At 40.5% G+C, this 144,179-nt stretch overlaps 3 protein-coding genes across 9 annotated transcripts in view; 2 read left to right on the top strand and 1 right to left on the bottom strand.

The window, feature by feature from the left end:
• PDE3B (phosphodiesterase 3B) overlaps positions 1–26,399 on the top strand; it is a 175,093-nt gene extending 148,694 nt beyond the window's left edge. The window contains exons 12-16 of one of the 3 annotated variants that reach the window (XM_043481082.1): positions 985–1,172; positions 9,124–9,327; positions 11,551–11,712; positions 14,991–15,246; positions 26,199–26,398. In XM_043481082.1, the coding sequence (XP_043337017.1) occupies positions 985–1,172; positions 9,124–9,327; positions 11,551–11,712; positions 14,991–15,246; positions 26,199–26,221 (833 nt within the window). In that variant the 3' untranslated portion in view covers positions 26,222–26,398. Of the gene's footprint in view, positions 1–984; positions 1,173–9,123; positions 9,328–11,550; positions 11,713–14,990; positions 15,247–16,448; positions 18,822–26,198 lie in introns of those variants that run through there. The other 2 variants (XM_043481081.1, XM_043481083.1) reach the window with 2 other exon arrangements.
• A 6,403-nt stretch (positions 26,400–32,802) lies between these two features.
• LOC122450097 (vitamin D 25-hydroxylase) lies at positions 32,803–62,375 on the bottom strand. Of its 4 annotated transcripts, XM_043482248.1 has the most exons (6): positions 61,684–61,703; positions 61,031–61,210; positions 53,576–53,717; positions 42,652–43,284; positions 40,738–41,067; positions 32,803–38,438 (listed from the first exon to the last, which is right to left on the bottom strand). In XM_043482248.1, exons 2-6 carry the CDS (start codon positions 61,094–61,096, stop codon positions 38,263–38,265), a joined length of 1,347 nt encoding a protein of 448 aa, XP_043338183.1. In that variant the 5' UTR covers positions 61,097–61,210; positions 61,684–61,703; the 3' UTR covers positions 32,803–38,262. The 4 variants fall into 4 exon arrangements, with proteins under 4 accessions (XP_043338183.1, XP_043338181.1, XP_043338184.1 ...); XM_043482246.1 differs by lacking the exons at positions 61,031–61,210; positions 61,684–61,703 and adding an exon at positions 62,067–62,375; XM_043482249.1 differs by lacking the exon at positions 61,031–61,210 and having other exon boundaries at positions 61,684–61,762.
• Positions 61,857–127,271, top strand: LOC122450098 (calcitonin receptor-stimulating peptide 1). Of its 2 annotated transcripts, XM_043482250.1 has the most exons (6): positions 61,857–62,128; positions 68,838–68,973; positions 125,096–125,190; positions 125,951–126,088; positions 126,380–126,558; positions 127,122–127,176. In XM_043482250.1, the coding sequence occupies exons 1-5, from the start codon at positions 62,103–62,105 to the stop codon at positions 126,531–126,533; spliced, it is 549 nt and encodes a 182-aa protein (XP_043338185.1). In that variant the 5' UTR covers positions 61,857–62,102; the 3' UTR covers positions 126,534–126,558; positions 127,122–127,176. The 2 variants fall into 2 exon arrangements, with proteins under 2 accessions (XP_043338185.1, XP_043338186.1); XM_043482251.1 differs by lacking the exons at positions 61,857–62,128; positions 68,838–68,973 and adding an exon at positions 123,949–124,051 and having other exon boundaries at positions 126,349–126,558; positions 127,122–127,271.
• The last annotated feature ends 16,908 nt before the right edge of the window (positions 127,272–144,179 follow it).

The raw sequence follows: 144,179 nt of genomic DNA, 5'->3' as shown, positions 1-144,179 counted from the left end.
TCAATTTAGGTGCAAAATATAAACAGCATGAAAATAATTAGGTATCTTTATAATTATCAGTATTGTATATTTATATTATTATGTTAAAAAATCCTTGTGATTAAAAATAGTAAGTGAACTAAATCATGATAAAGTCGTTTTGGACTTTGACAAGCCAGGACATTATTCTAAGTTTCCCTTGCTGAACACAACCAATGAAATTTTGTATCTAATATCTTTGTGGTTTTCTTTGCTGTCTACTCACAATATACTTTATTATTTCCTTCTTAATACTTTAAGATACCTTTAGCAAAAACAATTTGAGTGACCATCTAAATAGGTATAGCCACCAAATTACAAAAAAAAGGAGAAACAATGGTAAGGTGTTAAGGACACCAAAAACACATTGCTGATAGTAAAATTATTGTTTCTAACTAGAAGATACAAAGAATTACACTGACTGAATCATTCCTCAGTCTTCCATACCTTTTCAGTTTTCAGAGTTTTTCTTTACAGTATTTTATAAGGGGCTTCATCGAAGGAAAAAGAAGAGGAAGTAGTGTAGTCCAGGTTACAAATGAAAGGAAATCTATTTGGGTAAGATTTGAAAAGCATGCATGTTGAAATGGTTACTTTGTTAATATATTAAATTCCTAAATCTCTATAGTGTTTCATGTAATTTTTTTCTCTAGATTGTTTTCTCCTATTACTCTGGCCATTATGTTTAACCTTTAAATAACAAAAAGTTTAGAAAATCAGAGGTTTTTAAAGATCACCACCAGCTTGAGTTAACAGAGCATCATGAGAATCCTGTCATGTCGTGTTTAATGCTGCTTCTCTCTGTTAGCATGTATGTTGGAAATAGTATACTATTTTATGTCCATGTTTAGAGAGTATTTCTTAGGTAAGTCAACAAATAAGATGATCATATTACCTTTGGGAAGCTCCTTAGCCTGACTGCAACGATTTTATATGTAATGCGCTTTTATTTTGCTTGTTCCTCAGCAATTAACCCTGAGCGAATTGCTTACATTTCTTCGAGGAGCTGCTCGATTCCAGATGAGAGCTATGGCTGCCTTTCTTCAAACATTCCTGCGCTGGAATTGATGGCTCTGTATGTGGCAGCTGCCATGCATGACTATGACCACCCGGGACGGACAAATGCATTCCTAGTGGCTACCAATGCCCCTCAGGTAGGAAATAACTTTTGCAGAAAGTCTAAGGAATGATTCTGAAATTGTACAGCCAGCCTACATTTCCCTTTGCACACCATTCTTCAGTTGAAGCATTTTGCCGTTGGATAAAACACATCAATATGACATGTGCTAAAGAGTTAGGGAAAGATCTTCAACTGGAAGATAAATAAAATATTCCTGAAAGAGTTATCCACTGTTTTTATGAAATTCTGGAGTCCTGTGCTGTCAGTTTCTTTGCCTTTGATCAAATTGGTAAGATTTTGACTAGCTGTTAAGACTGACTCTTCCTTCTAACCAGATCCTTCATATTCCTAAAAACTATAATAACTGAGAATTGTTATTATTTTTGTTGTTGTTCTCTTTTTTTCCCCCTCTAAGACATGCCATAATATTCTGTCTCTTAGCCCAGCATATATTCATATATGTAAAAAATCTTCTAGTACATTGTTTTTGAATTCAGTACAGTTGGTAAGGTGCAAGATTTCTTTAGGGTCACAATTTGCCTAAGAGGTTGGAGTTTCCAACAAATGGATGCTATAATTGTAATAGCTTTAAACATTAGGACTTGGAACTAAATACAGGCAGCCCTCCATATCCAGGGGTTCTGCCTCCCTGGATTCAATCAACTGGAGATAAAAAATATTTGAAAATTAAAAAAATTCCAGAAAGTTCCAAAAAGCAAAACTTAAATTTACTGAATACTAGTAACTATTTACATTGTATTAGGAATTATAAGTAATCTAGAGAAGATGTAAAGTATACAGGGGATGTGTGTAGGTTATATGAAAATACTGTATTACTTTATATATATTTTATATGAGCATCTGCAGGGGTCCTAGAACCAATTCCCTGAAGATACTGAGGGATGGCTGTGCTTGGTTTTAAGCAGAATTTAGTGTGATGACTTAGCGACTAAAAGACAAAAACAAAGTATGGTGGTGAGTTTTTGTTTAGGCAGATGATTCCTGAAATGTCAGCTTTGTATTTCTGCCTGCCTGCCTGGCTTACAAAGAGCAAGTTGTCAATATTGTTTACTGAATTCGTCTTACTTCCTCACTTTGTTGCTCTATGTGCAAACCTCAGTTCTGATTCTTTCATCTTTTATAGCCAATTCTCCCTGTTCCTCTTCTCATTTCTCTTTCTTTCACACACTCCCAGTACTTAAAATATAGGAGATAGTTTCTCTACCCAGAACAATAGGATGCAGAGAGAGAGAAAAAATTAAAAGTGCTAGGTAATTCATTTTCTCTAATTAGACTTTATTCATAGGTCATGATTTCCACAGGTAACTTTTAGATGAATTTCAATCTAGATATTAATGTTTTTCCACTTTCTAAGAATTGCTTTGGGAGATATTACCCACTTATAAGCACATCTCCTCGTTTGCAATCCCACTCTGCAAAAATCAGATGCCCATTTTCTCTAGCACTTCATGATCTTTGAAAATCCTAGTTCTATAGCAAGTCACAGACTGGCACAATAGGAACAGTACTAGTCTTGGGATGGAGAGACCTGAGCTTGATATCTGGTTACCAGCTATTAGCTATGTGACATTAGGCAATTAACCCTTATCTTTCTGAACCTCAAAATATGTACCTGATATGACTATGGGTAAAAAGAGATAACATTTGGGGAGTTTTTTGCTGAATCAGATTATCACGTAGACAGAAATTATTTACTGTTCTATTCCACCCTTTACTTTCATTCTCTCTCTATTAGCATTGAGTATACATGAGTCAGACTTATGTATTACCTCTTTTTCAAGGATATTACAAGTTAGTGAATTCTGGTGTTATTTGTCTTGCATGCAGATAGTTTAAAACAATGACACATGAATGTATTCAATAATTTATATGTTATGTACTCAGAACTGTTGTCCTGAACAAAATACAAACATAAAGTCTGGACACAGTCAATAACTATGAGTTATTTCTAAACTTTCATTGTTAAGGACAGCCAAGAGATGAAGCAGTGAGAAGGGCCGGGATGAAAAGGGAACTGATCAGAGAGTTCAGCTGTGAAAAAGTGTAGCCTTTTACCTGGCCTCCACGCTTACTTCCTGGTGCTCTTCAGTCCGGTTCCAACACACAGCAGCCAGAGGGGCCCTCTTCTGCCCTGAACCCTCACTCCTAGCAAAAGACAATCATTACAGTGGCTCAGAAGGTCCTACCCGATTTAGCCCCCATTAATTCTCCTTTTTAAACTCACTCAGGTCTAGCCTTACTGGGTTCCTTGCTATTTTCTCCTGTATCCCAGGCACACTCCCTTTCTGAGAACCTGGCCTCTTTCTGTTCTCTCGCCCAGACTGCTCTTTCCCTACACATCTATAAAGATCACTTTGTGACTTCCTTCCACCTAAAATTTCAAAAGCTCCTCCATGACACTCATTATGTTCCTCCTCTGATTTGTTTTTTCCACAGCAATGACTATTTAGCATACTGTGTATTTTGTTGTGTATATTTTAGTGGAATATAAGTTTCTATGAGGGCAGACATTTTTCTTTTATTCCCTAATACCTAGAATGATGCCTAGCACACAAAGGCATTCAGGAAACATATGTTGAATGTTGAAGGATGCCTAATTTCTTTGCTCTGCTGGGCTGCTAAGCTTGTCTGAAGTATACTCCATTGTTCCCAAAGTAATGAGGTTCACCAGACATTCTTCACCTAGTGCCTATGAGATAAAGACTTGTAAAAACTTAAGGCTTAACCTGTTTATTAGGTAATAAAGCAGTCTCTCTCATCTTAGGAAGCTCAATGAGTCTAATCAGGCCATAATTAGTGAAAGATATTATTGCTCTGGTGGTATGATAAAAAGGGACAATAGGGCAGAAAACCACCAATAGGATCAGGCATTCTCCTTTCTCATGGTAAGGAGGTGTGTGGGAAGACTTAGGAAGACTGTTCTGAATCCTTGCCATAAAAGAAGGGGAAACATTTAGTCAGGTTTATCCTGGGGGGACATCAGTATTAAAATTCTAAGAGATTTCTGAGCTATTTTCAAATGAATGGTTGGCTGGAAGATGCCAATTGAGATATTACAGTTTGAATTGGGTTGGCCAAAAAGTTTGTTTGGTCAGTGAACCCGTTCAATAAAGTTCTTGGTGAAAATGAAATATGTCTTTTATTTGTACTTAAAACTGAATGAACTTTTTTGCCAGTGCAGTTGGCCAAAACATTTTGATTTGGGGTCAAAGGAAACAAAACTGAGAACTATCGATCTGAGACAGTCATTAACATTTGTCCTCCCAAATATGGATCAAGATGGGAGACTAAACAGGTGTGTTTTCCCCCCTTTCCTCCCATCAAAATAACAATAAAAGATAAAATGCATTACAACAGAGAGCAGTAGGCAGAAGGATATTATCCTAAGTTAAAGAATTTCATACTGTTTTTGGAAAATGAAAATCATGTGGGCAAATATAATGAGATTAAATACACTAAAAAGGAAGCCAAGGCTTGAGTGGAACCCTGGCGACTCCTGGTGCCATTGCCCTTCTCTACACACACACACACACAAACACACACACCCCCTCGTCTGCTGCACACACACCTCTCCCATATAACATACACCTTAAAGCAACACACACACACACACACACACCCTCGTCTGCTGCACACACACACCTCTCCCATATAACATACACCTTAAAGCAAGGCTACCGTGACATCTATTCACTTCTAGGCAGAAAACACATCTCTTAAATACTGAAGGAAATGACCAGAAGAGATTTAGTACTCCAGCGTAAATCCTTCTCATTTTGGAAATCACACTGGTAATTCCAAAGCAAAACCTGCTAGATAAACAAGCCCCACCCACATTAACAGGCCTCCTACTCATCCTTCCCAATTAAAGAGATTCAGCAATAAAACATACACAAGGCTATGAGATGCATACTGAAGAACAGGCACTATTCTAGGCAATACTGTTGAACAAAACAAGCAAAAAATACATTCTGCCCATATGGAACTCACATTCTAGTAAAGTAAGAAAAAACCAAAAAGTGTGTGTGTGTGTAAAAGAGAGATGATTATGACATAAGTGCTAGGAAAAAAGTAAAACAGGGGTGGAGATGGTGCTGGCATAGAAGGATTATTTTCAAGTTAAGAGTTCTGTATCCAGCTAAGCTACAGTTGAGTGTTAAGAGCAAAATAAACAGTCCCGGGTATACAAAGATTTTAAAAAATCATGTTCCATCCATCCTATCTGAGAAAGTTACATAAAAATGTGTTTTAGGCAAAACAAGGGTGATAAACTATGACAAAGGGTCTTAGAAGATAAAGGATTACCAGAAATTTTAGAACCCAGAACTTGAGGGTAAAGGAATCCCTAGATGGAAGCTGTTCATCAAAACTATTTCTTTAAAGAGAAGCACTTATTTAAAAAAAAAAAAAAAAAGGTAGCTGCATTGTTTTCTGCTGCACCTAATTTGTTTACTGCCTCTATTGGGTTTTCTTTTCAGTTAGGAATATTAGTTTTTTAATGAAAACAGTCCTTCTTAATCCAAGATTTTTCATTTCAGAAAAATGTAAATACCTACTTATAATCTTATGACTGTGACTTAGAGATTTACTTTAACGTCTCCTTTTTCTTGTGGTTCAACAGGAGACATTTGTCAGATTTATCATAGTCTGCCTGTTTGATCTAAGTGTTTATGTCTGATGGGTTTTTCTTTTTGCTCATTTATTGAAAGGTGTTTATTATTTGTTAAGATTAATCCCATCTTTTTGACTCTGGGTAAAAGTAAACTTTATGACCAACTAATTTGCTTTACCATGTTAGAGAAGAAATTTGCTTGTGGAGATAAGGAAGATTCACAGTTAGAGAAAGCAGGTAACAAGTTGCTTTAGCAAAAACTCAAAGAATGTTAGTTACTGCAGGTCTGAATTAGGGGGGAAACTGTCTTCATTTTCTAGTTGTCAGGGTGCCTTCAGTAAAAGCCAGCTGAGGCTTCAATATCTGTTTTACCTGGAATGTTTTCCTCCCTGGAGTTAAGCTTGGCTTGTTGATCAGTGTGTGACCATCCAGTGTTCTTACTAAAGTAGAATTTGCCTCTTCCTTCCTGCTCCATGACTCTTGCCTCCACTAAGCCATGAGGTGGTCGGTCAGTTCACTGGGGTCCAGGAGAGGCCCCTTCCCCGTGTTCTCAGGTGGGTTTTTCCTTCTTAGGTGATGACTTAGCTGGCCTTTCCTCAACCCATGCCCCTGTGGGCCATGTCTTTAAAGCTTCCAGTATTGCAACTGTATCTAGATTCTAATATTGATTCAGATTTCTTTTCACCCTCATTTTATATTTCTTTGGTAATGTCAAAGGGCAATTTGGATGCTGCCAGAATTCTGAACTACTGGTTTTTGTTTTTTGTTTTTTTAACTGATCTCATTAACTGAGAGTTTAAGTCCGCTAGCTTTATAGACACTCACTATGCACTGTGGTTTACTGACCTGGGAGTTTGATTACTTCTTCATGAACAAAGCTGTTCTGATCATTTATCAGTCTTTATTGGATTTAAACATGAGTTAACTAAATCACTTTTATATGTAAGTTGACTTCTTAGGAAGTCTCTGACGTTTAACATGTACAGTGTTTTGACACATATATTGTAATATGATTACCACCACAGCAATAGCTAACAAACACCTCCATCACATCACATGACTCTTCGTGTGTGTGGTAAGAATATTTAAAATCTAGTCTTTAGCAACTTTTTAGTATATAATATAGGATTGTATAATCACAATGCTGTACATTAGGTCTCCAGAACTTATTCAGCTTTAAAATATATTTACTTATTTACTTGGCTGTGCTAATTCTTAGTTGCTGCCCACAGGATCTTTTTTTAAAAATTCCATAACATATAAATTTTACCTAAGTCTAGTTGACTTACAGTGTTTCAGATGCACAGCAAGGTGATTCAGTTACACATGAACCACATGTATGATTTTTCAGATTGTTTTCCATTATAGCGTTCTTGCAAGATTTTGACTGTAGTTCCCTGTGCTGTACAGTAAATGCACACAGGATCTTTGATCTTCATTGCAGCATACAGGATCTTTAGTTGTGGCATGGGGATCTCATTGCATGCTCCCTGCACTGGGAACGTGGAGTCTTAGCCACTGGACCGTCAAGGAAGTCCCATTCATCTTCTGAATGCATGTTTGTACCCTTAGACCACTGTCTCCCAATTTCCCCATCTTCTTGTAACCACCTAGTTCTACTGTAAATAGAGTTCAGTTTTAGATTAAACATAAGTGATATCAGCACTTGTCTTTTTCTAGCTTATCTCACTTAGCATGTTGTTTTCAAGGTCCATCCAGGCTGGGATGTCCTTTCTCATGGCTAAAAATTATTCCACTCTGTGTATATGTATTACATCTTCTTTATCTATTCATCCATTGATGGGCACAGATTTTTTTCAACCTTTTTGTGACCCAAAGTTTAAATCATCATTGCTAACATTAAAATCAAATGATGTTTAAAAAAATCAAATGGTAAATATCTATGTTTATATCTAGACTATAATTAATTTTTACAGATCTGTAAAATGACCTAATTAGGCTCAGAATATGCATTGTAGCTGAGATTATGCTGAGAATATTTTTATCTGTTTTTTTCCATTAGACAGAAAGTGCTATGAAAATAGGGATAGTGTTTTTACTTTTTATTCTCAGCCTTTAGCACTAGCTATAAGAGTTCTTTTAATAATTACTATGCTTGGGGGACTTCCCTGGCAGTCCAGGGGTTAAGACTTCCCTTTCCAATGCAGAGGGTGTGGGGGTTCAATCCCAGGTCAGACCTAAGATCCCACATGCCTTGTGGCCAAAAAGGAAAAAGAAAACAGTACATAAAACAGAAGCAAATTGGAACAAATTCAATAAAGACTTTAAAAATGATCCACAAACAAATCTTAATTACTATGCATATTTAATAATTTTAAAAAACTTTCACTTGTTAGAGATGGAAGAAGCTTTAAAAATTCTGTAATCCAGTGATTTTTAGAATCTAGATTACCAGGGTGGGATGTTCAGAGAGAACAGCATTGAAACAAGTATACTATCAAGGGTGAAACAGATCACCAGCCCAGGTTGGATGCATGAGACGGGTGCTCCGGGCTGGTGCACTGGGAAGACCCAGAGGGATGGGATGGAGAGGGAGGTGGGAGGGGGGGATCGGGATGGGGAACACATGTAAATCCATGGCTGATTCATGTCAATGTATGGCAAAAACCACTACAATATTGTAAAGTAATTAGCCTCCAACGAATAAAACTAAATGGAAAAAAAAAATAGAATCTAGATCACCAAATCCTAGACTACTGAGGAGGTACCTCAGGGTCTTCCACTGAAGTGAAATGGGAAAAACAGTGACTAGATCTACCCCACTTGGACAGAGGATTTGTGCTTCTACCTGTTTGAGACTTCTCTGACCCCCAGGTCCTGTGTCAGCTGGGGGCACACGACGTGCCTTTCTCATACTCATGGGTCTCCAGCTCCCCACGCACAGAGTATCCCGGTTCCTCTCCTTCAGTCACCACCACCAGCACTCAGTGCTCACTAAAGAATAGTAATATATCCCTAAGCCTCTTCTCTCTGTCCCTGATAACTTTATTCACAGAAGCTTTATCTGAGACGTTTCACTGCTTTAAGGAAGCAGACCTCAAATTATCAGCTTTATATCTCTTGGTAGGCAGCATGGTGTCTGCAAGGAAGATGAACTTTGGAGACAAATTACCCTTTCACTTACTAGCTATGAATGCTGGAAAAGTGTACCTTATCCTCTTTGCACTTCAGTCTAATCCTTTATCAAATTATCAACCCTTCTACACAAGTATTAAAATGCCTGGCATGTAATAGATACTCACTGTATTCTTTCAACATGATCCTAACTCTGTTTATTGCTAAAGTTCAATATCTTTGAGATGCCTGCCTCATTTTTCTTGTTCCTTTTCAGGCAGTCTTATACAACGACAGATCTGTTTTGGAAAATCATCATGCTGCATCAGCCTGGACTCTATATCTTTCTCGCCCAGAATACAACTTCCTTCTTAATCTTGACAATGTGGAATTCAAGCGCTTTCGTTTTTTAGTCATAGAAGCAATCCTTGCCACAGATCTTAAAAAGCATTTTGATTTCCTTGCTGAATTCAATGCCAAGGTTTGTTATGCAAATTAATTCCTGGTTTCAAAGCAGAAATTATTGTCAGTGCTACTGACAAAAGGTATTTTTTTAACATTAAGTCAGAATATCACTCATGAAGTCATGATAAATCTGGTAAGACAAAATATATGCCAATATTAAAAAAATTATAACATGTCCAAAAATACGATTGCTTGTGACATTTCCAATTATGTCAGTTGAAGCTTTCAGGGACAGATTTGAGAAAGTTATGCACAGTGCCAAGTAAGGCATTTTATGAAATTAAATATGTGTTTCTAAGAAGCCAGTTATGCCTACTTTGCTGCACCTGTTTCCCTTCTCTATGTTGTGAAGTGTTAAACTGGCTGGTGTGGGAATGGAGAAGTACTTGAGAATAAAGCACTCATTCAACTGCTGTTCATTGGGACTGCCCACTGTGTGCAGTCATCCTAGTTAAGAATAAGGCATAAACAGGCTGAAGTCACTGTCGGAGCGCACATTCACCATGGAGTTGAGGATCACTGCCATTGTGTGATGGTGGTACTGATGGGAGCGTGTTGTATCCCTCAGAGGTTGGGGTGAAAAAGTGTTGAGAACCACTGCTTTGGATTCCCGAGGGAAAGATGACCCATATTTTGCAGGCAGGAAACCACTGTTTTCTTGATAACATCTCTGCCCTAAAGGAAGGGGTTACCTTCAGGGTAGAGGGGCTGGGTGTCAAAGGAGTACTCACTTAACCTCCTGGAAGGAGGCCTATATATGTCACTGTTGTGATATTGATAAATGCTTATGAAAAAAATCAGTAAGACATCAGTTTGCCTTTAAACTTACTTCATAGCTGTGTAGCTCTATTAATTTTTATTTTTACTTAATAAAAATTCATTTAAATGCTTAAGTCACAGTAAGTAAACAGAAGTTCTTTTTACAGGTGAAAGATGATCTAGCCCAAAACTTTAGAATCTGTGTTCCTCAGAGATACCTATTCTGTAGTCTCAGGAAAATGTCACATGAGTGACACATGGGGAACAGCTTGCAGATCTTAGTTCCCTGAGCAAGGACTGAACCCAGGCCATGGCAGTGAAAGCTCAGAGTCCTAGCCACTGGACTACCAGGGAGCTCCCTAGACTACATACTTTCAATCTAAAGAGCTCGTCTTTCTTTTAACTGTTTTCTGTAGTGGTGGTCTACATAGGAGTTCCTTTAACAAAAGGGGTGGATGCCAGGGAATTCCCAGGAGGTCCAGGTTCAATCTCTGCTAGGAAACTAAGATCCTCAAGTCATGCAGCACAGCCAGGAAAAAGGGAGGGGGGGATGGTGGATGCCAATAAAAATCTAATACTACAGTACAGTTCCAAAGTCACGAATCTGGCCCTTTCACTTTATTTCTTACAAGAGAAATTTGAATTCTTGAAAGGCATGGTAATTTGCCCAATAACAGCCATTTATTTAAATAACAATGTTAGCGTTTACTATGAACTGTGCATTTTTCATTCGTTAATCCTCAGGCAATACGACTAGATTGATATTATTTTCCCTATCATATAGATGAAGAAAGATAGACTCAAAGAGCTCAAGTAATTTTTCCAGCATTACTCAATGATTGGTTAAATCATACTAAGGCAGGATTTAAAACCATAGACATCAGCTTCTAAGACTTGTATTCTTTCAACTATATCATGTTGCCTTTTACAGTTAGATCCTTAAGCATTCCTTTTTGAGACAAAGTAGTTACAATTCTTATATGATTTGCTTTTGCATGTATATTTGCATAAAATATATATTTTATGTCATATATACTAATATGTACAATATATAATATACACAAATTACAAATTTCTGCAGTAATCACAAATATTGAAACTCATGGTTTGTTCTGCTTGTATAATACAGTGCTCTACTTCCATTGAAACAAAGCTGTAAATGACACTTCAAAGAGAAATTTAACCCATAGAGGTACATGTCATGGCACAAACAAAATTAAAAGAAGCACTTAATGAAATTCCTTCCTGTCCAGAGGACAGGAAACAGTTTTAAGATAATTCAGTAAAAAACAAAAGTTGGGGAATTCCCTGGCAGTCCAGTGGTTAGGACTCCATGCTTTCACTGCCAGGGGCGAGGATTCAAACCCTAATCAGGGAACTAAGATACCACAAGCCAAACAGTGCCGCCAAAAATAAACAAAACAAAAAACAGACTCTTGCGCCCTCAGTACCCACAGTAATTCTGTTTTTCCGATGACAGGCCAATGATGTAAATAGTAATGGTATAGAATGGAGGAATGAAAACGATCGCCTCTTGGTGTGCCAAGTGTGCATCAAACTGGCAGATATTAATGGCCCGACCAAAGTTCGAGACTTGCATTTGAGATGGACAGAAGGCATTGTCAATGAATTTTATGAGCAGGTAAGTTGAAACATGGGATTGGTGGGACTTTTAAGAGCTGCCATCTGAAGACACTGCCTTTTGGATTTGGATAGCTACATTAAATACTTGAAATGATTTGCTTTAACCAAAAATGGTTAGAAATTGTTGCATTTGCTCTGGTTTTAATATTGTCTCAGCTCCTTTGCCTTTGTTGCTAAAATTGAAAGACAAAAATTTAAAAAAAGAAATAGCTTATTGCCAATCTGGAGTAGGTTGAATGTACTCCAGTCTAGAGCTAAGGAAAGACTACATTATGATTCCAAGGTCCCTTTCAACCTTGAAAACCTATATAACCTAAGCATAATTTATTTCCAAAAGAAGTTGTTTAGTTGATTCAGTGTATACTTAGACTGTATTTTTAAAGTATCAACCCATTTTCAACTCTGCCATAGAAAGACTGCCTCAGAAACATCAACTGGGTTGATGGGTTATGTAGGATCAAAGTCCTGGCAGAGGGTAAGAAACCAGAACTAGAAATGGGACAGAGTAGATACTTAGTGGCTTTCAAGGTTCTAAGATATAAACATGATCTTTTCTCATGTGTTTTAAAATGTTGTCTTTAAAATAACCCTACTATTTTGCAGTCTTTACCTATTTTTTGTACAATTTTAAGGCTCCCTACACTGTAGAAAAATACTGATTTCCCCACAAGTCCAATGTTACATTATCTCAAATACAAAATAACAAATACATACTCTTAACTGGAATTGTATTCCTTGGGAATCCTTACTAGACCCACTGATCAAGAAAGATAAAGATGTACCAAGTAAAACTTCTAGGTCAGGGCTTTCTCACCATGAGTTGCTACCCCAGTAGGAGTGATGCACTGCACTTAGCTGTTAGACCTTGTCACACCCAGACTGTCCTGAGTGACCAGCAAATGCACCATGTCTTTCACCTACCTTAGCTAAACATCCCAGTAAAATAGTGTATACTCTGCTGTTTACAAGCTAACAAAATACCATACTGTACAATTATGAAAACAGATTAGTAAAATCTTAGTAATAATCTTAGAATAACTTTCACTGATACATTTGAACTAAATTATGTATAATTTTAAGAAATAAACAGTTATAAATATTTAATTTGTAGACTGCAGTATGTATAGTGGTTTGCATATTCCCATCCTCATTCTCAGAGATAATTGAAGACTGCCTCAGGCTTCAGTTCATGTTCACAAAAGACTTTTATGCTAAGGAAAATTCTGCCTTTATATTATCGGTACAAACAGAAGTAATAAAGTGGTAGAAAATGCCAGTTTTAGAAAATCCACTAATTCAGTGAAAGAAAATGAGATAATTTCATTTAGATGCATTTTATAATATATCTTTAAAGTATAGAGATTAATTCTTACTAAGCAAACTTGGAAGCCATGCCTGAGGTTGAATCCTGGCTCTTCTTTACTAGCATTGTGGCCTTGGGTAAGTTACTTAACCTCTCTGTGCCTCAATTTCCTCATTGAGAAAACAGGAATATTGATGGTACCTACCTCATAAGGTTGCTTTGTGGATTAAGTGAATTAATATATGTCAACAGTTTTCTGACACATAAGTGCTCAATAAACTATTATAATTCCAGGTCACACACACAAAAAAACAATATTTGAGACAGTTTCACTTAATCTTTCTAGGTTTCATTATTGCTGTGTCAAAGGAGAAAAATGATATACTTGATAACCCTAACACACCATGGTCATGAAGGTTAAATGTATATAGGAAGTCAGCCCTCATCAAAACCATCAGATTTCCTTCTCAGTCTTCTTATACTATTCAACTTTTTCAGATATGGATGTAAATTTCTAACTTTGCTCAACTTTTTACTTTTCTATTAACTTTATTATACTGTCTTTATTTATATTCCTATAGCCAATACATCAGGCTTCTCTGATAGCTCAGTTGGTAAAGAATCCACCTGCAATGCAGGAGACCTTGGTTCAATTCCTGGGTCGGGAAGATCTGCTGGAGAAGGGATAGGCTACCCAACTCCAGTATTCTTGGGCTTCCGTGTGGCTCAGCTTGTAAAGAATCCTCCCGCAACGTGGGAGACATTGGTTTGACCCTTGGGTTGGGAAGATCCTCTGGAAAAGGGAAAGGCTACCCACTCCAGTATTCTGGCCTGGAGAATTCCATGGACGGCATAGTCCACAAGGTTGCAAAAAACCATGCATTACATGCCATGGGCTTAGAAAAGCCAAACTCCTATTTAAAAGTCAAATGTATGAAACTGTAGAATCCTATGGATAAACCCACTTAGATACGTTTTTTTTTTTTTTTAAATATTATTAATGTTCATCCTCTCAGGAAACAAAGCCATGTAAGTTTTTAAATCTCGGGACAGTTTCTGGTTGTCTCCTGAGGACTGTGCTGGGTCAGCACAGATACACACTGCTTGCCTGCAGAGCTTGTGCACTGTGGAGAGTGCTCACCCTCCACCAGCGCAGATGCTCGGCACTAAAGTGTTAATGCCGTCACTGCCATTTGAGGACTGCTCAGCGCCGTGCCCAGTGTATCCTGCCTGTCAGCCTACAGCAACCCTGGAGATGATTACTCACGTCTTACACGTGAATCAGGCATAGAGCTTGCCCAGCACCACACAGGTCGTAGGCAGCAAAGGAGGTTCTGAAATCACGTGTGTCTGATCTCCAGCTGTGCTCTCCAGAACCCTGGGGACCATAGATCTCCAGCCAGGCAGTTGGGGCAAATCCTCACCTCAAACACAATTGCTCTACCTCTGTCTGTTTTACATACTGAGTTTTCTGATTTAGATTCATTAAAGGGTTCTGCTGTTACAAAAAAGGGGAGAAGATGTTGAAAAGCATTAGAAAAGTCAACTCTACATTTGAGGTACAACTGCAGCAAAAAAATGTTTCTATTATACCATCTCCCCCAGGGGAAAGAGGATCTGATACTACAGAATTTTGACAATTTATATAGAATTTATATATTCTAGTAATATAATTTTGATTTGTTCTTAACTATTTGCTTAACTTAGTTGAAAAGATGTATATTTTTCTTGCTGCCTGGATATCAACCATACTGGTTGACGGGGAGAGTGAGAATAAAGTCTTGTTTAGGATTTTTCAAATAATAGAAAAAGTTTTATAGTTGGAATGACAGTGATTTTCATTGATACTTCTTTCTAAAAATTATTTTGAGTTAGACTGTTCTTGATTTAAAAAACCTCAAGGTAATTTTAACAACAAAGCTCAGTGGTCCTTTCAACAGTTAAAGATGTACTTTCCTTTTTAATATGATCAGGGAGATGAAGAAGCAAATCTTGGTTTGCCCATCAGTCCCTTCATGGATCGTTCTTCTCCTCAACTAGCAAAACTCCAGGAATCTTTTATCACCCACATAGTGGGTCCCCTGTGTAACTCCTATGACGCTGCTGGTCTGCTACCGGGTCAGTGGATAGAATCAGAAGAGGACGATGATACTGAAAGTTGTTATGAGGAAGAAGATGCTGAAGAATTAGATACAGAGGATGAAGAAATAGAGGACAATCTAAATCCTAGTAAGAATATAGGGATACTGTCATTTCGTTAATGTTATTAATTGCAAATGTCCATTTAATTTGGATTGGGTCTTTCCTTTTAAAGATACAGTAGTGATATCTTAAGTAAGTACTATCTAAGTGTGCAGACTGAATAATCTCATTTTGAGTAGCTACTGCTTGGGTACCATGTGAATGCGATCATACAAGCATTCTGAGTTAAAGCAGCATCTCTGGAGATGTTGTCCTCCAGCCAGTGTTCTTCGGCAGGCTCTGCCTGTGCACGCATGATGGAGCAGTTGCCAAATCTGAACTTCGGTGAGGTGGCTGGTCCCAAGGACTAGTCCTCCTTTGCCTAACCCCTTCTCACACCATGCACCCCTGTCAACATACCCTTCATATAGACTTGGGAATAGTTCACTCAACCCAGTTGGGAGAAGAGGAAAATACATACTCTCTTAACTCTGAGGAAAACCAACTTTATGGCTTTATGGCATTATGGCTTTAAACTACCAAATTGTAATGCATAGTTTTTCTATATAAAGCAATATAAAGCAATGAGTATAAATGGAAAATGAAAAAGACATTGTTACCTTTGCAACTATAAATTAGTTATTTGCTCTTTAAAGTAGGATTTAAATTATATCTAGCTGGTTTTTTTGTTTCCCAAGCATACTATATAAATCAGAACAGATAAGATAGCGTGGAACAAGATAGTAAAAGAACTTTCCCCCACCCTATCTTGTATTCAGGAGTAGCATAGTGAAGAGTGATTGTATGGCATTACCATCTGATGTCATCTTGGGAAATTTGACTTCTAAAAATTATTTATACTCAACCAAAATTTTGACAATTGTGTTTAATTGAACACATTTAAAAAAATCCCTTAGAAGGATGGTTTTTAACCTTGCATTGTTATTTATCATTTGAAATTTCAATACTAGCCTTTCTCCCCACAACTCCCACCCCCCACCATCTTCCCTCATGCCCTATTTTTATCCATAACACTTAACACTATCTAACACACAAGTGTCTTGCTTCTTTGCTTATCTAGGTCTTCCCACTAGAAAGAGAGCCCCATGATGCAGAGATTATTTTAATCTTAATATAACTTTAACCCCAGTGCTTAAATAAATGCCTGGGATGTAACAGGCGCTCGGATATTTATTGAATAATTGAATCATATTGCTATGATTAGAATACACATGTGTTAAATTTCACAGAACCACAAAGACGGAAAGGCAGACGGCAAATATTTTGTCAGCTAATGCACCATCTTACCGAAAACCACAAGATATGGAAGGAAATCATAGAGGAAGAAGAGAAATGTAAAGCTGATGGGAATAAACTGCAGGTGGAGAATTCTTCCTTACCTCAAGGAGATGAGATTCAGGTCATTGAAGAAGCAGATGAAGAGGAAGAGAGACAGTTGGAATAAAAGAAAAGGCATGGTGAAGAAGCGCCTTGGGCCGTGCCTTATGTCGATGTCATTGCCCAGTGCTCACCACACTGACTTGGAACTGACTGCTCCTAGGTGGACAGGCCCTAACACTGTGAAAGGATCCTTGCGTGCCAGCATTTCCCACTCCCATGCACTTTTTCACCACATGGACGAAAAGTATCCTTAAGAGCTTGGTTTCAGTTGACTTGTATTGCCAAGCCCATACTCAAGTGCTTTTATTGGTGTATAAATACTTTGTCCTAATACTGCTTTGCTGAGTAAAGGCTTTTATTGTTCATGAGGCAGGAGCTGTACCTAAAAACTCAACTAATTCACTGTAGTTTCCTAAGTGGCCAACTTTCTGCTTTCTTAAAGACGTGATTTTAAAAAAAGAAAAAAACAACAAGGGAGTTCCCTGGCGGTCCCCCTGGTTAGGACTCGGCGCCTTCACTGCTGTGACCCAGGTTTAATCTCTGGTTGAGCTCAGTCCCTGGTCAGGGAACTAAGATCCTGCAAGCCGCAGAGCACAGCCAGAAACAAACAAACAAAAAACCCCAAAACAAAAAGCCCCACAAAACAGGATTCATATTGTATTTCCAGATGTGTCTTTTATGTCTTTGACTGTTTCGGGGGGTGGGGGGAGGAGCAGTCTCTGTCTATCTAAAAAGAGAAATCCAGTGTTGCCTTTCTGAGGGGTCTGTTTAATGCAGCACACTTCAGTGTTCTCCAGCTAGGTGTATCCATGAAGGACTGAGTAACCTTTGTTACATTTAACAAAACCCAGGTGCATCAATTTTTGATGCTTTTTACTGTTTTGTTTTTTACATCTACTACTAGGTGTATGTTCTTTCTTAGAGTATTCAGGTTTGCCATGGACATCAGAAGTCTGAATTCCAGTCTTATCAACTTTCTATTCCATGGTTGAATTTTAAAGCTGTTTAGGTTTAACAATGAAGGAATTTTATTTAGTCAAAACTGTTCTTATTTTTACTCTTGCTCAGGATTAGTATTTGTAAACATTAAGTTTAATATAAACACAAATTTGTCAGAAGAAAAACAAAAACCTGTCCTAATATTGATGTTAACCTTTTATGAAACGAGCATTATTCTGTCTTCTGGAATTTGAGACTAATTAAAGCCAAGGAAAAGGAGATGTCTGTCTTTTGCCTTACTACAAAAATCAGATGCAGTTAATCATATCAAAGATAAAGAAGAAATGAAATAGTGTGTGCTCTAAAGGTCACATGTTGAATAAGTAATTGAATATGTGCTTAATCTTTAGATCCCTATCTTGGGTGTCATGTGTTTAGTTACTGTAAAACCCATGTTCATCTTTCTGTTAATTTCCTTCTGCCTTGAGACTACATGACAGAAATGACCTGTGACTACTCAGTACATCTGGAGCCCAACTACAAGTCTAGTTTCTGAGATAAAGTAAATGATGGGAGTACTTATTTAATTTTTATATTAAAAGCATTAAATATTTTGGTAATATCATTTACACAAAAGCACATTAAGATAATTAAATGAACCATATTTATGATGTTTATAAACCTGTTAGGGTCCAGATATATACCCTAGTTGTGAAAAATTTTTGAATATATAAAGTGCAGCCAGAAGGATGGCAAGATGGTAGGCCAATATTTTCCATTATTCTTAGAGACCATATTATATTTTGCATCCATGTGGCTTTGGAAAATAAGTTGTGTAGCATTTTTCATTTTCCAAGATAATTCCTTTTTTAAAATTAATTTTTATTAGTGTATGGTTGATTTATAGTGGTGTGTTAGTTTCTGCTGTATGGCAAAGTGAGTCAGTTATACATATACCCACTCTTTTAGATTCTGTTCCCATATAGGTCATTACAGAGTATTGAATAGAATTTCCTGTGCAAGGTAATTCCTTTAAAGTATGATGTCAGCAAGCAATTTCTTAACTATCTAGATTATATAGCTTATCTGAAAGATATCAGTTAAAGACCCATGGAAGTGTTGGAAGTTTTGATCCTGTATAATATCAAAATATTTAATGAATCACTAAGCTTTATTTATTAGATACTTTGAGTGCTGAACTCCTTCCTACTATTTTTGCTACCATTGTCACATCATTGTAAGCTGGTCCCTCATTACTGAGTAATAAAATTTTATCTAATTTATTGAGTTTGCCCTTACAGTGTATATATCCTTTGCTTCTGTTTCTCTAGAGTATATTTTCTATCCTGCAGAAATATATTTCTGCTACTGCAAAGTACATAGATATATATATAAATTCACACACATGCATATGTACATAATGAGACAAATTTCCTTACTATTTTACTAAAACATTGTATTGGGTTTTTTAATGTATATTTTCTCAAAAGCATATTTTTATGCTATTAAACGATATTACTGAAAACTCATTTAAGTTAACAATTATTTAACCTTTACTAAGTAATTGACATTTATTAAAATAACCCAAATACTAAAAAGTATTCTTCCTGAAACTTAAATTCTTAAATTGTAAGAAATGAATGTGAGTGTATGTTAAGTATAAACAGCACTAGTAGATGGAATCTTACTTGAGAAATTACAGCCAGTCATATTGCAGGTCTTATTTTGGTTATTAATGAATGAGACTAATTTTTTTAACTAGAATCATTTTCATCATGAATTTGCTGTTTTAAGTCACTGGTCTTATAAATAATCTTGTAGTGCTATAATATCCCTGTGTTTACTGACATTTTTCTCCATAAAAGGCTACTTTTTAAAGTTACTTCATAATTTGAAGACTGTTCTCCTGCTCTTCTCACTCTGCTGATGCTGTTGGATTTTTCTACTTATTTTTATAAGAATCCTAGGAATTCTGGCACTGCTTCAGTCTCTGTCTATATTGCATCATCTCATAGGAAGAACCTTCACAAAAGAGATGAGTGGAGCCAACCCTTTCTTTACTGGAGCTGCCAGGCCAGTCAGCAGCTCTAGAGGGTGTGTGTTTGCGGGGAAGGGGGCAGTGACTGTTTTGTGGAGCAGGGATGAAAGTGTCCCAGAGATTTTAATGCTGAGAACTGAACACTTCATGAGTTGGCTCGGAGGTGATGCCTTGTGGACAGAGAATAATAGCGTGTGTAGAGGCCAGGAGAAGAGAAAGCATACCCACCTTGGAGGAGCCAAGAGAGTTAGGGTAGCTGGGACTCAAGGGTGCAAGAAGGAATGGTATAGAAAGGTGGTTAATGAAAGGCCTTTTAAAGCACAACAGGACACTTAATTTTCCCCCATTTTCAATTTTTCAACTTTTCCCCTTTTCCCTTTGGGATAAGTTTAATCTGTAAGTGACAATTAGATTCACATTTTGTGAGGATCATTCAACTAACATACCATGTTGAATGGAAGAGTAAGATTAGACATGGGGAGACCTCAGTGATCTAGATAGACTAGGATGGGTTGTAGGACAACAGCAAAGCAAATGGACTTGAGATTTAAAACATAGAATCAATTTGCCCCAATTAATTGGATGTGATGGTAAGAAAGATGATGAGAGTGACTTTCAGGTTTCTGATCTGGACGACTGTCAGTGTCATTCACTGAGGTAGGGTATGCCCGAGAAGGAGATTTTGGATGTGATACGTGTTCTGTGAGGTGTGTATGTGTTCTGTTGGTTCTGTCTCTCTCTCTCTGGGGAACTTTGACAAAATTGCCAAACACAAGGAAACAAATATAAGAAAGAATAGCAGAAATAGCAGATTTAGACTTCCCAGTATCTTCAGATTATACATCACATTATCAAAAACAATACAAAATAATGATGTATGAAATGTTTAAGGAAAAAAAAAATGGATTGACAAAGGTGAACAATCAGTAAGAAATTTTAAAACCATTCAAACTTCTCAGTACCAACAATGGAAACCAGAAAAGACTACATTATCTTCTCATACTCACGATGTGTTAGGTGTTAGTGATAACTTCAATATGTAATTTTAAAAAATATGTAAGATACTTATATCACAATCCTTATAATGTAGGTATATTTTTGTCACAACCCTCATAATGTAGGTATATTTTTGTCACAACCTTTATAGATATTATTATCTGTTTTGTAGGGAGGAAATTCACCAGGTACATAAAACAAATGTACTTATCTGTTAGTCTCAAAGATGCATAAATCAAAAGTTGGTAGAACTAGAGAAAACTGACAAATCTACAACTCAAGCAGGAGACTTAACGGTAAGTTAAATAGACCAGAAGTTAGTAAAAATACAAATAGCACAATGAACAGTCTTGATTTGTTGGACATACCCTGAACCTCAAATCCAACAAAGAATATTTTCTTAAATGTTGAAGGAACATTTATAAAAGTTGACCACAGGAACTGTATTCAAAATACCCTTAATAAACCCTAATGGAAAAGAAAAAGGTTGACTACATGCTTGTCTATAAAACAAGTTTCAATAAATTTCAAATATGTATCAAACAAACCATGTTCCCTGATCACAAAACAATTAGTTATAAATAGCAAAGAACTCTGAAAATTATGAATGCTGGATAGATTTAAGAAATTGCTCCTAAATAACTTCAGAGTCAAAAATGCTAATAGTAGGGCGCTAGTCCTAAACAATCTGCCTGCCAATGCAGGAGACGCAAGAGATGTGGAGTTCGATCCCTGGATCTGGAAGATCCCCTGGAGAAGGAAATAGCAACCCACTCCAGTATTCTTGCCTGGAAAATTCCATGGGCAGAGGAGCCTGGCGGGCTACAGTGCTTGGGGTCATGAAGAGTCAGACACGGCTGGGCACACACATGCACCCATTTCACAGGTGAGGAAAATAAGACTTGCCAGAGGCCACATGACTTGAAAGTGAAAGAAGAGGACAAATGGGAAAATTGGCAAGGAACTCGAGAGAGAAAAGTTATGGCCCTTTCTCACTAATGTAGGTAGATGACCTTTCCCTCTTGGCCTGTTGCTACAACTGAGAACCTGGCTCTGGAGAGGTCCTTCGCGTTCTCTACTATGAAATGTTCTCATTTCCGTTCATAGCCTTTCACAGCCTCTTCACCTGGGAAGCTTTCTAAACCCGATGCCCAGGCCCAAACCAGACTAGTTCAATCAGAATGTGGAGGAAAGGGTGGAACTTGGGTGTCGGCATTTTGCAAAAGTCCCATGAGATTCCAGTGAGCATCCAAGGTTGAGAACCAATAGACTAGAAGTGCTGGAGGGGCAGGCATGAAGGAGGAACACCCAGATCTGCCTTACTCTGCCTGTCATCCCCACCATCATACTCTATCAGCTGCCCCTCAGGTGCCTCCTCCCTGTCCTACGGCCGGCCGCTGCTGAAGCTCCTGTCCGGACACACCCCTTAACTGCTTCCCTGACATTTGCTGTCCCCTTCTGTTGACAGCCCAAATGGATTCTGCAGGTTGAATATTCACAGCCAGGAATTCCTAAGCGTTCCTGTGGTTAGGACTCTGTGCTTCCACGCTGGCGGTATGGGCTGGATTCTTGGTCGGGAATCCTGTAAGCTTGGAGGTGTGTGTTGGGGGGAGAAAAACAGGGAAAAAAAAATTCACGGTCATCTCTAGCTGCCCTGGGATTAGTCTGTCAGACGATGGCAGAAACTGCTCTTTCTCCTGATTCTAATGGAATAATTTATAGTAAATGGTCTCCTAAGAAGCCCAGTCTCCTTAGACAAATGGAGGTGAGCAAGGGCTGCCTCTAATGGGATGGAGGACCAGAAACAAGCTGTCCAAATGCAATGGGTGTTGAAGCAGCTGCTGTATTAAGTGAAAGACACTGAAGACTTCAAATCCTTCTTGTTAACTAGACACTCCGGGTGAGGAGGTGCAGCAAAGAGCCCCACAGAACCCAGGCTTCAGGCTCCAGGGTGGGATTTCTAATTAGAAAAGGCCCCAGGGGAGGTGATGTTGGGAGCAGAGGTCCCAGTTCCATTTACTTCCTACATCCTTCCTTTGCCCCTTCTTCCCACCCTCACCCCTGCTCTGCCCTAGTGTCTGAAAAGATTTCTTGGAGTCTTATTCTTACTCAGTTTAAGGGGGAATTTGTTCCAAACCCCTCCTCTGGGCTCCAGTGTCCTCCACTCGAGTGTAAGAGCAGCCGAGATTACGATGCCTGATACCTGCTGGCACTGTTCCATTCTGGGAACCAGGACTCTCAGGAGTCACTTATCAGGAAATATTTGTCATGCCCATAACCTTTCCCATCAAGAGGGATGCTGCTCAGCATTGTTTATCCATTATTAATTCACTCAACAAATATTTATTTTCAACACCAACAAGGTGAATCTCATGTTTCTTCTACAAGTAGTGTACAGCCCAAGGGCAGAAAGAAGTATGTGCACTCACTGGAGCTGTAGCTCAAATGCTACACAGAGATGTCACTAACAAAAATCCCTCGTCAATATGCTCAAGTTCATGTTCATTTGATCAGGGCAACCACATGGATTTAGAAAAGGCAGAGGAACCAGAGATCAAATTGCCAACATCCATTGGATCATCGAAAAAGCAAGAGAGTTCCAGAAAAACATCTACTTCTGCTTTATTGACTATACCAAAGCCTTTGACTTTGTAGACCACAACAAACTGGAAAATTCTTAAAGAGATGGAAATAGCAGATCACCTGACCTGCCTCTTGAGAAATCTGCATGCAGGTCAGGAAGCAACAGTTAGAACTGGACATGAAACAGCAGACTGGTTCCAAATAGGAAAAGGAGTACGTCAAAGCTGTATATTGTCACCCTGCTTATTTAACTTATATGCAGAGTACATCATGAGAAACGCTGTGCTGGAAGAAGCACAAGCTGGAATCAAGATTGCTGGGAGAAATATCAGTAATCTCAGATATGCAGATGACACCACCCTTATGACAGAGAGTGAAGAAGAACTAAAGAGCCTCTTGATGAAAGTGCAAGAGGAGAGTGAAAAAGTTGACTTAAAGCTCAACATTCAGAAAACTAAGATCATGGCATCTGGTCCCATCACTTCATGGCAAATAGATGGGGAAACAATGGAAACAGTGGCAGACTTTATTTTTTTGGGCTCCAAAATCACTGCAGATGGTGACTGCAGCCATGAAATCAAAAGACGATTGCTGCTTGGAAAAAAAGCTATGACCAACTTAAACAGCATATTAAAAAACAGAGACATTACTTTGCTTACAAAGGTCTGTCTAGTCAAAGCTATGGTTTTTCCAGTAGTCATGCATAGATGTGACAGTTGGACTATAAAGAAAGCTGAGGGCCGAAGAATTGATGGTTTTGAACTGTGGTGTTGGAGAAGACTCTTGAGAGTCCCTTGGACTGCAAGGAGATCCAACCAGTTAATCCTAAAGGAAATCAGTCCTGAATATTGATGAGAAGGACTGATGCTGAAGCTGAAACTCCAATACTTTGGCCACCTGATGGGAAGAACTGACTCATTTGAAAAGACCCTGATGCTGGGAAAGATTGAAGGTGGGAGGGGAAGGGGATGACAGGATGAGATGCTTGGATGGCACCACCGACTCAATGGACATGGGTTTGAGTAAACTCTGGGAGTTGGTGATAGACAGGGAGGCCTGGTGTGCTGCAGTCCATGGGGTTGCAAAAAAAAAAAAAGTCAGACATGACTGAGCGACTGAACTGAACTGACTGACTGAATCATTATTTGCAGTATGTAAGGAGACTTCTGGAAGGAAAAAGTTAGACTGTGGTCATTCCCCTGGTTGATGTGATGATTATTTTGCACTTATACAAATATCTAATTGTTATGTTGCACTCATGAACCAAATATGCCAACTATGGCTAAAAAAAAAAAAAACCTAGTAAGTGGTGAGGGGAACCTAGTATTATAGACACAGACACTTTCTGCTTATGTGTGCCAGACTAATTTCTAGACCCCCATCTGCTGGCAGACATTGGACACTTACACTGTATACATAGATTACACTGAATACCACTTACACTGAATACATCGATTTCAGAAATGGACAGGACTGAGTTTGCCTGTGAAGGTCCACCTGTTATAGCTGAACTTGGCAGGAAAAGGTAGACAGTAATACCTGCAACGCCTTAACGTTCTGAAGACAACACTGAGACAATTTAGGGATTGAATGAGAGATAGAAAACAGAAAAGTCTGACTGCCTACCTTTCCTTTCTGGAAAACATTCTGTCTCCAGTGGTTTAGACCACCTTTTTGGAACCATATGACCTCTGGCCACAGTTGACTGATGCACCAAATCCAAATTCTAACCCACAGATTAAGCTTAGTCCCTCACATTCCTCCTCAAGAATTTGGACTAGTAAGGAACTATCAGATAAGCGATGCTGGACTAAAAGGTCATTGCAATGGGTCTAATGGGTCTAATTCATATGTTGAAACCTAATCCTTAGTGTGAAGGTGTTTGGAAGTGGGCCTTTGGGAGGCAGTTAGGCCAAGAGGGCTATTATGCACACAGAAGGATTAACATCAGAAGTTGAATAATGGGAAATTCCCTGGCAGTCCAGTGGTTATGACTGCCATGGGCCCAGGGTTCAATCTCTACTCAGGGAACTAAGATCCCACAAGCTGCTTGGTGCACCCCCTCAAAAAAATTTTTTTATTAATGTAATTAAGCACATTAACCAATTAAAGGAGAAGAAAGAATTACTACCTTGATAAATGCAAAAAATAATAAAAGTCAATCATTTAAGAAAAAGAAAAAGAATGAAAAAAGAATGTATGAATGGAAGAGAGGGAAAAAATATAAACCTAAAATGTAAGTTTGGGGGGTATGCACAAAAGAAATGATAGTGTCCCATATTTAACAATGAAATGTTAGTCATTCCCTTTAAACAGACAAGAATGCTCACCATCACTGTTCATCAGCACTCTACTGGAGGTTCTAACCAAAAAAAAAATCCATAAAAATTGGAAAGGACAAAACATACTAGTCATTATTTATAGACGATATTACTGTCTAATAGGGAATCCCAAAGAATTGAGAAAAAGAATTAAATTTTTCAAAATAGAAAGTTTAGCACTATTGTCATATACTATCGATATACAAATTTCTACTGCATTTTTCCCCAGCAGCTCAGATGGTACAGAATCTGCCTGCAATGCAGGAGACCAAGGTTCATCTCTGGGCTGGGAAGATTCCCTGGAGAGGGAAATGGCAAGAATACTGGAGTGGGTTGCCTGGAGAATTCCATGGACAGAGGAGCCTGGTGGGCTACAGTCTGTGGGGTTGCAAAGAGTCGGCCACAACTGAGTGACTAACACTTTCATTGCATTTTCAGAGACCAGCATCAAATTCTGCTGTCACCAGTTTCAGCTTGGAAATGATCCCCAAGTTCAGGGTCCCAGACACACTTTAATTCTCTTGAGGCTTCACACATAGTCAAAAGTCCCAGCTGGCAGGGGGGCGGGGGAGGAGGAAGGAGGCGGGGGGGTGGGGGTCCTTGCTTTTTCAAAGGAAAGCTTTTAAAGAGGATATTCACAGTTAAATGTCATCAGGAAGACAGACAGTCTAAGTGGAGATCTAGTTGCTAATGCTTTGTCTCGATCTATTTTCCCTTAATAGGCGTTTCAGTATCATCACCCTGAATGAAGACAAAGAAGATCCAAAAAGATATAAAATATCCACCATTAAGAAGACTTAGTATGATTCATTGCATTTAAGTTCAAATAACTGCTTTCAGAAAAGGATAAATGGAGAAGGGCTGATTTAATAAACCCTCTCATGATAACAGCCCTGGGAGCTGTTGTCAATTACCTATGTTCCTCTGGTTAAGGAAAAAAATAAAAAAGCAAAAAGTGTCTTAACTTGCATTCCTCATATACTGTCTGCATCCACCCCATTCTGAAAGGGCCAGATAAAATAAATGGAACATTGGTAAATTAAAAGTCCAGAGACGAGTGATAAGAGCCAAATCAGATAAAGAACCTATGATATTTTAGCCGGGAGAAGCAAAGATTCACAGGGGAACCAAAGTGGAAGCTTTCTTTCAATGTTTAAAGATGATGGGGATCGGGGGAGACATGTTCAAATACCCATGAGACCAGACAGAACGTCCAAATGATGACATGAACTTCGATAGTGTGGAATTTGTATACATCATGTAAAAAAACACAGTTCAGCTCTAATTGTTTTTTGCTATTCAAAATGCCAGCCCAGCATTGATGGAATGTCACTTCTTTTTTTTTTTTAAAGAAAAGCTGAAAATATGGATATCACAAGAAATCTAGATTTTTTTTTTAAAAAAATGTATTACGAGAAATCTAGATTTTTTTTAAATGTCAAACTTAAGTTTATTTTTTTAATCAAACCTAAAAAAAAACATTCTGGAACAAACTTCTATGTAGGAGTGTGGTTTCCCCCACATCACCAATGAGCAATTCTCCGACAGCACCTCGGTGTCCTACAATTCAACTCTGACACTGTTTACCCAGAGACAGCATCAAATCCCACAAGCTGAGTGCTCAGTCCCACAAAACAGCTCCCCCTCAAATGCCAGTCTCAAGTCCATGTTGTTACCTGTACTTCTGACCAACCAGCTATAATCCAGACTCCCACAACCCTTTCTCTCCTTGGATTCAATTTGCTAGACCAGCTCACAGAACTTAGAAAACCAATTTACTCACCAGACGGAGTGGCTTATTACTGAAGATATTAAAACATAGGAGCCAACAGCCAGATGACGAGATTCGTAGCGCAACAAAGGAAATTCGGTCCTCTTGGAGTTTAGTGCCTGGTACAGTAGCCTGTTAGAGACATTCTGCTTTACTAACCGGGAAGTCTTCGAAACCCTGCCTTCTGGGTTTTTAATGGAGGCTTTACTACACAGGTGTGGTTGATCAAATCTGTAGGCACTGGTGATTAACTAAACCTCCAGAATCTGTCTCCTCCTAAGTAATCAGGGGGTGGGGCTGAAAGTTTCAACCCTCTAATCAACTTGGTTCCCAGATAACCAGCCACAGTCCTTAGGTGCGTTCCAAAATCACCTCATTAACATAAACCCAATTGTTGTGGAAAAACGCTTGTTATGAATAACAAGACACCCATTTTGCCTTTATGCCTCTGAAGAGTTTCTGTAGGAACTGAGGACTACAGACAAAATACTGTAACAAAACTTGCTCCCACTGGTCTTATTGTTTAGGAGACCTCCAAGGTTTTGGGAACTGTGAGCCAGGAACTGTGGATGAAAACCAAATACTATATTTATTGTGAGTTTTTGAATCAGGAATTTAGAAATGGCTCAGGATCTCTCTCATGGGTTTATAATTAGATGATAGCTGGGTCTGCAGGCATCTTAAGGTTTAGGGATTATTTCCAAGTTGGCTCATTTGCATGGTTAGCAGGTTGGCAAGTTGGTCTGGGCAATTGGTCAGTTCAGTTCAGTCACTCAGTTGTGTCCCACTCTTTTCGAACCCATGGACTGCAGCACATCAGGCTTTCCTGTCCATCACCAATTCTTGGAGCTTGCTCAAACTCATGTCCATTGAGTCGATGATGCCATCCAACCATCTCATCCTCTGTCCTCTTCTGCTTTCAATCCCTCCCAGCATCAGGGTCTTTTCCAAGGAGTCAGCTCTTCACATCAGGTGGCCAAAGTACTGGAGTTTCAGCTTCAGCATCAGTCCTTCCAGTGAATATTCAATGACTGATTTCCTTTAGAATTGACTGGTTGGATCTCCTTGCTGTCCAAGGGACTCTCAAGAGTCTTCTCCAACATCACAGTTCAAAAGCATCCATTCTTTGGCAGTTGGTGGGAGGCCTCAGTTTCTCTCCATGTGGGCCTCTCCCCAGGACTGCTTGAGTGTCATCATGGCATGGTGGCTGGCTTCCCCAGTCAGAGAAACCAAGGTGAAAAGTTGCAATGCTTTTAGACAAGCCTTAGAATTTATGCACCACCATTTTCATCACATTCTATCCCTCCCACTGACCAGCTGTGATTAACAAGGTTATTAGACCAGGTGAGGGTCACTGAGGGTATTTTGGAGGTTGGCTACCATGTTCTGTATGTTGGTGTTCCTTGTTTTTTTAATGTGATTTATCCTGGAGCTCTCTCCAGCTCACTACAAAGAAAACTTCCTGACTATAAAGTTATTACTATAATAATAGTATATCCTATGACAGGATATACTATTCCTCTATTAATAGATATGTATTGTTACATTGACCTTTTTTGTTCCCTTTTGCTATTAGAAATAACACATCAGTGAACAACCTGGCACTTATGTCTCTTCTTAAGTGTTCAAGTGTAACTGCAGGAGAGATTCTAAGAATTACAACCATTCTAAAGCAAAATACATCTATTATTTGATAGATAATGCCAAATTCCCTTCCACAGAAAATGTGTCTGAATTTGTAGTTTCATCACCCACGTATGAAAGGGCATGTTTCAGCACTACCTTCTCAATAGTGATTATTGTCTAGTTCTATTGCAGGAAGGGGGACCCCTTCCAGAGCCCGAGAGCGGGCACTCGTAAATGTATTGTCCAAGGAGACACATGCACTGACAAAGCAAGAGATTTTATTGGGAAAGGGTGCCCAGGTGGAGAGCAGATGCATAAGGGAACCCAGAAGAGCTGCTCTGCCACATGGCTCACAGCATCAGGTTTTATGATAATGGGATTAGTTTCCAGATTGTCTTTGGCCAATTATTCTGAGTCAGGGTCCTTCCTGGTGGCACAGGCATTGCTCAGCCAAGATGAATGAGAGTGAGAATTCTGGGAGGTGGTCAGATATGAGATGTCTCCTTTTGACCATTCCCGAGTTCTTCCAGTTTTTGGTGACTTGTTAATTCCATGATCCTTACCAGGACCCCCTGTCATAATAACTCAAGCAAATGGTTACCGTGGTGGCTGGCCAGGAGGGCAGTTTCAGTCAGTGTGTTTCCCCTAACAGTTCTATGATTTTTGCTACATGGTAGAAGAGATATGTTATCTTAGTAAAGTTTACATTTGCATTTCTTTGAGTGAGGTTTAGATATCTTTTTAGATGTTTACAATGTGGTGTATGTTATGTCAACTGTCATAACTGGCCCTTTGACCAATGCTTCCCTGGTGGCTCAGACGGTAAAGTGTCCTCCTATAATGTGGGAGACCTGGGTTCAATCCCTGGGTCGGGAAGATCTCCTGGAGAAGGAAATGGCAACCCACTCCAGTATTCTTGCCTGGAAAATCTCAAGGATGGAGGAACCTGGTAGGGTCCACGGGGTTGCAAAGAGCTGGACACGACTGAGTGACTTCACTTTCTTTTCTTTCTTTCTGACCAATGTTTTCTAATGCATTATTAAAACTTTTCCTTCAGTGTTCTTATATGAGGGAGATTAGCCATTTGCTGGCAATAAGATTTGCCTATTTCTTCCCAGCTTGTTTCCACTTATACTATTGTTTGCCTTGTAGTGGATTTATGTTGTTGTTTTTATGTTGTGTTTTATATTTCTATAGTATATCCTGCAATAGAATATGTAACGCTATATAAAGAAGTTTTAAATGTAGCAATATGGAGAGATCACCAGGATAAATCATATTAAACAAAACAGAGTTTACAGAATGTAAACAAAGGAGGCAACAGCCATTCAGCCTTCAGCCATTGCAGCAGCTACCCCCACCCCACCCCACCCCACCCACCACAACCACTGTGCACATCCTGAATGGAGAAAAAACAGGATACTGGCTATAGACAGTTAAGGTGCATGTCAAAGGGAGAGTTTAAATAAGCCCAGACGTGCATCTATCCATACATAGAAAAGTGCTAAACTCATTAACTTTATTAGTCTGGTTTTTCCTTATTTAGCAGTAATATTTTGATGTTCGACCACTGAGTTTTTGTTTGCTTGCTTTTTGCAAAAACTCCAGTATATCCTGCCTTCTCCCTTATCTCTAAGAGGCTGTATCTAAGGCTTAAATCCTCAGTAATACCCCAAATAAAGCATAATCCTCAACATTTAGACTGTGCATTTTTTTCAGTCTATAGTAGTAATATCAAGGCATATGCCATGGGATATGGGTTCAAATGTTTAACTGGTTACCAATGACTAAAAGTAGTAGTACCATTTACTAAAAAGTCCATCTTTACTCCACTGACTTGATATTCTTCTATGTACTTGAATTTCTTTCTTTCTTTTCAACTCTGTCTATCCATGCCATTACAACTATTTTAATTAGCCAAACTCAAAGTATATTTCAAAACCTGATGAGGTAAAACCCCCACACTGGTATTGTTTGTGGCTATTCTTTTACCTTTCTATGTGAATTTTAGAAACAGCTTGCCTAGTTTTATGGGGAAAAAAAACAAAAGACACTACATGGTTTCATTAAATTCAGACCTTAGCCTAGGGAGAACCAACATCTTTGTGTTGTCTTCTTATCCAAGAACATAGTTATTCATTTGTCAAAGTCTCCTCTTTAGCTCTGTAGGGGAGCAGAATTTGCCACCCTAAAATTCATCTCTATGACATATTGTTTTAAGCTGATTATTTTCAGAGAAACTGCAGACTTGGGAAAATCTCTAAAACCTCAGTGAAGTTTACATTTTTTAGGGAAAACTCCAATTGTAATGGTGTCTCTGTACCAGAAAATGAACAAAACTCCAGAAACTCTTGGGAGAAGTCAACAACTTAAATCTGCATCACACTTGCGTGTTTATTGTGCTCTTCTTGGTAACCTCCCAGAACTGACTTTTCCCCACCTGGATCATCCTCTTTCGTCTTTAGCTGAGAAAGGTATTTAACCTGAGGGCTTCAGCCATTTTGGCAAGTTACTCAGTGTTGTGAGGCCCCTCTCATGTATATATGTTTTTAAATTTTGTCTGAATTTTTGTTAATCTATTTAATTCTTGGATATACAAGAGGAATGCAGAAATTTACAGGAAAATTTCTTTCTCCCTGACAGCTCCTTCACGAAAGTTTTAATGTTTTCCCCACTCATCTTTTGCAAGTTCTTGTTATGTTTAAAAGGGGCTTCCCTGGTGGCTCAGCTGGTAAAGAATCTGCCTGCAATGCGGGTGACCTGGGTTTGATCCCTGGGTTGGGAAGATCCCCTAGAGAAGCGAAAGGTTACACATTCCAGTATTTATTATGTTATGTTTATTCCCAGTATTTTATTTTTTTTGAAATTGAAAAATAGTACTTTTTCTTCCATATATCTACTAATGGTTGCTCTCTATATAACAGCTATTGATTTTTTGTATGTAAATCTTATATCCCGCTAAGTCATGTTAACTCTTTGTGACCCCATGGACTGCAGCACACCAGGCTTCCTGGTCCTTCAGTATCTCCTGGAGTTTGCTCAAACTCATGTCCATTGAGTCAGTGATATCATCCATTTCATCCTCTGTCGCCCCCTTCTCCTTCCCTCAATCTTTCCCAGCATCAGGGTCTTTTCCAATGAATCAGCTCTTTGCATCTGGTGGCCAAAGTACTGGACCTCAGTTTCAGCATCAGTCCTTCCAATGAATATTCAGGGTTGATTCCTTCAGGATTGACTGGTTTGATCTCCTTGCTGTCCAAGGGACTCTTCTCCAGCACCACAATTCAAAAGCATCAATTCTTCAGTGCTTAAGCCTTCCTTCTGGTCCAACTCTCACACCTGTACATGACTACTGGAAAAATCATAGCTTTGATGATAGGAACCTTTGTCAGCAAATAGCGTATTACTTTATTAAATAATCTTACTTTCTATTTCTTTTCATAGATTGTACAGGAATACAGTCATATTATCTGCAAATAAAAAGTTTTACTCTTTCGAAGTCTCTTAATCTAATGTTACTGTGCTAGAGAACACCTTCAATACAATGTGAAAATAGAATGGTGAAAGTGGACTCATTTTCTTGTTTATAACTTTAAGGGAATCCCTCCAATGTTTTCACATCAGTTTTGGAATGTGTATATATAATACATGATAAGGGACAGGGAGGCCTGGAGTGCTGTAGTCCATGGGGTTGCAACTGGGTGACTGAACAACAACATATATAATACACATTATAGTTATACTATTTGCTATATATATATATAGTATATTGTAGAGTATATGTATGCTGTTTGCATGTGTGGGTATATATAAAAAGTGAAGTTGCTCAGTCGTGTCTGACTCTTCGGGACCCCATGGACTGCAGCCCACCAGGCTCCTCTGCCCATGGGATTTTCCAGGCAAGAGTACTGGAGTGGGTTGCCATTGCCTTCTCCAGTGGGGGTGTGTGTGTGTATATATATATATATATATATATATGTATATATTGTTGTTGTTGTCACACCATGCAGCATGTGGAATCTTAGTTCCCTGATTAGATATTGAACCTCCACCACTGCCTTAAGCGTGGAGTCTTAACCACTGTACCACCAGGGAAGTCCCCTAGAGGTGTATATATGTATATATTGATGTATTCATTCTATCAATTTGTATTTCACTCAATGCTAAATTTTGTCAAGTGTCTTTTCAGTATGTATGAGCTTGTCCATATAAGTTTTCTCTGTAAATGATTAATAATAATAACATTTTCTAATATTGAACCATTCATATAGTTTACCTAGAGTAAACTTGACTTGATTGGAATGTATTAATTTTTAAATGTACTACTGGATCCTTTCTTAGTAACTTATTTAGGACATTTAAATTGACATCCAGGGGAGTTCCCTGGTGGGCCAGTGATTGAGAGACTCTGTGCTTCCAATGCAAGGGACACAAGTCGATCCCTGATCTGGAACCTAAGATACCATATGCTGAGTGAAGCAGCCAAAAGAAAAAAATTTCCTTTTCATTTCTATGCTCTCTCTAGCTCTCTCTCTAGTCACTAAGTTGTGTCTGACTTGTGCGACCCATGGACTGTAGCCTGCCAGGCTCCTCTGTCCATGGAATTATCCAGGCAAGAATACTAGAGTGGGTTGCCATTTCCTCCTCCATTCTATGCTCTAGAAGAGCTCAAATAGTTTTCTGAAGGTCATCTTTGGCAACTTTTCTTTTATGAAAACTAGACTCTGGTAAATTATGTTTTCATGGAGATTATCCATTTCATTCAGGTCTTCAAACTTCTTTGCACTGAGTTTTACAAATCAATTTCTTACAATTATTAAAATTCTCTTTCAGGAAAGAGATGTAACTTTATGAACATTAAATTTGAAATGCAGAAAATTTTCATTTATCACAAAATATTTTGTTTGTTTTTAGTGTTCCTCCCAATATTTTATTATCAAAAATTTCAAACAGAAAAGTTGAAAGAATTATAGAAGAAACACCCTTAAACAGTCTAGATGCTAGAATTTACATTTTCCTATATTGCTTTATCACATGTTGACCCATTTACCCTAATTCCCCTCATTCAGCCATTCTTTTTTTTAACCATGCATGTAAAAATGTAAAAACCATTAACTTGGGGTCATACAAAACAGATGGTGGGCCAAATTTCACCTGTGAAGTATAAAATTGTTGACCCTTGATTTAGCATATGGATTTTTAAAAAAAAGGATACAACCTATTGGTCTTATTTTCTATTGTCTAACTCATTAATTCCTGCTTATCCAGAATTTGTAATTTTTCCTTCTACTTTCCTTTGGTTTGCTGTTTTTCTAATTTACAAAAAGCATGCCTAGCTCATCCTCGAGATTTATTTTTTCATCTAAACAAGTACACAGGGCTGTGAATTTTCTTCTGAAGACTACTGCAGCTGTATTCCATAGATTCTGATGTCTTTATCATGTTTTCTAGAAATTCTCCAATTATTGTTTGTTTTCCCCCTGTCCAGTGATTATCTTACAATTTTAATTTCAAGATACGAAGGCAATTTTGGTTTTATTATTCCGTTATTAATACCCATTCTTATTATCTTATGCTCAGATAATGAAATCTGTAATATTTATACTTCTGAAATTTTTCAAAGTTCAACTTTTGATCCATTGCGTGGTCAATTTTCATCAACATGTATAAAAATAGCATACTCTATTATCAGATATAAAATTTGATGTGTATTCCTCAGTTCTACCTTACTGATTATGCAGTACAGACGACTCTTTTTGGCCTCACTCTAGGGCACGCAGGATCTTAGTTCCCCAACCAAGGACTGAGCCTGTGCTCCCTGCAGTGGAAGAGTGGAGTCCTAACCACTGAACAACCAGCGAATTCTTAGTATAGGTCTTCTTTATTTTTTGAGATCCACTTGATTTGTCTTAGGTTGAGAGAAGTGAATTAGTTTTTTAGTATTAATATACATCCATACATTTTTCCTTGTACCTCTTGCCATTTTTGCTTCATGAAAGATACTGCTTTTTGGTGCAACAGTTATTCATAATTATTGTAACTTCTAGAATCAGAGTCTTTAGGAGTGAAGTCTTTAGGAGTCTTTAAAGAGTGAATTTCTTTGTCTTGCTTATGCTTTCTGCCTTGAATTCTACCTTGTTTTATTAAGATCATGAGTCATGCTTTCTATTTGCATTTGCCTGGTATGACCTTACTCATCCTTATATTCTTAACTTTTTTTTTTAAGATGTTTCTCATATACAACATAACTATATCATCAAGTTATCTCTGTGATCCAATTTGAATATAGTTTTAATAGGTAAGATAAGCCTTTTTAGTTCTCTCATATAATCTGTTCTTTATTAATTTTAGTTCTCCTGACATTTAGGAAGGCTTGTATTTTTTTTCTTTTTTGTGGGCTTGTATTTTTGATTTAGTGGTCATCTTTATGCTTATACCTTTATATAATATGTTTGGATAATATCTGCTTCTCTTCTAAGAATAATAAATTAACATGGACGTTTTCTTCTTCCATGTCTTCCAGTACCCAATTTTAAGCAGTATTACTACCATTTACTTTTATACTCTTAAATTTACTCAAACATTTAATACTTGATTTGTCAAATTATATTCTTTGACTTCTAACTATTATACATGAAGCAATGAGATTTATTCTACTTTCCACCTTTTTTTCCTCTCATTTATTTTTGTTAGATACATTATTTCCACACTGTCAGAGTATAAACTTTTACACATTATTTTGTTGCACTTATTCCAACCTTTGTTTTAGTGTTAGTACTATAGTTAAATACATTCAATTCTTAACACTAGCCCTTTTGCTGATGTTTCCCCAGTCATCACTTGGTTGACTGAAATTTGCCCTTCCACCTGGTTAATCATTTTGGTTATGTAGAACTTTAGGTCCAAAATCAGACCAAATTAAGGGGCTGCCAATTGACGGCTCCAATCCCTATGTAGGAGCACCACTACCTCCCAGACATAGTACTCAATTTATTTAAACATTTACTTTAGCACTGGGAGCACATTCTATAGCTGCACAAACAAGAAGAGAAAGCAGTATGGGGACAGGAGCATCAACATGATTTCTTTCCACTCTTGCTGTCCTTGTGTACTACTCTCCTTGGCTACTTGCTTTTTCCATAATCAGCTGTGAAGAATGAGCTCCTATCTCTACCTCAGGCTTTGTCTATGCATGGTCCTATCTGTGGTTCTTTCAATATTATCCCATTTACATTCCATCTTTTAGAACCTGGAAGTAGCTGATTCACTAATATATCCCTCCAACCCCATCATCAATGCCTTTATCCCTTTTTCTATCCTTTTGGTTATTTCAGTGGCATTTGTAGAGAAGAAATAAGTATGCTCAGTTGCCATCTTAAACCATAAGTGAATTCTAACATTTTAAGTTAGTAGCTCACCACTGACTGATCAGAGAGAAGGCATTCTCACTATAGTAGATCGATAGTCTGTTACTATATAGTTCCAAAAAAGAAATATTATCCATTATGGATTACTTATTAAATTCATGTTAATTTATATTTTTCTAAAATTGCAGTACTTTATTTTTACCAGTTAAAATTGGCTGAAAATAGTCAAGAGTTGCCAGTATGAAAACAACTTTATGAACTGTAAGTTCAGTTCAGTTGCTCATATGAACTATAAAGCATAGTATAAATTATTGGGTGTGAGTAAGAAGGATAAGAGATGGTCTGATGACCTCCTGACAAGAATGTGCATCTTACAAAGAAGCTCCTTCATCTCTCTTCAGAAGAGAAGAGAATACACAAAAAGAAGTACCTGGGACAGAGCTGCAGTTCTTACCTCATGAATGTGAAATGCCCAGAATGCTGTAGATCACCACCATTGTTAGCCATGTGCTAACTGGGGCTCTGGCACAGTCAGCAGGACTCCGCCAGCCCACAGCAGGAAAAACAAGGCTTACAAAAGGATGCTCCTTCAGATGGAAGCACTAAAAGCACTCTGAATCAGGATAAGTGAGGAACCATCCCAATAAACAGCTTGGATTAAAAAAATACATGGATGAGGTGAAAGAGGGCCATGCTCTTCATTTCCCTATCTGAACGCCTACTTCCTTGGCCATAAAATGAGCACATCAAGTGAGATTAGACCTCTTCTAACATTAACAACTTGTGAATCTACATATTTAAATGATCTTCATCAGGTTTACATTAACTTGATCAGGGAAAAATACATTTCCTTAGATGCAAGGTAAAGAAAATAAATAGCATCTATCTATCTATCTATCTATATCTATCTATCTATCTATATCTATCTCACATTTTATTAATCCAGTCATCTGTTACTGGGCACTTGGGTTGCCTCCATGTTCACAAGACAGGTTTTTTTGTTTTTGTTTTTTTGGCCATCTATCACGTGGGATCTTGGCTCCCTGACCAGGGATCGAACCTGTGTCCCTTGCATTGGAACCACAGAGTCTTAACCACTGGACCGACAGGGAAGTCTCAAGACATAGTTTTAATGGGTGGACACATAGGTTAGTTAGGACCTATGGGACACAAAGAACAGTTTTAAGGGAACATCTGAAAAGCTCCCTTGCTCTCCCAAAAACAATCCAAGCTCAGTATCTTGAAAGGACATGGGCAAAGAACATGTACTTCCAAAAGCCAGCCTTAAGATAAAGCTAGTATCATCTGGAAAGCAAACTTGAGGGATGTGAAGAAACAGGCTTTTTATTACATCATTAAGCATCTAGGTCATGCTACCCGTCATTTTTAAATACATTATCATATATCATTATCAATATCATATCATTATTATATATCATAGGACCCTCATATGTAGGAAGAATGATACAACTCTTATGAAACTATAGTAGGAAGTAAGACTTGAAAGTATTAGCAGGTTTTATATTAAATATACTATATAAATATATATTCTGTCGTCTACCACTGCATCTAATAAAATACCTCTGTAGTCCAAACTCACTTATTTGCATTCTAATTTCTTTGGTCTACTATGAAACTGGACTGGATTGTGTGGTAACACAGATAATACCTGATTAGAAAGGAGCTGGCACTGGCATTGGAGGCAAATATATCAGAAAGGAGCAAGCTGGAGTCAAGAATGGATGACAGGTACCTGGTGCTCAATAAGAGGTTAAAAAGTCAGGAAACTGATGCAAGAGCTGCCATTTGCACCTCTGTTTTCCTCAGATAATTCCACTTTGTAAGTCATAAGACTTATAAGGAAAAAACAATAGCTAATGCATATTATTATAGTAGTACTGCTTTTAAAGATACATCTCTGTTCATTTGGTTTTATGATGCTGTGATTCCTGTCCAAACACATAATTAAATAAGGTTTGGGGGTGAGGCGAACAGCTTGTTCCACAAAACATCTGTGTACTTTCAGCGTCTTTCTGCACAGATGAGGTAGGGCTGGGGTTGCAATGTCATGCCTAACCTGGGCTTCAGGTTTGGAACCAGTTCATGTGGAAAATGCAAATGAAACCTCTGAAGCAATGTTGTGAAAAACAGGAACATTTCCATCCGAGCCAGCTGTTCTCCAAGACAATGTCTTCTCCCTAAACAGAAAGCAGGCATAATAGTTTTTAAATTATTTACCAAAACTTATGTTTAATACATATCTTTCAGGAACTCTGGTATTTAAAGAATGTTAGAGGAAGTTAAGTGGGCCTTAGGAAGCATCACTACGAACAAAGCTAGTGGAAGTGATGGAATTCCAGTTGAACTATTTCAAATCCTAAAAGATGATGCTTTGAAAGTGCTGCACTCAAAATGCCAGCAAATTTAGAAAACTCAGCAGTGGCCACAGGACTGGAAAAGGCCAGTTTTCATTCCAATCCCAAAGAATGCTCAAACTACCGCACAATTGTACTCATCTCACACACTAGTAAAGTAATGCTCAAAATTCTTCAAGCCAGGCTTCAGCAATACGTGAACTGTGAACTTCCAGATGTTCAAGCTGGTTTTAGAAAAGGCAGAGGAACCAGAGATCAAATTGCCAACATCCGCTGGATCATCCAAAAAGCAAGAGAGTTCAAGAAAAACATCTATTTCTGCTTTATTGACTATGCCAAAGCCTTTTGACTGTGTGGATCACAATAAACTGTGGAAAATTCTGAGAGATGGGAATACCAGACCACCTGACCTGCCTCGTGAGAAACCTGTATGCAGGTCAGGAAGCAACAGAATTGGACATGGAACAACAGATTGGTTCCAAATAGGAAAAGGAGTATGTCAAGGCTGTATACTGTCACACTGCTTATTTAACTTATATGCAGAGTACATCATGAGAAATCCTGGGCTGGATGAAGCACAAGCTGGAATCAAGATTGCCGGGAGAAATATCAATAACCTTAGATATGCAGATGACACCACCCTTATGGCAGAAAGTGAAGAAGAACTAAAGAGCTTTTTGATGAAAGTTAAAGAGGAGAGTGAAAAAGTTGGCTTAAAGCTCAACATTCAGAAAACTAAGATCATGGCATCTGGTCCCATCACTTCATGGCAAATAGATGGGGAAACAATGGAAACAGTGGCTGACTTTATTGTTTTGGGCTCCAAAACCACTGCAGATGGTGATTGCAGCCAAGAAATTAAAAGATGCTTCCTCCTTGGCAAGAAAGTTATGACCAGCCTAGACAGTATATTAAAAAGCAGAGACATCACTTTGCCAACAAACGTCTGTCTAGTCAAAGCTATGGTTTTTCCAGCAGTCATGCATGGATGTAAGAGTTGGACTATAAAGAAAGCTGAGGGCCGAAGAATTGATGCTTTTGAACTGTGGTGTTGGAGAAGACTCTTGAGAGTCCCTTGGACTGCAAGATCCAACCAGTCCATCCTAAAGGAGATCAGTCCTGAGTGTTCATTGGAAGGACTGATGTTGAAGCTGAAACTCCAATACTTTGGCCACCTGATGCGAAGAGCTGACTCATTGAAAAAGACTCTGATGCTGGGAAAGATTGAAGGCAGGAGGAAAAGAGGATGACAGGGGATGAGATGGTTGGATGGCATCACCGACTCAATGGACATGAGTCTGAGTAAACTCCAGGAGTTGGTGATGGACAGAGAGGCCTGGTGTGCCGTGGTCCATGGGGTCGCAAAGAGTCGGACACGACTGAGCGACTGAACTGAACTGAGAGGAAGTTATGTTCATTAAAGGATTTTCTTAAGCCCCAAAGAATATAAATGGGCCCTAGCATTTCAGTTCCCAGGGCCCATTTTTTACCTTCTTTTGTCAGGTCATGTACTTTTGTAAGCTCATTAGTTCCATTCTCTGCTTTCTTTGCAACGGAGCCTGAGATATGCCATGAAAGATCTAAGGTGTGACACTTAGTTCTATTGACCCAGGAAAAGTTCATTTCATTTCAAATGACTGTATGTGTACCCTTCCCCAGTGAAAAGATTTCTCCAAGCCATCTTCCATGGGTCTTGTGATCTGTGTACTTTTTCACAGGAGACGCAATGTTTTTGGAAATGAGGTATAATAATTAAAAGTCACGAGAGCTTGATTCCAGTTTCACTTCAAATTATGATGCCATTCCTGTCCCTGGGTCTCAGTTTCTCAAGGTGCCTGTTACTGACTTCCAGCTCTACAAATTTCATAAGCAAGAGAGTTTCAAAAGAAACCAGAGCTTCTCATCAGTTACTTTCTAGCTGCTAAATTATGCCTTGTTTATTTTGAGTAGAAACAGGTGTTAATGACATCTAATTAAACCGTTCTCTCCTTAAGAGTCAATGCTGTTTTCAAAGTTGGGATATTAATTCTACAACAGAATGCTTCAGATTAAGATGTTATACATAATGAATCATCACTATACTTTGTTCTCAAGTTAAGCCCCTGTGAAAAAGCTCTCTTACCTAGGGAAAAGGGAACCAAAGCTTCCTTCTTGGCAAAATATCCACTGCTGTCCAGAAATCGCTCTGGATAGAATATTTCTGGGTCTCTCCAATACTTTTCGTCAAAGTGTACAGAATAAAGATTTGTGATTACTGTTGTGCCTTTAGGAATGGAATAACCACGTACAACTGCATCCTCAGAGGTTGCATGGAAAATCCCTAACGGCACTATGTTACAGAATCTTAAAACTTCATGCAAAACTGCCTCGGTGTAAGGCATTTTACACTTGTCATCCCAAGAAAGCTTCCCACTGGGTCCTATAATTAAGTCAATCTCTTTCTGAACTTGTCCTGTAAGAGAAAAAGTGTTCCCATTATTATGCAATTCTTAGAATTATATCTAAAGTAACCTCTCTTTAGGATAAAACAAACGATAACCAGCCAACATGGTATGGGTACATTCAGATTCAGATTTTTCATTATCTGGGAGATCTATTTAAACACATGCCACATATCTTACACAACCAGTACCTAATTGTGAAACACACATTATAGGTAATAAAAATAAAAATTAAATCTAGAATTAAAACAACATTACTCTGATCAAGGAAAAGAACAAAGCATTAGAAACTTCAAATAAAAAAGACCAGGGTTGGTAATGTTCATTGCAGCACTATTTACAACAGCAAAGACATGGAAACAACCCAAATATCCATCAACAGATAAATGGATAAAGTTGTGATACACACACACACACACACACACACACACACATATATATACACAATGGAATATTACTCAGTGAATTAAAGGGACATATTTGAGTCTGTTCTAATGAGGTGGATGAACCTAGAAACTATTATACAGAGTGAGGTAAGTCTGAAAGAGAAAAATAAATATTGTATATTAATGCATATATCTGGAATCTAGAAAGATGATACTGATGAACCTATGTGTAGGGCAGCAATGGGGACTCAGGGGCTTCCCTGGGGCTCAGACAGTAAAGAATCTGCCTGCAAGGCAGGAGACCTGGGTTTGATCCCTGGGTTGGGAAAAATCTCCTGGAGAAGGGAATGGCTACCCACTCCAGTATTCTGGCCTGGTCAATTCCATGGACAGAGGAGCCTAATGGGCTACATACAGTCTATGGGGTCACAAAGAGTTGGGCACAACTGAGTGACTTTCACTTTCAATGGAGACACAGACATGGAGAACAGATTTGTGGGTATGGGGTTGGGGGTAAGGAGAGGGTGGGACAAATGGAGAGTAGTATGGAAACATATAGACTACACATGTAAATAGTCAGTGGGAATTCAAATCTGGGCTCTGTAACCTAGAGAGGTGGGTTAGGGTGGGACGTAGGAGGGAGGTTCAAGAGGGAGGGGACATATGTATACCTATGGTTGATTCACGTTGATGTATGGCAGAAACCAACACAATATTGTAAAACAATAATCTTTCAATTAAAAATAAATAATAATTTTTAAAAAGCCAGGGTTGGGACTTTCCTGGCAGTTCAGCTATAAAGACTACATGCTTCCACTGCAGAGGGTATGGGTTCAATCCTTGGTTGGGAAACTAAGATTCTGCATGCTGCGTGGTGTAACCAAAACCAAATCAAAACAAACAAACAAAAAATCCCAAAAAACTAGGGTTCGGGTTCTGGCTTAGAACTAGAAGGAAGTGGGCAAATCAGTCACTTAGCCTTTTCCCTCATTTATAATACAGGTATTGTAAGATTTATATCTGAGATTTTTACATGAATTAATAGTTTTTAAAACCTTATAGTTATTCAGTACTAGCTATTCAGTACTTCTCTTTTTGGACAGCATAGCAGGAGTTCCTAACTAAAATGCTTTGTATACAGCCAAAGACTGTAAAACACGTGTGGGCCCTAAACGTAAGCACAGATCTTAAGATCATGCGAATCCTCACCTTGAATGTTAGGATAAAGGGCCATGAAAAGAACTGCCCACCGTAGCACATTAGTTGTAGTTTCAGTTCCAGCAATGATGAGTTCACCCACAGAAAAAATTAGGTTTTCTTTGGAGAAAGTAGATGATGGGTCATTTTTACTTCTTTCCATCTCATCTAAATAAGCATCAACAAAATGCTGAGGTAACTGCGGTTTTCTGTTGATGGAAGTTTTTTCAATAAGCCTAGAGAGAAAGTCATAGACCACAGCTGCATTTCTAAACAGTTGTTGATGTTTTCCAAAAGGTAAGATGCCAATCCATGGAAAGGCATTATAGAGGAAGACTGAGGCACTGGCAGCTAGTTCCACATTTTCACTAAATAACTCAATCATGTGCTGAAAATCAGTGTCTTCATAAGTGAATCGTTCTCCAAAAATGACTAGATTGGTTATGTTTGAAACAGCATTTGTTACTAATTGTTTTAAGTCAAAAGGGCTACCATTGTATGTTTCAACAGCATCAATGAAAAAATTGGTTTCTTCTAAGATTTTAGATTCAAAAGATTTCTGGCCATATCCAAAACAGCGAAAGCTATTTACAGCTAATTTTCTGTGATCAATCCATCCTCGGCCATATCTGGAATTGAGTAAGCCTAAAAAAAAGAAAAAGAAAAGGGATGGTTAGTAATTTTTCTCCCAATTATCTTTTTACAAAACTATTAAAAATTTTTATTAGTCCTATATCCCTGTATCTAACAGTTAAAAATGCTATGGTGGCAGAGTGGGGTTGGGGAGGAGATGGTTATTCATTCGTCTTCAAATTTTCTATAAAACTAAAACTAGACCCAGCAGTCAAGCCCTATTCTTTACTCCTCAGTAGCCATGGAATACTATAAACAGATAAACTTATCTATACTTCCCTAGGGACAGGCAGAAAAGACCTATAATCTCCATCACCAGAAATTGAACTATGTTGTGTAATTCAACCTGGGTGAAGTAGGCACGGATGACTTTATTATTCAACTTCTACCACAAGCCTATTTTACAACAAATGACTGTGTGCGCTATTGGCAACTTTTTATTCTAGACTAAACACATACTTGAAAAATCATCCTTATAGAATTAGAAATTTTCTGCTTTAAGAGACTAGATTTTAGAATACAAATTACTCTCATTAAAGGCATATGTAACCTGATAATATAACTGGCAGAAGCAAGGATGGCCTGAATGAGGTAGTGGAAAGACTCAACCCAAAAGGAGGTGCTAAAGGACTAAATGTGCTGCCAATTCCCAGTGTGATGGTATCAGGCGGTGGGGCCTTTGGGAAGTAATTAGGTCATGAGCCCTCATGAATGAGTTTGTTGTTGTTTTTTGTTTGCTAAGTCATATCAGACTCTTTTTGACTCCATGGACTGTAGCCTGTCAGGCTTCACTGCCCATGGGATTTTCCCAGCAAGAATACGGGAGTGGGTAATTTCCTTCTCCAGGGGATCTTCCTGACTGAGGGATCGAACTGCTGTCTCCTGTATTGGCAGGTGGATTCTTTACCACTGTGCCACCAGGGAAGCCCAATTAGGTCATGAGCTCTCATGAATGAGCTCAGTGCCCTTATAAGAAGGGATGTGGGTGGAGATGATTGACCTTGGTTTTTTGAGGATACAGGGAGAAGACAGCAGTCTACAGTCTATGGGAAGCAGGCTCTTTGTAGACACTGTTCTGCTAGCACCTTGATCTTGAACTCCATAGCCTCCAGATCTGTGACAATAAATGTTTATTGTTTAAGCCACTCATTCTCTGTATTTTTGTTATAGCAGCCCAAACTAAGAAGACAAACATGAAACTCAAACTTCTAATGTTGATATTACTTGCCTTAAAATTTCAGAGTCTCCACAGAACACTCTGCTGTTCTGATACGTCTACTATGGGATATTTTCTCTTTAAATCAACTATCAAGAAAAAAAATATCTTCAGCACAAATATTTATGTAACATGTAGTTCACTTGGAATTTCATTTATAATTGGTACATAGGTCTACCTATCATGAAAAATGTCATGTTCTCTAGTCTACCTGAGGTGCCTATGTAATTCACATTTCAACAACTTTTGTGCAACAGCTGTTGCACAAAATTTAGAACTTATGATAAAGTTAACCATACATAAGAGGGTCTTTAAGGCCGTGCAACAATCTTATATTCCATACTCTCTTTTCTTCTCCATACTCCCAGATGACTATTCACTCAACATGAATGTATTTCTGGAGCTAAAGTGCCAGGGATATATCAGTAAACAAAAGAGGCAAAGATATCTCTTTCTCATGGACCTTACATACTAGTGAGGAGAGTCAAACAAATTCTTTGGCAAGGTGAGAGACGTAAGAGTGGTCAGGGAAACACTCAGTGAGAAGGTGACATAAGTAAAGGCATAGAGGATGGAAGTGAGTCAAGCAGATATCCAAGGAAAGATCACTGCAGGTAGAGAACTAGTGCACAGGCACTGAGATGACAGCAAGCCCAAGGGAAATGTACGCATATAGGATACGTGTCTGAAACAAATGCATATGGTTACATATAAGATGGTACACAGGAATCTGACTATAAGCCTACACTGACCAATCTGTATGCCTAGGCATGGGCCAAACCCACCAAAAAGGGGCCACTTTTTCCTATTCAAGCAGTGAGTTTATGGTAGCTCTGATTTCCCAGTTCCAAGTATATACAGTTCAGTGTACATGTATCTTAAAATCACACATTTAGGAAATTCCCTGGTGGTTCAGTGGTTAGGACTCCACACTTTCACTGTCATTTGCCTGGGTTCAATCCCTTGTTAGGAACTAAGATCCCATAAGTGGCACATTGTGGCCAAAAACCAAAAAAACCCACATCTAATTTTCTGTTTTTTCTCTTATTATTTCTTTGAAAATCTTAAGCTGAATACTTACTAATTCTTCATGATAAAACTAGTCTAAACTATAAATTTATAGTTTCAAAAAACACTTCAGTACAGTTCAGTCGCTCAGTCGTGGCTGACTCTTTGCGACCCCATGGACTGCCGCACACCAGGCCTCCCTGTCCATCACCAACTCCCAGAGCTTACTCAAACTCATGTCAATCCAACCAGTGATGCCACCCAACTATCTCATCCTCTGTTGTCCCCTTCTCCTCCTGCCTTCAATCTTTCCCAGATTCAGGGTCTTTTCAAATGAGTCAATTCTTCCCATCAGGTGGCCAAAGTATCAAACTTTCTTCAGCTTCAGCATCAGTCCTTCCAACAAAGAATCTGGACTGATTTCCTTTAGGATGGACTGGTTAGACTTCCTTGCAGTCCAAGGGACTCTCAAGGGTCTTCTCTAACATCACAGTTCAAAAGCATCAATTCTTCAGTGCTCAGCTTTGTTTACAGTCCAACTCTCACATCCATACATGACTATCGGAAAAACCATAGCTTTGACAAAACGGACCTTTGTTGGCAAAGTAATGTCTCTGCTTTTTAATATCCTGTCTAGGTTGGTCATAGTTTTTCTTCCAAGGAGCAAGTGTCTTTTAATTTCATGGCTACAGTCACCATCTGCAGTTATTTTGGAGCCCAAAAGTATAAAGTCTCTCAATGTTTCCACTATTTCCCCACCTATTTGCCATGAAGTCATGGAACTGGATGCCATGATCTTAGTTTTCTGAATGTTGAGTTCACTCTCCTCTTTCATTTTCATTAAGAGTCTCTTTAGTTCTTCTTCGCTTTCAGCCATAAGGATGGTGTGTCTTCTGCACATCTGAGGTTACTGATATTTCTCCCGGCAATCTTGATTACAGCCTGTGCTTCATCCAGCTCAGAATTATGCATGATATACTCTGCATATAAGTTAAATAAGCAGGGTGAAAATATACAGTCTGTTGTTCCATGTCCAGTTCTAACTGCTGCTTCTTGATCTGCATATAGATTGCTCAGGAGGCAGGTAAGGCGGTCTGGTATTCCCATCTCTTGAAGAATTTTCCACAGTTTGTTGTGATCTACACAGTCAAAGGCTTTGGTGTAGTCAATAAAGCAGAAATAGATGTTTTCCTGGAACTCTCTTGCTTTTTTGATGATCCAATGGATGTTGGCATTTGATCTTTGGTTCCTCTGCCTTTTCTAAATCCAGCTTGAACATCTGGAAGTTCATGGTTCACATACTGCTAAAGCCTGGCTTGGAGAATTTTGAGCATTACTTTGCCAGTATGTGAGATGACTGTAATTGTGTGGTAGTTTGAACATTCTTTGGCATTTCCTTTCTTTGGGACTGGAAATTCTTTGGGATTGGAAATTCTTTGGGATTACACCCTTTCCAGTGGCGTAAGATAGCAGAGTAGAAGGACATGTGCTCACCGTCTCCTGTGAGAACTCCAAAACTACAACTCACTGCTGAACAACCGACTGGAGAATGTTGGATCCCACCAAAAAAAGATGCCCCACGTCCAAGGGCAAAGGCGAAGCCCCAGCAAGAGGGTAGGAGGGGTGAAATCGTGTTTAGAATCAAACCCCTTACCCACCAGAGACACTCAGAGGGCTCAAACACACCTTGTGCACACCAGGACCCAGAGATCCCACAGAGACTGAGCCAGAGCTGTGTATGAGTGTCTCCTGCGAAGGTATGGGCCAGCAGTGGCCTGCCGCAGGCACAAGAGCTCTGGGTGCAGTAGACATGGGTATGGATGGCATAAGCCCTCTTGGAGGAGGTCGCCATCAACCCCACCATAGAGCCGCCAGAACTTACACAGGACTGGGGAAACAGACTCTTGGAGGGCACGAACAGAACCTTGTGTGCACCAGAACCCAGGAGAAAGGAGCAGTGACCCCACAAGAGACTGACCCAGACTTGCCTGGGAGTGTCCAGGAGTCTGTGGTGGAAGCATGGGTCAACAGTGGCCTGCTTCAGGGTCAGGGGCACTGAATGCAGCAGTGCCTGCATGGGACCTTTTGAAGGAGGTTGCCATTATCTTCATTACCTCCATTATAGTTTGACCTCAGGTCAAACAACAGGGAGGGAACACAGCTCTGCCCATCAATAGAAAATTGGATTAAAAATTTACTGAGCATGGTCCCGCCCATCAAAACAAGACCCAGATTCCACCTCAGTCAGTCTCTCCCATCAGGAAGCTTCCATAACCTCTTATCCTTATCCATCAGAGGATAGATAGAATGAAAACCACAATCACAGAAAACTAACCAAACTGATCACATGGACCCCAGCCTTGTCTAACTTAATGAAACTATGAGCCATGCCATGTAGGGCCACCCAAGATGGGAGGGTCACGGTGGAGAGTTCCAACAAAACGAGGTCCACTGGAAAACAAACGGCAAACCACTTCAGCATTCTTGCCTTGAGAACCCCATGAACAGCATGAAAAGGCAAAAGGATAGGACACTGAAAGAAGAACTCCCCAGGTCGGTAGATGCCCAATATGCTACGGGAGATCAGTTCAGTTCAGTTGCTCAGTCGTGTCCAACTCTTTGTGACCCCATGGACTGCAACATGCCAGGCCTCCTTGTCCATCACCAACTCCCAGAGCTTACTCAAACTCATGTCAATCAAATCAGTGATGCCACCCAACCATCTAATCCTTTGTCGTCCCCTTCTCCTCCTGCCTTCAATCTTTCCCAGCATCAGGGTCTTTTCCAATGAGTCAGCTCTTCCCATCAGGTGGCCAAAGTATTGGAGTTTCAGTTTCAGCATCAGTCCTTCCAACGAACACTCAGGACTGATCTCCTTTAGGAAGGGCTGGTTGGATCTCCTTGCAGTCCAAGGGACTCTCAAGAGTCTTCTCCAACACCACAGTTCAAAAGCATCAATTCTTCGGTGCTCAGCTTTCTTTATAGTCCACCTCTCACATCCATACGTGACTACTGGAAACATCATAGCCTTGACTAGACGGACCTTTGTTGACAAAGTAATATCTCTGCTTTTTAATATGCTGACTAGATTGGTCATAACTTTCCTGCCAAGGAGTAAGCATCTTTTAATTTCATGGCTGCAATCACCATCTGCCGTGATTTTGGAGCCCAAAACAATAAAGTCAGCCACTGTTCCCCATCTATTTGCCTTGAAGTGATGGGACCGGATGTCATGATCTTAGTTTCTGAATGTTGAGCTTTAAGCCAACTTTTTCACTCTCCTCATTCACTTTCATCAAGAGGCTCTTTAGTTCTTCTTCGCTTTCTGCCATAAGGGTGGTGTCATCTGCATATCTGAGGTTATTGATATTTCTCCCGGCAATCTTGATTCCAGCTTGTGCTTCTTCCAGCTCAGCATTTCTCATGATGTACTCTGCATATAAGTTAAATAAGCAGGGTGACAGTATATAGGCTTGACGTACTCATTTTCCTATTTGGAACCAGTCTGTTGTTCCATGTCCTGTTCTGTTGCTTCCTGACCTGCATACAGATTTCTCAAGAGGCTGGTTAGGTGGTCTGGTAATCCCTCTCTCTCAGAATTTTCCATGGTTTATTGTGATCCACACAGTCAAAGGCTTTGGCATAGTCAATAAAGCAGAAATAGACGTTTTTCTGGAACTCTCTTGCTTTTTCAATGATCCAGCGGATATTGGCAATTTCATCTCTGGTTCCTCTGCCTTTTCTAAAACCAGCTTGAACACCTGGAAGTTCACGGTTCACGTATTGTTGAAGTCTGGCTTGCAGAATTTTGAACATTACTTTACTAGTGTGTGAGATGAGTGCCACTATGCAGTAGTTTGAGCATTCTTTGGCTTTGCCTTTCTTTGGGATTGGAAAGAAATCTGACCTTTTCCATTCCTGTGGCCACTGCTGAGTTTTCCAAATTTGCTGGCATATTGAGTGCAGCAATTTCACAGCATCATCTTTTAGGATTTGAAATAGCTCAACTGGAATTCCATCACCTCCACTAGTTCATAGTGATGCTTCCTAAGGCTCACTTGACTTCACATTCCAGGATGTCTGGCTCTAGGTGGGTGATCACACCATCGTGGTTATCTGGGTCATGAATATCTTTTTTGTATAGTTCTTCTGTGTATTCTTGCCACCTCTTCTTTATATCTTCTGCTTCTGTTAGGTCCATACCATTGCTGTCCTTTATTGTGCCCATCTTTGCATGATATGTTCGCTTAGTATCTCTAATTTTCTTGAAGAGATCTCTAGTCTTTCCCATTCTATTGTTTTCCTCTATTTCTTTCCACTGATCACTGAGGAAGGCTTTCTTATCTCTCCTTGCTATTCTTTGAAGCTCTACATTCAAATAGGTGTATCTTTCCTTTTCTCCTTTGCTTTTCACTTCTCTTCTTTTCACAGCTGTTTGTAAGGCCTCCTCAGACAGCCATTTTGCCTTTTTGCATTTCTTTTTCTTAGGGATGGTCTTATCCCTGCCTCCTGTACTATGTCATGAACCTCCATCCATAGTTCATCAGGCACTCTATCAGATCTAATCCCTTGAATCTATTTCTCACTTCCACTGTATAATTGTAAGGGATTTGATTTAGGTCATACTTGAATGCACTAGTGGAGAAATAACTCCAGAAAGAATGAAGAGACAGAGCCAAAGGAAAACAACACCCAGTTGTGGATGTGACTGGTGATGGAAGTAAAGTCCAATGCTGTAAAGAGCAATATTGCATAGGAACCTGGAATGTTAGGTCCATGAATCAAGGCAAACTGGAAGTGGTCAAACAGGAGATGGCAAGAGTGAACACTGACATTTTAGGAATCAGTGAACTAAAATAGACTGGAATGGGTGAATTTAACTCAGATGACCATTATTATATCTACTACTGTGGGCAAGAATCCTTTAGAAGAATGGAGCAGCCACCATAGTCATCAAAAGAGTCTGAAATGCAGTACTTGGATGCAATCTCAAAAATGACAGAATGATTTCTGTTCATTTCCAAGGCAAACCATTCAATATCACAGCAATCCAAGTCTATGCCCCAACCAGTAATGCTGAAGAAGCTTAAGTTGAACGGTTCTATGAAGACCTACAAGACCTTCTCGAACTAACACCCCCAAAAAGATGTCCATTTCATTACAGGGGACTGGAATGCAAAAGCAGGAAGTCAAGAAACACCTGGAGTAACAGGCAAATTTGGCTTTGGAGTACAAAACGAAGCAGGTCAAAGACTAACAGAGCTTTGCCAAGAGAACGCATTGGTCGTAGCAAACACCCTGTTCCAACAACACAGGAGAAGACTCTACACATGGACATCAGCAGATGGTCAATACCGAAATCAGACTGATTATATTCTTTGCAGTCAAAAATGGAGAAGCTCTATATAGTCAGGAAAAACAAGACCAGGAGCTGACTGTGGCTCAGATCATGAACTCCTTATTGCCAAATTCAGACTTAAATTGAAAAAAGTAGGGAAAACCACTAGACCATTTAGGTATGACCTAAATCAAACCCCTTACAATTATACAGTGGAAGTGAGAAATAGATTCAAGGGATTAGATCTGATAGACAGAGTGCCTGAAGAACTGTGGAAGGAGGTTCATGACATTGTACAGGAGGCAGAGATCAAGACCATCCCCAAGAAAAAGAAATGCAAAAAGGCAAAATGGCTGTCTGAGGAGGCCTTACAAATAGCTGTGAAAAGAAGAGAAGCTAAAGACAAAAGTAAAAAGGAAAGATATACCCATCTGAATGCAGAGCTTCAAAGAACAGCAAGGAGAGATAAGAAAGCCTTCCTCAAAAAAAAAAAAAAAAAAGAAAGAAAGAAAGAAAGAAAGAAAGCCTTCCTCACTGATCAGTGGAAAGAAATAGAGGAAAACAACAGAATGGCAAAGACTAGAGATCTCTTCAAGAAAATTAGAGATACCAAGGGAACGTTTCATGCAAAGATGGGCACAATAAAGGACAGCAATGGTATGGACCTAACAGAAGCAGAAGATATAAAGAAGAGGTGGCAAGAATACATAGAAGAACTATACAAAAAAGATATTCATGACCCAGATAACCATGATGGTGTGATCACTCACCGAGAGCCAGACATCCTGGAATGCAAAGTCAAGTGGGTCTTAGGAAGCATCACTATGAACTAGTGGAGGTGATGGAATTCCAGTTGAGCTATTTCAAATCCTAAAAGATGATGCTGTGAAATTGCTGCACTCAATATGCCAGCAAATTTGGAAAACTCAGCAGTGGCCATGGGACTGGAAAAGGTCAGCTTTTATTCCCGTCCAATTCCAACTGAATGCCTTTCACTCCAACAAAAGGTGATGCCAAAACACATATACTTATCCTAAATATTACTCTGATCATATCATTCATTTTCATAATTTCCTAAAAGATCTTCTATTATACTTGTGGTATAATTTCTTCTTTGGTCTAATTATTACTTAGAAGAGTTTTGAAGAAGCTGGAGATTTGCTTTTTAGTTATATTATTGCTTTCAAGGGTCTTCATACTCTGGCCTGATAATTCAGCCTTTTATTTTATTTTTTTTATTTAAAAAATTTTTTTTAATTTATTTTTTTTAATTCAGCCTTTTAAATTGGTGTTTTCTTTGCACAAGTTGATTGGCTTTGCAATTTAATAGTTACTTTTTATCTTTTTCATTTTAAATCTATTTTTTTAGTCTATGTAACCAAGCTATTGTATTTTTCTTGGAAATGAAGTGTGAAGCTCTCATTAAATTGGAAAAATTTGAAGTTCATAAAAACTCATACTATTATGCATGAAAACAGATGTACAGACATCAACATTCTATGTTAGTCTTCTGTTGCTTTCTTCTCATCCATTCTGTTAACTTTCAGCCTTTCTCTCTTGTTGAATAATCATCTGACACTGGTCAAGCCTAAACCATAGAGAATACTAGTCCTTCACACATACCCTACAGTTCTTCATTTACATATCATATTAATTAGTAGTTAAGAAAGGCTGTTTCAGGGTTTATAAACTTATAAGTAAAATGATCATAAAATGTCACCAAGCACTCAAGACTAGCTTAAAACATACTTCTAATTCCAGTATGTGTGCACACATATGTATACTTGTTTCACAAAACCTGCACATATTAATATTTGTGCTAATTCTTTAAAACATCATTTACAGTATTTATTAGAACTAGATTACAACAGAAGAATTAGCGTGTAAAATATGAGTGTAATAGAGCCTGAAAGTCCTCAAATGTTAGGTTCTAAGACTTAAATTAACTAATTAATGCTTTCCTATTAATCAGTATGAACTTCTGTCCACAATCTTCAGGCACTCTGTCTACCAGATTTAATCCCTTTAATCTATTCATCACCTCCACTATATAATCATAAGGAATTTGATTCAGGTCATACCTGAATGTCCTAGTGGTTTTCCCTACTTTCTTCAATTTAAGCCTGACTACAGTTTTTCCAGTAGTCAGGTATAGATGTGAGAGTCGGACCATAAAGAAGGCTGAGCACGGAAGAACTGATGTTTTCAAACTGTGGTGCTGGACAAGACTCTCTGAGAGTCCTTTGGAGAGCAAGGAAATCAAACCAGTCAATTCTAAAGGAAATCAACTCTAAATATTCATTGGAAAGACTGATGCCAGGCTGAAGCTCCAATACTTTCGTCACCTGATGTGAAGAACTAATTCACTGGAAAAGACCCTGATTCTGGGAAAGATTGAAGGCAAAAGGAGAAGGGGCGGCAGAGGATGAGATGGTTATGGTAATAGCATCATTGATTCCACAGACATGAATTTTAACAAACTCCAAGAAATCATGGAGGACAGAGGAGCCTGGCGCGCTGCAGTCCACGGGGTTGCAGAGTCAGACATGACTTTGTAACTGAATAATAAAAATTAATCAGTACAACAGAAACCAATCTCTACTATGTGATTGTTGTTGTTCAGTTGCTAAGTCTGTTGTAATTAAGCTGTTCAGTCACTACTATGTAATAAATTTATATAAAATAAGAAGTGCGATTTATAATAGTTTAGTAAATTACTAGATAGGTGAAAACAAACATACCTCCCATTTTTGTCATCTTCATGAATAAAGGAAGACATGGTCTGTCTGCAAAAATTTCACTTTGATGAACAAGGCATTCCTTTACTACATCATAGCCATTTAGAACCACAGCTGATATACCTCCAAGATCCAAACTGAAGATCTTTGAGAAGAAAAGAAAAACATTTAAATGGCAAAATATATTGAGAAATATAACCAGAGAAATCTACATGTACTAAGTCCAGCTCTCCCAGTATTTGTTATTTCTTGAAAATACTGGCATTTATTACCCAGCTGACTGTTTATAGAGTGCCTTCTCTCTATAAGGCACATAAAGCACAATGATTTTATTATGCATTCAGTGACTCAAGACATAATCTTGTAAATGGTGTAATGAAAACCAGATTCAGGAGGTCTGGGTTATACTTTAAGCTTTGCCATTAAACAGATATAGGACACTGGATAGAACCCTTAATCTTTTTGGGCTTCAGGGCTGCTATAGGAAATCAAGAAATACTTGAGTTATATGCTCTTTTAAAATTCATCCCAACTCAAAACAGTCAACGATATCTCAGAATCTCTGTTTATTTCCAAGAAAAATTGAGGAGGTGACTCCATCTATATATCATTTATTGTTCTAGGTTTAGGTAGAGGAGGGGATTGTCAAAGGCCCAGGAGACTTTTGAAACTGAAGACAACTTTTGTTGGGGCCTGGTATATGTAATCCCAAAATATGCCTCAATGGCGCATTAATTATTTTGAATTAAAAGTTACTGAAGAAATGGCCAACACAAAAAGGGATACTCTAGGGAGTTCCCTGGTGGCCTACTGGTTAGGACTTGGAACTGTCACTGCTGTGGCCTGGGTGTGATCCCTAGTAGGGAACTGAGATCCTGCAAGCCAAAATAGAAATAAATAAAAACGAGGGACACCTCTCTCTTTGTATCTCCCTGAAAGTAGGAAATAAATCTCTCATGTGAAAGGTGCACTCTTTGCATATGGAGGAGGTGTTAGTCGCTTAGTTGTGTCCCAGCTCTTTATGGCTCCACGGACTGGGCCCACCAGGCTCCTTTGTCCATGGAATTCTCAAGGCAAGAATACTGGAGTGGGTTGCCATTTTCTTCTCCAGGGATCTTCCTGACCCAGGGATTGAACGTGGGTCTCCTGCATTGCAGGCAGATTCTTTACCACGTGAGCCACCAGGGAAGCCCTAGGACCCCCTACTGCCAATTACCAAAGATAGGGAATTTGGGGATGAGGAGCCTTTTTTAAACAAATCTTGCTACTTCCTTAATTTACTACCCAATCACAAGACCTGTTTAGATTCTTCACTAATTGGGCACCCAAAGCCAAAGATTTTCTTGCCCTGTCAATTCTTTGCAAATTTATTGGTTCTTTATCTAAAAAATATAAAATCTGCCTGCTTTGGTCATTTCCTGCATCCCATTTCTACGAGACCTCCATGCGCATGAATTCTAATGTGTTTCTTTCTCTCCTGTTACTCTGTCTTGTGTCAATTCTATTATTAGTCCAGCCATAAGAATTTAAGAGGGGCAGAGGGAAAAATTTCCCCTTCCTCAACAAAACATACTGAAACTCACTGGTTTATTTATTTAGGCCCCTGAATGCCATGAAGTTAACAGAGGGCCCTAAGGGTATCTGACCTTGGAGTTACAGGCATTTGCCACTTTGGTACAGGTGCCTCTGAGCTAAAAGATGGAATATCCATCCTATTCCTTGCTGTAGTTTCTCAGGTGCTTCATTACAGTTTCACTTAAAATGTCATACCTCCTGTACTCTATTCTAGTTAGCCCCACATAAGGGCCTAATCCAGTGGAGGAACAGTGCTGCCTTATCAGTGAGATGCAATGATTGCTTATCCTCATCCTCTCAGGCACTGGCTGAGAACTTTAAAAAAAAAAAAAAAAATTTGGCTGTGCAGGGTCTTCATCACTGTGTACAGGGCTCTTTGCTGCAGCATCTAGGCTTTCTCCTGTTGCAGTAGATACCCTGCAGTATCTTAGTTCCCCAACCAGGGAGCAAACCCATGTCCCCTGCATTAGAAGGCAGATTCTCAATCACTGGACCACCATGGAAGTCCCTGGCTGAGGGTTTTCGAGTGCCAAAAATACTGAGTCAAGCCTCATCTCTGTGCAAACAGGCAGAATGGATTTTGGCCATGATTCACACAATTTTAGGGGGGTGGGATGGAGGAAACCAGAAGGCTTAGCAGAGAATTGAAGTTCAACAGAAGTATTTACAGAAGAAAAAGTGATCAAGACCTCCAAGTAGCAATAGAATCAACAAACTGAGCAATAGAGTTTTTGGTACAAGGATGTACCCTGCTAACGGAGCAAAAGGTACACCCAGAACTTTGGGGAAGGGTCGTGGACTGCCTGCCATAAGCAATGGTATGTCAAAAGTGGCAGTGTGGGAGTTTCAGTACAAAGGAAGCGATTACCAGCTGAGCAAAGGAGGGGCTCTTTTCAGTTCCCAGAGCAGTAATGGCATGGTCTTAAAGTTTTTTCCCAGGAGCATAATTTTAAGTAAATACAAAGGAAAAACTCTTCCTCCTGTGTGTCTCCTCAACTCTCAGCACTCAACTACAATACTTATGACACCAGATGTGTGATTTTCCATATATCAAGCAATTCTGGGACACCAGGTAGATGTCCTACAACTATATTCAGGTTCCAAACTGCTCATGGTGTTTTTTGTTTTGGATTTTTTTCTTTCGGCCACACTATACAGCATGTTGGATCATAGTTCCCTGATTACAAACTGAACCTGCACCCCCTGCGGGGGAAGTACAGACTCTTAACCACTGGACAGCCAGGAAGTCCCAAACTGGCCACGTTGACTCCATTTTTCACCCAAGCCCCACATCACTTCTCAGCCGTCATGATGTTTTGACTTAAAAATACAGACAAAATATGACAGTTTCTTACCAGCTTCATCACTAATCTTTCATCTAGAGTAATCTTCATCACTCTAATCTTTCATTTCTCCCCTATATGATTTCAAATGCCTCTTGTGTCTTTACAGGTGACTCTCAACATGGCATATTCCTGCTTCAAGGCCTTAGTACTTGTTCCCTTGGCCTGGAATGTTCTTCCCCTAGATATTCCCATAGCTTGCTACTTCACTTCCTCTAAGTATTTGCTCAAATGCCTTTTTTGCAGTGAGTCCTGCTCTAACCCATTAAAATTTCACCCCCTAACATTCTCCATCTTCCTTACCCTAATTATTTTATACTTTATACTCGAACATGTTATATATTTACCATGTTTACATTGTTCCTATCCTGCTTACTGCCTCCCTTCCACCACTATAACGTAAACCACACAAGAGCAGGGATTTTCATTTGTTTTGTTCATTGCTCAATATCCACAACTAGGATAGTATATAGCATATGCTAACAACTGATAAATATATGTTGAATTAAATAAAAGTGGTGGAGAAACACATTTAAGCATGTTTTACAACACTATAGACTAAGTGCCAATAACAGGAATGTAAAAAGTCCTTTGATAAAAACTGGTAATTGCCATATTTTTCAACATTTGCTTGGGCTGTATTCTCATTTGGAATACCTCCCTTGACTGCCATACTGTCCAAACCACCAAGTCTTTAGGGACCAACCACCATGAAGCCTTTCTTGGTGCACTCTCTTTTTCCCTTGAACCACCACAGCACATGCTTAAAAGCTCCCATGGCACTTCTTTAATACTACCAAAGGTGGTACTAATGGAAAAGAACCTGCCTGCCAATGCAGGAGACACAGGTTCAATCCCTAGGTCAGGAAGATCCCCTGGAGTAGGAAATGGCAACCCACTCCAGTATTTTTCCCTGGTAAATGCCATGGACAGAGGAGTCTGGTGGGTTACAGTGGGTTACAGACAAAGAGTCAGACACGACTCAAGCAATATAGCACTAGAACAAAAAACCAGAAGCGTTATATGAATGCTTATCTTCTGTTGTCAGCTAACTTATAAACTCTTTTGATTCAGTGATTTCATCCCTTTCATCTTTGAACACTCCATAAAATCTCATTCAATGCCTTGCATAAATCTCAATAAATGCTTACTGTATAAATAAATTATAGGTTGTCAACTCCATTTGCCTCAAAGTAATTATTTTATTATCCTTATGTTCATTACCTGAAAATAATCTATTAAAACCCCTCATACTAGCTTTGCTAGCTAGGGAATGCTTCTGAAAATCTGGGTTAAGATTAGTCACTGCAGAAGCTTACACATTCAGGGTGGATCTCTAAGGTAATGTTAAGTCTCAGTGTGGTACACTTCTATATAAGAATGTCTTTAAAATGACTGTATAAGACTTCAGGACTGGTTGTCTTCAAGAATTATGAAGGAGAATTGAATTCACAGACTTCATAAAAGTAGGTGTCACTTGAAGTGATTGTCAGTTCTCATAAGCAGTTTTAAAGTCCATGACTTTCTCTGAGCACACATCTCCAGATCATCATGAAACATAGCAGAAAAATAAGATTCTATTTATAAGTAAGACATATAAACAACTTTCCACAACCTTCTAGAAGTACAGGAGATAATAGTTTCCTTACACTTCCAAAAAAAGTATAGTACTTTAAAAACTCAAAGCAAAAAAAAAAAAACAAACTCAAACCAACTCTGAGACTTTGTGATAATTGGAAAATACCTCTAAGACAATGAGAGACCTGTAGGGGTGTTTCACAACTAAGATAAAGAGCTATCAGATTAAAGGGTTAATACTTTAGGTGGTTTTCAACTTAAGTCTGAAATAGAGTTACTCAAACAATGTCTTCAATGTCTTCAATGCATACATCTTTTCAATTTCTGCATTTTCTTCTCCCTCCACTCTGTTAGTCCTATTTGATTTTACCACCTTCAGTAAAAAGACCACTTTGTAAAGATCCAAAGTGAAAATGAAAGTTCCTCAGTTGTGTCCGACTCTTTGCAACCCCATGGACAATGCTATCCATGGAATCCTTCAGGCCAGAATATTGGAGTGGGTAGCCTTTCCCTTCTCCAGGGGATCTTCACAACCCAGGGATCGAACCCAGGTCTCCCACATTGCAGGCAGATTCTTTACCTGCTGAGCCACAAGGGAAGCCCAAGAACACTAGAGTGGGTAGCCTATCCCTTCTCCAGGGGCTCTTCCCAACCCAGGAATCGAACCGGGGTCTCCTGCAAAGCAGGCGGATTCTTCACCAACTAAGCTATCAGGGAAGCCTGTAAAGATCCATGACTGCCTTAAGTAGTTGCATCAGCAATAAAACTGGTAATTCGTGCCACAAATCCATTAAACTAGAGCTACCTATCCCAAGATGACAATCTTCCAACACATTCATATATTCTATTGTTTATCATCAGATAGGATAGGGGGTCCTCAGAAAGAACGAACCAGGAATGGCTTTCTTAAAAGAAGTCATTTTCTGCCTAAGCTATCTGGGGATCTAAGCCTGGGCATAATACTTGCCCTTGTACAGGTCTCAGTAATTAATCTTAAGGGAATAAAAGAACAAATGATTTATCACGCAAAACAAGTAACAATAGTAAAGATAATACATCAGCTGTAAAGAATCCCAGTTCTCTTTAAATGGTAAACATTAGCCTGAAGCGTTCAACCACCAGATCAACTAGAACCTAAGAAGACCTTTTTTGAACTCTGGGACTTCAATCAACTGTCTTGACCCGTCAACCTCTGTCCCTGTTCTATGCTGAATTTTCTTGCTCAAGCCCCTTCATGAATGTGCACACTCTGCCCAAGCCTTCATGAACATGCATATTCCTTAACCTAAAACATTCCCAATTTTCTTGTCTAGAGAAGCTGCCTTGGGAAAGATCCCTTGTGTTCTTTTTACTTGCAAGTAGTAAATCCTTCCTTCTACTGATCTTTGGGTTGGTTTTATCTTTTGGTTCCACACCCTCAAAAAAGCAAACCCAGTTTTTTGGGTCCTACTACTGGGAGATTTGCAGGTGGCTCTGGTGGTGCTGGAGAAGGTTCTTCAGAGTCCCTCGGAGATCAAGATGATCAAACCAGTCAATCCTAAATGAAATCAACCCTGAATATTCACTGGAAGGACTGATATTGAAGCTGAGGCTCCAATACTTTGGCCACCTGATGCAAAAAGCTGACTTACTGGAAAAGACCATGATGCTGGGAAAGATGGAAGGCAGAAGGAGAAGAGGGTGACAGATGATGAGATGGGTGGATGAGATCACCAGTTCAATGGGAGATGGTAAGGAACAGGGAGGTATGGTGTGCTGCAGTTCATGGAATTGCAGAATCGGACATGATTAGCCACTGAACAACAACCACAGTGGTACAGAATCTGCCTGCCAGTGTAGGAGACACAGAAGACGTGGGTTCAATTCCTGGGTTGGGAAGATCCTCTGGAGTAAGAAATGGCAACCTGTCCCAGTATTCTTGCCTGGAAAATTCCATGGACAAAGGAGTCTGGCAGGCTACATTACTGGGAGATTTAGATTACCTTCTCCCCAAAAAGAATGTTCATAGAAAATTGAGTTCCTTTCACTTCAAATATCTACATACGAAAAACAACTTCCTATTCTGAATGACAGCATTTCACATAGCTGGTCTAAAAACACCTTCTACTTTGTAGGTCTAATAAATTCTTCTGTAATTAATAACCAAGAACATTTGAGTAGCACTTAGCTGTGTTCAGTTACTATTATTGCCATGATGCATATCATGAAAAATTAAGATTTAGACAAGAAAAGGTCAAGTTTTATCGGACGAAAGAGGACTCAACCTCTGGTCTTGTACTTTCACATCTTCTGATTTCTCTGTAATATTGATGATGCTTCATACCAACACACCAGAAACCAAATATATTTGATGAAAACCATGCAAATACACTCACAAACTGGAGGATGGAAAATAAAATCTAAGAATTATACCTATTTGCTTTAAGTCCAGCCTTCCTATAGTGATACAGACCATTAGTGAACTGCAGAAATAGAATAATTCTTGTAAAAACTGGTTTAAATACGAATGTAATCCCAAACCTGAATGCCACAACTGCCAAACAGTCCTGTTTTTTCACAACACAATTTGTGGTTGATCATTAATTTTTCTCTCTCACTGGACTGTAACTACCTAAAATCAGGCTGTGACTGCTGTCCACTACAAATTGGCACTTGCCATCTACCTCTACATCAAGTGCTGTTGTACCTGCTGACCTTCAATATGCCCTGAAGGCAGTCAGGATGGAAACCAGGAATGAGGCACTCCATTCCAGAAAACTGGCAGAACAGGTCTTCAGATAGGCTGCTATTTTCAGAAGCTAATTTTATGAACCCAATTCAAGCATCTCTTCACATCTAGAAAAGCACTCAACTCCTTCATGGTGACATCTGCTCCTCACGACTACTAAAACCTTCTGCAAAAATATGTGCCCAAATTACATGAACAACTCCTTAACCAAAGTCACATAAATACTGGCCTTACCCCGTGGCCTTTGGAACAGCTTCTCAGAGCTATCTGAGGTGCTGTCTCCCAGGCTGCAGTCCTCATTCTGCCCCCAAATAAAACTTAACTCCCAACTCTCACATCAGCGAATTTTTTAAGTTGACACTGCCTTCTTCACCTCTTCATCCCAGAATCTGGCAGAGTCTGGCTAGTAGTTTCCTATAAAGGAAAGGATTTAAAACAAATCAACTGAGCTGGGTCAAGGCGTTTTCTGGAATCTTCTGCCTCCTCCTTGTTAGGACACTCTTCCCAAAGCAAGCTAGGACTCTGGCCTTTCTCTTGCTTTGGGCGGCTGTGTGGCAACCTACAAATCACTCAGCAGGTCTGCACCAAAGTTTCACCCGCCGAAAAAAAGGAGGACTAGAAGACCTGCCCTTGAGAGGTCATAGTGCAAGGGAGGCTCCGTGTTGCTGTGGGGGCGCTCCTATCTCTAGCTAGATAGCACAGCAGTGGGACACCGCACTGATCTTCACTCATTAATTCACTCGCTCTTTCACAGTCCTTCACCTGCGCTCTCTCCTCCTCACAGCAGACGCCTAGACCAGCCATTCTCAAATGCAAATACCCAACGACCTCCTATTAACCACTAACTCAACCCTAGAAAGCCACAGAAGCCGTGAGGGGAGGCTAACCTACGCGCGCGGCGTGAGGTTCCGTGAACCCGAGAAGCCGGGCGCGGGGTAGGAACGTTGAAGGCAGCGCCTGTGACGCCCGACGGGGCGGCCGGCGCGGGTCCAGGGTCCCACTGCACATGCGCGGGAGCTGCACCTCTTCGCCCTCGGGGGCGGGAGAATCCCGCCCAGTTTCCGCGGGCGTCGGGTGGGCGGGGCTCTCCTTTCTCCCGCCCCCGGCAGTGGCGCCGCCCGAGGACCTTGTCCCCTGGCACAGGAAGCGGGCTTGCTTCCACGCTGCGGGCACACGGAGCAGGGTCCCGATAACTGGCACCCACGAGCATCGGACCCCACCCTCATCCCCCACCCCGGGGAGGAAGGCGCGGGCCCTCCGTCGGCTGTACCTCGCCGTACACCTGGCTCTGCTTTTTCATGTAGACATGGGGGAGTTCGGCCGAGGCAGCCAGTGAGTAGATGTTGCCGATAAATGGCAGCCCCGACGGTCCCGGGGGGAAGCCCGACGGCCGTCTCTGCTTCAGCAGCTGGCGGACGCCCAGGGCGAAGAGAAGCAGGAAGAAGACCCCGCCTAGGGCCGCCGCGAACGCCTCGGCGCTGTGAGGCTCCCACATGGCCTGGGGCGGGGGCTGCAAACCCGGGCCGCCCTAGGACCCGGGGAGAGCTCCATCCCCACCACATCCTATTGGTCCATTACCCCCGAAGTCCCGCCCCATTTCTATGGCCATTGGCTGGCTGAGCGTAGGGCCCTCGGGCTGTTTACTGCTGGCTTTGTTCTGGGCTGGGAGGGTGTGCGGCCCTTTTGATTTATGCGCGGCTCTAGGCAAGTCCCAGCTGGTTGGGCACTTGGGCCTGGAAGACGAGACAGCACCGCCTTCCTCACGAGCAGGCGGATCCAACGTCCCTGGCAGCCAGCTCTTTCTGTGGCTCTCCTTTTAGGAATCAGGTCTGCTTGTATCTGACCAGACAACTGGAGATTATCAACACTGTTGTCTTTAGCTGAACCTGATACTCTTCAGAATTTCCATTAAAGAATTGACCTATCAATATAAAAAGAAAGTAATCTCACTCTTTGGCCTTTTTTTATTTATCCTTTTGTCCTTACGTTATAAGGTGTTTTTACATGTGATTCCCTTATGAATTGTAGTTAGAATTTAGGCAACCTGAGTTAATTACATATATTTTCACAGCTTTCTGGTCATCCCCAACTGGTTACTTCTTGGCTGTCACAGAAGGCTGTCTGGTCTACAGTTGTCCAGGGATAGTGCTTACTGTTCAAACTTTTTGCTTCCAGGTACCTAAAATTAAGCAACTGATTAACTACTTGGAAAATTCTGTTTGCTATTTCTGCTTCTATTCCTGTTTTGTGTTGGGAGTTCCTTGCAACACAGGACCTACTGGCCACGGGACACTTGTAACAGCTGCCCTTTGTGACTAAGCAGTAGCAGGAATGTTATGGTCCTTGTTGGCTTAAGGCTTATTCACACTGCAGATATTATTTAAGTGTCTACCATGTAGTAGTATGCAAAGCAATGAAGATAATATGTGAAAAGAAAACCACTACCCTCCTAGAACTTACATTCTTGTGAGAGGGAAAAGTAGTAAACACATTAGTAAAGTAATTGTAGATAATAATAAGCAGACAAAATGAAAATGTGTTACAGAAAGTGCTTGGGCATAGGAAAATCCCTTATCAGATGAGAGATGTCAAGAAGTCTCTTTAAGAAGATGACATTTGAACTTAAATGATAAGATGAGTTAGTTTCCTACTGCTGCTGTAACAAATTACTAGAGTGCCTTAAAACCACATATTTATTATCTTACAGATTTTTGTCCTCAGAAGTCCAAAGTGGGTCTTAGAGGCCAAAAGCTAGGTGTTTGTATGGCTGCATTCCTTCTAGAGGCTCTATGGAAGAATTAGTTTCCTTGCCTTTTTCAAATTTTAGGGGATACACACATTTCTTAAGGCATGTTCCCTCTCCTTCATCTTCAAAGGCAGCACATTGGATCTCAGTGACCTTCTGCCCCCTTCTCTGCCTGCCTCTTCTACTTAGGACAGTTGTGATTACTTTGGCCCACCTGGATAATCCGGGATAATCTCCGCTTCTCAACAGACAGATGTTTATCAACCCAGGGATCCAACCTGGGTCTCCCACACTGCAGGCAGACTCTTTACCTTCTAAGCCACCAAGGAAGCCCTTATCAACCTTAATTCCATTTTATTGCTCCATGACATGAAACCTAACATACTCCGATTCTGGGAATTAGGATGTGGATATATTGGAGGTGAGGGGTGGGGATGGAGGGGCACTCAGGGGAAGAGATATGGGGAAAATATTCCAAAGAAGGAATGCCAAGAGCAAAGGCCCCCATCTGCTAAGCAAGCCTTGTTGTCCAAGAGTGTTTCTAGTCTCTCAATTTCTGTATCTCTGATGCAAGAACACTGAAGGGGAATCTAGGTAGTTAGCCTTAAGTTTTCCTTTTTAACTGTTTTGAGCTCACTATCTGGTAAGTGGACATCTCCAGTGTCCTGTATGTTTCACAGGATCTCCAGCCACGGAATATCTACCTACTGCCTATTACAAATGCCTAATATATTACCTTTAGGGAGTCCTTAAAATTCTTATTAATCAATAACTTTCTAGTAAAATGGAAAAAATAATATGTTAAGTGACCATTCTAAACTTAGTCCTCAGCGTCTAGCCAAAAGTCGGTGGAAATGGCCCAGGGAGGATACTGGCATTGCAGGCGGAGCACAGTGATGCAGAGGCACCAGGAATGGAGTCATATCACCTGCTGGATGTCTGAGGTCAGCCCTGTCTGCTTTCCCCAACATCATCCCGCTTGCGTTGTCTGGCTGGCCACAGCTATTAGGCAGTATGGTGCTTGGTTCAAGAGTGGCCCTGTTCCATCATTTATTTTCAAAAACGTAAAGTAAGGAGCATTTCTCCTTTGGCATTTTCCCCCTGCCTACGTTAGCAGAGGAGAGCTGAAGCCTTGAAGGCAGCCTGACTCACTAACGGCACTGATGAGATGCCTCATCCCCACCCCCACTGCCCCTTGGGGACACTGTGTGGGAGGTCGTCACGACTCACTTAAAGTCTCTCAGAACACAGATCCTTCCTGTCATCATTTACTGTGTTCTCTCAGCACTCAGCGAAACGAAAGCCCTCTCTTTGTCCCCCCTCCCTGCGTTTGCTCCTAGAGTGAGAGAAAACAACCAATATTATGTTTGTCTCTGGACTTTATCAGGACAGGGATGTTTGGTAGAACAGGAAATGAAGTATTTCTGTTTCACGGCAGAGATCCCTTCTTCAGTATGCAGGGCTGAATGGCTGCCTGAAGAAATGTGAAAACCCTGTACATGGCTCTGATATTTCTATGTGCAGACAGGTAATGGTTTTAGAGTGTCTGTGCTCCAGCCGAAGCCTCTTTCTTGAACTTGGAAGCCTCCCCCCAGGACACATTCTGAAGGTTCCCTGTCAGTTCTTGGATGCCTGCTCCCATGGTCTGAGCCAGGTGCCCTCCCAACAGCCCTTCCCCCAGCCTACAGTGATGCAATCAGCACAAGGGGCCTTGTTGTCACATTTCATTATGCACACTCACAGTTGTGTTTCATCAGAATGGAAGGGAGGAAGAGTTCAAATGCCTAGTCTAGCCGTATTGAAGCCTAAGGCAAAAAGAAAAAAAAATCAATACTGATGTTGGCTCATTAAAAACTTGGTATCTTCATCATGAATTTTTTCTGCATTTTTATTTTAAAGTGTTACATTAAAATATCACCTTGATAACTAAGCTTTTTGGTGCCCCCTTAATTTGCTCCCTAGGTGAATACCTCACATACCTCACCAGAGTCTCAGCCCTGAAAGGGTACCTAAGTGATGATTTTGTTGACAAAGTGTTATGTAGAATAGGTTTGTGCACTTGGATTTCGTTGATGCTCCTAGGAGTCAGGCAGTGAGGTAAAGCTGGTAAAATGTAGCACCTCTGCATGGGATTTGAGGAAGCTTATGAAAGCCTCCCTTAAACCACTAAAAAAAGTTCCCACCGTGCCTGAAGTTCAGTCTTTACTATTTAATTTATATGAGTTAAACACCGCCCCCCACCCCCCCAAACAGCTTAAGTTGGAAAATGCAAACCCCAACGGCAGGAGAGCAAAGTGTTAAAAAAAAAAAAAAGTTCCTAAAAGTGCACTTATATGTGAATGTGTTTATTTCAGCATTTTTTTTTTACAGTCAGGACAGAATGGGAGGTGAGAGGACACTGATCTGTTGGAGTTGTCAGCATGATCATGTTGATGGTGGTGGGTGTGAGGATTTAAGAAACTGATAGAGGAAGGAAAAAAGTGGTTTTCAGTGAAGCTTCAGAGAAGCTTCTTTCCCTTCACAATTTTTCCAAAAGCTGTAGAGAGGTCACACTTCATTCGGGAGTCATTCATGCCATTTCGTAGGGATGCTCAGCAAACCACCGTCTGCCACTGCCTCTGCTACAGCACCCTACTGGGCCATTTTCTAATCTGGATGACTTCCTTCCTTTATATTTAAAGAGCTTAGAAGTCTAAAGTGGATGGACAAACACTGAGTGACCATCTTCCTGAAGACCCTCTTCCAAACATGGTATCTGAGACTCAGTGGAAATGTTATTCTCTGTCCAAGGTCATACAGGGCAGCACCAGTGGAACCAGAAATCTGGGCTCTGTATAGACTTGGCAGATGTTTCTTCACTCATTCATCACAGAATTATTGAACACCTCCTAGACTAAATGCTGTAGATGTAATGGTGAGCAAAACTAGCCATGGACCTCACTTTCATGGTATTTACAGTCTATTGGGGAATGTGTACATAAATCAAATAATCACAAATAGATGTATCATTACAAATAGTTAAGTTTTCTGATGTAAAGAAACAGTATTGTTAGCCTGTATAACACAGGAAATGTAATCAGTGGAGGTCAGAATTTGCTGCCTGGGGCACAGGACTAGCTCCTAGTCAGGGACTTGTCTTCCCCACAGTCATGTTGACTGCAAAGTTTACTGAAATTCTTCTTCTTTTTTTTTTTTTTGGAAATTCTTAAGCAACTGGGCTTCTATGGAACTTTGAGCGCCAAGTAGGAAGAGTAAGGAAACAGAACACGACAAGTCTGTTCTTTAAATCTGTGAACCTCGCTCAGAGAGTCACTTCAGTCCTAATTTGAAGCCTTTTTACTCTGGCTTTGCAAAAGATCTTGATAAATATTCTTACACTGTGCTTCTAAAAAGAGTTAACTTTAAAGAAGCAAAATAAACAGTAGGTTAAGCTGAACATGCTTATTAAAGAAGATTGGGCTTCCCAGGTGCCTCAGTGGTGCAGGTTCGATCCCTGGGTTGGGAGGATCCCCTGGGATAGGAAATGGCAACCCACTCCAGTATTCTTGCCTGGAGGATTCCATGGACAGAGGAGCCTGGCAGGCTACAGTCCATGGGATTGCAAGGAGTCAGACATGACTGAGTATACACACACATATTAAAGAATATTAAAGTTATTTTAAGGACATTCTAACTTTAGAGCACAGGGAAAACATGTAGTATATTTTGGCTAAGTTTGTTTTAAACTAAGAGTTTGGTTGCCATTTAATAAACATTGTCAGATAAGTTATCACTAAAAGATCTCACAATCAAAATACTTCTAAGGACAAAATATGTCTGAAGACTAAGTTTGAATTCATAATGGATGTAATACCTCTTGGCAAAGTTGGCTGACAGGGCCCTAATTTTCTGCCAGATAAGCCAATGAAACATGAATCACATTTACTGAACATAGAATCAAATATTAAAAAGATACACACTAGGTAACTGTAGATGATTTTATTTTGCATTTAGCTTCAGTTTACTTCAAGGAAAAGAACATTTTTAACATCAACAAGCATGCATACATGTGTGTCTTCCATGCTATTTTTTCTGCAAGTTTCTTTCACTGCAAATTACAAGAAGTAGAGTTCAGCTGCTAACAGGTAGCTAGTATTGTTGCCTTCAAGTTAAATGGGGAAACTGAGGCTTATAGAGGGTTTTGGCCCATGGTGACATAGTAGAGGACACAGTATTTGAACCCAAGTCTATCTCTGAATCCAGATGACATTGTAGGGAATATTCTCAAAGGGTAGGGTCTTTGCCTTTCAAACTCAAAAACTAGAATAATCACAATTATAACTGCAAGGAGCAGTTTTTGTTTGTATGCTTGCTTTTTCTGCACCATGGTGTGGCATGTTGCAGTGTGGGATCTTAAGCATGTGGGATCTTAGTTCCCCAACCAGGGCCTGAAGCTTTGTCCCCTGTAGTGGAAGTATGCAGTCTTAACTACTGGACTACCAGGGAAGTCTGGAACAGTGTTATAAATGAATAGGATCTATGTTTCCCGGCAGATCTCAGTATCACCGGGAGACACTGGAAAACAAATGAACCCAAGTTAGAGGGATTTCAGATATTGAGACTCTCTGTTCTATATCTAGACACTGGGCTCAGCAACTCTGCTGTGGATTTTTTTATGATACAGGCCAAGAGAGGGTTAGAATGTGGCATGCATGTCTATAATACCCAACCACTAGCTGTGACAGTACTAGGGTGGTGACCTTCTTCCTGGAGTTATTTCACTTCTTGGTTCTGAAGATCCCTCTGGTGCCGGCCAGAGGCTTTGGAGCCACGTTGGTGGACATGATGTTCCTCTTAATCTTGCTCCCAGATCTGCCCAGGAAGCTTGCCATCTTATGGGTCATGCAGGTGGCGGTGTGACTGGCTCTCTTCTGGGCAATGATGCTGATTTGTAGGATGGAGAAAAATGAAAAGATCTGTCAGTGAGAGGTTGAGGACAGGTGCTGTTCCATGGTACCATCAGTGGAAAATTACTACTCTGAGAGGCACCAGTGAACCTTAAATGTTTCTGCTAAATATGATCATCACAGTAGAAAATCATAGAGCATTAGGGAAAATACTACAATCACTCCCTGTAGACATTTCCAGGGGTATTTTAAAACAAAGGGGGCTCGGGTTACTGGTCTTGGAATATAGATCTGTAATAGCCAGTCTTTTCTGTGTAAATTAAAAATCATCCAAGGCTTATGACGTGAGAGAGACACTTATGGCACTATCCCAATCTCAATTTTTTTTTTTTTTTGGCCAACATGTGAGATCAACATGTGACCAACACATGAGTTCCCCAACCAGGGATCAAACTGGCACCCCCTGCATCAGAAGCACAGACCACCAGGGAAGTCCCCCAATCTCATGCTTAAGGACATGTCTTCCTGGTATGCCAATGGAGAAGGTAAGCCATGTTCTGAGAGGGATACACAGATTTACCCGAAGTCCTCAGTCTCATACTCCAGCTCACTGGCCTTCTTCTGCACGTAATATTTCACTATTGTGGCCAGTAGGAAGTACGATTCCTCCTCAGTGAGTGTAGCTGGTACAAAGCCATTTTTCCAGACCGACCTGGGGAGGAGAAACAAGAGCAATGGTGCTCCGAGTCCCTGAAAATCCTCATCTTAGGATAAGCAACAAAGTTTCTTGGATTCTGGGACTTTGTCTGCAAATGTGACTAAACCAGCTCTCAGTGGACAGGGCATTGGCCATTGTTCATCCAAAATTGCTGCTTCACCAGGATTTAGGATCTGGTGTGACCTAGAGAAGTGGCTTGGTTCAAGTGAATCATATACACTTGTGAAAGGTGATGGTTTAGATTTTCAGGAATTTTATGAGCTTAGTATAAAATATAGCCATTATTAATAAAATTATTTAAATCTGAAAATGGTTTCACTCTAATTTGAATGAAGGTGAGAAATTAGATAAAATATATGTCAGATTTTATATATCAGATTTAATAACATTTATTGGCAAAGCAATTAGCAAATTAGGATGCAATTCATTGCTCAAATTGTGGTTAAACTAGTAACTAGGTTTCCTAAAGATAAAAATGTCTGGTAAAAATCAACAAAAGAATGCTGTGAGTTTCACAGTATATGATATTTGCAAGGAATATCATGTTATGTCTATCTGTAAACTGTGTGCTATACATCTCTGTCTCATAAAAAATTTATGATAAACTTATCTACATGTTTACATTCATACATTACCACCCCCTCATAAGAGCCAGAGTCAGCACAGCACAACTGAGAACATAGAACTGTATAATTTCAGGGGCTGTGGGAAGTGACAGGGCTCCAGGAAGGGCTGTCTCACCTGAATGGTGCTGCCTGGAGCATGCCTGCCTGGTGGATGATCAGGATGCTGAGGACCAGGAAGAGGGGGAGCTTCCAGGACCCCATGACACCTCTCTGCAAGGGAAGAATGTCACCACCTGTAGCAGGTCTAAATTCCGCGAGCCCACAGACCTGGGCTCTGCTCCAGCCTATGCGTCTAACTCCCACTTGTCTTGGTTTCAGGCTGGTCATTTCACTCCGTTTCACCATCATATCCTCAATATCTAAATAAACCACTAGATGATCCAGTAAGCCTGTAAAATGCTTGGTTTAGCAAAGAAACCTGGCAGGAAATTGGGTGAAAAGATGTTGGTCTATAGGCCCCTACCAGCACCTTACAGACTCCCAGTCTGTCCTCCAACTCCAGGAGGGCAAACTGGGAGTACCTGTGACCACCAGTTCCCGCTTGTACAACCCGGAGCTGTCCTGCTGGTGTGGGGCTTTTGCTACACACGGTGGGGGAATGAGGTTCCCAAGGACAAATTTCTGCTGTTGCAATCCCCAAGAAACTGAAGGACCAAATTCCAATGCTCAGCTGTTCCACACATTGATAAATATGACCAGTAAGAGTCAATCTGGAAGCCTCAAATTGGGACCCAGGGATTAAACTGGCAAAAAAAAAAAAAATTCCCAGAACCCACAAATGAGGGCTTCTATTTAACAGCTACCTGTCCCTGTTTCCCACCTGCCTACACTGTCCTGGATTCGAAACCCATTTCCCTTGGTCCACTGGATATGAGATGTGACCCGTGACAGCACTGGCTTCATAAAGGTATTCCTGCATCAGGATCAGCCTGCAGTGCCCGGGGGAACTTCAGCCTCCCAGACTGACCTAAGCACATGAGCCGCAAGAAAGAGGCTGGAGCCAGGCTGGGCATGAGGAGAGTGAAGAAGGGAGTTTGCAAACTGAGACCATTCAGGGTTACCTGTGGAAGGAGTCTTGCAGAGTAACTCAGTGTGTGTGAAGAGACCTGGACAGGAGTGGACAGAGCCGTTGAGACAGGAAGAGATCCGCTAAGAAAAAGTACTGGAGAGAGAGAGGGAAGCAAGGGGAGAAAGAAAAACAGAATCCCAGCTAAGCAGTCATCTCCGGGCTTACCTGACAGCCGGCACAAGGTGGCTGGGAGCAGAGGAAGGAGCAGCAGCAGTAGCTTTGGTGGCAGGCGATGGCACTCTGGCAGAAGTGGCGAAGACACTTGAATGCCTCTGAATCCTCCCAGCGCGAGCAGCTGCTTTTATTCCCGCTGCTGTGAGTCTAGGGGGGTTCCAGGAGCTCCGGGCAACCAATGAGGGGAAGGATGTGAGCCCCAGAAGGATTGTGTCACCACTTGCGTCCAGAACATGGAGCATCCAGAAGTATCACCCCACTTGTTTTTGCACTGAGGTCATTGATGGCGGGCGTGGGAGGGGGACACAGAGGGGGGTTGGTGGGGGCGAATGAGAAACAGGAAAAATAAGTCGGAATTTGAGGACAATTTGACGTCACGGTTAATTTTGCCTGTTCCGTTTGAAGGTTTTTGAACAGGCGCGCGTCCCACTCCATTCCTAGTCATGCTATCCTGTAGAGTAGAATCCAGCATTACAGAGAATCCTGACTCCCCTTGATCTGACCATAGACCCCCATCAAAGAGCGCTTCAGGGTTAATGCGCAGCAGAGGTGATGATTCTGTGCCCAAGCGGGGAGTCGGATTCAGGCAGCAGGAAGCGCGCACAGGAGAGCAGGGAGTGTGGAGATAAAGCTATGGAAGTCCAGGAACTTTGACAGATTTCAACTCTGTTCTAAATGTAACTTTGCCAGGAATAAGATCACAGGCTAGAAACTAGTAAAGTCTCAACATACTTATCTCTGAAATGGGAATCATATTCCAGTCTTGAGGGAATGCTATCTTACTAACCATGTACCTGTTCTCCACCCAGTTAGGGATCTGGAAGAGCTTACCAGGAAAGTTCATAGAAGATTCCAGGGAAGTTCATAGAAGATTCCGTGGGATCTCAATACACTTTCCCAATCAACACCCTCCGCAGCTACCTGGAGTCAGGCTGGGTGGTCCTTCATTGGGTAAGGAGGGGCTGGATACCCCGCTGAGCCTGAGCAGGGAAGTGCAAGGCTTAGATGCCTCCCAGCTTCCAAGCCGACTTCTAGCCCCACGCCTCCTCCCCCAACATTCATCACCTAATGCTCACCCTCCTTCCCCAACCATTTGCCCAGCTGCCCCTTGCTTCCGGCTGCTGTTTGCCAAGATGTTCCAGTGACCCTGCACCCTCATCTACTGCAATTCAGTCCTCTGCTAGAAAGCCCGCCAAGCTTGATGGTGCTGAAGAGTCCTGCGGGAGTTTAATCCTATGCTGGCTTCTGTCTACTCTTGCACACCCACAAACTGAGCACTGACTCCAAACATGTGCGCGCTCCCTCACCGCAGGCACTCACAAGATGACCCTGGTGCACCGGGGCATCCAGGTGATGCTCACAGTCCAGCAGGAAGCGCATAGCACACAGCAGCAGGAATACGTCCTGCGTCCATGACTCTCTGGAATAAACGTGCTCTGTAAAACCTGATTACCAAGCACCTCGACCCTCCTACACCCTGCTCAACAGGTTTCTGGATCTCTCTGTTGGAGGGACTGCTCTAAGCCTTCCGGGAAGGTCCGAGGTCCTGACTTGTCCTCAGCAGGTAAAACGCAGAGAAAGAAGCTTCTCCCCGTACACAAGATCGCTGGGTCTGAGCGCACAGCACATGATCCATGCAGCCTGTAGAGACCCTCCAGCGCGGCAAGCACTGCAGCGGCATTGCGGAGCGGGGGAGGGGGGTGGGGTGGTGGGGCACAGATCCCAGGAGAACTGATTCTAGCTGAAACGAGACATGAGTGACGGAGTGACAGGTTCACACCCAGACCTCAGTGTCAAGAAACCTCAGTGTTCCATTCGACACGCCTACCTCGCGGCACATCTGTTCCCTTTGCAGGTTCGTGGTCTCTTGGCTCAGGACATCGAACCTCAAAGCTGCTCTTATCCCCATTTTCTGCTTCTTAAGCCGAGGAGTGGCATTGATTCAAGGGAATAAAGTCTTGGGGAAGGGAAACTGGCTACCTGAAATCGGCTCTCTTCGGACCGGGCGGCAAGGGACGCGGAGATCGGAGTAACTAGTGGGAAGTGCGCAAGTGCAATGGGGTACAGGTCCGGGAAAGGCAAAATGTACAATCGAAGGGTTCAGGATGGCGGGCCGCATCCTGAAGTCTAGAAGCAGAAATCAGGGGATGAGACAATGTTGGGGTTTAGGGGCTCAAGACCAAATTGGAGATCGCGGCAACGCAGATACTGTGTGGCGTGTAACTGGGCTCTGCCAGTTACAGTAAGAGTGGATTCACTGGAAAAGACCCTGATGCTGGGAAAGATTGAAGGCGGGAGGAGAAGAGGGTGTAGAGGATTAGATGGGTGGATGGCATCACGGATTCAATGGACATGAGTTTGAGCAAGCTCTGAGTGATAGTGAAGGATTTGGAGGCCTGGCGTGCTGCATTCCATGGCATCGCAAAGAGTTCGACATGACTGAGGTGAGTGAATAATAGACCAAGGATTAAACTGGGATCTTGGCAGTGAGAGTGTGGAATCCCAACTAGTGGACTGCTAGGGAATTCACTGCTGAAGGGTTTTTGATTACTGATTTAATCCGTGCCAATTATAGGTACATTTGGAATTTTTTCTTGTTTTCTTTTCTTTCTTTCTTTCTTTTTTTGCTTGTTTTTCCATGTGGTGTGGCTTGTGTGTGTGTGTGTGTGTGTGTATAGTTGCCCAGTTGTGTCTGTCTGACTGTAGTCCCATGGACTATATAGCCTGTCAAGCTCCTCTGCCCATGGAAATTTTCAGGCAAGAATACTGGAGTAGGTTGTTATTCCCTGCATATAAGTTAAAAAAACAGGTGACAATATACAGCCTTGATGTACTCTTTTCCCAATTTGGAACCAGTCTGTCGTTCCATGTCCAGTTCTAACTGTTGCTTATTTAACTTATATGCAGAATATATCATGTGAAATGCTGGGCTGAATGAAGCACAAGCTGGAATCAAGATTGTCTGGAGAAATACCAATAACCTCAGATACTCAGATGACACCACCCTTATGGCAGAAAGCGAAGGACTAAAGAACTTCTTGATCAAAGTGAAAGAGGAGAGAGAAAAAGTTGGCTTTAAGCCAACTCAACATTCAGAAAACTAAGATCATGGCATCTGGTCCCATCGCTTCATGGCAAATAGATGGGGAAACAATGGAACCAGTGAAAGACTATATTTTGGGGCTCCAAAATCACTACAGATGGTAATTGCAGCCATGAGGTTAAAAGACACTTGCTCCTTGGAAGAAAAGCTATAACCAGCCTAGACAGCATAGTAAACAGCAGAGACATTACTTGGCCAACAAAGGTCTGTCTAGTCAAAGCTATGGTTTTTCCAGTAGCCACGTATGGATGCAACAGTTGGTCTATAAAGAAAGCTGAGCACCGAAGAACAGATGCTTTTGAACTGTGGTGTTGGAGAAGACTCTTGAGAGTCCCCTGGACTGCAAAGAGATGAAACCAGTTAATCCTAAAGGAAATCAGATCTGAATATTCATTGGAAGGACTGATGCTGAAGCTGAAACTCTAATACTTTGGCCATCTGATATGAAGAACTGACTCCTTTGAAAAGACCCTGATGCTGGCAAAGATTGAAGGTGGGAGGATAAGGGGATAACAGAGGATGAGATGGTTGGGTGGCATCCAGCCAATGGACATGAGTTTGAGTAAGCTCTGGGAGTTGATGATGGACAGGGAAGGCTGGTGTGCTGCAGTCCATGGGGTCACAAAGAGTTGGACATGACTGAGCGACTGAACTGAACTGTTATTTCCTACTCCAGGGGACCTTCCTGACCCAGGGATTGAAGCTGCCTCTCTTGTGTCTCCTGCATTGGCAGGCAGGTTCTTTACCATTAGTGCCACCTGTGGCTCAGACATAAAGAATTGGCTTGCCATGCTGGAGACCCAGGTTCGATCCCTGGGTCATGAAGATCCCCTGGAGAAAGGAATGGCAACTCATTCCAGTATTCTTGCCTGGAAAATTCCATGGACAGAGGAGCCTGGCAGGCTGTGGTCCATGTGGTCTCACAGTCAGACATGACTGAGCGACTAACACTTTTACTTAACTTTTCAGCACCACCTGAGAAGCCTGTGGCATGACTTGCAGGGTCTTGATTCCCCACTCATGCCCTTTGAAGCAAAAGTAGTTTTTGCTTTGTGGAGTCTGAATCACTGGACTGCTAGGGAATTCCCTTGGGTTTTCCATTTCCTCTTGATTTAATTTTGGTAGGTTTTATGTTTCTAGGAATTTGTCCATTTTACCTAGGTTATCCAATTTTTTGGCATGTGGTTATTCACAATACTATTTTATTTTTTTAATTTGTTTCAAATTGGTAGTAATGTCCCCCTACCATTTCTGATTAAGTAATATGAATCTTCTCTTTTTTAATTAGGCTACTAGGTAAAACATTGTCAATTTTGTTAATGTTTTTGAAGAACCAGTTATAGATTCTTTGATTTTCTCTACTGTTTTTTCTCCCTCTATTTCATTTACCCTGCTCTCTGGTGGCTCAGATAAAGAATCTGCCTGCAAAGTGGGAGACCCTGGGTTGGGAAGAGTCCCTGGAGAAGGGAATGGCAACCTACTCTAGTATTCTTTCCTGGAGAATCCCATGGCCAGAGGAGCCTGGTGTTCTACAGTCCATGGAGTCACAGAGTTGGACTCAACTGAGCGAATAACCCTTACCCTTACAATCTTTATTACTTCCTTTTTTCTGATGTCATTGCATTTAATTTGTACTTTGTTTTTTAGTTTCTTAGGTTGTTAAGTTAGAATGTTGATTTGAGATCTTTCTTGTTTTTTAATTAGGCATTTGAAGCTATAATTTCCTCTTTAGCATTGCTTTCATAGCATCCTATAACTTTTAGCATGCTGTATTCTTCATTTTCATTTATCTATAAATATTTGCTAGCTTCTCTTATGATATCTTCTTTCATATCAAAGCATGGTTTCACTTTCACAAATTTGTAAACTCTTTTTTTTTTACATGATGGAATATACAAAAAGGAACATTTTTTGCTGGCTGCAGTCTTGATGGTGTTGAAGACTTACTGCGGAACCTAATCCTCATGTTTCCAGTCATACTTTTCCAAACACATGAACTCAATATTGTCTCCAAACACGTGCCTCCTCCTAAACCACAGATACTGGCAAAATTACGCTGGCACACAGAGGGATCCATGTGGCATTCACTCTCAGTTGCACCCTGAACATACATATACCTGGATGGTTATGACTCAGGTCTCTGAAGGCCGCACCTACTCTCAAGAATTAGCATGCTGTATAACACCCAGTTATGCAGCATCTCCACCCTCCTATCTGCCCAACATGTTTCTGGATCTCTCTGTTTGAACTACTACTCTAAGCCCTCTTGGAAGGTCTGAGGTCCTGACCTGCTGTCCTTGGTAAGTGGAGTGCAGAAAAAGATGCCTCTCATTATCTTTAAGTTAAAAAGATTACACCTACAGACTTCCTTAGTGGTTCCAGAGTTTAAAAATCTGCCTTGTAATGCAGGGGAGGCAGGTTTGATCCCTGATCAAGGGAACTAAGATCCCATATGCCGTGGAGCAACTATGCCTGAGTGCTGCAACTAGAGAATCCATGCACCTTAAGGAAAGATTCTGTATGATGCAACCAAGATCCGACACAGCCAAATAAATGAATATTTAAAAAAGTAAGAACAAAAAAAATAAAAAGGTGACTCCTAAAGGCTTATGCCTTTTATTCTTTAAATTGAAGTATAGTTGATTTACAATACTATATTAGTTTCAGACATACAGCATAGTGATTCAGTTTTTTTTTTTTTCCTGATTATATTCCATTATATGTTATTACAGGATATAATTACAGGGTATAATTCCTTGTGCTATACAGAAAATCCTGTTTCTTTTCTATTTTATATAGTTTTTACCTATTACTCTTAATTTGCCACTCCCTAATTCCCTCTCCCTTTCGGTAACCATAAACTTGTTCTCTATGTGCGTTTGCTTCTGTTTTGTATACAGATTCATTTGTATTATATTTAGATTTCACATATAAGTGATATCAAGTGATATTTGTCTTTCTCTGACTCTTTTCACTATGCATAATATTCTTTACAGTCATCCATGTTGCTGCCAATGGCAGAATTTCATTCTCTTTTTTTGCTGAGTAATAATCCATTGTATATATGTGCCACATCTTCTTAAGTCAATCATCTGATGGGCACTTTGGTTGTTTTCATGTCTTGGCTGCTGTAAATAGTGCTGCTATGAACATTGGGATGCATGTGTCTTTTAAAATTTTTTTCTTGTTTCTGAGGGCTTTTGTTTTTGCTTTTTTTTTATTGAAGTGTAGTTGATTTACAAAGTTTTATTAATTTCAGGTGTACAGCAAAGTGATTTAGTTATATATATACTCTTTCAGATGCTTTTCATTACAGGTTATTATAAGATATTGAATATAGTTCCCTGTGCCATACAGTAAGTCATTGTTGTTTATCTGTTTTATATATAATAGTGTGTATATGTAATTCCCAATGCACAACTTACCCTTCCTCTCCTTCCCCCTTTAGTAAACATAAGTTTGTTTTCTATGTCTGTGAATCTATTTCAGTTTTGTAAATAAGTTTATTTGTATCTTTTTTTAGATCTCACATGTAAGTTATTTCACATGATATTTGTCTTTATCTATGTCTGACTTAGTTCATTTAAAATGATAATCTACAGGTCCAAATGGTATTATTTTATTCTCTTTATAGCTGAGTAATTTTCCACTATATACATATTTTTTTAAGAAACTTATTTTACCCGTGTATAGCTGATTTACAATGCTGTGTTCATTTCTACTGTACAGCACAGTTCTTCAGGTATATACATATATATATCCTTTGTCATATCCTTTTCCATTGTTTTAATCACTGGACATTGAATATAGTCTCCTGTGCTATACGGTAGAAGCTTGTTGTTTATTCATTCTATATATAATAGTATCTGCTAATCGCAAACTGCCAACCCATCCCTCCCCCTTGACAACCACAAATTTTTTCTCTATGTCTGTGAGTCTGTTTCTGTTTCATAGATAAGTTCATTTGTGTCATATTTTAGATTCCACATATAAGTGATATCATATGGTATTTGTCTTTTTCTTTCTGGCTTACTTCACTTAGTGTGATGATTTCTAGGTCCATCCATGTTGCTGCAAATGGCATTAATTCATTCTTTTTTATGGGTCAGTAATATTCCACTGTATATATGTACCACATTTTTATCCATTCATCTGCTGAGGAATATTTAGGTTGTTTTCATGACTTAGCTATTATAAACAGTACTGCTGTTGAACATTGGGGTGCATGTATGTTTCTGAATTATACTTTTCTCCAGATTATGCCCAGGAGAGCATATGGTATCTCTGGATCATATGGTATCTCTATTTTAATTTTTTAAGAAACCTACATACTTCTCTCCATACTTGTTGCACCAGTTTATATTCTCATCAACAGTGTAGGAGGGTTCCCTGTTCTCCACACCCTTTCCACCAATTATTATTTGTAGACTTTGATAATAGCCATTCTGACTAGTGTGAAGTGATTCCTACCACATATCCTTTCTTATGCCTATTGGCCATCTGTATGTCTTCTTTGGAAAAATGTATATTCATATTCTCTGCCCATTTTTTGATTGGGCCATTTGCTTTTTTGATATTGAGCTGTATGTGCTATTTGTATATCTTTGATATTGACACCCTGTCAGTTACATTGTTGTAAATATTTTCCCCCGCTTCCGTAGGCTGTCTTTTAGTTTTGTTGATGGTCTCCTTTGCTATGCAAGAGTTTTTAAATTTGATTAGGTCCTATTTGTTTATTTTTGCTTTCATTTTTTTTGCCTTGGGACACAGATCTAAGAAAATATTGCTACAATTCATGTCAAAGAATGTTTTCCTGAAGTTCTCCTCTAGGTTATTCCTTTCATTCTATATAATTTGTATATGATATAGAGTCACCACCAGCAACAACAACAAAACCCCAACAATAACAACTTCAGAGTAGTAGCAACAACAACACAAATTCATTCTTTTCAGTCTAGGGGAAACTCAGAACTGTCAAATTAACCAGAGAATTTTAATTGAACATTGATTGTACAGGGTTCCATTTACAAGGAATTTAGAAATCACAATAACAAATAAAAAGTTAAATAGAATTAAAAAAATCAACAGTTCTTCTAGGAGCCCTAAGAGAGGTAAGGACTGAATGGGCAAATTTCTGCCCTCAAGACTAGGGAGACTGGTGAATGCAGGGAGTAATAGCTTCCCAGAGCAGACACTCACAAGGCCAAACTCACCTGAAACCAGCCCCAGACAGAGCAGGAAAACCTGAACTGTAACGACAAATTTCAGGAGGCTCAGTGTGGGCAGCTTCTGAAGCTTAAAAACCCACCTTCCTAAGCTGCCACTGTCTGCAATTTAACCCCAGTAGCTCAACTAGGTTCTCACAGTAAATATCGGAGAAAAATTCCTTTGTGCTTTCAACCTGGGAAGGAGAAAAGGAACCCTTTTGAAATGAACCAGAGCATTCTGTTTTTACTTAATAAGGTCTGCCCTTATTAAGTTAATCAGAGCCTAACTCTGCTGAGGTATTGTCAGAGCCTAAGTGACCTGGGGGAAGGGAAATTCCCAATTAACTTCATTCCTAAGCTTTCAGGTGGAAGTGGGGAAACGACCAACTCCAGCCTCTAGCCACCTCTCTCACCTATGTGGGGAAGTATAAAAATTGAAAAACACCTGTGAAGCTCACAATTTGGAGAAATAGTCTCACTAAACTGCTGAGACCTAATTATAGGGCTATGGAAATCATTCCACGCCCCCACACCTCACTACCACATAATGGTCTATTTCTGGCATTTCCTTTGACCTGGTACATCATGTCCAGCCATCCAAAAATTAAAAAGGTGATAAAACAACATGAATAGGTATCAAGTATCAGATCAATTTATTTTCCCTATACTTAGTTAATCCAACAGATAACAATTTGTTCAAAATAAAAATAGCAATGGTATATTCAATGATGTATAGTTAAATATGTTATGTCTATATGCTTAGGTATGATATATTTCTGTAAAATGTTACTAAACATGAAGAGGGAGAATTTTCAAAATAGGAGGAAGAGGCAGAGTGATATTTAGCGCTTGTATTGTTGACCGTAAAATATGTAACAGTGCCCTCTGACAGGGGAGAGAGAGCTTGCCACCTGGACTGGCAGTACCAGATCTTTCTCTTCTTAATAAAAATGGGTCTACAACTCTTAGTGCTTGCCTGGATGCCATGCTTTCTGCAAGTTGTCAGCAGAAGTTTTGTAATGTGACTGCTTGGTGAGTTCACCTAGAGCCTAAAGCTTATATCTAATTGAACCTGAAAAAGAAAGAGGAAATGAATAAGACCAATCTCCTAAGAATGATTATGGTCTCCTAGGGAAGTAAGACTCACACAAATGAAATAATTAAAGAACAATAAAAGATGGGGAATTAGTGCATGCATGCTAAAACCTTTCAGTAGTGTCCAACTCTTTGTGACCCTATGGACTGTAACCCCTGCAGGCTCCTCTGTCTATGAGATCCTTGAGGCAAGAATACTGGAGTGGGTTGCCATGCCTTCCTCCAGGGGATATTCCTGACTCAGGGATGGAATGTCTCTTATGTCTCCTGCATTGGCAGGTGGGTTCTTTACCACTGAGCCACCTGGGAAGCCCAGGGAATTAGTACTCATTCCATATTACTGCTATAGCAAATTATCACTACTCTAGTGGCATAACTCAATACAAGTTTATTAACTTACATGTCGTGGTTAGAAGTCTCAGGTTCAACATTGTGCTCAATGTGCAAAATTCTTGGCAGGCTTGGGTCCTTTCTGGAGGGTCTAGAGAAGAATTAATTTCCTTTCCATTTCCTGTTTCTAGTGGCCAGTAGTTCCTTGGCTCAAGGCCCCCTTCCTCCATTTTCAGAACCTTCCTCCGTTTTCAGTATTGGCAAGTTGAGTCCTCCTATCGCCTCACCCCAGCCTCCTCTTCTGCTTCCTTCTTCTACTTGGAAGGAGTCTTGTGATTTTATTGAACTCACCTGGATAAATCCAGGATAATCTCCCCATCTCAAAGTCCTTAGTTTAATTACATCTTCAGAGTCTCTTTTGCCATGTAAAGAACTTCAAGGAGATCCAACCAGTCCATCCTAAAGGAAATCAGTCCTGAATATTCATTGGAAGGACTGATGCTGAAGCTGAATCTCCAATACTTTGGCCACCTGATGCAAAGAACTGACTTATTTGAAAAGACCCTGATACTGGGAAAGATTGAAGGCAGGAGGAGAAGGGGATGACAGAGGATGAGATGGTTGGATGGCACCACCAACTCAATGGACGTGAGTCTGAGTAAGCTCCAGGGGTTGGTGATGGACAGGGAGTTCTGGTGTGCTGCAGCCCATGGAGTCACAGAGTTGGACACGACTGAGCAACTGAACTGAACTGAACTTGCCATGTAAAGTAATATATTTGCATTTCCAAGGATTAGGGTGTGGACTTCTGGGGTTGGGGGAGTTCTAAACCTGTTGTTCAGTTCCTCAGCTGTGCCCACCTCTTTGCTACCCCATAGACTCCAGCACGCCAGGTTTCATTGTCCAGACTTGCCTGGAGACTGCTTTTTCGAACCTCCACAGGCTGCCTCCTTCCAACCTCCAGGCTCCTTCTTGCTGTAAGCACCAGGAGAGATTCCTTCGGAAATCAAAAGATTGTTTTTAGGGTCAGTTCAGCTTCCAGGGAAAGAAATGAGCATGGTTGAGGAGGGCCAGGCTGGTCACTCTGAGAGGTGGATAGACTCAACTTGTCATGTCAAGGAATTACTCTGGATGGGTTCTTCTTAGATGATTAAAATTTTCCCTTAGCTCAGACTTACCAGATAAAGAATATCCCTCTTCTCCCAGGCTGAGAACAATGCTCCATGGAGAAGAGGAATAGAAATAGGAATCTTCCCAGTGTACTACAAAGGTCCTAACACTGATGACTCCTTTTTGAACACTGTCAGAGAACCATGAGGTGCCTACAAGGGGATTTACTCTGTAACTAGAGTCACCTGGGATTGGGAAAAGTAAGACTTTGGTATCTTCAGTTCACTTCCTTCACTCAGTCGTGGCTGACTCTTTGTGACCCCATGGACTGCAGCACTCCAGACTTCCCTGTCCATCACCAACTCCCAGAGCTTACTCAAACACATGTCCATCAAGTCAGTGATGCCACCCAACTATCTCATTTTCGGTTGTCCCCTTCTCCTCCTGTCTTCAATCTTTCCCAGCATCAGGATCTTTTCTAATGAGTCAGCTCTTCACATCAGGTGACCAAAGAATTGGAGTTTCAGCTTCAGCATCAGTCCTTCCAATGAATATTCAGGACTGATTTCCTTTAGGATTAACTGGTTTGATCTCCTTGCAGTCCTAGGGACTCTCAAGAGTCTTCTCCAACACCACAGTTCAGAAGCATCAATTGTTTGGCACTCAGCTTTCTTTACAGTCCAACTCTCATATTCATATGTCATATGGGAATTCTATTTCCACTTTTTAAAGGAATCTCCACACCCTCTCCAGCATTTATTGTTTGTAGACTTTTTGATAGCAGCCATTCTGACCGGTGTGAGATGGTACCTCATTGTGGTTTTAATTTGCATTTCTCTGATAATGAGTGATGTTGAACATCTTTTCATGTGTTAGCCATCTGCATGTCTTCTTTGGAGAAATGACTGTTTAGTTCTTTGGCCCATTTTTTGATTGGGTCATTTTTTTTTTGGAATTGAGCTTCATGAGCTGCTTGTATATTTTTGAGATAAATTCTTTTTCAGTTGCTTCATTTGCTATTATTTTCTCCCATTCTGAAGGCTGTCTTTTCACCTTGCTTATAGTTTCCTTCATTGTGCAAAAGCTTTTGAGTTTAATTAGGTCCCATTTGTTTATTTTTGCTTTTATTTCTGTTACTCTGGGAGGTGGGTCATAGAGGATCCTGCTGTGATTTATGTCAGAGAGTGTTTTGCCTATGTTTTCCTCTAGGAGTTTTATAGTTTCTGGTCTTACCTTTAGATCTTTAATCCATTTTGAGTTTATTTTTGTGTATGGTGTTAGAAAGTGTTCTAGTTTCATTCTTTTCCCAACACCACTTGTTAAAGAGATTGTCTTTTCTCCATTGTATATTCTTGCCTCCTTTGTCAAAGATAAGATGTCCCATAGGTGCGTGGATTTATCTCTGGGCTTTCTATTTTGTTCCATTGATCTATATGTCTGTCTTTGTGCCAGCACCATACTGTCTTGATGACTGTAGCTTTGTCATATAGTCTGAAGTCAGGTAGGTTGATTCCTTCAGTTCCATTCTTCTTTCTCAAGATTGCTTTGGCTATTCAAGGTTTTTGGTATTTCCACACAAGTTATGAAATTATTTGTTCTAGTTCTCTGAAAAATACCACTGGTAGCTTGATAGGGATTGCATTGAATCTATAGATTGCTTTGGGTAGTATACTCCTTTTCACTATACTGATTCTTCCAATCCTTGAACATGGTATATCTCTCCATCTATTTGTGTCCTCTTTGATTTCTTTCATCAGTGTTTTATAGTTTTCTATATATAGGTCTTTTTAATATATAAATCTTTAGGTAGATTTATTCCTAAGTATTTTATTCTTTTTGTTGCAATGGTGAACGGAATTGTTTCCTTAATTTCTCTTTCTGTTTTCTCATTGTTAGTGTATAGGAATGCAAAGGATTTCTGTGTGTTAATTTTATATCCTGTAACTTTAACTATATTCATTGATTGATTAGCTCTAGTAATTTTCTGGTTGTGTCTTTAGGGTTTTCTGTGTAGAGAATCATGTCATCTGCAAACAGTTCTCCTCTTCGTTCTTAAAAGAATATAATGAATTTAGTTTTAACACTTTCTTGATTTCATTGACACCATTAGAACATAACATACTGGACATTAATACTGTTCACTCTCAGCATCTATAACACATGCAGAACCAGAACTTCCCTGGTGATCCAGTGCCTAAGACTCTGTGCTCTCAAATGCAGGGGGCCTGAGTTTGATCCCTGGTCAGGGAACAGATCCTACATTCCTCAACTAAAGATCCCACATGTTGCAACTAAGACCCAGTGCAGCTAAATAAATAAATATTAAAAAAAAAAAAACAACACAAAGAAGAAGATACAAAAGGCCAGTAGCCTTGAACTAGTTGATATCACATTATCTCTCTTTTTGTGGTTTAAAATTAATATAATACTGTAGGTATTTTATTTCATTTCTGTTCATCAGGTTGTCAACTATCACATCTTGCTGGTTTCACTGTAACTGTATTTTGCATCAGTCTGCCCACTCCCATTTTCATTTGGTGTGTGGTAAAACACACAATAAAAGAAAAACAAAACAGCAAAAACCATGCTTACTAGAATGGTATGGGATCAACAGGCCTACCTGAAAACACTAGTGCAAACCTGTAAATTTATTATATATACTTTATATAATGTACATTTTATATATTTAAACATGTTATATATTTCTTATATATTTATCAAGAATTATGAAAAGCCCCTTTTTGTGCATTTACTGCATTAATCTGTACTGGTGAACAGAAACAGTCCTTGTCTGATCTGTGGGCTTCCTTGGTGACTCAGAGGGTAAAGCATTTGCCTGTGATGCAGGACACCCAGGTTCAACCCCTGGGTCGGGAAGATCCCCTGGAGAAGGAAATGGCAACCCACTCCAGTATTCTTGCCTGGAGAATCCCATGGACAGAGGAGCCTGGTGGGCTGAAGTCCACAGGGTCGCAAAGAGTCGGACACGACTGAGCAACTACACACTTACACACACACTTACACACACAGAGTAAATAGATACCAAGTGAACATCTATGAGTAGTGATCAGCTATTTCATGGTCTTTTACAGCAACAGCTTCAACTGACGTGCTCAGGAGAAAAACAGAGATTAGCCACACAAATTAGATCTGGGTATGAGTGAGGAGCCTATAGACATTGAATAAGAATTCAGTAATGGTCAGGATGGCAGTAAGGAAATGTTGTGATGCCTATTTCAGGTTATCCTGAGGCTATTTTCTTGGTTTCTTCGTCTTAGCTTTGTCTGGTTTAAGGAAAGTCTTCAGTCTAAGGATACCTGATAAGTGGGCATTTTGTGGTTTCTTTCTTTTTTTTTTTTTTTTTTGTGGTTTCTTTCAAGAGTGACGTCATAGTGAAGACAAGACAAAGTCTGTGATGTGGCAAGGGCTTGGTGATCCAGGCTGCAACCTTGGGAGGAATGTGTCCCTGGATAATAGGGTTCTGAGGACATGAGTAGAAATCATGTTTCATTTTTGGCAAATAAGTAATTGATATTTTGAGCTGATGTTTTTTGATCAGCTTTCAAATGTCCAGATCAAAGTCACCCGTTGGCATAACATGTCCGGGGCATCTTAAAGGCCCATTGGGAACCCATCAGCCCAGGGCCAGTTGTCTTCAACCAGTAGTTAAACAGGCTTAAGCAATCAATGCCCAACTTCTCTTTAGCACCAATAAGTGCCATCACAGCGAACTTCCAGTTAAAACGAAAATGTGAAGAATGAGCTCCCTGAGGAGCCCAAGGGCAGAGCAGAGAGCATGGGATAGAGAAGGGTTGGTTTCTCCTTTTCCCAGTTTGCCTTGTGGTCAATCTGTGATGAGTTGTTCTTTTCATTGTTGTCTCAGGAATTTTCACTGGCCAAAATACTACTAAGAAATCTTTTCTGCTCTTTCTCCAGGAAGATGGAGAACCAGTTCCTATGGTGATGAGGTAGAATAAGTGGGACGTTTTTGAGAAAGTGAATTCCTCCTTCTGCTTGATATGATTATAACCCATATAATTATCTGTTTCATATCAGTCTGTAAGTCCCATTAAAGCAAGAATGATATCTGCCTTGTTCACCCTTGTATCTAGTTCTTAGAGTATAGTATATGTTCAAAACCCTCTTGAATAAGTGAATTTCTAGTAAATTTGAGGAATATAGGAAGACCAATATGAAAATTCTCAACACAGTTTTTGGAACCCTGCTTAATGCACTATAGATTTGGGGAAGACATGAGCTAAAAGCCTTCTAGATATTTATAGGAAGTTCTGAAAAATGCCAAAGAGTAACAGATCTGTCTTGGGAGAAATCATCCTTTTGGTAAGCCATTGTAGTATCCATCCAGTTTTCAAAGTTTTAGCACATGTTGAAAGAAAGAAAGCTGATCTAAGAGGCAGTGATTTCTGCACTGAAAAGGAAATATCAACCAAATATCTCTTGCCCTGTTCAGTGGCAATTCACGTTGACATTTAAAAGAAATACAAATATTAAAATACCAAGTACCTCATAAGCATATGCTCTAGGAATCTTATTCCACTTTTTAATTCTAATGAAAACACGGAAATAGAACTTCATCTGATTCAGCTAAAAGGTTATTACAATAACTTGTTATGATAATTGCAAAAGAATGTATCAGAATCTTGGCTTCTACTAAAGAACAGACATCACCTAGTAGGTATTCCACCCACAAAAAAAGAAAGCCAAGGGAAAAAATTTGATGAGAAAAGGGACATCAAAACATTTTTCAAATGTTAAACATTTGAGTTTTTAAAAAATCTCCTAAATTTTGCCCTAAAATTGCTAAAATTTCCAAGAGGTCTAAAGAATTATTATATTAGTGTCATCTGGGTATTGATAAAGACATATATTTTATTTTATTTTATTTTTATTCAGAGGTCCCACTCTAATGAATGAATGCGTGTAATGAATCTGAATCTCCAGGAATCGGATGTGAGCACTGAATAGATTCTACACTCCCCAGGTGATTCTGATGCATAGCCAATTTGGGAAACTAACTCTGAAATGTCAGCGTCTTCACAAGATATCTTTCTTTTCCTTCATCTGCTAGTCAAGGTCAGCCTCCTGCAGGAAGCTTTTGTGATTTCTTTTATGGATGAGCAAAATTTCTCTTTCTCTTTAACTACTAATTCCTTATCTTAGTATAATATGTAATTGGATCAGAGTGCATTCTCTCCCTTTTTTCTTTCTGTTGTTGCCACATGATAGAAGAATGATTTATTAGAAAAAATTCCATGACAAATCATATAAAAGAACCTTTTTTGAAAGACACCCATAAGACCATCTGAGGACAAACGCACAGAGGTGCCTCCAAGAAGGCAGACAAATAAGTTACTGACCTCAAGGTGAGGGCTGGAGTAGAGAGGAGCAGGAATTTGTGAATTAAAAAAATTGTACAGTGATCACATGGCGGGTGAAGGGGGTGGATGGAGGTGAGGTGGATGGACAACTGCTGCTTGTTTGTGGGGGACAGTTGTGTGGGGCATGTGGTGGGAGGGGGGCACCAGGACTAGCACCTCCTCCGTGTGGACACAGCAGGCTTGAGGGTGGGGCTGGGCGGGGGCCCCACTGACATTCACACCAGAGTGCATTCTCTTATAGAACAATGAAATTGAGTTGGGAGAAGTGTGGAGAAGAAACAACATGATATTTTGGTCTCTCCACATTGGATCTATAGATCTTACTTTGTTGTGTTAGTTCAAGTATTCTCTCAGACAAAACAACAGATTTAGTAATATTCAAATGCAAATCTGTAACCCATATTCCTGGCTTGAATGATCTTAGGATAGAGTTTTCTGGAAGGGTATCACAGCTCCCTTACATTGAGCCTTAACTAAGGATTTCCCACTGATAAGCTTGCCTGAATGCTTCCCAGGTGGCGCTAGTGGTAAAGAATCCATCTGCCAAATGCAGGTAGATGCAAGAGGTGTGAGTTCGATCCCTGTGTCAGGAAGATCCCCTGGAGGAAGGTATGGTAACCCACTCCAGTATTCTTGCCTGGAGAATCCCATGGACAGAGAAGCCTATAGTCCATGGGGTCACAAAGTCTCAAACACAACTGAAGAGACTTATCAAGCTTGCCTGAAGTTCTTGACCCAAAGCTTTAGATAGATTTTAATTAAGAGTAAGAATCTAGGCTTAGAACACAGAGCTAGGTTTAAATCCCCGGTTCAACACTGATGTAATTTTAGAAAAAAAAGGGTTACATTTTTGTTTAAATTTAATTGTGACTTAGAAAACTTGTTTCACCTTTCCACATCTAAATTTCATCATTAAGTGATGTACAGTATCTCCTATAGAATAATAATAGAAACAGCTGATAATAATAGAAACAGCTATTTTAAGTAATAGGTGAATAGGAAAACAATTTTTTCACCCCTAAAATAAATATTAGTGATCATACAAATGACACAGCTTCCATCCATAATGGGGAATAGATAGAATATTACATCACTAGAAAGGATGCAAACTGATGGTGATATTAAAAAACAATTTTCAGAATATGATCAACAACAAAACAGATATCCCTGTTTCAAAAGTCAGAAGTACCATTTTATTATGAACTATCTATCTGTAGTTGAAGAAGGTGTCTTTTGAGTGTGGCAGATTGTATTTTCCAGTATTGGCTGAAATATTTCCCACCCCACATGTTTTTTTTTTTTTTTTTTAACCTTGTCATATTCCCATTAAGCATTAGGTGGCCAGGTTGAAGGTAGGTGGTGTGAAAAGTCAGCATAGGGAATGAAATTAACCTCACATTTCCTATGACTCAGATGGAAATACCATAGATAATTAGCATTGTCAAACTATACATCACCATGCAGATTTGATGTTTTCATGTTACCATACCATGTTTCATGATAAGAAAGATTTAATTTGAAAATGTACTAAACAATCATAATGAAGAAATTTTCTAAAAATAAAAACAAAAAAGAAATCTCATTAGTTAATAATCCCAAATATCAATCAACAAAATATAAAGAAAGAAAGCCACATCCCCAATGAGTTTGTAGGAAATCCTCAGCGATTCAGTTCTCAGTTCCTATAGTCTTCCTGCTTTGTCCTCTGAACTCCCAGAGCATGCAATCATTCAGTCATGTCCATTGTGTTCATGTCCACACTGCCACACATTTTGCCTGATGCTGAGGACAGAGAGGTAAAGTAAGCTGTCTTTGACCTTTGAGCTTTGGCTCATGTCATCAGTATAGTTCACATTAATCAGGTTGTATTAAGGAAGGGTCTAGGCCTTTTTCACATTTGTTCACTCTGTCAAGCACAGCAGTCAATTTTAATTGTAGTAGAAAGTTTAAATGGTAATTTTTTTCCTTCAAAATATGATCAGAAGGATAAAGAGAAAATGAGATTAGGTGAAAAAGAATCCAAATTATTGCCTGAACAAGGCACCAGTATTTCTTGACTGACCTCTATGCACCAAATATTATTCCAGGAATTTGTTCCTGTGTGTAATCCTTACCCCAATCCTATAAGGTGGGAAGGAAACTAACCTCACTGAGCTTTATAGCAATAAAGGTGTTACACCCTTCTGACCCACCCACCCACTGCCGCCGGTGACCTGGGCTGGTCACTCATTGGCTTAGCGGTCTTCCGTGACTCTCCACTGCCTTAGAAATAGTGTCTAAAGCCCTCAACTGACTAACAAGCTATGAGGCTGGTATGTTCTCAAGTCTCAGCCTCATTTCTTGCCTCTCTTTCTCCTACTGCCTTTTCTTTTGAAATAATGCTTTTCCTTCAGTTCCTTCAGCATTCACCATGCCCTCCCTCCCTCTCTTTTTCAGTGATTCAGATGGCAACTCACTCCATCACTCCTGTCTGGGAAATCCCATGGACAGAGGAGCCTGGTGAGCTACAGTCCACAGGGTCACAAAGAGTTGGACATGACTGAGCAACTAACACACACACACAGACACAGACACACACACAGACTTATTTATTTTTTGGACTGCACTGGGTCTTTGTTGCTGTGTGCAGGCTTTCTCTAGTTGCTGGGAGTGGGGGCTACTCTCTAGTTGTGGTGGGTGGGCTTCTCATTGCGGTGGCTTCCCTTGTGAAGCATGGGTTCTAGGGCGTATGGACTTCAGTAGTTGTGACACACAGGCTTAGTTGCCCTGTGGGATGTGGGATCTTCCCGGACCAGGGGTCAAACCCGTGTCCCCTGCATTGGCAGGCAGATTCTTTACCACTGGACCACCAGGGAAGTCTACCATATCCTTTTCTTAAATTTGGAATGCTTTTCATTAACTGTTGAATGAATGAGTGAATGAATGATTGAATAAGGGATATTGGAGAGAGGATAGAAGCCTGTTCAGGAGAAGGACTAGTAGTAGTGAGGGGATTAGGGAATTAACCACAAAATTCTGATAGTAGATAAGTTCTTGTTGATCACAAGATGTAGCACATCTAAAACCCACATTTGATTTCTTCCCTTTACTAGATGCTATTTGTCTTTAACATTGGTGCCACATTCTCTAGGAATCTTTTCTACTCTCAAGTTAGTGAAAACTTCTGCTATATGGCATAGAACTAGCTATATGCACTTCACTTCTGTAATGCTCATCACACTTTGATGACTCACACTTATATGTCTTTCTTGTTTGCTTCTCTATCCCCAGCACATAGCTGGGGACACATTGTAAACACCACTGGCGGTTACTCTCTCTCTGTATTTATTGATTTAAATTACATACAATTAGTTACTCCAGGACATACAGTTGAATTGTTTTTCTCATTGGTTTGGTGTTTTGTTTGCCCATTTCTTTCTTTCTTTTTTTTTTTTTTATTGCAGAGTATCAAAATATTCTTTATTGAACCAAATGAGTAGCTGCAAATGATAACAGTTAAAAAAAAACAGAAAAAGAAAAAAGAACTTAACTTGCAATGTTAAGAAATCTCTTAATTAAACAGGATGCAGAAACCTGAAATGAGAGCAGTGGGGAAGTATATGTTTCAAAGTAGAATCACTAATGAAACTAGTAACAACTTACCCTCTTTAACTGAGAAACATTTGTTTCTTTCACATAGCATAAGGAGTGGTTGGAGATTTTATAATTTCCCTACCTTCTCTTCTAGGGTGAGTACAACTGTCAGGGATTAGAGATACTCTCAAGTAAAAAATTATATTATCTAATTAAATAAGAAGATTAAAATAACAACTATTCTGATTCTCAAAAATGTCCCTCTGGGCACATGTTCTGTGGAGCACATGTCTCTGTTTTCCTTTCTTTTACCTTACTTCTCATCTTTCTCTCTTTAATGACTAATTCCTATCCATCTTCTACATGTCAGCAGGAGTATATCACTTTAGACAGTGTGTACCTTGGCTATCTAAATGACAATCATATTCCTAGTGTCAAGTAGAAGGGCAGTTGACAAATGGTAGGAGCTCAATAAATGCTGTTGAATAAAAGAGTGAGTGAATGAGTAAATGAAGGTGAGTTGGGGAAATTCAGGGTAGGATGTTGTTCAGGAAAGATCAGGAGTAAAGAGATGAGGAAATCAATTACACAGTGATTGCAGCATTACCTAGCACCTAGATCTTGGTCGCTAAATACCATTCTCTAATAAAATGGAGAGAAAACCTTAGAGAAATGGCTGATTTTTCTAAGGCTGGAGCAGGTAAAATTTAAGATGAGTTTGGAGTAACATGTAGGGCTAGAAAATAAAGAAGTGTTAAAAAAAAAAAAAAAAGAAGTGTTCAAGGTGCCATTAAATGTGGGCTGAACTTACTAAATTTCATCTAATAGAAAAAAATATGGAAAAGAAACCAGAGTAACTTTAATAGGAAGAGAAACCTGGCAGATGCTGCTCTAACCAAGCAATCAAGGTTATCATCACCAGTAACACATGTTGATATCATGGATGCCCTGGATATGATGCAATAAGAAACACACCTCTCTTCTGGGATATTTTTCCAAAAAGCATGAACCACAAGAAAATATCAGATAACCTTAATTGGTGGAAGGTTTAAGAAATATCTGATGAGCTAATCAAAAGTGTCAAGGTCATGAAAGACAAGGAGTGACTGAGAGGCTATTGAAGAATGAAAGGGGACTAAGGAGAATGACAATTAAATGCAACTTGGTATCCTGCAACAAAAGAAGGATAATAGTGGAAAAGGATAAAAGAAGAATAAAAGTGATGTAATCTGAATAAATTCTCTAGTTTAGAAATTTCACTGAACCAATATTAATTTTTTGTTTTGATAAGTTATGTATGGTTATGTAAGATCTTAACACCATGTGAAGCTGAGTGAATAGTACACGGGAATTCTGTACTATCTTTGAATCTCATCTAAAGAAAATCTAAATTCTTAAACATAAAATTTCAAAACAAGAGGTCACACAAGGTTTGACCATTTAGGGGACTGCAGTGAGCAGATGTGAGCTTCGCAGCTGGCTCAAGTGGTAAAGAATCTTCCTGCCAATGCAGGAGGTACAAGAAACACAGTTCAACCCCTGGGTCACGAAGATCCCCTGGAGTAGGAAATGTTAACCACCTCTAGTATTCTTGCCTGGAAAATTCCATGGTCAGAGGAGCTTGGCGGGCTATAGTCCATGGGGTGGCAAAGAGTCAGACACAACTGAGCATGCACACAAACATGTACACACACACACACACACACACACACACAGAGTGAAGGGTGCAGGGAGGCTTGCTGGATTTGAGGTTCATGAAATATTGGCCCTCCTTGTAGCTCAGTTGGTGAAGAATCTCTCTGCAGTGCAGGAGCTCAGGGTTCGATCCCTGGGTTGGGAAGATTCCCTGGAGAAGGAAATGGCAATTAACTTCAGTATTGCCTGGAGAATCCCATGGACAGAGGAGCCTGGTAGGCTTAAGTCCATGTGGTTGCAAGAGTCGGACATGACATAGAGGCTAGAGAGAGAGAGAGAGAGAAAGAGAGAGAGAGAGAGCAGTGCATGCAATACTAGTCTTACCTGCATAGTGATTTTAATTTTTTGGGAGAATTTCACACCCTTAAACACATTTGACCCTCTCCAAGGAGAGAAAGGACAATGGAAGATGTTTAGGTTCATGGGAACTAGAGTGAGCTTCTCCTAGGACCTTTTGCTAAAATGTGTAATCTCATATATGATGTTTGAGATTAGCCATCTGTAGGGAGCAAAATGTGGACCCTAAAAGGAACTGATCTGAAAGAAGACTGTGACATCATTAATTAACACCCTAAGGACAGAATCACACAGAGATGGCAGGCAACCAAGTCCTGAAAAAGGGTAGCCAAGCTGAATTAGTCAGTATGTTTGCAGCAAAGACTGGGTGGGGGTGGGGGGGATGTAGGTGCAAGCTGTGTCTCATAAACCAAGATAATAGGATCTTCTCTTTGGTAAAGATCAATGACTCAGGCTGTTATGGCTCCTTTGCCCTGATTCTGTTCTCTGTAAACAAGTTATTAAAGCATGAAGAAAGAAAATTGATTACCTATGTACCCTGCTAGATAATTTAAATGCTTAATGTTTTTTAACTCTCTCAAAATACTGTTAAGTAGACATTATCGTCCCATTACAAGTGAGAATCAGAGACTTACAGAGAGATTAAGCTACACACTTGGTTATAATGTAAGCAGCAGAGCTGGGATTCAAAACCAGGTGTATCTGATGCCCCGACCAAGTGCCTTTCGAAAACCAGAGGGTAATTATAGAGAAAATGACCCTCAGCCCCACTGTCCTCTCTATTCATCCTGTGAGCATGCTAAGTTGCTTTAGTCATGTCTGACTCTATGCGACTCTATGGACTCTAGCTCACCAGGTTCCTCTGTCCATGTAATTCTCCAGGCAAGAATACTAGAGTGGGTTGCCATGCCCTCCTCCAGGGGATCTTCTGCCCCAAGGATTGAATGTCTCATGTCTCCTGCATTGGCAGGTGGGTTCTTTACCACTAGCACCACCTTGGAAGCCCCTATTCATCTTGCCTGATGGGGTCTCCTGGAGACGACTGGATCAGTGCTCTCTGGGTTGTGTTTTGGTGTGCTCATTGTTTAAAGGCAGAAACCTCATTTGCCTTTTGAAGACAATCTCTATAGCGAATGGACAAGAGGGTGATGCCCTGACATCCTTTTCCCTTTCTCTTGGGCATTTTGTGCCAACCTTGACCAGTGCAAGTGCTGTGATGGAAGCTGCTCCACTACTGGCCCTTGGGGAACAGGGTCACGCTAGTCTGAATGGGATGTCCTTTCCCAACTTTGTAAATAAAGCTGAGGTCAGATGTCCTAAATAGCCAAAGAATTTATGGCTCCTATAATTATAAATAAGTCTAGAGAAGATGTGAGGTTCCAGTGCAGTTTGACAGAGATTTTGATCAAGCCTCTGACTCCATTTCTCTGCAATTTCCTGGGGAGTTGTCATGTAAGAGTTTCATCCTTGGAAAAGTGAAGTCTCTCAGTCGTGTCCGACTCTTTGTGACCCCATGGACTGTAGCCTACCAGGCTCCTCTGTCCATGGGATTTTCCAGGCAAGAGTACTGGAGTGGGTTGCCATTTCCTTCTCCAGGGGATCTTCCCAACCCAGGGACAGAACCCAGGTCTCCTACATAGCAGGCAGACACTTTACCATCTGAGCCACCAGGGAAGGCTGCTCCTATTAGGGTGATAAAATGGTGACACAGTTCCAGCTTCACCTCACAACATACTCAAGCAGAGAAGGGAGGAACAACTCTGACCAGTATCCCCAGCCAAAGCCTCGAGGTTCTCACTGATTGGACCACACCTGAGCCTGCAGGCTCAGGTGTGATCACTTGTGTTCTGTCAGGCCCTGAATGACTTAGCCTACTCTTTCCATTGGTCTTTGTTACATAACAAAATACTCCAAAATTTAGTGTCTCCAAAAACCACAGTAGTTTATTAGTTCATGAGTCTGTGGATCAAGAGTTTGGGCAGGGCTCAGGTGGGATGGCGCACTCTCTTCTATGTGGTGTTGGCCAGGCTCACTCATGCATTTAGGGTGACTTGCCAAGTCAGCTTGGGGCCAGATGGTCCTGGAAGGTGTCAGTCCTATGCCTGATGGTTGTCTGGGCGGCCTTGGTTCTCTTCTTTGTGTCCTCTCCACCCAGGCTGCTGGGGTATGTTCTTATGCACAGAGCACCTCCTGAGTGTGGGAACAGAGGCTCAAGGACCCTTGACATCCAAACTTGAGACCTGTGCGACATAATTTCTGTCACATTTTATTAGTCAAAGCAAGTCCCCACCTCTTGATGGGAAGATCTGTAAGAGTTTGTGATAATTTAAAATCATCAAACCCACCCTACAGTGGGGGAGGGGGAATCTCTTTCACCCAAACCACAGAGCTCCTGAACAGAAAGGACATTAGGGAGAAAACTGGCCAGAAGCTGCAGACGAGGCTGAAAGGTAGATTGAAAATAATTGTGAGGGGCTCTGGATGCTTTGCTAAGTGGACTTTCTCTTTTAATTTGCGGTCCTCACTCTGTTTCTGTGACAACATAATTAATGTTTCTGAGGCAGTCTCATTAGGAAACATGACTTAAAAGTGAGTCACCATGGCTATTTTTCTCAACCTGAAGACTCGGCAGGAATAATGTTTCCTAGAGGGACTGCATGCTCCTTCTCTTGGGAAGTGGGGCCGCATTGATTATAACTCACAATTCCAGGCACTGGGGAGCCACTGATGTCTTGTTCCCAAGTGCAAGAGATTTTCTTTATAAATTTTTTGTTTTGTATTAGGATATAGCCAATTTGGGCTTCCCTGGTGGCCTACAATGCGGGAGCCCCAGGTTCAATCCCTGGGTCAGGAAGATCCCATGGAGAAGGGAATGGCAATCCACTTCAGTACACTTGCCTGGAGAATTCCATGGACAGAGGAGCCTGGTGGGCTACAATCCATGGGGTCACAAAGAGTTGGACACAACCGAGTGACCAACACATACACCCACACACACACAGAACCGATTAACAATATTGTGAGTTTTATGTGAACAGCAAAAGGAATCAGCCAAACAAATACATATATCCATTCTCCCTCCAAATGCCCTCCCACCCAGGCTCAAGAGAGATTTCTCCTCCGAGATTTAGTCTTAAGATGCTCCTGTAACAGCTCTGAGTTACACTCACCACCTTTGGGTTTATTTCCCCCACTGTGCACATATGCTGCTAATTTGGGATTTTCCTGTTTACAGCAGCACACCATTCCCAGAAGCAGCATTTCTTCCTGTTGGCCAAGTCCTTGGGGCCCAGTGCACTTTCTTCTGCTTTCTGGCCTCAACTGGGACAGCCCCACTGAACACAATGTATTTGGACATCAACCAGGGGAATGGCCACCATTCAGTTGTCTTTCCTCCCAGAAATCTCCTTCATGCAACTGATGTGGTCTTCAGTGACCAAGCAACATGAACCTGAGCAGAGTGACAAGGGGATCTTGTCAGTGCGGTCTCTCTGAGCTGCACCTCCAGTGAGTGTCTTGCCTTGCGCACATATTTATCTCTGCTGCTGGGCTGTACACAACTTGTAGAAGAAACATGGGATTCACCTTGTTTGTGTTGAACATAATTCTTTATTGAATGAGGAATTAATAATGGATAAATAAAAAAGATAGGGCTCTCCAGGTGGCACTAGTAGTAAGGAACCCACCTGCCAATGCAGGAGATGTAAGAGACCTGGGTTCAGTCTCTTGGTGGGGAAGACCCCCTGGAGGAGGATATGGCAACCCACTCCAGTATTCTTGCCTGGAGAATCCCATGGACAGAGGAACCTGCTGGGCTACAGTCATGGGGTTGCAAAGAGTCAGACATAACTGAAGTGACTGAGCACGCCAATAAAAAAGATAACCCTGAGCAGCATTCCTCTCGATGGAAAAGATTACGGACATGGAACATGTTTCCTGATCTGTGACTCCTCAGAACCCTGGTTTCCAGGGAGCAAGCAGTGCCAGGAGGTATCAGACATCTTAATCGCGGCTCCTCTCACACACTAGTGGAGGACACTGGAGCCCAGAGCGAGGGTTTGGCACAGAAATTGCCTCTTAAACTGAGGAGGAATAAGGCTCTAAGGAATCTTTTCAGATACTAGGGAAGCAAGGGTGAGTGTGCAGAAGAGAAGTGGGAAAGGGGGGAGAGGAGAAGGATGTAGAAAGTGAGCAGGGAGAGGAACTCACATCACCTCCCCAGGGGCCCGTCCTAATAGGAAATCCCACCCTGGAGCCTGAAGCCTGGGTTTCTGCAGGGCTCTTTGCTGCACGTCCTCACCTGGAGTGTCTAGTTAACAAGAAGGACTTGAAGTTTTCAGTGTTTCTCACTTAATACAGCAGCTGCTTGGACACCCACTCCATTTGGACAGCTCATTTCTGGTCCTTCATCCCATTAAAGTCAGCCCTTGCTCATCTCCGTTTGGCTAAGGAGCCTGGGCACCTGCTGGAGAGGGAGGGTATTTAGAGTCTATTATTCATTTAGTACCAGGAGCAAAGGCTGCTGCTGCCTTTGGTGACAGGCCAATCCCAGGACAGCTCAATATGGCTGGGATTGTTTAATCTGCAGAATCTATCATGGCTGTCAACAGAGAAGGGGCAATAAATATTGTGGAAAGCAGTTAAGGGGTGTGGTCTGACTGGAGCTTCAGCAGCGGCCCTGGGACAGGGAGGAGGAATAGGTGATGCAGGATATGGTGGCAGTGATGGCAGTGGGGGGGTGATGGTGGTGCAGGGGGTGATGGCGGTGGGGGTGGAGAGGTGAAGGTGGGTAGGGAGGTGGAGGTGGGGGGTGGGAGGGCAGAGTAATGCAGATCTTCATGGCCCTCCTTCATGCCTGCCCTCCAGGAACTTCTAATATGTTGTTTCTCAACTTCGGGTGCTCACTGGACTCTTGCAAAATGCCGGTTCACAAGTTCCACCCTCTTCTCCACATTTTGATTAAATCGGTCTGGTCTGTGTCCTGGACATCACGTTTAGGAAGCTTCCCAGGTGAGGAGGCTGTGAAAGGAAATGGAAAGATCTTATCATTTCATAGTGGAAAACTAGAAGGACCCCTCCAGAGCAAGGTTCTCAGGTGCAGCAACAGGCCAAGAGGGAAAGGTCACCTACTTGCATTAGTGACAAAGAAAGGGCTTTTTAATCTCTTTTATTTAAGTTCCCAGGTCAGTTGATTTTTTTTATTCACACTCTTCTTTCATTTCCTAGTCATATGGTCTTGTGAAAATCTTAGTTTCCTTACCTATCAAATGGATATTATCACATAATCCACTCACTTCCTATTATTGCCATGAAGATCAGGGTTCATGAAGATGCTGTGCAAGCAGTATAGAGGGGAGAAAAGAAACAGCAGAGATGTTTCTCCACTCTGTGGCTTCTCATGCCATCTCATTGGCACTTAAAGGGCAAACTCTACTCAGATCTATAGACCCCATTTCCACGGTGGGGCTCCTGCTATTCCCCACTGTGTTCACCATGCTCTAGACGCACTGGCTTGCTCTCTGGTCTGGGGCACAGTGAGTCCATCATCCCCTGTGCAGTGTCTGTCTCCTCCACCCGATTGCATGAGCCATATATTTTCCTGTGTAATCTATCTTTTCTTGTGGTTTTAATTGTCACAAATAACTCAAATGGCCATGGGCAAAACAGTGACTGGTCAGTAGGAAAACAAGAAGTATGGAGTTGTGAGTAAAATTGAAGGCGAGTTATAGAACAGATGATAAGAGGCGGGGGGTGTGCAGCCAAAACAATTTTTGCCATGGAGCAGAGATCAAACACATGTATGTCTCTCAGGGAAGAGACAAAATAGGAAGTATGAGATGTGGAGGAAAGTGGGATAACTGAAACAATTCCCTAAGCCCCTTTTAAATGTAAAGTCCCTTTAAAGAGATAAAATATTGATTCCTTAGGATTCTGGTTTCCACTTAGTTTCTTTTTTTCCTGACCACTTTTGCCTTCTGTCATGTAGTGCAAATATCTCCTTATCCCCCCGTCAACGGTGAGCTCATTGGGCAGAGGGGAGAGGTCTTAATTACGATTGTATCCAAATGTTAAATACAAAAAAACCCCTCTATAACTAAAGAATAAATTTATCTGTTGCCTTTTTTTCTAAGTGACATGGGTGTCCTGAAGCAGCATGGATCCTCAGTAAATGGGAAAGGAGGAGCTATGAAATAGGGGTGGCAATGAAGTTAGAGGGATGTGTAAATACCAAGAAAAAACTTTAGCAACTTCAGATTTTGAAGAGAAGCAGCAGGAGTAAATACAACCTATTTTTTCCCTTCCCTTATAGTCCTTGTCTACATTCAGGTATATTTTACATGTATGTGTGCATGCCTGTGAAGTCACTTCAGTTGTGTCCGCCTCTGTGCGACCTTATGGACTATAGCCCGCCAGACTCCTCTGTCCACGGGATTCTCCAGGCAAAATTACTGGAGTAGGTTGCCCCTCCTCCAGGGGATCTTCCCAACCCAGGGATCAAACTTGAGTCTCTTACATCTCCTGCATTGGCAGGAAGGTTTTTACCACCAGCGCCACATGGGAAACCCATATTTTTCATATAGTGTATTGTTGTTTAGTCTCTAAGTCAAGTCCGACTCTTTCGTGGCCCCATGGACTGTATAGCCCTCCAGGTTCCTCTATGCATGGGATTTCCCTGGCAAGAATACCCTGGTGGGTTGCCTTTTCCCACTCAGAAAGGATCTTCCCAACCCAGGGAGTTATAATCAAAACATCTACATAATTGGATATTTTGTTTTATGAAACAGTGTTTTGAAAAACTTCTTGCTGTATCCAGGGTTTTCCCTGGTAACTTAGCTAGTAAAGAATCAGCCTGCAATGCAGGAGACCTGGGTTTGATCCCTTGGTTGGGGAGATCCCCTGGAGAAGGGAATGGCTACCCGCTCCAGTATTCTTGCCTAGAGAATCCCCATGGATAGAGAAGCCTGGCGGGTGGGCTACAATGGAGTTGCAAAGGGTCAGACACCCACAACCACTTTCACTTTGCTGTATCTCACATTCGTCATAATTATTATTGTGAAAGAGGTAGAATATTCCATCCAGTTAATCTATTGTCATATACTTCACTGTTCTCCCTGTTCCTATTGTTGAACATTTAGGTCGTTCTCCATTTCTGCTATTTTAGAGAATGCTACAATGAAGTGTCACACACAGGGATTTACTATTCTTTAAAATTATCCCCTCAATTTAAATTACAATGAATCAAATTACTGAATCAAATGATATAAATATTTTTATGATTCTCAGTATATCCTTCTATGTTCCTACTTTATATCCACTGTCAAAGGTATTTATCAATTTCACTACAAACCCTGGCACTAATATTATTACATTTTCTTTGCCAAGTTAATTGGTATAAAAACATACTTTGATGTTTAATTTGAATTTTATGCCACCTGCACATTTTCCCTCATTTGTTTACATTTTGTTCTGTTTATATCATTTACCATTAACTGGGCATCAAGGATATTTATATATATTGGAATAAACTTTTTATATCTTATAGGTAATAATTCATTTCTCAAACATTTGAGACAAATACTTCCCCTGCTGTTTTTATTTTCACTAACTAATCAGTTAGTTTGACTAATCAGTTAGTTAATTAGTTAATCAGCTGTGATTAGTTGGTTCTTGTACAGAAGTTTTCTATTTATTGATCTTTTCCCTTTTGAATACTTTTAAAGATTTGAAGTTCCAACACTCACTGTAACAAGTGACAAGGAGGCAGCAACAGGAAAGTTTCTCTTATCGCCTCTGTGGCAACCAAATTTGTGTTTTTCTATATTTTCTATATTTCTTCCAATGGTGTGCTTGAGCCCTTTAGGATGGCTAGACTTCTCCAAATTCTCTCTCATATATGAGTGCCTACTTGGTCAGTACTTACTTGATCTTTGCCTGATAGCAACTAGAGGCATCTGCGCAGTTTCACTAGCCTCACTTGTTCTGCAGCCCATATGGAGGTTAGTTTCTTACTAGCTGCCATGGTGCATGAGACTCCTCCTGGGTCCCCTTGGAGTAAGGTTCTAGGAGCCTAAAGACTGACCAAGGTAATTTAGTGCTGTGTTTAGTCACTCAGTCGTATCCGACTCTTTGTGACCCCATGGACTGTAGTCCGCCAGGCTCCTCTGTTAATGCGGATTCTCCAGGCAAGAATACTGGAGTGGGTTGCCATGCCCTCCTCCAGGGGAACTTCCCAACCCAGAAATCAAACCCAGGTCTCCCATATTGTGGGTGGGTTCTTTACCGTCTGAGCTACCAGGGAAGCCCTTAGTTTGTGTAGGGATGACTAATATGTTGATTAGAGAGAAGGAACATCTGCTGCTGCTATGTTGCTGACATTGCTCCCCTGGTACTTTTCATTGTCATGTCTCAAAAATACTAGTCAGATATTTCTTATACTACCCCCCAATATGGATTATCTGTGATTTTCTTATGATTACATAAAGGTTTTGGATCTTGAAGAAGAATATCCCAGAATAGAGGTGACTTTTTCTTTTTCTTTTTAAAATTGAAGTGCAGTTGATTTACAATGTTGTGTTAGTTTCAGGTGTTCAGCAAAGTGATTCAATTATATATATATATATATATTCCTTTTCAGATTCTTTCCCCTTATAGATTAGTGCATGATATTAAGTATAGTTCCCTATGCTATACAGTAGTTTCTTAATGTTATTTATTTTATATATAGTAGTGTATAGATGTGGAGAAGGCAATGGCACCCCACTTCAGTACTCTTGCCTGGAAAATCCCATGGATGGAGGAGCCTGGTAGGCTGCAGTCCATGGGGTTGCTAAGAGTCGGACATGACTGAGCGACTTCACTTTCACTTTTCACTTTCACACACTGGAGAAGGAAATGATAACCTACTCCAGTGTTCTTGCCTGGAGAATCCCAGGGACGGGGGAGCCTGGTGGGCTGACATCTATGGGGTTGCACAGAGTCGGACACGACTGAAGTGACTTAGCAGCGCAGCAGCAGTGTGTAGATGTTAATCCCAAACTCCTAATTTATCCCTTCCATCCCCCCTTTCCCTTTGGTAACCATAAGTTTGCTTTCCATATCTGAGTCTATTTGTGTTTTGTAAATAAATTCATTTTTATCACTTTTAAGATTTCACGTATTAGCAATATCACATGATTATTTGTCTCTGTCTGACTTACTTCACCTAGTATGATAGTCTCTATGTCCACTCATGTTGCTGCAAATGGCATTATTTTATTCTTTCTTATGGGTGGTTAATATTCCCATATATATTCATATATATATACACACGCAAACACACACACACACACAAACCACATCTTCTTTCTTCTTTATCCATTCATCTGTTGAAGGACATTTATGTTGCTTCCATGTTTTGGCTGTTGTAAATAGTGCTGCAATGAACACTGGGGTACCTATCTTTTCAAATTACAGTTTTGTCTGGATATATGCCCAGGAGTGTGGTTGCTGGATCATATGGTAACTCTATTTTTAGTTTTTTAAGGAACCTACATACTGTTCTCTATAGTGGCTGCACTAATAAACTTTCTCACCAATAGTGTAGGAGGGTTCCTTTTTTCCACACCAAGAGATGCCTTTTTCATTGCATCATAATGGGAGTCCTTGATCAGAGAGTCCTACTTACTACTGGTGATGCTAACTTGATCACAGTTAGAGTGGTATCTTCCAAGTTTCTTCTGTTAGAAAGTTACTATTTTCTCTTTTCATAGTCTATCTGATAGATGAGAATCACTAAGAACACCCCACATTTCAGAGACTTGAACATCTCCTTACTTTCTAGCACTACAAAATGTTTCAGATTCATCTTGTATTTTCCTTGCCCCAGTCCCAGAATCACCTATTTCTCAAGGATCCCTGCTTCATTTTATTGGAAAATGTTATATGGAAATATATGGAGAGTAATCACTAGTGGTGTTTACAACGTTGTGTGCTAGGTATAGAAAAGTAAATAAGGAAGTCACGGTCCTTCCTTCAAACCGCTTCAGTCTGATATGATGAGTATTATAGAAGGGAAGTGCATGGAGCTATAGGGCATATCATGAGGGATTTAAACACTTTGGTGGTCACGAAAGCATTCTAGAGGAATTGCAACTGACGCTGAGGCTTGAAGGAAGAGAAGGAAATAGTGAAGAGACAAAACCAGTATCTGGGTGCTAGGTGTGCTGCAACCTGTGATCAGCTTAAACCTCAACTCATTTATTATCATAGTTTTGTGATTAATTCCCTAATCCCTTTACTGCTCTTCATCTTTCCCTTGTGTAGGATCCTACTTTCTCTAATATCCTTTCATTCATTCAACATTTTTTGAGAATAGAGGAAGGAAAAGCAATCCAGGTAGAAAGAACAGCTTGTGCAAGGCCAGGATAAGAAAAAGGGTATGGTGTGTGCTCAAGGAACTGAAGGAAGTGCAGCATACAAAGAGAGAAGAGAGCAGGAGAAAGAGACACAAGAAATGAACCTGGAAGCTTAGAAATGCACCAGCTTGCATATATCTTGAAAGGTTAGTTAAGGGTCTTAACAGTGGAGAGCCTTTTAAAGCAATTAGTAATAGACTATGTTACTGGTCTCTGGTGGGAAGGATAGGTTGGAAAGGATTAAGTCATTAACCTCTGTAAGGCTTAGGTTCCTTCCTGCCTTACAGGATTTGGGTGAAGATTAAACAGTGGATCACATACAAGTCCCCCAGAATGATGTGTGGCACATGATGGGCAATCAAGAAATGTTGGTGCCTTGTTCATCCAACAATCCTGATTCTTTTTTATCTAGTCTCATCTTTCTCATTATTCTTCTGACCATATTTTGGGTAGAAAATTGCTTTTAAAATTTCTTGCTGAAATTAAAACTGATTATTGTGCTAGACACGATGAACAAATGTTAATAAGACCTAAGCCTTGCCTTGATACATAGTTACCATGACCCATAACATGATGTGAGATGAACTATACTAACGATGTAAGCATAAGCTCAGAGAGCAAGAATGACATCCTTCACCTCTCTGTCAGGCAAAATATGTCACTGAGGACTTCAACACAGACTTCTTGACCAAATAATATGCTCTGAGAGTTCAGAGGACAAAGCCAGAAGCTTGGACTATAAGTTCAATATCATGGGAATTAATATAGTCTCAGCGAGGGCTGCAACTTTCTTTATATTTTGTTAGTATTTTTTGAGATTTTTTTTTCACTTTTCATGAAAAAATGTTCAGTGATTGTTTAATCACTTTTCTAAATCAAAACTTTTCTACCATGAATCACACTATAATAACATGAAAACACCAAATCTATACTGAGATGCTTGGTTTGATAATATTAAGTTCCAAATTACCTGTGGTATTTCCATCTGAGTCACAGAAAATATGAGGCTAATTTCATTCTCTGTTGCCAACTTCCCCACTACCTACCAGCACCCTCACCAACTAACCTAACTCCCTAACTCCTAAGGTGATGTGTGTTTAGATAATCAAAGTAATTTTACCCTTAGCCTGAGCAATACATAGTGGATTAGTTTGAGAATCATGTTATGTCAGTGAAGTAAATGACTGTGGGGTCATAACTGCTCCCTCTATTAACATGTGTAATTTTTCCAGTTTCTATGCTAATATATTTTATTTCTTAGGCAAGTTGAAAAATGAAGTAAGTAATCACGTTGATTCTGAGAACACTTAGCAGTATTGTGGCAAATTTAAAACCAGAGGCTACTTTATTTTTGTATTTATGGTTCTTCAGATTCATGTGGTGAAACAGAACTTGATCAAAAGCTTACTTTTAAGAGTCTTACTTTTTCAGATGAAAGTCATGCCTGCCTGTCCTTAAAGGCATTGGAGTCTGAGTCAGTGGCTCCATGAGTGATGGCTGTCATGCATTAGTATGATCACTGAGGGAGGACAAATGTATTTCAAACACCTACACCCGCCCCTCAGGGAAGAAATCGTTTTAAAGAAAACTCAAAAAGTAATTCTGATACTCTTAGCAAAACTGTATTGTTCTTAGTCATTGAAAGTATTTTTATTATAAAACTCAAATTAAGATTTAAAAGTACAGAGAATGTGGAAAAGGAAACTGTTCCCAATTCAATTTCATAATCCTATACCCTAAAAGTTGTCATTGTTAACAATTTCTTAATTTCTCCTTCCAGAAATGTTTCTCTTTATACAACTATATAAATGAAGTATCTATTATATATTTTAGCACAAATAGGATCATCCTATACACAGTTGTGCGTTTTTCATCTTTCACATTAAATTAGGTCAGTACATTTAGGTATTTATTTTCTTTTTGTGCCTGTATAGCATTACATACATAGATGCATCATAATTTATTTTACCTGATTACTTATTTATTGTCTCTTCTGGGTCTTTGCTGTGGTACACAGGCTTCTCTAGTTGTGGCACGTGGGGCTTAGTTGCTCCATGGCATGTGGGATCTTAGTTTCCTGACCAGGGATTGAACCCGTGTCTCCTGCATTGAAAGGAGTGTTCTTAACCACAGGACCACCAGGGAAGACCAGGTTCTCACTGTTAATTAAACTGTTTAAAGCTTTGGTTCAAGAATTACATGTCAGGCTTACAAGTAAGAAAATATTTAGTCAACCAATCTAAGTGAGCTGTGATCCCCTCCCTGAAAATGGTATCTTTCAGGCCAGGGTTAGGGATTATATACAGATTTGCATTTGATATTAATATATGTATTGCTTTGGGAGAATAATTGAACTAATATAACTAAGCAGAATCTAAAGATCCAATGTGGAGAGAATTAAAGTATTGTGTTGCTTCTTCTCCATCCTTCTCCGAACTCAATTTGATGGTTCTACAATACAAGTAACACACTCTGATTAGATGCCATATTAGGGATTCCCTGGTGGCTCAGACGGTAAAGAGTTTGCCTGCAATGTGGGAGACCCAAGTTTGATCCCTGAGTCGGGAAGAACCCCTGGAGAAGGAAATGGCAACCCATTCCAGTATTCTTGCCTGAAAAATCCCATGGATGGAGGAGCCTGGGGGAATACAGTCCATGGGGTCGCAAAGAGTCAGCCATGACTGAGAGACTTCACGAAACTGGAGCCTATTTAAGTCAGAAAGGAAAACACCAGTACAGTGTATTAATGCATACATATGGAATTTAGAAAGATGGTAACAATGACCCTATATGAGAGACAACAAAAGAGACACAGATGCAAAGAACAGACTTTTGGACTCGGTGGGAGAAGGCAAGGGTGGGATGATTTGAGAGAATAGCATTGAAACATGTATATTATCATATGTGAAATAGATCACCAGTCCAGGTTCAATGCGTGAGACAGGGTGCTCAGGGCTGGTGTACTGGGATGACCCTGAGGGATGGGATGGGGAGGGTGGTGGGAGGGGGGTTCAGGATGGGGAACACATGTACACCCATGACTGATTCATGTGAAAGTATGGCAAAAACCACCACAATATTGTAAAGTAATTAGCCTCCAATTAAAATAAATTTTAAATTAATTTAAATTTAAAAAATTAGTAAAAGGAAGCATAGACATTTTACTAGTAGGTAAAAGAAATCGTTGAAAGCTTCCTATAGAAAGCTGAATTTGACTAGTGAGATATTACGAAGACTGACAGTTTTGAGTTTGTTCCCCAAACTGGCTGTGTATCAAATCACTTGGGGATCTTAGTAACTATTCAGTGCTTAGAACTCACCCCTGCAGATTCAGATTCAGTTGGCATAGAGTGAGGCCTGGGAATAGTGTCTTTATCAGTACTCTGATGATACTGATGTAATGAGCCTTCAATATTTTTTTGTTTTTTAAACATAGGTTTATAGCACTGTTGAGGAGTTTTTCTTTTTTAAAACTTCGATCTTTAGCACTTTGTAAAAGTTTTGATGTCATTCTCCCTTGTCATCAGATTTTGTTCTGGCTTAAAAAAAATGTACAAGGTAATATCTGTTCTTTAATAGAAGCCGACATTCTGACATACTCTTTTGCTGTTGTCATATTGGGTTTTTGTAATGTCTCTTGAACTGAATCAGATGGAACTCTATTTTCTTATTTCACTGGATTTAAAAATGGAATAAAAGTCTTTGAGTACATTCTTATAGGCCATAGATATATTTGCACTTCCTTTAAATATTACAGTTTATTACCCCTGAACTACACCAGTAGTGTTTGGCTCAACCTTCATTTTTAGTACAGAAATGACTGCATCCTAGAATCAGTTTTCTTTCAGTGTTTGCTACAACCTTGAAGACTGGAAAAATACTCTAGTGACTTATGAAAAGGCTATTTTTCCCAAAGACTTAACTGTTACTATTTGGGATTTGTTAGGATTTTTTACAAACACATAGATGTCTTTTAGCTCCTTCCTTCTTCAATTTTATAGTGTATTAAGGAGGGTTCCCTATAGCTGTTTTGAAGATTTTTTTTTTATTGGGCCTCATTTAATCACTCAGTAATATTTTGAGCATCTATTACATTCTAGGCAGTAGAAACATAAAAGTAAATAAGACAGACACCATTCCTGTTTCAATGGTGCTTATAGTCTGATGGGAAAGAAAGATAATTATTTAATTTGATATAGTAATTGTACTAGGTAGTGTCTCACAAGAGAAACAGAACTAGCAGGAGATACATATATATTAATATATATTTCTGTATATATATATGTGTGTATATATAATGTGTGTGTATAAATGTGTGAATATATGTGTATATGTACATATATAGTATGTGTATATACTATATATATGTGTATAAGCTATATAGTCTGTGTATATATATAAATAATATATATAAACATAGAGAAATAGGGTAGGTTGAAAGATTCATGCCAAGGAATTGCCTTGTACAATTGGGAGGGTTGGCTAGTCAAGTCCAAAATTCCAAGGGTGAGTAGGTAGTCAAGAAAGGAAGGCTGGCATTTGAATCAGTTCTAATGAGGTGGATGAATGTAGAGCCTGTTATACAGAGTGAAGTAAGTCAGAAAGGGGAAGATAAATATCATATACTAACACATATATGTGGAATCTAGATAGATGATACTGATGAATTTATTAGCAGGGAAGCAGTGGAGACACAGACAGAACAGGCTTATGGACACAGGGAAGAGGGAGGAAGGAGATGGTGCGCTGTGTGGAGAGAGTAACATGGACACTTACACTACCATTTGTAAAATAGACAGCCAGTGGGAATTTGTTGTAAGACTCCGGGAACTCAAACAGGGGCTCAGTATCAACCTAGAGGGGCGGGATGGGGAGGGAGATGGGAGCGAGACTCAAGAGGGAGGGGACATAAGTATACCTATGGCTGATTCATGTTGAGGTTTGGCAGAAACAAACAAAATTTTGTAAAGCAATTATCCTTCAGTTAAAAAATAAATTTAAAAAAAAAAAAAAGAAAGAAAGGAAGGCTGGACATTCTCAAGGTGACACTGCAATTCACAGGCAGAATTTTATTCCTCAGGATACCCCAGGCTCTGTTCTTAAAGCCTTTCAACTACTTGGAACAGGTGTACCATAATTATGGAAGATAATCTCTTTTACATAAAGTCAACTAATTATAGATGTGAACCAAATCTATAAACTGTCTCCACAGCAACACCTCAATTAGGGTTTGATTGAATAACAGCACTATAACCTAGCCAAGGTGACACGTAAAACTGACTGTCACAATAATGTTTGAAAAATTCTATGGTGGAGAAAGTATAAAATGCCAGAAACTGACATAGCAGGGGCATCTGTCTTAGTCTATGGGGAGTCAGATGTTTTCTTAAAACTGATGACAATTAACATAAGACCTAAGAGATAAGTAGGAATTAACTAGATAAAGAAGTGGATAGAGAATATTCTAGGATATGGGAAGTATAAGCAAAAGTCCACAGACCAGAGAGAAAGCAACAGAGATGTAATTTTTCTCTTCTTATCAGATGTTTTTTCCTTTCTTTTTTCAGAATACCCACAAGGTGATGGTTGTTCTTTAGCAGAATCTGAGATTTGAATTTTTTTTTTTGGTCATTATTATATTAGCTTATTGTCATGCATTCAACACTGAATCAGATGAAACTCTATTTTCATGTTTTAATTAGCACTTTCAATTGCTAGTGAGATGAAGCATCCTTTCATGTTTATTTGACATTCAGGTTTTCTCCTCTATAGACTGCCGGTTTTTAACCTTGGCACATATGGGTAGTTTTCTTTTCCATATTGATATGTATGATTTGGATATTACTAGAAATTCTTTGTCTTCATATGTTTTGCACATATATTTCCCAGAGAACATCAGTCCAAACTGGGAGGCACTTTGTAGACTACAGTTGCAGGTGAGTGCAAGGGGACCTCGTTAAATCAGAGAGTGCTGGGGTGACCTCAATGCTGGACTCAAGACTCGCTTCTAGGACAGAGCTCTCATACTGAGCATGAACAATAGGGGCACAGGAAAGGAAAGGGGAAAGGAGACAGCCCATTTCACAAAGCACAGTGGGTTTTTTTAAAAAACAATTCAAATAAATGACAGAAGAGGGAGCTCCAGAATCCTGAAGCTAGGAAATCTGCACTGACTGTCCTCCCTTCTAGGGAGGAAAACTCATCTCATTAATATATAAGTAACAGGAAAAAAAAGTGGTCAAACCTACTCAAAACTACTATCAGAAAAATAGGAAAATTAGTAGCAGAGTAACATTCTTTCAAGCAATGAAAAAAAACCAGAATGACAGATCCACAAATAAAGGAAAACTATATCTACTATTTTAAATAAACAAGATGAATGAAATTAAGAAAATGAGAGAATATATTAAAAAACAACTTAAATTATAATAAAAAACAAGTCAGACATAATATTATTGGAAAAAAGAAAACAGGAATATTTGATAATGCAGCTTATAAAACAGGAAAGGTAGGGAAAAAAAGAAATAACACTTTAGAAATGAAGAATGAAGTAAAAGTAATACATTAGTTAATAAATAGCATAGGTAGTAACATAAAGAGAAACATACAATGAAAGGGAAGAAAATTTTAACTTAAAAATATGAAAGAAATTTTTAAAAAATTAAAAAAAATATGAAAGAAATTAAAAAGGATTTAAGAGAAAGTAACATTAAATATCTGCAAAGTATGTGTCTCTGTGTGTGTGTGTGTAAATTCCTGAAGAAAGTCAAAGCAACTGAAGAGAACAGAACAAATACTACTAATAAAAAATAATCAAACAATCCAATTGAAAAATGAGCAGAAGACCTAAATAGACATTTCTCTAAAGAAACACAGATGGCCAATAAGCACATGAAAATTTGCTCACCATCACTAATTATTAAAGAAATTCAAATCAAACCACAAAGAGGTACTACTTCACACTGGTCAGAATGGCCATCATTAAAAAGTCTACAGATCATAAATGCTGAAGAGGATATGAAGAAATGGGAAGCCTCCTACACTGTTGGTGGGAATGTATGTTTGTATAGACACTGTGAAAACAGTATGGAGGTTCCTCAGAAAATTGAAAACAGAATTACCATATGATCCAGCAGTTCCACTCCTGGGCATATACCTGGACAAAAGTACAATTCAGAAAGATACATGCACCCCTATATTCATAGCGGCACTATTCAGAATAGCCAAGACATGGAAACAAACTAAATGTCCATCAACTGATGAATTAACAAAGATGTGTTATGTATAAATACAGTGGAATTTTCACCCACCCATAAAAAGAATGAAATAATGCCATTTTCAGCGAGCAACATGGATGCAACTAGAGATTGTCATACTAAGTGGGTCAGAAAGAGAAAGATGAATACCATTTGGTATCATTTGTATGTGAAATATAAATACAACACAAATGAAACTATCTATGAAACAGAAACTCAAAGGGAATGGAGGGAGGGATGGAGTAGGCGATTGGGGTTAGCAGATGTACGCTTTTATATACAGAATGGATAAACAACAAGATCCTACCGTATAGCACAGAGAACTATATTCAATATACTATGATAAACCATAATGGAAAAGAATATTTTTAAAAAGAATATATATATAAACAGAATAACTTTGCTGTGCAGCAGAAATTAGCACATTGTAAATCAACTATATTTCAATAAAAATAAAGTCTATTTTTTCTGATATTAGTATAGCCAGTTTTGCTCTCTTTTGGTTACTATTTGCATAGAGTATCCTTTTTCTAATGCTTTTAGTTTTAATACATTTGTGTCTTTGGATCAAAAGGGATTCTTTGGAATATATAGGTTAACCATGTGTTTTTATCCATTTTGCTGATCTTTGTCTTTTAACCAGAGAGCTTAATCCACTTATGTTTAATTAAACCTCCATTCTGCTATTTGTTTTCTAAATGCCTAATAGCTTTTCTGTCCCTCACGTCCTGCATTACTGCCTTCTTTTGTGTTCAGTTGATTTTTTGTAATATATGCTTAAATACATTTCTCATTTCCTTTTTGTAATTCTATAGCTATTTTCCTTGTCACTGGCATAGGGATCACATTTAATGCCCGAAAGTTATACACTCTAATTTCAATCTATACCTGCTAAACTTCAATAACATACAAAAAACTCAGCTCCAGGGACTTCCCTGGTGGTCCAGTGGTTGCGACTCCACACCTCTACTGCAGGGAGCACAGGTTCCATTCGTGATCATTGAACTAAGATCCTGTATACTGTGCAGCATGGCCAAATTTTTTAAAAAATATAAACAAAAAAACCCCTTTAACTCCATTACATTACATCTCTCTCCCCATCCTTTTCAGTTGGTTGATGTCAAAAATCACATCTTTATACACTTTGTGCCCCAAGACGTTGGTTTCTTTCCTGAGAATCAACCCAATGTGTATACTTAAAGTCTTCTCAGATGTCTTCTGAATTTTCCCTCTGTGTCTGTGTGGTCACTTTCTAATTTCCCTTGTATATGCAGTCATTTTGAGTGGCTTAGTCTTTAATCTGCTTTCCTATAGGAAAAAGAGAAAATTGAACAGGAGAGAAAATGCACGCTGGCCCTTTAAGTTCCTTGGACGTCATAACAGGCAGAGGAGTAAGGCTTGCAAGGATGAGAGGAGGTGCAAAAATGCCCCTCAGATCCTCCTCCTTGCCTCAACCTCTGTGATAAAAACCAGTGATCAGCAGTCAGAGCACAGTTCCCTGATACTTGCAGAACAGGGTCCTTTTGGTCCACTCTGGCTGCCGTAAGCTGTTTGCAGCTCACTTCAGGAACACATGCACAGGTGACTGCCACATAGATTGGGGATGGTAGATTGGTGGGCTGTGACTTGTTGATATGGAATTGGCTAACATAAACTGCAGTTTTTAGTCCAAGTCTTCCCTTTGAAGTTGCAAGCCTTCAACAGACTCCAGAGTTCCAAAGTAATTACATTAGACAGGTTTACCAGCACAGTTGTTGGCACCGTGGGGAGACAGAGACCTGGTACTTCCTACTCTGCTACCTTCTCAGAATCCTCCTCCTGGTCTTTTGTAACAACAGCCAAGCAAGTTAGAGCTGGGTGTGAGTGAAGAGCCTACAGACATTGAGTGAGAACTTAGTAGTGATCAGGATGGCAATAATGAATTGTTGTGATGCCTGTTTCAGTCTTCCAGAGGCTATCTTCTTGGTCTCTTCTCAGCCTTGTCTGGTTTAACGGAGGTCGTCAGGCAGGGGACACCTGACAAGTGGGCATTTTGTAGTTTCTCTCAGGAGCCACCGTTGTAGTGAAGACAAAGTCTGTGATGTGGAAAAGACTCAGTGATTCAGGCTGCATCCCTGGATAATAGTGCTCTGAGGACATGAGTAGAAACTGTGTTTCTCTTTCCAGGCAAATATCCTTGTAGCTGGTGTGATATCAGCTAACTTTCTGATGTCAGTCTTGTATTGATTTCTGTAATTCAAAGTCAAATTTTGGCATCAAAGACCAAAAGGATTTTATATGTCCTTTGGAAACCCTTCAGCCCTGGGTCAGTTGTCCTTAGCACACTTTAAGCAGTAAGCAGTAGTCACACGCACTTAAGAAATCAATGCCTAACTTCTCTTCAGCACCAATAAGCACCAACCACAGCAAACCTCCAATTAAAATAAGAAATAAGAAAATAAGTTAAAATAAGAATGTGAAGAATGGGTTCATAGAAGATCCCAAAGACTCAGAGATCACAGGTTAGAGAATTGTTGTTTTTTTTCTGCTTTGTCTTGTGGTCAATCTGAGACAACTTGTTTCTTTTGCCTCAGAAGTTAAGGAGTTTTCACTGGGCCAAAATTAGGCTGTGAAATCCTTTTTGCTCTCTCTATAGGAAGATAGATTTCAGGTCCTGCAGGTGACAGCAGGATGAGGTGGAGGTTGTTAGAAATGTTATTCTTACCTCTATGGTGTACTTCAGCATTAAATGTTTCAACAAGCCCTCTTCTGTTAATTTGACTTCTCTACAGTCTTAAGAGGTACAGGGTAAATTTTGATCATATGTAGATATTAGATCATATATAGATCATATTCTGTAAGTCATTCTAGTGACTTGACTTTTTCCTAAGTCTAGAAAATAGTAGTATCTAATGAAAATAGTTGTGAGGAACACTTCAGTCTTATTCTTTAATTTTACTAAAATGAGAAGGGGAGTTAAGGAGGTGGACATAGAACAACAAAGAACAAATGAGGGACACTACAGTGGTGATGAGATTTCCTTGGAGGTTAGTTGAGAGACACGGATTATAACTATTTATTTTGTGTGTGTGTGTGGAGACCCCAGCCTGACTTACTGGTGAGTTCTTCTGAGAGAAGCCATTTTCAGGGAAGGCATCCTTCAGTCCAGTTTTCAATGGGACTGGTTTTCCATGAGCTTTGTTTTCTCAAGTTTTGAAGCTCATACCCTTACTAGGAGGTTTATTGCCCCACGATCCTTTATCCATTTTCCACTAAGCTGCTTACTCACATGTGACAGTCCCAATTCAGTTTTTGAAATAGAAGCTACTTTAGGTATTTTAACAGAAAGGGATTTCATATAGGGAACTAGATGTTAAAAAATAATGTATGTAGTTCTGGAAGATGCTACAGTTACCATAACCAAAAGATGGGGACTCAGAAGTCCGCACACTTGAACTGTAGACAGGAAGAAAATCCCATGAAGCCTGAGATCCAGGGATTGGAACACTGCCCCTGGTGTTGCCACAGCTACCTTGGAGAAGGGAAAGGCCACCCACTCCAGAAGGGAAAGACCTGGAGAATTCCATGGACTGTATAGTCTATAGGGTCGCAAAGGGTCGGATACGACTGAGCGACTTTCACTCACCTTTCCACAGTCATGAAATGTTGGGCCCTGCTGTCGAACACCTGGTTTCTTGACTGCTCATCAGCAGAAAACAGAAGAGCAGAAATACAGATCTGTCCAACTCTGTTTTTCTTTTCTCACATGAGAAATGTAATTGGAAAAAAAATAATCGTCTAAGACAGTTGCTTTAAGGAAGTATGGGAACAGTTAGGCTTTAGTTTTCCTAGTTAGTAGGCAGCTTGAAAGGATCCTGAGAATTTCCATGAAAACAGCCAAGTGCTTTAAATATTTCCAAAGTGCTAAGGGTAAAGCTTAAGCCAAAGGAATGAATGTCTAATAATGGAACTTCATCCATTAGTGAGAGAAACTCGTCTTTCTCTCAGTGCTGGAAGGGCACATCAGATCTTAACGTATAAATGATTTCTAACAGTTTTACCCCTGGCTTACTGCTGCCTGTGGTTACGGTTATCCAACAGGAAACAGAGTCCTCACCTGATGTTCCATTTCTTACCACCTAAGAATGCAGTGTATTCTCATGTATAATTTTATCACTGAGATCAAGAATTGGGTTGTCCTCCCATCCAAGTACTAACCAGGCCTGACCCTGCTTAGCTTCTGAGACCAGACGAGATGAGGCACATTCAGGGTGGTATGGGAGTACACATGTCCACCCAGGGCTGATTCATGTCAGTGTATGGCAAAAACCATCACAATATTGTAAAGTAATTAGCCTCCAATTAAAAAAAAAGAATTGGGTTGTCCTGTTACAGGCCCTCACTCTCCTCCATTGTTAGGAAAAACACACATGAGTACACATAATGGAATGTACCAAGGAGGGATTTTGTGTTGGTTGCCTTACTCTGCACAGGGAGAACACTGTGGACTGAGCATGTAGGACTCAAGCCAAGAACTGACAGGAGCCCATGAGACACTCACTTGTTGGTACCCCCAACCTCTGCCCCTATGATGAGTCTGCCAGGACAATTTTTAAATGTCTAGGTGAAAGAGACTCCTAAAACTTTTATAATTGAGCTTATATTTTTTTTTTTAAATTTTTTTATTAGTTGGAGGCTAATTACTTTACAATATTGTAGTGGTTTTTGCCATACATTGACATGAATCAGCCATGGCTTTACATGTATTCCCCATCCCAGTGCCCCCTCCCACCTCCCTCTCCACCCGATCCCTCTTTCTCTTTAAATTCTCATTATTTTATTAGAATATACCTTGGAGTCAATCATTCTGGGTACATTTTCCAGGGTACTCTGTACATTCTTTCAATATATGATTTCAAGTTGCCTTTTATTTCAGTATGCTTTTCTTCAATGATTTTTTTTCCCTTTTTATGTTAATTTCTGCTGTATGGCAAAGTAATTGTTATACACACACACACACACATATTCTTTTAAAAATATTCTCCATTATGGTTTATCATAAGATATTGAATATGGTTCTCTGTGCTATACAGTAAGACCTTGTTGTTAATCCATTCCATATATAAAAGCTTACATCTGCTAAAGCTCCCACTGCATCCCTCCCAAACCCTCCCCGCTTGGCAACCATAAGTGCATTCTCTATGTCCATGAGTCTGTTTTTGTTTTGTATATAGGTTCATCTGTGTCATATTTTAAATTCTACATATAAGCGATATCATATAGTATTTGTCTGTCTTTCTGACTTGCCTCACTTAGTGTGATAATCTCTAGTCACACCCATGATGCTGCAAATGGCATTATTTTATTCTTTTTTATTCTTTATTTTTTTAAAAAAACTATTTATTTTTGGCTGAGTCTATATTGCTGGGCAGGCTTTTCTATAGTTGTGAATGGGCTTCTCATCACGGTGGCTTCTTTTGTGGAGCATGGGCTCTAGGGTACACAGGCTTCAGTACCTGCAGCTCTCAGGCTCCAAAGCTCAGGCTTAATTGCCCTGTGGTATGTAGGATCTTTCCAGATCAGGGATTGAACCAGGGTCTCCTGCATTGGCAGACATATTCTTTACCACTGAACCACAAGGGAAGCCCCTATTCTATTCTTTTTTATGATTGAGTAGCAGTCCATTGTATATATGTACCACATCTTCTTCATCCATTCATCTATTGATGGACATTTAGGTATCTCCATGTTTTGTGAACAGTGCTGCTATGAACATCTGGGTGCATGCATCTTTTTGACTTACAGTTTTGTGTGAGGAGGAGTAAGATTGCTGGATCACATGGTAATTCTGTTTTTGGTTTGGTTTTCTGAGGAACCTCCATACTGTTTCCACAGTGGCTCTACCAACTTACATTCCCACCAACAGTGTAGGAGGGCTCCCTTTTTTCCCACATCCTCTCCAACATTTGTTATTTGTAGAGTTTTCATTTTTATTTATTTGGCTGTGCTGCACAACTTGTGGGATCTTAGTTCCCTGACCAGGGATTGAACTCAGGACCCTGGCAGTGAGAGTGTGGAGTCTTAATCACTGGCCCACCAAGGAATTCCTTGTAGAGTTTTTAATGATGGCCATTTTGACTGATATGAAGTGGTACTTCATTGCAGTTCTGATTTGCATTTCTTTAATAATTAATGACATTGACCAAGTTTTCATGTGCCAATTGGCCTCTGTATTTCTTCTTTGGAGAAATGTCTGTTTAGGTATCCTACCCATTTTTTGATTGGGTCTTTTTTTACTGTTGCTGTTGAGTTGTATGAGCTGTTTGTATAGTTTGGAAATTAAGCCCTTGTCAGGCAGATTGGTTGCAAATATTTTCTCCCATTCCATAAATTGTCTTTTTGAAAACAGACAGTTTATGGTTTCCTTTGCTGTGCAAAAGCTGGCAAGTTTGATTAGGTCTGATTTATTTTTGTTTTAATTTCTTTTTTTTTTTTTTTCTATTGCCTTGGGAAACTGACCTAAGGAAACATTAGCACATATTATGTCAGATAATGTTTTGCCTATGCTCTCTTTTAGTTTTATGGTGTCCTGTCTTATGTTTAAGTCTTTAAGCTATTTTGAGTTTATTTTTGTGTATAGCGAGAGGGTGTTAATTCCATTGGTTTACATGCAGGTATCTGTCAAACTTTCCCAGTACTACTTGCTGAATAGACTTTCTTTTTCCAATTGTATATTCTTGCTTCTTTTGTCGAAGATAATTTACTGTAGGTGTGTGGGCTTATTTCTGGACTCCCTATTCTGTTCCGTTCATCCATACGTCTATTTTTATGCCAACATCACACTGTTTTTTCTTCTTTTAAGATTTTTTTTGGATGTAAATAATTTTTAAAGTCTTTAAAGTCTTTATTGGGTCCCATAGGGTCACAAAGAGTCAGACATGCCTAAAGCAACGTAGCATGCGTGCATGCACATACATATGTCCCCTCCCTCTTAACCTCCCTGCTACCCCCTACCTCTTCCTACCCCTCTAGGTTGTTACAGAGCCTTAGTTTGAGTTTGCTGAGTCATACGGCAAATTTCCATTGGTTATCTATTTTACGTATTGTAGCGTATATGCGTCCATGCTCCTCTCTCCATTCATATCACCCTCTCCTTTCTTCCCTCTACCTGTATCCATAAGTCTGTTCTCCATGTCTGCATCTCCATTGCTGTCTGGCAAATAGTTCATCAGTACCATCTTTCTAGATTCCACATATATGTGTTAGTATATGATATTTGTTTTACTATTTCTGACTTACTTCACTTTGTATAATAGGTTGTAGGCTCATCCACTTCATTAGAACTGACTCCAATGTGTTTCTTTTTATGGCTGAGTAGTATTCTATTTTATATATGTACCACAGCTTCTTTATCCATTCATCTGTCAATGGACATCTAGGTTGCTTGCATTTCCTAGCTATTGTAAATAGTGCTGCAATGAATATTGGGGTCCATGTGTCTTTTTCAATTTTGATTTCCTCAGGGTATATGCCTTAAAGTGGCATTGCTGGGTTGTATGGTAGTTTTATTTCTAGTTTTTTTTTTTTTAAAGAAATCTCCATACTGTCTTCCATTAGTGGCTGTATCAATTTATATTTCCATCAACAGTGCAAGAGGATTCTAAAAGGTATTTTGTTGTTTTACATTCCCTTTTTGATATTTCATTGTTAAAGAAATGCAATCAATTTCTGTATGTTAATCTTATACCCTGCTACTTTGCTGAATTAGTTTATCAGTTCTAATAGTTTTTGTGTAGATTCTTTAGGACTTTCTATATATATATATAGTAGCATGTCATCTGCATAAATTACAATTTTACCTCTTCCCTTCCAATCTGAATACTATTTATTTCTTTTTCTTGTCTGATTATTGTGGCTAGGACTTCCAATACTATGCTAATAGAAAAGGTGAGAGTGGGAATCCTTGGCTTATTCCAGATTTTAGTGGGAAGGCTTTCAGCTTTTCACCATTAAGTATTATATTGACTGTGGGTTTGTCATAAATAGCTTTTACTATGTTGTGAGATGTTCTCTCCATATTCACATTGGTAAGAGTTTTTGTCATGAATTGACTTTGAATTTTCAGATAAAATAGACCTTAAATTAAAAAAAGTTACAAGAGAAAAAGAAGGACATTCTATAGTAATAAAAGGCTCAATACAGCAAGAAAGTATATTAACTGTAAAAATTTTCACATGCACTAACAGATGCAAACTACATGAAGCAAAAGCTGACAGAATTGATGGTAGAAATAGGCAGTTCTTCAATAGTAGCTGAAGACTTCAATACCCTACTCCCAATAATGGATAGAACAACCAAACAGAAGATAAAGAAATAGATTACTTAACACTGTAAACCAACTAGATCTAATAGACACCTATGGAACACTTTACCAAAAAATAATAGCATACATATTCTTCCCATTCTTCTCACCTGGACATTTTCTAGGATAGACCATTTGTTAGGCCACCAATTAAATCACAATCAACTAAAAAGATAGATATCATAAAAAGTACCTTCACCAGTCACAACAGGTAAAGTTAGAAATCAGTAACAGAAAAACATCAGAACTTGTAGAAATGAAGCTACACTTTGAAACAAACAATGGATCAGAGAAATAAGAGAAGTCAGAAAATGCTTACAGATGAATGAAAATGAAAATTCAATACACCAAAACTTATGCGATGCTGTGAAGGTAGTGCTAACGGGGAAAATTACAGCCTCAAATGCTTATGTTAAAAATCAAGAAAGATCTGAAATCAACAACCTACCTTTGCAACTTAAGAAACTAGAAAACAAAGAACAACTGAATTCAAAACTATCAGAAGGAATGAAATATTACATTACAGCAGAGATGAAGCAGTGGAGCTTAGATAAACAGTGGAGAAAACCAATGAATACAAAACTGGTTCTTCAAACACATTGACAAAATTAACAAAGTTTTAGCTAGATGGACTAAGGGGAAAAAAAGAAGACTAAATTACTAAATCAGAAACAATACCACATTAATTACCACCAATTTTATAGTAATAAAAAAATAATAAGTGAATACTGTGAAAAACTGTATAGCAACAAGTTGGCTAACCTAGATGAACTGGACAAATTCCTAGAAACACAAAATCTACCAAGACTAAATCTTGAAGAAATAGATAATCCAAATACACATATAACTAGCAAGGAGATTGAATCAGTAAACAAAAATCTTCTAGTAAAGAGAAACTCTGGATCTGAAGGCTTCACTGATGAATACTACAAACACTTAAAGAAAACTAATACCAATGCTACTCAAAAATTTCCAAAAACTTAAAGAGAAAGTGCCACATCCTAACCTATCCTACAAGGCCAACATTATCCTGATACCAAAGTCAGATTCTGCAATGAAAAAAGCAAAGCAAAACAAAAACCCTAGCATCCAATATCCCTCATGATCGTGGACATAGAAATCCTCAACAAAATACCAGAAATTGAATTCAGCAGCACATAAAAAGACTATAACATAACCAAATGAGAATAATTCCTGGAATGCAAGAATGATTTGAAATATGAAAATTGATGAATTAGTTACTCCACAGTAAAAGAATGATTGGAATAAAATGCACATGATTATCTTCAATGATACAGAAAATGTATCTGAAAAACTTGAACACCCTTTCATGATAAAAAACTTTCAACTAGGAACAGAAGGAAAGTGCCTCTACATAATTAAAGCTATGTATGAAAAATCCAACAGTAACATTGAGTATAGTGTTACTATACTAACATTGATGAAAAACTCAAAGCTTTCCCTCCAAGATCTGGAATAAGATTCCCACCGGAAACCATAAAACTCCTAGAAGAAAACATACTCAGTAAACTTGACATTGATCTTAGCAATATCTTTCTAGATATTCCCAGGCAAGGGAAACAAAAGCAAAATTAAACAAATGGGACTACATTAAACTAAAAAGCTTCTGCATAGCAAGGGAAATCATGAATAAAATGAAGAGACAACCTACTAAAAGAAAGAAAATATTTGTAAATTATATATTGAATAGGGATTAATATCCAAAAATCTATAAAGCCTCACAAACTCAATAGCAAATAAAAGGGGAGGGGGAGAAGATCTGAATAGATATTTTTCCAAAGAAGAAATACAGATGCCTAATAAGTACACGAAAAGGTGCTCAGAAATTCTAATCAGAGAAATGCAAATCAAAACCAACAGTGAATATCACATCACACCTGTTAGAATGCCTATTAGAAGAAGCCAAGAGGGCTTCCTGGTCTGGTGGACCAGTGGTTAAGAATCAACCTTGCAATGCAAGGGACACCAGTTCGTTTTCTGGTCTGGGAAGATCCCACGCTGTTGTAACAACTAAGTCCGCACAGCCAAACTACTGAGCCCACGTACTGCAAGTAAAGAAGCCCATACCTTGAGAGCACAGGCTCTGCACCAAGAGTTCACTTGTCAAAGCAGAGATGGGCTCAGAGGAGAATGGTTTTATGTCTCATAGTAAGGGACTCTAGACTTTAAAAAAAAACCCAAAAAACAACAACCAAAAAACCCCTTAGGGTTAACCTTGCTTTCCTTGTCTCATTCCTGGAAACTTTGATGGGGAAACCAATTCTGCATGCTAAATAAAATGTCTCTGAAATATGTGAGCTCACAATTTTGAAATCATTTGAAAGCTGTGCTACCTAAGTAGGTCTGGTTTCTCTGCTGACTGGGATTAGAGTCCTATAATAGCGTGGAGACTGGCTGGTAAATCTGCCACAGTAAATGAATTTCCATTATTTAACAAACACTGGGTGAGTGCCACCTGGTGTGCAACACACTCTGTGTTTCAAAGAAAGGACTTGGGGTTTTTGTCTGTCAATTTGTATTTGAACCTTGCCCTCAACTCAGCATCAGCATACCTTAGAAATTCAGAGTACTTGATGGATGAGTTAATCTTAATCCCTCTCTATCTGGACAGACTGACTTTTCAAGAAAAGCTGGAGTTGCTGGAGGCTGCATTTGCAGCCTCTGGGAGCAGACCCTGAAGATTTCAAGAGTGGGGAATGAATGTGAGCTTGGAAGGCTGATAGGACACGTGGAAGCCAGGAGTAGAGTTCTGAGCCCACATAGTCCCAGCGTTATAAATTTGGCTTTTGAAGTCCTCCTTTCTGAACCATTTTGCATCACCATTGCACTGGTGAAGGCAATGGTTCTCTCAATAGGAAAAGGCAATCCAAGGACACCCCTACTTAGAAATGACTTCAGATCAGAAACCTCGGGTTTGGGGAGTCATTTTGGCAAAACTGTTTCCCACCTGAGTTTTAAAGCCTTGCCTACAACAGTCTTAGGTGGCAGAGCCCACTTAAATGCTGCAAAATATCTGCATTGCCGCGGTCGTCAATTTGGTCTTGGGATCGAGCCCCCAAATCCCTGTCTGGGTCTCAGCCCATGATTTCTGCTTCTAGACACCAGGATAGAAGGAGCCCGCGGTCCGCCATCCTGAATCCTTCCCTTGCACATCTTCCCTTTCCCGGCTCTGTGCCCAATCGCACTCGCCCGCTTCCGACTGGTTAGCCCCTACCGCTGCAACCCTGCCAGAGGAGAGCTAGTTTCAGACACCCAGTTTCCCTGCCCCAAGATTTTATTCCCTTGCATCAGTGCCACCCCTGGGTTTAAGAAGCAGAAAATAGGAATAAGGGCATCTTGGAAGTTAGATGTCCTGAACCCTGAGAGCACCAACCTGCAGGGGAAGAGATGTGCCGCGAGGCAGGCGTGTCGAATGGAATGAGGCTTGACACTGAGGTCTGGGTGTAAACCTGTGGCTCGGTCACTCATGTCTCATTTCAGCTAGTATCAGTTCTCCCCGAGAAAAGAAGCTACCTGGGATCTGTGTTTTTTCCCCCCGCTCCGCAATGCCGCTGCAGTGCTTGCGGCGCTGGAGGGTCTCTACAGGCTGCGTGGATCATGTGCTGTGCGCTCAGACCCAGTGATCCTGTGTACAGTGAGAAGCGTCTTTCTCTGCGTTTTACCTGCTGAGGACAAGTCAGGACCTCGGACCTTCCCGGAAGGCTTAGAGCAGTCGCTCCAACAGAGAGATCCAGAAACCTGTTGAGCAGGGTGTAGGAGTGTCGAGGTGCTGGGCAATCGGGCTTTACAGAGCACGTTTATTCCTGAGAGTCATGGACGCAGGACGTATTCCTGCTGCTGTGTGCTGTGAGCTTGCTGCTGGACTGTGAGCATCACCTGGATGCCCCGGTGCACCAGGGTCATTTTGTGAGTGCCTGCGGTGAGGGAGCGCGCACTTGTTTGGAGTCAGTGCTGAGTTTGTGGGTGTGCAAGAGTAGACAGAAGCCCGCATGGGATTACACTCCCGCAGGACTCTTCAGCACCATCAAGCTTGGCGGGCTTTCTAGCAGAGGACTGAATTGCAGTAGATGAGGGTGCAGGGTCACTGGAACATCTTGGCAAACAGCAGCCGGAAGCAAGGGGCAGCTGGGCAAATGGTTGGGGAAGGAGGGTGAGCATTAGGTGATGAATGTTGGGGGAGGAGGCGTGGGGCTAGAAGTCCGCTTGGAAGCTGGGAGGCATCTAAGCCTTGCACTTCCCTGCTCAGGCTCAGCGGGGTATCCAGCCCCTCCTTACCCAGTGAAGGACCACCCAGCCTGACTCCAGGTAGCTGCGGAGGGTGTTGATTGGGAAAGTGTATCGAGATCCCACGGAATCTTCTATGAACTTCCCTGGTAAGCTCTTCCAGATCCCTAACTGGGTAGAGAACAGGTACATGGTTAGTAATGATATCATTCCCTCAAGACTGGAATATGATTCCCATTTCAGAGATAAGTATGTTGAGACTTTACTAGTTTCTAGCCCACAATCCTACCACCTGGCAAAGTTATAGCCAGAGCAGAGTTGAAATCTGACAAAGTTCCTGGACTTCTATCCTTTCCTCTCCACATGCCCTGCTCTGCTGTGCATGCTTCCTGCTGCCTGAATCCGACTCCGCTTGGGCACAGAATCATCACCTCTGCTGCGCATTATCCCTGAAATTCTCTTGGACGGGGGTCTATAGTCAAATCTAGGGGGGTCAGTGTTCTCTGTAATGCTGGATTCTATTCTACAGGATAGCACGGCTGGGGATGGAGTGGGACGCGTGCTTGTTCAAAATCCTTGAAAGCAAACAGGTAAAGTTAACTGTGACGTCAAATTGTCCTCAAATTCCAACTTACTTTTCCTGTGTTTTTCGTTTGTCCTCACCAACCCCCCTCTGTGCCCCCCTCCCACCCCCGCCATCAATGACCTCAATGCAAATACAAGTGGGGTGGTACTTCTGGATGCTCCATGTTCTGGACGCAAGTGGTGACACAATCCTTCTGGGGCTCACATCCTTCCCCTCATTGGTTGCCCGGAGCTCCTGGAACCCCCCTAGACCCACAGCAGCGGGAATAAAAGCAGCTGCTCATGCTGGGAGGATTCAGAGGCATTCAAGTGTCTCCACCACTTCTGCCAGAGTGCAGTCGCCTGCCGCCAAAGCTACTGCTGCTGCTCCTTCCTCTGCTCCCAGCCACCTTGTGCCGGCTGTCAGGTAAGCCCGGAGATTCCTGCTTAGCTGGGATTCTGTTTCTCTTTCTCCCCTTGCTTCCCTCCCTCTCTCCAGTACTTTTTCTTAGCGGATCTCTTCCTGTCTCAACGGCTCTGTCCACTCCTGTCCAAGTCTCTTCACACACACTGAGTTACTCTGCAAGACTCCTTCCACAGGTAACAGTGGATGGTCTCAGTTTGCAAACTCTCTTCTTCACTCTTTTCGTGCCTAGGAGGGCTCCAGTCTCTTTCCCGCGGCTCATGTGCTTAGGTCAGTCTGGGATGCTGGAGCTTCCGGGTACTGCAGGCTGATCCTGATGCAGGAATAGCTTTGTGCGGCCAGTGCTGTCACGGGTCACATCTCATGCCTAGCAGACCGGGGGAAATGTGTTTGGAACCCAGGACAGTGCAGGCAGGTGGGAAACAGGCACAGTGACTGAAAGGCAGACAGTCATTAAATGAAAGCCCCTGTTGTGGGTTCTGGGAACTTTTTCCCCAGTTTCCGTCCTGGGTCCCAATTTGAGACTCTGCCAACTTGCTTCTTACAGGGTCCTCTTTGCAAAAGTGTGGAGTGACTGACTGGTAGAATTTAGTTCTTTAGTTTCTCAAGGATTCCAACTACAGTGATAAGTCCTCTCTAACCCCCTCCCCCAATCAGGTAGGAGGGAAAACCCAGCACTGGGATGACAGCTTTGAGTTGTACAAGGGGAAAAGCTGTGGTGACAGGTACAGACAGACCCAGTCTGTCTCCCAGGAGTCCTGGCCAACAGGTTGTATGTGAGAGTGTGTGGGGTGCTGGGGAGGGGGCTATCTTCAGAAATTTCCTCACCCTGTTCTCCCAGAAGGTTTCTTTTTCTAAACCAAGCATCCTACAGGCTTACTGCATCATCCAGAAGTCTACTTTGCCAAGGAGGTGAAGGGGAGTGAAATGACCAGCCTGAAGCCAGGATGCAAGGGAATTAGAGGCATAGGCAGGAGCGGAGCCCAGATCAGTGGGCTCAGGGAATTTGGACCTGCTACAGGTGGTGACATTATTCTTCCCTTACAGAGAGGTGTCATGGGATTCTGGAAGTTCCCCCCATTCTTGGTCCTCGGCATCCTGGTCTTGTACCAGGCAGGCATGTATCACGCAGCACCACTCAGGTAAGAAAGCCCTGCTAGGGTTCTCTCACCTCCCCTGGCTCCTGGTTCATAAAATTCTGTGTTCCCAGTTGTACCATGCTATATCTGGCTTTCATGGAGGGGTTGGTAATGAATGAATGTAAACTATATATAAATTTATCATTTTTATGAGGCAAAGATATGTAGCACACAGTTTACAAATAGACATAAGACATACACATTATATTCTTATTGTAAATTTCATATAACTTATTTCTTTTTACCAAATATTTGTATCTTTAGGAAATCTATTTATTACTTTAACCATAATTTGAGAAATGGATCGCATCCTAATCTGCTAATTATTTTGCCAACAAATTTGTTATTTAGATGTATGGGACCTATATATCTAATTTCTCACCTTCATTTAGAATACACTAAATGGAAACCATTTTCAGATTTTAACTACCATTATCATTTAATTTTTAATAATGGCTGTATTTAACACTAAGTTCATAAAATTCCTGAAAATCTAACCATCAGTTTTCCCAGGCCCAGATAATCTACTAGAGAAACCTCTAGTAGAGCAAACCACTTCTTTGAGGTCACACCAGAGCCTAAATTCTGGAAAAGCAGCATTTTTGGATGGATTACTGGCCTCTTGCCCTCTCCATTGAGAGATGGGGCAGTCACATCCTCAGGGGAAGTCGCAGAAACCAGGAAACCTAGCTGCTTATCCTAGATGTGGGGGTATTGGGCGGCGGGGCTCAGAGCTGGTGTTGGACTTGCTTCCCCTCCCTAGGTCTGTCTTTGATGGTCGTTTTGATCCTGCTACCCTGGATGAGGAGGAATCACGCCTCCTACTGTCTGCGATGGTGAATGACTACGAGCAGATGAGGGCTCGGGAGTCGGAGAAGGCTCAGAAGACCGAGGGCTCCCGGTGAGATGCCCTGCCCCACCCAACACAAGGCATCCTCTCCCTCCTGTCCTGCCCAGAAAGGCATATCCTGGAGCCACCTTTGGGTTTTCTGACACCCCTAAAAATGTCTATGGGGGGTGATTGTGGCCCTTTCTCCAATGGCCTGTGATATTCTGCTGTTATGACCATTTCTAGCAGAAATACTTAAGGTTTATTGGTGCCTCTCAGAGTAGTAATTTTCCATGATGATTCTGTGGGGCAGCACCTACTATCAGTAACAGGCCTTTCCTTTTTCTCTATCCTGAAAATCAGCATCCAGAAGAGAGCCTGCAACACTGCCACCTGCATGACCCATCGCCTGGCAGGCTGGCTGAGCAGATCTGGGAGTATGGTGAGGAGCAACTTGTTGCCGACCAAGATGGGTTTCAAGATCTTCAGTGGGCCCCGCAGGAACTACTGGTTTTAAGCAGTGAAATGATTCTCAGAATAAGGTGACTGCTCTTTGTACTATTAGATGGGAGGGTAACTGACTGGCTACTTCAGGGTGCAGTCCACACTCTAACCCTTCATGGATTCATATGGGTGAAAAATCCACAGGGGAAGGAGCCCACACCAGTGTCTGGAGAAAGAACATAGAGTCCCAATAGCTGAAAACCCTAAAACTTGGGTTCATTTTTCTCTATTTTTTCAGTCTCTTCTTGTGACACTGAGATCCTCTGCCAGGAAATATTGATTGTGTTTATTTAAAACATGGTTCTCTGGATTATAACTGTGACTATTCTAGCATTTGAGTTTGAAAGGCAATTATTTTCTCCTTTTAGAGTATGCCCTACTATGTCACGTACATCTGAATTCAGAGTATAGACTTGGGTTCAATCTGTCTGTCTGTCCCCTACTAACCATATGATTATGGTCCTGACCCACTCTGAGCCTCAGCTTTCATCTAACTCGAATGCAACAACAGTATCATCAATATAAAAAAATAATTGTGATAATACATGACAGGAGCTTCTTAACTAATAAGTAATATTTGTTACATTTTTCCCCCTCCTAGGTCACCAGGAAGTTGAACTCTACTTTTAGTTTGCATGAAGGCACCTTACAAAAAAAGAAAATAGCATGGAAGATACCCATGTATGCATGCTTCTCGATATTGAAAACACTCTTCTTTCCCTTGAAATAAACTAAATGCAGAATAAAATAATTGCAGTTGTCTAGTGTGCATCTTTTTTTATATTAATGTATTTGATTCTGTATTTAATAAATATGACACATATCTCATTGGCTTATCTGGTAGCAAATCTGGGCCCTGTCAGCCAACCTGTCAGCTATTCTGCTAAACCTCAGGGGCACATGAGGTCACTGCCTTCTGGGTGTCTGGGGGTGCATAGTAATGCTGAGCCTCAGTGTAACTCTTTGTTTAAAGAAATGGTCTCATTTGTACACTTCATCAAGATAAAAAATATATTTTCAATACACTTAAAAGGAGTGATGCTGTTTTTCCCAAAGAACCTCAGAGACCTGTGAACAGTTTGTGACCAGGCTGGCTCAAATGAAGCAATGATACCATGCTGGAGGGTATGCTCAGTGTCTAGTGATACACCCTTATTGGAATTAGAATACTCTGCATCTCAAGGAGATATTCACATTTATTTTCAGAGAGTGCCCTAGTCCCCTGCCCCAGGAGTTACCCGTTCTCTTCTCCTTGATTCAGGTTTGTCCTTACTCATCCCTGTCTTCCCTCCCAACAGCACCCCTTCATTCACTTCATAGCCTGCAAAGCCCTTAAGAATAAGGGCTCACAGTTTACAAGGGGATCACAGACTGACAGACCTGGAAAGACCATCAGATACCATCTAATCCAACTTTTTACTCGGAGATGCAGAGAAGAAAAGTGTGTTGCTCAAGGTCCTGCATTAAGTTTAACAGAGAGACATTCTTATATTTAACAAATAATAATTGTATCTGTTATATGCTTAATACTATTTGAACTTCAGGAACAGAGCAATGAATGAAACAGACAAAACCCTTGCATTCACAGAGCTTATATTCTAACGGGGGCAGGGGAGATTTAGGTGAAACATGCTCTAGAATCGGAGATACTTAGTATCGGAAGGAATATGGGATGCCATAGAATGTAAAGGCTTATTCCATATAGAAATTTTACAGCATCAACATCCCTAGCATCTGTTGGAAATGCTGGTGACAAGCTGTTAACTATAACTTTCAAGGTTACTGGGGAAGCCAATTCTACTGGTGGGCAGTCAGTTAAGTGGGATTCTTTAGTTGGAAAAATCATCCCCTCGTACCCAACTGACTATTATTTCTTCAGAAGCACACAGAATTATGACTCTTGCTTCTATTCAGTCTGTACTCAGCTCAGTAGCCCAGCTACTGCAGCGTTAGCTGCAAAGGTAGATCAGACCATGTCTCTCTTTGGTATAGCATACTCCATTGAGTCCCCGTCTCACAGAGTAGAGACCTGGGACATTGCAATGGCTTACAAGGCTCAAGTTCATCTGCCCTTCCTCTCCCCTCACCAACAGTCTCACTACCACCTAGTCTCACTTCCTACTTCTCCCTTGCACTAGCCTTCTTATGACTCCTCATTTTATATCCATCAGCAACAATCCCCTCAAGTGTTTGCACCTGCTGGTACCTCTCTGCAGAATGCTCTTACCCTGTGGCCCTAACTCCTCTGGATATTTATTCAAATATCACCTATCCTGGCTATCTTTTCTGATATTGTCCCTCACCTGCCAGCCCACCCTAACCCTCTTTGCCTCTTTCTTTTTACTTCTTTACTACTTATTACCTACTATCATAACATGTATTTTATTTAGCTAACTTATATGTATATTCCATTCTTTGTAAACAATTTAAGTTCCACCTATATAGGAATATGGCTATTTCATTAACTGTTGAATCTGATACTCACTGAACAGTATGCCTGGCACAAGGCAGCATTCAGTAAATATTTGTTAAATGAAAAGTTAAATCTTCTTGTCTTTTGTGTTTGTTGTCAACTCTCTGGTTCCCTTTCAGTCTGAGGTACTCATGATCTGACCCATATCATGTCTCTGCTCTCTTGTAAACTAACCCATTGCTTGTTTTACTCCCAACTTTCTCGGGGGTTTTGCACTTATTTACTTTGATGTTTTGCTTCAAATATTGTTCCCCAAAAGTCTGCATGCTTGATTCCCTCCCTACCTTTAGAACTCCGATGAATTATCTCAGAGAAGACTTTCCTGACCACCCTACACAAAATTATACTCCTTCCTCAGATTACTCTCTGCCACCTGATTATTCAACTTAATTTTCTTCAAATTAATAATTTTCAACTTAATAATTTTTTCATAGAACTTACCAGTAGCTATGATATACTTATTATTTTTTATATTTTTTATTTATTATTTTTGTTTTTGTCTATGTCATCCCACAGCGTGTAACACTCTGAGGAAAGTTACATGTATCCTTGGAGCTTAGAAAATTCTGTAGAACATTATAAACCCTCAATAAATATTTGTTGAAAGTGAAGTGAAAATCTCTCAGTCGTGTCTAACTCCTTGCGACCCCATGGACTATACAGTCCATGGAATTCTCCAGGCCAGGATACTGGAGTGGTCTTTCCCTTCTCCATGGGATCTTCCCAGTTTCAGTGATCAAACCCAGGTCTCCCACATTGCAGGCAGATTCTTCACCAACTGAACCAAGAGGGAAGCCTGAGAATACTGGAGTGGGTAGCCTATCCCTTTCTCCAGTAGATCTTCCCGACCCAGAAACTGAACTGGGGTCTCCTGCATTGCAAGCAGATTCTTTACTAACTGAGCCATCAGGGAAGCCCTGATATTTGTTGAGCTTTTATGTGAATGCTCCGATTTGTTCTCTGAGTTCATCTTTAACTATTGTCCTGTTTATGAGATGTAAAGATCTCACATTTAAAATGGTCTATAATTTTTGTTTTGATTTTCACTTTGAAAAGTAACATAGAAGAGTACTTTAAAATTTAAACTAGCATTCAAAAATATATTTCACTTATTTAGTTCCAGGTTTTACACTGAGGTTTGAGAAAGTATTGATAGAATTTATTAATTTTTGACTTCTGAAATTTACTAAAATTTTCAATTAGGTTTGTTATTTGATCCTTTCACATAAATGATTAGGAGATTAAAAAGGATTAAAAGGAGCCCCTGAAGACAAGTCACCTCCATGCTACAGGAAAGTAAGCAAGGCTGTCTCATTTTCCAAGAATGAGAAGCCAAGAAAACCCCATGGATACAATACCTTTCTCATTTCTCGTCTAACTTAAAATTCACTGAGGTTGTGTCCTTGGTTCTAGGCTCTAATGGCACCAGGGAACCCTATATTAAAGCTCCATAAGTCTGATGTCTAAATAATGGTCAAAATGTCTCTTGGGAGCACAGACACATTAGAAAGTTTCTCCAAGCCCAGGTGGTGCGCACCTTCCACGTGTTAACAATTCCCTTTTGCCTGCCCAACCTGCATGCATCATTAAATACTGGATAAAGTTTAAAAAAATGAAGGGGCTTTTTTCAGGTGGGCTTTAATCCAATCTTCACTTAATTAAAAGCCTTCCGTTAGTTATTGGCAAAGGAATCTAAGGCATGCAGCTCAACATTCAAGCACCAACTTCAGGATTTAACTGCATCTTAATAACCCATCAGGGGCTTCCCAGGTGGCTCAGTGGTAAAGAATCTGCCTGCCAATGCAGGAGATGATCCCTGGGCTGGGAAGATGACCCGGAAAAGGAAATGGCAACCCATTCCAGTATTCTTGCTGGGAAATCTCATGCCCAGAAGAACCTGGAGGGCTACGGTCCATAGCATCGCCAAGAGTTGGACACGACTTAGTGACTAAAGAATAACAACAATGACCTGTCAAGGCCTGGAGTTATGTCATGTAAAGCAGTCCGTTTCCCACCTCTCCTGGAGTGTCACCGAGCATGAACACCAGTTCGCTCAATAACTTCCCTTTCTCTGGAGTGCATATGAACAGGAACATTGGAGACCACAAACCGGAAGTTGCTAGAGGAGGGACATCTCATATGTGAGATTTCATGATTCCCAGACACAACTGTCTGGGGAGTGAACACAGTCAGCCATACAGGCGGTAAATTCAAGGGGGTGCCATTCCCAGCAGAAGAGGCACAGAGGATGGCCCCTGATATAAAGAGTGATCTCCTCGCCCCCACCCCACACCCCATCGGGTGCACTCTCTTTTTAGACACTCTGTTACTTCCACTCTGTTTTGCCACTTTCTGGCTCTGGCCCACCTGCCCTGGGAGACTTCCTCAGTGCTCCAGCCCACAACAGCCTCTCTCTCTTAAAGCCCCAGCACTTACTGTCCCTGCCAATCAGCCCAGCATTTACTTAATGTGGTAGGTAGAGAACTCCTCCACCCCTAGAAGTCCACGTCCTAATCCTTGGAAATGCAAATATGTTACTTTACATGGCAAAAGAGACTCTGAAGATGTGATTAAACTGAGGATTTTGAGATGGGGAGATTATCCCAGATTTATCCAGGTGAGTCCAATAGAATGACAAGGCTCCTTCTATCCCAGATTTATCCAGGTGAGTCCAATAGAATCACAAGGCTCCTTCTAAGTAGAAGAGGGAGGCAGAAGAGGAGGCTGGGGTGAGGCGATAGGGGGACTCTATCTGCCAAAACTGAAAACGGAGGAAGGGGCCCTTGAGCGAAGGAACGTGCTGGCCACTAGAAATGGGAAATGGAAAGGAAATGGGTTCTCCTCTAGAACCTCCAGAAAGGACCCAAGCCTGTCAAGATTTTAGCACATTGAGAGCCCTGTTGGACATGGGACTTAGAGCCACAGAAGTGTAAGTTAAACTTGTATTGTTTAAGGTGCTTAAAGTAGTAATAATTTGCTTTGGCAGCAATAGGAAAATAGTGCTTATTCTCTTTTATTGTTCTTGATTTTTATTTATTTTTAAATTGAAGTATAGTTCATTTACAATGCTGTGTTAGTTTCAGGTATACAGCAAAGTGATCAATTATACATATGTATCCATTTTTTCAGATGTTTTCTCTTTTAAGTTATTGCAAAATATTGAGTATAGCTTCTTGACTATATAGTGGTCCCTGTTGGTAAATTATTTCATTTGTGTGAGTCTTACCTTCCTAAGAAACCAGAATCATTCTTAGGAGATTGGTCTTTATTCATCTCCCCCTTCTTTTTAAGGCTCAATTAGATATATGCTTTAGTTCTAGGTGAACTCACTAAGCAGCCATTTTACAAAGCTTCTGCTGAAAACTTGCAGCAAGCGTGTTTTTTAGGCAAGAATCTGGAGTCAGCTGTAGACCCATTTTAGTAAGTAGAGAAAGATCTGGTGCTGCCAGTCCAGGAGGCAAGCTCTCTCTCTGCTGTCAGAGGGCACTGTTACATACTTTACTGTCAGGGATATAAGGGCAAGGTGTCTGTCCTCCCTTAGTCCTATCTATCTTGAAAATCCTTCCCTCCTCATATTGAGCAGCTGGTGGTAGGAGGAGCCTTTTCTGATTGCATCACTTAGAGAGATTTTCCTTACTCCTTCATGTTGACCCCTTCAGCAGTTCTTTCGGAAGACAATGGTGCCTTCCAGGGCAAGTGGAGGAGGTCAAATAGTGAATATCTTGATGTTAAATAAAGATACTGTAAAGACAGCATGACATTTACAGTGTATTTGTGGAATGTCAGAATTAGAAAGAAACTTCAAAATCTCCCAACTCAAGAGATCTGTTTGACAAATGTGGAAGTAGAAGTCCAGATGATTTTCTTAAAGTCATGTCATTTAGAGTTAGGGGTAGGAATTAGAACCTTATCTCCTGGATCCCAGTACTCTTGCCCTTGTCTCTGCTGCTGCTGCTGCTGCTACTGCTGCTAAGTCGCTTCAGTTGTGTCCAACTCTGTGCGACCTCATAGAGATTCTACATGAGATTCTACATGCAAGAATACTGGAGTGGGTTGCGATTTCCTTCTCCAGATGTCTCTACTGCATCCACTGACAAAATAAAACACAACACAAACAACCACAGTTCAGATGAGGTGAAACAGTGCAAAATACCAACCTAAGAACTTAAGTTATTGGATTACTGTTTCTTTGAACTTTGAAGCATTTAAAATTGTTATTTTGTGAATGTTGTTATGGGTCTGATTTGTTTTCTTTCTTTCTTTTTAAGCAATTTACTTAAGTGGCAGCACTGACATTTTCCTGCTGCAAAATTGTCAATCTCCCAGATATTGGTACAGGATTGTAAATAATTCATGCCTGGTCATTGAGCTTCTGACTACAAATCACATTAGCCCTGAAACAGGATAACATGCCTATGTCCTCCTCTGATTCAGCATCATGTCTAGAGGACCAGAACTCTTACCTGATATTATAGCAGATTAGCCAGGTTCCAGCATCTCAGAGCCTCAGTGACACCTTGAAAATACAATACAAAAAAAAACCTCAACATTCAGAAAAAAAAAAAAAAGAAAATACAATCAATTCAAGCCGAATTCTCTTACTATTTCTTCATCTATAAAACAAAGATAATGAGACTCATTAAAATGTTGAGAGTATAACAGAGAATGTATACGTAGTGCTTGATATAGAGCTGGAACTCAATTGTTCATAGTTTTAATTTTAATATTTTTTTGCTTTGTTTTATCTCAATATGATTTTTACAAAATCTTTCAGACTCACAGTACCTACAACATTTTTCAGGATGTTCCTCTCCTCCAATGTTGCAGAGATTCACTTGTACTAATCACTAATGGAAAGCTTGGGATTCTCCCTGTCTTTACGCAGTACACATAATTTTTAAAAATCACTTTAGGTTTTTAGCATGGTCTTAGATTCACAGCAAAATTGGGAGGAAGGTAAACAGATTTCCCACATACTCCTGCCCCTACACATGCACCATCTGTCTCCCCCATTATCAACATCCCACAGCAGAGTAATACATTTGGTATCAGTAGTTTTCTGTTAATGATTTTTAGTTTAATTCCACAATGATCTGAGAGCAGAGATTGCATGAATCCTTTTCTTTTAAATGTGTCAAGGTTTGCTGTGTGGCCCAGAACGTGGTCTAACTTGATAAACATTCCATGTGAGCTAGAGAAAACTGTGTGTTCTGCTATTGTAAAAGTACTCTACAGATGTTGATTATAGTTGATTGATGTTGTTGCCTAGTTCAACTATATCTTTACTGATTTTTCTGCCTGCTGGATCTGTCCATTTCCGATAGGGAGGGTTGAAGTCTCCAGTTGTGTAGTAGGTTCATCACTTTCTCTGGACAGTTTTATTAGTTTTTACCTCATATATTTTATCTCTTTGTTTTTAGGCACAAACATGTTAAGGAGTGTGGGCTTTCCAGGTGGCACTAGTGGTAAAGAACCCACCTGCCAATGCGGGAGATGAAGGAGATGCAGGTTTGTTCCCCAGAAGATCCCCCGGAGGAGGGCATGGCAACCCACTCTAGTATTCTTGCCTGGAGAATCCCACAGACAGAGGAGCCCGGTGGGCTAGAGTCCATAGGGTCGAAGAATTGGATAAGACTGAAGTGACTTAGCATGCACACATGTTAAGGAGTATTATGTCTTCTTGGAGATTGTACCCCTTATTATTATGCAATACCCTTCTTTATCCCTGTACCTTTTCTTGAGGTCTATTCTATCTGAAAATAACATAGCTACATAGTTACTTTCACAGCATGGTATATTTTTCTCTACCTATTTACTTTCAATCTGTGTCTATATTTAAAAGTCAGTTTCTTGCAGACAACATGTAGTGGGTCCTGATTTTTGATACACTCTGACAGTTTCTATCTGCTAATTGGTACGTTCAGAGACCACTGGCATTCAAAGAGTTTATTGACATAGTTGGATCAATATCTACTGTATTTGTTACTGTTTCTTATTTGTTGTATTGTTCTTGTTTGCTACTTTTATCATCCACTCCTTTTCTGACTTTTGAGGTTTTAATTAATCATTTTATCTGTATATGATTCCATTTTTCTCCTTTCTTAGCATATTGGCTATATTCCTTTAAAATTTTTTTGTTGGTCTCCCTAGAGTTTGCAATTAACATTTACAACTAATCCAAACTGACTCTGAAATAACACTATACCATTTTGTGGGTAGTGTGAAAACCTTGTAATAGCAAAATAATCATAACTCCTTCCTTCTGATCCTTATATCATTGCTGTCATTTATTCTATTGATGTATATCATACTGAAGCATAAAGATAGATGTAATTATGTATATCAATATCCATATTATTTAATACATCATAGTTATAACTATTTTGAACAAATTGTTTCTGTTAGATCAGCTAAGTATAGGAAAGGGCTCCTCTGGTGGCTCAGCGGTAAGGAATCTGCCTGCCAATGCAGGAGACATGGGTTCAGTCTCTGCATAGGGAAGTTCCCCTGGAGAAGAAAATGGCAAGCCATTCCAGTATTCTTGCCTGGGAAATCCCATGGACAGAGGAGCCTGGAGGCCTATATAGTCCATAGGGTCACAAAAGTCAAATGAATTAGTGACTAAACAACAACAAGAAGTATGAGAAAAAGAAACCAATCTGATGCTTACTGTGTATTCATGTTGTGTTTTTTGCCTTTTAGTATAATTCAAAATTTTTGGATAGTTGAAGATGATATGCCAGGTCAAAAGAACTGCTGGAAATAGGCCTCTGGTATGGTGGTGGTGGGAGAAGGCAATGGCGACCCACTCCAGTCCTCTCCCCTGGAAATCCCATGGACGGAGCAGCCTGGTGGGCTGCAGTCTGTGGGGTCGCTAAGAGTCGGACACAACTGAGCAACTTCACTTTCACTTTTCACTTTCATGCTTTGGAGAAGGAAATGGCAACCCACTCCAGTGTTCTTGCCTGGAGAATCCCAGGGACTGCGGAGCCTGGTGGGCTGCCGTCTATGGGGTTGCACAGAGTTGGACACGGCTGAAGCGACACAGCAGCAGCAGCATGGTGGTGGTGATCTACATAGTTCAAGGCTTTAGCGTAGTCAATGAAACAGAAGTAGATGTTTTTCTGGAATTTTCTAGCTTTTTCTATGATCCAATGGATGTTGGCAATTTGATTTCTGGTTCCTCTGCCTTTTCTAGATCCAGCTTGTACATTTGGAAGTTCTAAGTTCACATACTGTTGAAGTCTGGCTTGAAGGATTTTGAGAGTTACTTTGCTAACATGTGAAATGATCGCAATTGTGTGGTAGTTTGAATATTCTTCGGCATTGCCTTTCTTTGGGATTGGAATGAAAATGACCTTTTCCAGTCCCGTAGCCACTGCTGAGTTTTCCAAATTTGCTGGCATATTGAATGCAGAACTTTCACAGCATCATTTTTTAGGATTTTCAATAGTTTGCTGGAATTCTATCACTTCTTCTAGCTTTGTTTGTAGTGATGCTTCCTAAGGCCCACTTGACTTTGCATTCCAGGATGTCTGGCTCTAGGTGAGTGATCATACCATTGTGGTTATCTAGGCCATTAAGATCTATTTTGTATAGTTTTTCTGTATTATCTTGCCATCTCTTCTTAATATCTTCTGCTTGTATTAGGTCCATACCATTTCTGTCCTTTAATGTGCCTATCTTTGCATGAAATGTTCCCTTGGTATCTCTAATTTTCTTGAAGAGATCTCTGGTCTTTCTCATTCTATTGTTTTCTTCTATTTCTTTGCACTATTCACTTAAAAAGGCTTTCTTATCTCTCCTTGCTATTCTTTGGAACTCTGCATTCAGATGGATATATCTTTCCTTTACTTCTTTGCCTTTTGCTTCTCTTCTTTTCTTAGCTATTTGTAAGGCCTCCTCAGACAACCATTTTGGCTTTTTGCATTGCTTTTTCTTGGGGATGATTTTGATCACTGCCTCCTGTACAATGTTACAAACCTCTGTTCAGGCACTGTCTATCAGACCTAATCCCTTGAATCTATTTGTCACTTCCACTGTACCATCGTAAGGCATTTGATTTAGGTCCTACCTGCATGGCCTAGTGGTTTTCCCTACTTTCTTTAAATCTGAACTTTGCAATAAGGAGTTCATGATCTGAGTCACAGTTAGCTCCCGGTCTTGTTTTTGCTGACTGTATAGAGTTTCTCCATCTTTAGCTATAAAAATACAATCAATCTGATTTCAGTATTGACTATCTGGTGATGTCCATGTGAAGAGTTGTCTCTTGTGTTGTTGGAAGAAGGTATTTGCTATGACCAGTGCATTCTCTTGGCAAAACTCTTTTAGCCTTTGCCCTGCTTCATTTTGTACTCCAAGGCCAAACTTGCCTGTTACTCCAGGTGTCTCTTGACTTTCTACTTTTGCATTCCAGTCTCCTATGGTGAAAAGGACATCCTTTTTTGGCGTTAGTTCTAGAAGGTCTTGTAGGTCTTCATAGAATGGTTCAACTTCAGATTCTTCAGCATTAGTGGTTGAGATATACACTTGGATTACTGTGATATGGTCAAAAAGCCAACAGTTAGAACCAGAACTGTTGTTAGAACAGTTAGAACATGGAACAACAGAGTGGTTCCAAATTGGGAAAGGAGTACATCAAGACTGTATATTGTCATCTTGCTTACTTAACTTGTATGCAGAATATATCACGATAAATGCTGGGCTGGATGAAGTATAAGCTGGAATCAAGATTGCAGGGAGAAGTATCAATAACCTCAGATATGCAAATGACACCACCCTTATGGCAGAATGGCTTCCCCAGTGGCTCAGTTGGAAAAGAATCTGCCTGTAATGTGGGAGACCTGGGTTCAATTCCTGAGTTGGGAAGATCCCCTGGAGAAGGGGATGGCTACCCACTCCAGCATTCTGACCTGGAGAATTACAAAGAGTTGGACATGAGTGTGTGACTTTCACTTCACTTCACTTATGTTAGAAAGAGAAAAGGAATTAAAGAGCCTCTTGATGAAGGTAAAAGAGGAAACTGAAAAAACTGGCTTAAAACTCAACATTCAAAAAATGAAGATCATGGCATTGGGTCCCATCACTTCATGGCAAATGGGAGACAATGGAAACAGTGAAAGACTTTATTTTTGGGGGCTCCAAAATCACTGCAGATGGTGACCACAGCCATGAAATTAAAAGATGCTTGCTCCTTGGAAGAAAAGCTATGACAAATACATAGATAGCATATTAAAAAGCAGAGACATTACTTTGCTGACAAAGGTTCATATAGACAAAGTTATGGTTTTTTCAGTAGTCATGTATGAATGTGAGAGTTGGACAATAAAAAAGACTGAGCACCAAGAATTGATGCTTTTGAACTGTGGTGCTGGAGAAGATTCTTGAGAGTCCCTTAGATAGCAAGGAGATCATACCAGTCAATCCTAATGAAGTCAACCCTGAATATTCATTGGAAGGACTGATGCTGAGGTTGAAGCTCCAATACTTTGACCACCTGATGTGAAGAGCCAACTCACTGGAAAAGACCCTGATGCTGGGAAAGATGGAAGGCAGGAGGAGAAGGGGACGACAGAGGATGGGATGGTTTGGTGGCAACACCTACTCAATGGACACGAGTTTGAGTAAACTCCAGGAGATGATGAAGGACAGGGAAGCCTGGCTTGCTGCAGTCCATGGGGTCGCAAAGAGTCAGACACAACTGAGCGACTCAACAACATGGTTGTGGTGAGGTGGTGGGTGGGGGGCGGGGCGCAGAGGAAACTTTCCATAGCCCTGTAATTAGATCTTGGTCTTATAGGGAGCCTATTCCTCCAGACAGTGAACTTCAGAGGTGTTTCTCAGTTTTTTTTTTCCTTCCCCCTTAGATGAGTGAGGTGATAAGAGGATCATGAAGCTGAGTGTTGCTCTTCTCCCACTTGGAAGTCTAGAACTGAAGTTAACTGGGAATTTCCCTTCCTCATCAGAGGCAGTTTGTTGTTGTTGTTTAGTCACTAAGTCGTGTCTGACTCTTTTGTGACCCCATGGACTGTAGTCCGCCAATCTCCTCTGTTCATGGGATTTCCCAGGCAAGAACGCTGGAGTGGGTTGCCATTTCCTTCTCCAGGGGGTCTTCCCAACCCAGAGATTGAACCTGTGTCTCCTGCATTGGCAGGTGGATTCTCTACCACTGAGCCACCAGTGAGGTCCCAACTAACTACTTTTAAATCAGTATTTTCCTTGGCAGCTCTCTCTTGATCATGTTCTATTCAGAGCTTCAGTTAAAAGAAGTCACAGGGAGATGCAGTCTAAGCAATCTGCATATGGTAAGGTCTCAACTTTTAGTTCACTCAGTAAAGCTGGGATGGACCCAGAGGAAAATGGTTTTGTGTCTCATAGTAGGAGACTATAGACTTTCAAAAAAACCCTCTAGGGTTAACCTTGCTTTCCTTGTCTCATTCCTGGAAACTTTGATGGGGAAACCAATTCTGCATGTCAAATAGAATGAGAGGAATGTTTCTGAAATGTGTGAGCTCACAATTTTGAAATCAGTTGGAAGCTGCGCTACCTAAGTAGGTCTGGTTGCTCTGCTGACTGGGACTAGAGTCCTATAAAAGCATGGAGACTGGCTGGTAAATCTGCCACAGTAAATGAATTTCCATTATTTAACAAACATTGGGTGAGTGCCACCTGGTGTGCAACACACTCTGTGTTTCAAAGAAAGGACTTGGGGTTTTTGTCTGTCAATTTGTATTTGAACCTTGCCCTCAACTCAGCATCAGCACACCTTAGAAATTCAGAATACTTGATGGATGAGTTAATCTTAATCCCTTTCTATCTGGACAGACTGACTTTTCAAGAAAAGCTGGAGTTGCTGGAGGCTGCATTAGCACCCTCTGGGAGCAGACCCTGCAGATTTCAGAGTGGGGAATGAATGTGAGCTTGGAAGGCTGATAGGACACGTGGAAGCCAGGAGTAGAGTTCTGAGCCCACATAGTCCCAGCGTTATAAATTTGGCTTTTGAAGTCCTCCTTTCTGAACCATTTTGCATCACCATTGCACTGGTGAAGGCAATGGTTCTCTCAATAGGAAGGGGCAATCCAAGGACACCCCTACTTAGAAATGACTTCAGATCAGAAACCTTGGGTCTTGGAAGTCATTTTGGCAAAACTGTTTCCCACCTGAGTTTTAAAGCCTTGCCTACAACAGTCTTAGGTATCAGAGCCCACTTAAATGCCGCAAAACATCTGCATTGCCGCGGTTGCTAATTTGGTCTTACGGCCGAGCCCCCAAACCCCTGTCTGGGTCTCAACCCATGATTTCTGCTTCTAGACACCAGGATAGGAGCCCGCGGTCCGCCATCCTGAATCCTTCCCTTGCACATCTTCCCTTTCCCGGCTCTGTGCCCAATCACACTCGCGCGCTTCCGACGGGTTAATCCCTTCCCCTCTCCCGCTGCCGCGCTGCCTGAAGAGAGCCAGTTTCAGATACCCAGGTCCCCTGCCCCAAGATTTTAACTCATGCCACCCCTGGCATTAAGAAGCAGAAAATTAGAATAAGGGCGCCTTTGAAGTTAGATATCCTGAGCCCCGAGACCACGAACCTGCAGGGGAAGAGATGTGCCGCGAGGCAGGCGTGTCGAATGGAACACTGAGGCTTCTTGACACTGAGGTCTGGGTGTGAACCTGTGGCTTGGTCAATCATAGCTCAACTAGCATCGCTTCTCCCTGTGAAGCGCGTTACCAGGGATCCATGTTTTCTTCCAAAACCCTCACCCTCCGCCCCTACCCGCCAATATGACGCTGCCGTGCTTGCGGTACTGGAGGGTCTCTACAGGCTGCATGGATCATGTGCTGTGCGCTCAGACCCAGTGATCCTGTGTACAGTGAGAAGCGTCTTTCTCTGCGTTTTACCTGCTGAGGACAAGTCAGGACCTTAGACCATCCTGGAGGGCTTAGAGCAGTCGCTCCAACAGGGAGATCCAGAAACCTGTTGAGCAGGGTGTAGGAGGGTCGAGGTGCTGGGCAATCGGGCTTTACAGAGCACGTTTATTCCTGAGAGTCATGGACGCAGGACGTATTCCTGCTGCTGTGTGCTATGCGCTTCCTGCCGGACTGTGAGCATCACCTGGATGCCCCGGTGCACCAGGGTCATCTTGTGAGTGCCTGCGGTGAGGGAGCGCGCACATGTTTGGAGTCAGTGCTGAGTTTGTGGGTGTGCAAGAGTAGACAGAAGCCCGCATGGGATTACACTCCCGCAGGACTCTTCAGCACCATCAAGCTTGGCGGGCTTTCTAGCAGAGGACTGAATTGCAGTAGATGAGGGTGCAGGGTCACTGGAACATCTTGGCAAACAGCAGCCGGAAGCAAGGGGCAGCTGGGCAAATGGTTGGGGAAGGAGGGTGAGCATTAGGTGATGAATGTTGGGGGAGGAGGCGTGGGGCTAGAAGTCGGCTTGGAAGCTGGGAGGCATCTAAGCCTTGCACTTCCCTGCTCAGGCTCAGCGGGGCATCCAGCCCCTCCTTACCCAGTGAAGGACCACCCAGCCTGACTCCAGGTAGCTGCGGAGGGTGTTGATTGGGAAAGTGTATCGAGATCCCACGGAATCTTCTATGAACTTCCCTGGTAAGCTCTTCCAGATCCCTAACTGGGTAGAGAACAGGTACATGGTTAGTAATGATATCATTCCCTCAAGACTGGAATATGATTCCCATTTCAGAGATAAGTATGTTGAGACTTTACTAGTTTCTAGCCCACAATCCTACCACCTGGCAAAGTTATAGCCAGAGCAGAGTTGAAATCTGACAAAGTTCCTGGACTTCTATCCTTTCCTCTCCACATGCCCTGCTCTGCTGTGCATGCTTCCTGCGGTCTGAATCCAACACCCCGCTTGGGCACAGAATCATCACCTCTGCTGCGCATTAACCCTGAAATTCTCTTGGACGGGGGTCTATGGTCAAGCGGAGTCAGGGTTCCCTGTAATGCTGGATTCTACTCTATAAGATAACACGGCTGGGGATGGAGTGGGACGCGTGCCTGTTCAAAACACTTGAAACCGAACAGGTAAAGTTAACCATGACTGTCCTCAAATTTCGACTCACTTTTCCTGTGTTTTTCATTCACCCTCTCCAACCCCCCTCTGTGCCCCCTTCCCACCCCCGCCATCAATGACCTCAATGCAAATACAAGTGGGGTGGTACTTCTGGGTACTCCATGTTCTGGACGCAAGTGATGACACAGTCTTTCTGGGGCTCACATCCTTCCCCTCATTGGTTGCCCGGAGCTCCTGGAACCCCCCTAGACCCACAGCAGCAGGAATAAAAGCAGCTGCTGGTGCTGGGAGGATTCAGAGGCACTCAATTGTCTCTGCCCCTTCTGCCAGAGTGCCATCGCCTGCCGCCAAAGCTACTGCTGCTGCTGCTCTTTCCTCTGCTCCCAGCCCCCTGGCGCCGGCTGTCAGGTAAGTCAGGAGATTCTTGCTTAGCTGGGATTCTGTTTTTCTTTCTCCCCTTGCTTCCCTCTCTCTCTCTCCAGTACTTTTTCTTAGCAGATCTCTTCCTGTCTCAATGTCTCTGTCCACTCCTGTCCAGGTCTCTTCACACAGTCTGCATTACTCTGCAGGGCTCCTTCCAAGGTAACATTGGATGGTCTCAGTTTGTAAACTCCCTTCTTCACTCTCCGCAGGCCCAAGTGGGCTCCCGTCTCTTTCTTGTGGTGCTCACGCTTAGGTCCATTTGGTATGCTGGAGCTCCCCGGGCCCCTCAGGCTGATCTGGATGCAGGAATACCTTTGTGTAACCAGTGTTGTCACAGGTCACATTCCTAATTGACTGGGGGAAATGGGTTTGGAACCCAGGACAGTGCAGGCAGGTGAAAAACAGGTGCGATGACTGAGAGGCAGGCAGCCATTAAATGCAAGCCCCTGTTTTGAGATCTGGAAATATTTTTCCCAGTTTAAGTCCTGGTTCTCAATTCAGGACTCTCTCAGCTTGCTTCTTACAGAGTTCTCTTTGCCGAAGTGTCCATCAGCTGACCGGTAGAATTTAGTTCTTTAGTTTCTCAGGGATTCCAATTGCAGTGATAAGTCCTCTCTAACCCCTTTTCCCAATCAGGTATGAAGGAAAGCCCAGCACTAGGAGAACAGCTCTGGGTTACCCAAGGGGAAAAGCTGTGGTGACAGGTACTCTCAGACTGTCCTCCAGGAGTCTCGGGCAACAGGTTGTAGAGTGAGGTGCAGGTGTCAAAACTGAGAGATCACTAAAAGATCCCCCATACCACAACTAAAAATCCCGCATGCTACAACAAAGATCAGAGATTCTGCATGCTGCAATTGAAATCTGGCACAGCCAAATAAATAAAGACAAACATTTTAAATAAGTTATATAGAAGTGTATTTTAAAATTTAAATTAGCTTTTAAAACTATACTTCACTTTTCAGTTCCAGGTTTTGCACTGAGGTTTGAGAAAGTGTGTTATGCTATGCTTAGTCATGTCTGACTCTTGGTGACCCCATGAACTGTAGCCCAACAGGTTCCTCTGTCCATGGAAGTTTTCAGGCAAAAATACTGGAGGGAGTTGCCATTTCCTGCTCCAGGGTATCTTCCTGACCCAGGGATTGAATCTAAGTCTCTTGAGTCTCTTGCATTGGCAGGCAGATTCTTTGCACTGTGCCATCTGGGAAGTCCCCATACTACAGTTGATCTTTGTCAAAAGACTGAGAAACAAGAAAAAGTATCCATTAATTTTTGACTTGTGAAACTGAGATTTTTCTATGAGGTTTATCATATGATCCTTACCCATAAATGACTAAAAATACCTGGAAATATCCCTCAGTTATAGAATTTGGTAGTTATATCTATCTCCATATATATCTTTGTTTATATATATTTAAAGCAATTATGTTATTCATAAATATTCTTTTTGTCTGAGCAGAGGGCAATAGAGTTTCCAAGTATTATTCAATCTCTGTGAACTATCCCTCGTAATTCTAGAATTTGTTAAGTTTACATAATTTGAACTTTTTTCTTATTTTAAAATTCAAGTTACATGAGGTATAAATTCCATGATCGTGATGTATGATCATCCAGCTTGCTCTGCACATCCTTGACAATGCTTGGTATTTTTAGTCTTTTAATTTTAGCCATTCTTATGACTCTGAAATAGTATCTCACTGTAGATTTTAATTTTTGTGTCCCTAATGACTAGTGAAA

Source organism: Cervus canadensis, chromosome 11 (genome assembly GCF_019320065.1).
Source record: "Cervus canadensis isolate Bull #8, Minnesota chromosome 11, ASM1932006v1, whole genome shotgun sequence".
Classification (NCBI taxonomy): Eukaryota; Metazoa; Chordata; class Mammalia; order Artiodactyla; family Cervidae; genus Cervus; species Cervus canadensis.
Note: the sequence above shows the minus strand (reverse complement) of the source record. Positions and strands in the feature narration are given on the sequence as shown.

Coding starts and splice junctions, on each gene's coding strand:
- LOC122450097 (XM_043482246.1), bottom strand. CDS start 62,291: ATGTGGGAGCCTCACAGCGCCGAGGCGTTCGCGGCGGCCCTAGGCGGG. Junction 43,285..53,575: donor GAAGATGACAAAAATGGGAG/GTATGTTTGTTT, acceptor TCTTTTTTTTAG/GCTTACTCAATTCCAGATAT. Junction 38,439..40,737: donor TTTGGTTCCCTTTTCCCTAG/GTAAGAGAGCTT, acceptor CTTTCTGTTTAG/GGAGAAGACATTGTCTTGGA.
- LOC122450098 (XM_043482250.1), top strand. CDS start 62,103: ATGGGGGAGTTCGGCCGAGGCAGCCA. Junction 68,974..125,095: donor CTGGTATGCCAATGGAGAAG/GTAAGCCATGTT, acceptor CTTCCCTTACAG/AGAGGTGTCATGGGATTCTG. Junction 125,191..125,950: donor TATCACGCAGCACCACTCAG/GTAAGAAAGCCC, acceptor TCCCCTCCCTAG/GTCTGTCTTTGATGGTCGTT.